Source organism: Hypanus sabinus, unplaced genomic scaffold (assembly GCF_030144855.1).
Source record: "Hypanus sabinus isolate sHypSab1 unplaced genomic scaffold, sHypSab1.hap1 scaffold_728, whole genome shotgun sequence".
Lineage (NCBI taxonomy): Eukaryota > Metazoa > Chordata > Chondrichthyes > Myliobatiformes > Dasyatidae > Hypanus > Hypanus sabinus.
In genome coordinates, this window is record NW_026781579.1 from 123,331 (window position 1) to 246,000 (window position 122,670).

The 122,670-nt window shown below is 55.1% G+C and overlaps 2 protein-coding genes across 4 annotated transcripts; one reads left to right on the forward strand and one right to left on the reverse strand.

The window, feature by feature from the left end:
- Positions 1-49,927: 49,927 nt before the first annotated feature.
- LOC132389983 (sphingosine kinase 1-like) lies at positions 49,928-111,865 on the reverse strand. Its single transcript, XM_059962559.1, has 5 exons — positions 111,243-111,865; positions 109,439-109,588; positions 83,762-83,856; positions 60,878-60,993; positions 49,928-51,792 (listed from the first exon to the last, which is right to left on the reverse strand). The coding sequence occupies exons 1-5, from the start codon at positions 111,733-111,735 to the stop codon at positions 50,508-50,510; spliced, it is 2,139 nt and encodes a 712-aa protein (XP_059818542.1). The 5' UTR covers positions 111,736-111,865; the 3' UTR covers positions 49,928-50,507.
- LOC132389985 (uncharacterized) lies at positions 55,516-58,649 on the forward strand. Of its 3 annotated transcripts, none has more exons than XR_009510743.1 (2): positions 55,516-57,280; positions 58,040-58,649. XR_009510743.1 is itself a non-coding variant. In XM_059962560.1 (2 exons), the coding sequence occupies exon 2, from the start codon at positions 55,919-55,921 to the stop codon at positions 57,110-57,112; it is 1,194 nt and encodes a 397-aa protein (XP_059818543.1). In that variant the 5' UTR covers positions 55,525-55,558; positions 55,697-55,918; the 3' UTR covers positions 57,113-57,907. The 3 variants fall into 3 exon arrangements, 1 of the variants encoding a protein (XP_059818543.1); XR_009510744.1 differs by lacking the exon at positions 58,040-58,649 and adding an exon at positions 57,419-57,907; XM_059962560.1 differs by lacking the exon at positions 58,040-58,649 and having other exon boundaries at positions 55,525-55,558; positions 55,697-57,907.
- Positions 111,866-122,670: the final 10,805 nt, after the last annotated feature.

Consider the following 122,670-nt stretch of genomic DNA (forward strand, 5'->3'; position numbering starts at 1 on the left):
ATCCTCTCCACATCCACTCTATCTGTGTCCTCTGGTCCTAGACTCCCCCACTACAGGAAACATCCTCTCCACATCCACTCTATCTGTGTCCTCTGATCCTAGACTCCCCCACCATAGGAAACATCCTCTCCACATCCACTCTATCTGTGTCCTCTGGTCCTAGACTCCCCCACTACAGGAAACATCCTCTCCACATCCACTCTATCTGTGTCCTCTGGTCCTAGACTCCCCCACTACAGGAAATATCCTCTCCACATCCACTCTATCTGTGACCTCTGGTCCTAGACTCCCCCACCATTGGAAACATCCTCTCCACATCCTCTCTATCTGTGTCCTCTGGTCCTAGACTTCCCCTCTACAGGAAACATCCTCTCCACATCCACTCTATCTGTGTCCTCTGGTCCTAGACTCCCCCACCACAGGAAACATCCTCTCCACATCCACTCTACCTGTGTCCTCTGGTCCTAGACTCCCCCACCATAGGAAACATCCTCTCCACATCCACTCTATCTGTGTCCTCTGGTCCTAGACTCCCCCACTACAGGAAACATCCTCTCCACATCCACTCTATCTGTGTCCTCTGATCCTAGACTCCCCCACCATAGGAAACATCCTCTCCACATCCACTCTATCTGTGTCCTCTGGTCCTAGACTCCCCCACTACAGGAAACATCCTCTCCACATCCACCCTATCTGTGTCCTCTGGTCCTAGACTCCCCCTCTACAGGAAACATCCTCTCCACATCCACTCTATCTGTGTCCTCTGGTCCTAGACTCCCCCACTATAGGAAACATCACCTCCACATCCACTCTATCCGTGTCCTCTGGTCCTAGACTTCCTCACAACAGGAAACATCCTCTCCACATCCACTCTATCTGTGTCCTCTGGTCCTAGACTCCCCCACTACAGGAAACATCCTCTCCACATCCACTCTATCTGTGTCCTCTGGTCCTAGACTCCCCCACTATAGGAAACATCCTCTCCACATCCTCTCTATCTGTGTCCTCTGGTCCTAGACTCCCCCTCTACAGGAAACATCCTCTCCACATCCACTCTATCTGTGTCCTCTGGTCCTAGACTCCCCCACTACAGGAAACATCCTCTCCACATCCACTCTATCTGTGTCCTCTGGTCCTAGACTCCCCCACTACAGGAAATATCCTCTCCACATCCACTCTATCTGTGACCTGTGGTCCTAGACTCCCCCACCATTGGAAGCATCCTCTCCACATCCTCTCTATCTGTGTCCTCTGGTCCTAGACTCCCCCACTATAGGAAACATCCTCTCCACATCCACTCTATCTGTGTCCTCTGGTCCTAGACTCCCCCACTACAGGAAACATCCTCTCCACATCCACTCTATCTGTGTCCTCTGGTCCTAGACTCCCCCACCATAGGAAACATCCTCTCCACATCCACTCTATCTGTGTCCTCTGGTCCTAGACTCCCCCACTACAGGAAACATCCTCTCCACATCCACCCTATCTGTGTCCTCTGGTCCTAGACTCCCCCTCTACAGGAAACATCCTCTCCACATCCACTCTATCTGTGTCCTCTGGTCCTAGACTCCCCCACTATAGGAAACATCCTCTCCACATCCACTCTATCCGTGTCCTCTGGTCCTAGACTCCCTCACAACAGGAAACATCCTCTCCACATCCACTCTATCTGTGTCCTCTGGTCCTAGACTCCCCCACTACAGGAAACATCCTCTCCACATCCACTCTATCTGTGTCCTCTGGTCCTAGACTCCCCCACTATAGGAAACATCCTCTCCACATCCTCTCTATCTGTGTCCTCTGGTCCTAGACTCCCCCTCTACAGGAAACATCCTCTCCACATCCACTCTATCTGTGTCCTCTGGTCCTAGACTCCCCCACTATGGGATACATCCTCTCCACATCCACTCTATCCGTGTCCTCTGGACCTAGACTCCCTCACAACAGGAAACATCCTCTCCACATCCACTCTATCTGTGTCCTCTGGTCCTAGACTCCCTCACTACAGGAAACATCCTCTCCACATCCACTCTATCTGTGTCGTCTGGTCCTAGACTCCCCCACTACAGGAAAGATCCTCTCCACATCCACTCTATCTGTGTCCTCTGGTCCTAGACTCCCCCACTACAGGAAATATCCTCTCCACATCCACTCTACCTGTGACCTCTGGTCCTAGACTCCCCCACCATTGGAAACATCCTCTCCACATCCTCTCTATCTGTGTCCTCTGGTCCTAGACTCCCCCTCTACAGGAAACATCCTCTCCACATCCACTCTATCTGTGTCCTCTGGTCCTAGATTCCCCCACTATAGGAAACATCCTCTCCACATCCACTCTATCTGTGTCCTCTGGTCCTAGACTCCCCCACTATAGGAAACATCCTCTCCACATCCACTCTATCTGTGTCCTCTGGTCCTAGACACCCCCACTATAGGAAACATCCTCTCCACATCCACTCTATCTGTGTCCTCTGGTCCTAGACTCCCCCACCATAGGAAACATCCTCTCCACATCCACTCTATCTGTGTCCTCTGGTCCTAGACTCCCCCACCATAGGAAACATCCTCTCCACATCCACTCTATCTGTGTCCTCTGGTCCTAGACTCCCCCACTACAGGAAACATCATCTCCACATCCACTCTATCTGTGTCCTCTGGTCCTAGACTCCCCCACCATAGGAAACATCCTCTCCACATCCACTCTATCTGTGTCCTCTGGTCCTAGACTCCCCCACTACAGGAAACATCCTCTCCACATCCACCCTATCTGTGTCCTCTGGTCCTAGACTCCCCCTCTACAGGAAACATCCTCTCCACATCCACTCTATCTGTGTCCTCTGGTACTAGACTCCCCCACTATAGGAAACATCCTCTCCACATCCACTCTATCTGTGTCCTCTGGTCCTAGACTCCCCCACCATAGGAAACATCCTCTCCACATCCACTCTATCTGTGTCCTCTGGTCCTAGACTCCCCCACTATAGGAAACATCCTCTCCACATCCACTCTATCTGTGTCCTCTGGTCCTAGACTCCCCCACCATAGGAAACATCCTCACCACATCCACTCTATCTGTGTCCACTGGTCCTAGACTCCCCCACTATAGGAAACATCCTCTCCACATCCACTCTATCTGTGTCCTCTGGTCCTAGACTCCCCCACCATAGGAAACATCCTCTCCACATCCACTCTATCTGTGTCCTCTGGTCCTAGACTCCCCCACTATAGGAAACATCCTCTCCACATCCACTCTATCTGTGTCATCTGGTCCTAGACTCCCCCACCATAGGAAACATCCTCACCACATCCACTCTATCTGTGTCCTCTGGTCCTAGACTCCCCCACCATAGGAAACATCCTCTCCAATCCACTCTATCTGTGTCCTCTGGTCCTAGACTCCCCCTCCATAGGAAACATCCTCTCCACATCCACTCTATCTGTGTCCTCTGGTCCTAGACTCCCCCACTACAGGAAACATCCTCTCCACATCCACTCTATCTGTCCTCTGGTCCTAGTCTCCCCCACCATAGGAAACATCCTCTCCACATCCACTCTATCTGTGTCCTCTGGTCCTAGACTCCCCCACTACAGGAAACATCCTCTCCACATCCACCCTATCTGTGTCCTCTGGTCCTAGACTCCCCCTCTACAGGAAACATCCTCTCCACATCCACTCTATCTGTGTCCTCTGGTCCTAGACTCCCCCACTATAGGAAACATCCTCTCCACATCCACTCTATCTGTGTCCTCTGGTCCTAGACTCCCCCACTACAGGAAACATCCTCTCCACATCCACTCTATCTGTGTCCTCTGGTCCTAGACTCCCCCACTACAGGAAACATCCTCTCCACATCCACTCTATCTGTGTCCTCTGGTCCTAGACTCCCCCACTACAGGAAACATCCTCTCCACATCCACTCTATCTGTGTCCTCTGGTCCTAGACTCCCCCACTATAGGAAACATCCTCTCCACATCCTATCTGTGTCCTCTGGTCCTAGACTCCCCCTCTACAGGAAACATCCTCTCCACATCCACTCTATCTGTGTCCTCTGGTCCTAGACTCCCCCACTACAGGAAACATCCTCTCCACATCCACTCTATCTGTGTCATCTGGTCCTAGACTCCCCCACCATAGGAAACATCCTCTCCACATCCACTCTATCTGTGTCCTCTGGTCCTAGACTCCCCCACTACAGGAAACATCCTCTCCACATCCACCCTATCTGTGTCCTCTGGTCCTAGACTCCCCCTGTACAGGAAACATCCTCTCCACATCCACTCTATCTGTGTCCTCTGGTCCTAGACTCCCCCACTATAGGAAACATCTTCTCCACATCCACTCTATCCGTGTCCTCTGGTCCTAGACTCCCTCACAACAGGAAACATCCTCTCCACATTCTCTCTATCTGAGTCCTCTGGTCCTAGACTCCCCCACTACAGGAAACATCCTCTCCACATCCACTCTATCTGTGTCCTCTGGTCCTAGACTCCCCCACTATAGGAAACATCCTCTCCACATCCTCTCTATCTGTGTCCTCTGGTCCTAGACTCCCCCTCTACAGGAAACATCATCTCCACATCCACTCTATCTGTGTCCTCTGGTCCTAGACTCCCCCAGTATAGGAAACATCCTCTCCACATCCACTCTATCCGTATCCTCTGGTCCTAGACTCCCTCACAACAGGAAACATCCTCTCCACATCCACTCTATCTGTGTCCTCTGGTCCTAGACTCCCTCACTACAGGAAACATCCTCTCCACATCCACTCTATCTGTGTCGTCTGGTCCTAGACTCCCCCACTACAGGAAAGATCCTCTCCACATCCACTCTATCTGTGTCCTCTGGTCCTAGACTCCCCCACTACAGGAAATATCCTCTCCACATCCACTCTACCTGTGACCTCTGGTCCTAGACTCCCCCACCATTGGAAACATCCTCTCCACATCCTCTCTATCTGTGTCCTCTGGTCCTAGAGTCCCCCTCTACAGGAAACATCCTCTCCACATCCACCCTATCTGTGTCCTCTGGTCCTAGACTCCCCCTCTACAGGAAACATCCTCTCCACATCCACTCTATCTGTGTCCTCTGGTCCTAGACTCCCCCACTATAGGAAACATCACCTCCACATCCACTCTATCCGTGTCCTCTGGTCCTAGACTCCCCCACCATAGGAAACATCCTCTCCACATCCACTCTATCTGTGTCCTCTGGTCCTAGACTCCCCCACTATAGGAAACATCCTCTCCACATCCACTCTATCTGTGTCCTCTGGTCCTAGACTCCCCCACTATAGGAAACATCCTCTCCACATCCACTCTATCTGTGTCCTCTGGTCCTAGACTCCCCCACCATAGGAAACATCCTCTCCACATCCACTCTATCTATGTCCTCTGGTCCTAGACTCCCCCACCATAGGAAACATCCTCTCCACATCCACTCTATCTGTGTCCTCTGGTCCTAGACTCCCTCACAACAGGAAACATCCTCTCCACATCCACTCTATCTGTGTCCTCTGGTCCTAGACTCCCTCACTACAGGAAACATCCTCTCCACATCCACTCTATCTGTGTCGTCTGGTCCTAGACTCCCCCACTACAGGAAAGATCCTCTCCACATCCACTCTATCTGTGTCCTCTGGTCCTAGACTCCCCCACTACAGGAAATATCCTCTCCACATCCACTCTACCTGTGACCTCTGGTCCTAGACTCCCCCACCATTGGAAACATCCTCTCCACATCCTCTCTATCTGTGTCCTCTGGTCCTAGACTCCCCCTCTACAGGAAACATCCTCTCCACATCCACTCTATCTGTGTCCTCTGGTCCTAGATTCCCCCACTATAGGAAACATCCTCTCCACATCCACTCTATCTGTGTCCTCTGGTCCGAGACTCCCCCACTATAGGAAACATCCTCTCCACATCCACTCTATCTGTGTCCTCTGGTCCTAGACTTCCCCACTATAGGAAACATCCTCTCCACATCCACTCTATCTGTGTCCTCTGGTCCTAGACTCCCCCACCATAGGAAACATCCTCTCCACATCCACTCTATCTGTGTCCTCTGGTCCTAGACTCCCCCACCATAGGAAACATCCTCCCCACATCCACTCTATCTGTGTCCTCTGGTCCTAGACTCCCCCACTATAGGAAACATCCTCTCCACATCCACTCTATCTGTGTCCTCTGGTCCTAGACTCCCCCACTACAGGAAACATCCTCTCCACATCCACCCTATCTGTGTCCTCTGGTCCTAGACTCCCCCTCTACAGGAAACATCCTCTCCACATCCACTCTATCCGTGTCCTCTGGTCCTAGACTCCCTCACAACAGGAAACATCCTCTCCACATCCACTCTATCTGTGTCCTCTGGTCCTAGACTCCCCCACTATAGGAAACATCCTCTCCACATCCACTCTATCCGTGTCCTCTGGTCCTAGACTCCCTCACAGCAGGAAACATCCTCTCCACATCCACTCTATCTGTGTCCTCTGGTCCTAGACTCCCCCACTACAGGAAACATCCTCTCCACATCCACTCTATCTGTGTCCTCTGGTCCTAGACTCCCCCACTATAGGAAACATCCTCTCCACATCCACCTTATCTGTGTCCTCTGGTCCTAGACTCCCCCACTACAGGAAAGATCCTCTCCACATCCACTCTATCTGTGTCCTCTGGTCCTAGACTCCCCCACTACAGGAAATATCCTCTCCACATCCACTCTATCTGTGACCTCTGGTCCTAGACTCCCCCACCATAGGAAACATCCTCTCCACATCCACTCTATCTGTATCCTCTGGTCCTAGACTCCCCCACTACAGGAAACATCCTCTCCACATCCACCCCATCTGTGTCCTCTGGTCCTAGACTCCCCCTCTACAGGAAACATCCTCTCCACATCCACTCTATCCCTGTCCTCTGGTCCTAGACTCCCCCTCTACAGGAAACATCCTCTCCACATCCACTCTAACTGTGTCCTCTGGTCCTAGACTCCCCCACTCTAGGAAACATCCTCTCCACATCCACTCTATCCGTGTCCTCCGGTCCTAGACTCCCTCACAACAGGAAACATCCTCTCCACATCCACTCTATCTGTGTCCTCTGGTCCTAGACTCCCTCACTACAGGAAACATCCTCTCCACATCCACTCTATCTGTGTCGTCTGGTCCTAGACTCCCCCACTCCAGGAAAGATCCTCTCCACATCCACTCTATCTGTGTCCTCTGGTCCTAGACTCCCCCACTACAGGAAATATCCTCTCCACATCCACTCTACCTGTGACCTCTGGTCCTAGACTCCCCCACCATTGGAAACATCCTCTCCACATCCTCTCTATCTGCGTCCTCTGGTCCTAGACTCCCCCTCTACAGGAAACATCCTCTCCACATCCACTCTATCTGTGTCCTCTGGTCCTAGATTCCCCCACTATAGGAAACATCCTCTCCACATCCACTCTATCTGTGTCCTCTGGTCCTAGACTCCCCCACTATAGGAAACATCCTCTCCACATCCACTCTATCTGTGTCCTCTGGTCCTAGACTCCCCCACTATAGGAAACATCCTCTCCACATCCACTCTATCTGTGTCCTCTGGTCCTAGACTCCCCCACCATAGGAAACATCCTCTCCACATCCACTCTATCTGTGTCCTCTGGTCCTAGACTCCCCCACTATAGGAAACATCCTCTCCACATCCACTCTATCTGTGTCCTCTGGTCCTAGACTCCCCCACTACAGGAAACATCCTCTCCACATCCACCCTATCTGTGTCCTCTGGTCCTAGACTCCCCCTCTACAGGAAACATCCTCTCCACATCCACTCTATCCGTGTCCTCTGGTCCTAGACTCCCTCACAACAGGAAACATCCTCTCCACATCCACTCTATCTGTGTCCTCTGGTCCTAGACTCCCCCACTACAGGAAACATCCTCTCCACATCCACTCTATCTGTGTCCTCTGGTCCTAGACTCCCCCACTATAGGAAACATCCTCTCCACATCCTCTCTATCTGTGTCCTCTGGTCCTAGACTCCCCCACTACAGGAAACATCCTCTCCACATCCACTCTATCTGTGTCCTCTGGTCCTAGACTCCCCCACTATAGGAAACATCCTCTCCACATCCACTCTATCCGTGTCCTCTGGTCCTAGACTCCCTCACAGCAGGAAACATCCTCTCCACATCCACTCTATCTGTGTCCTCTGGTCCTAGACTCCCCCACTACAGGAAACATCCTCTCCACATCCACTCTATCTGTGTCCTCTGGTCCTAGACTCCCCCACTATAGGAAACATCCTCTCCACATCCACCTTATCTGTGTCCTCTGGTCCTAGACTCCCCCACTACAGGAAAGATCCTCTCCACATCCACTCTATCTGTGTCCTCTGGTCCTAGACTCCCCCACTACAGGAAATATCCTCTCCACATCCACTCTATCTGTGACCTCTGGTCCTAGACTCCCCCACCATAGGAAACATCCTCTCCACATCCACTCTATCTGTGTCCTCTGGTCCTAGACTCCCCCACTACAGGAAACATCCTCTCCACATCCACCCTATCTGTGTCCTCTGGTCCTAGACTCCCCCTCTACAGGAAACATCCTCTCCACATCCACTCTATCCCTGTCCTCTGGTCCTAGACTCCCCCTGTACAGGAAACATCCTCTCCACATCCACTCTAACTGTGTCCTCTGGTCCTAGACTCCCCCACTCTAGGAAACATCCTCTCCACATCCACTCTATCCGTGTCCTCCGGTCCTAGACTCCCTCACAACAGGAAACATCCTCTCCACATCCACTCTATCTGTGTCCTCTGGTCCTAGACTCCCTCACTACAGGAAACATCCTCTCCACATCCACTCTATCTGTGTCGTCTGGTCCTAGACTCCCCCACTCCAGGAAAGATCCTCTCCACATCCACTCTATCTGTGTCCTCTGGTCCTAGACTCCCCCACTACAGGAAATATCCTCTCCACATCCACTCTACCTGTGACCTCTGGTCCTAGACTCCCCCACCATTGGAAACATCCTCTCCACATCCTCTCTATCTGCGTCCTCTGGTCCTAGACTCCCCCTCTACAGGAAACATCCTCTCCACATCCACTCTATCTGTGTCCTCTGGTCCTAGATTCCCCCACTATAGGAAACATCCTCTCCACATCCACTCTATCTGTGTCCTCTGGTCCTAGACTCCCCCACTATAGGAAACATCCTCTCCACATCCACTCTATCTGTGTCCTCTGGTCCTAGACTCCCCCACTATAGGAAACATCCTCTCCACATCCACTCTATCTGTGTCCTCTGGTCCTAGACTCCCCCACCATAGGAAACATCCTCTCCACATCCACTCTATCTGTGTCCTCTGGTCCTAGACTCCCCCACCATAGGAAACATCCTCTCCACATCCACTCTATCTGTGTCCTCTGGTCCTAGACTCCCCCACTATAGGAAACATCCTCTCCACATCCACTCTATCTGTGTCCTCTGGTCCTAGACTCCCCCACTACAGGAAACATCCTCTCCACATCCACCCTATCTGTGTCCTCTGGTCCTAGACTCCCCCTCTACAGGAAACATCCTCTCCACATCCACTCTATCCCTGTCCTCTGGTCCTAGACTCCCCCACTATAGGAAACATCCTCTCCACATCCTATCTGTGTCCTCTGGTCCTAGACTCCCCCTCTACAGGAAACATCCTCTCCACATCCACTCTATCTGTGTCCTCTGGTCCTAGACTCCCCCACTATAGGAAACATCCTCTCCACATCCACTCTATCCGTGTCCTCTGGTCCTAGACTCCCTCACAGCAGGAAACATCCTCTCCACATCCACTCTATCTGTGTCCTCTGGTCCTAGACTCCCCCACTACAGGAAACATCCTCTCCACATCCACTCTATCTGTGTCCTCTGGTCCTAGACTCCCCCACTATAGGAAACATCCTCTCCACATCCACTCTATCTGTGTCCTCTGGTCCTAGACTCCCCCACTACAGGAAAGATCCTCTCCACATCCACTCTATCTGTGTCCTCTGGTCCTAGACTCCCCCACTACAGGAAATATCCTCTCCACATCCACTCTATCTGTGACCTCTGGTCCTAGACTCCCCCACCATTGGAAACATCCTCTCCACATCCTCTCTATCTGTGTCCTCTGGTCCTAGACTTCCCCTCTACAGGAAACATCCTCTCCACATCCACTCTATCTGTGTCCTCTGGTCCTAGACTCCCCCACCATAGGAAACATCCTCTCCACATCCACTCTATCTGTGTCCTCTGGTCCTAGACTCCCCCACTACAGGAAACATCCTCTCCACATCCACTCTATCTGTGTCCTCTGGTCCTAGACTCCCCCACCATAGGAAACATCCTCTCCACATCCACTCTATCTGTGTCCTCTGGTCCTAGACTCCCCCACTACAGGAAACATCCTCTCCACATCCACCCTATCTGTGTCCTCTGGTCCTAGACTCCCCCTCTACAGGAAACATCCTCTCCACATCCACTCTATCTGTGTCCTCTGGTCCTAGACTCCCCCACTATAGGAAACATCACCTCCACATCCAGTCTATCCGTGTCCTCTGGTCCTAGACTCCCTCACAACAGGAAACATCCTCTCCACATCCACTCTATCTGTGTCCTCTGGTCCTAGACTCCCCCACTACAGGAAACATCCTCTCCACATCCACTCTATCTGTGTCCTCTGGTCCTAGACTCCCCCACTATAGGAAACATCCTCTCCACATCCTCTCTATCTGTGTCCTCTGGTCCTAGACTCCCCCTCTACAGGAAACATCCTCTCCACATCCACTCTATCTGTGTCCTCTGGTCCTAGACTCCCTCACAACAGGAAACATCCTCTCCACATCCACTCTATCTGTGTCCTCTGGTCCTAGACTCCCCCACTACAGGAAACATCCTCTCCACAACCACTCTATCTGTGTCCTCTGGTCCTAGACTCCCCCACTATAGGAAACATCCTCTCCACATCCTATCTGTGTCCTCTGGTCCTAGACTCCCCCTCTACAGGAAACATCCTCTCCACATCCACTCTATCTGTGTCCTCTGGTCCTAGACTCCCCCACTATAGGAAACATCCTCTCCACATCCACTCTATCCGTGTCCTCTGGTCCTAGACTCCCTCACAGCAGGAAACATCCTCTCCACATCCACTCTATCTGTGTCCTCTGGTCCTAGACTCCCCCACTACAGGAAACATCCTCTCCACATCCACTCTATCTGTGTCCTCTGGTCCTAGACTCCCCCACTATAGGAAACATCCTCTCCACATCCACTCTATCTGTGTCCTCTGGTCCTAGACTCCCCCACTACAGGAAAGATCCTCTCCACATCCACTCTATCTGTGTCCTCTGGTCCTAGACTCCCCCACTACAGGAAATATCCTCTCCACATCCACTCTATCTGTGACCTCTGGTCCTAGACTCCCCCACCATTGGAAACATCCTCTCCACATCCTCTCTATCTGTGTCCTCTGGTCCTAGACTTCCCCTCTACAGGAAACATCCTCTCCACATCCACTCTATCTGTGTCCTCTGGTCCTAGACTCCCCCACCATAGGAAACATCCTCTCCACATCCACTCTATCCCTGTCCTCTGGTCCTAGACTCCCCCACTATAGGAAACATCCTCTCCACATCCACTCTATCCGTGTCCTCTGGTCCTAGACTCCCCCACCATAGGAAACATCCTCTCCACATCCACTCTATCCGTGTCCTCTGGTCCTAGACTCCCCCACTATAGGAAACATCCTCTCCACATCCACTCTATCCGTGTCCTCTGGTCCTAGACTCCCCCACCATAGGAAACATCCTCTCCACATCCACTCTATCTGTGTCGTCTGGTCCTAGACTCCCCCACTCCAGGAAAGATCCTCTCCACATCCACTCTATCTGTGTCCTCTGGTCCTATACTCCCCCACTACAGGAAATATCCTCTCCACATCCACTCTACCTGTGACCTCTGGTCCTAGACTCCCCCACCATTGGAAACATCCTCTCCACATCCTCTCTATCTGCGTCCTCTGGTCCTAGACTCCCCCTCTACAGGAAACATCCTCTCCACATCCACTCTATCTGTGTCCTCTGGTCCTAGATTCCCCCACTATAGGAAACATCCTCTCCACATCCACTCTATCTGTGTCCTCTGGTCCTAGACTCCCCCACTATAGGAAACATCCTCTCCACATCCACTCTATCTGTGTCCTCTGGTCCTAGACTCCCCCACTATAGGAAACATCCTCTCCACATCCACTCTATCTGTGTCCTCTGGTCCTAGACTCCCCCACCATAGGAAACATCCTCTCCACATCCACTCTATCTGTGTCCTCTGGTCCTAGACTCCCCCACCATAGGAAACATCCTCTCCACATCCACTCTATCTGTGTCCTCTGGTCCTAGACTCCCCCACTATAGGAAACATCCTCTCCACATCCACTCTATCTGTGTCCTCTGGTCCTAGACTCCCCCACTACAGGAAACATCCTCTCCACATCCACCCTATCTGTGTCCTCTGGTCCTAGACTCCCCCTCTACAGGAAACATCCTCTCCACATCCACTCTATCCCTGTCCTCTGGTCCTAGACTCCCCCACTATAGGAAACATCCTCTCCACATCCTATCTGTGTCCTCTGGTCCTAGACTCCCCCTCTACAGGAAACATCCTCTCCACATCCACTCTATCTGTGTCCTCTGGTCCTAGACTCCCCCACTATAGGAAACATCCTCTCCACATCCACTCTATCCGTGTCCTCTGGTCCTAGACTCCCTCACAGCAGGAAACATCCTCTCCACATCCACTCTATCTGTGTCCTCTGGTCCTAGACTCCCCCACTACAGGAAACATCCTCTCCACATCCACTCTATCTGTGTCCTCTGGTCCTAGACTCCCCCACTATAGGAAACATCCTCTCCACATCCACTCTATCTGTGTCCTCTGGTCCTAGACTCCCCCACTACAGGAAAGATCCTCTCCACATCCACTCTATCTGTGTCCTCTGGTCCTAGACTCCCCCACTACAGGAAATATCCTCTCCACATCCACTCTATCTGTGACCTCTGGTCCTAGACTCCCCCACCATTGGAAACATCCTCTCCACATCCTCTCTATCTGTGTCCTCTGGTCCTAGACTTCCCCTCTACAGGAAACATCCTCTCCACATCCACTCTATCTGTGTCCTCTGGTCCTAGACTCCCCCACCATAGGAAACATCCTCTCCACATCCACTCTATCTGTGTCCTCTGGTCCTAGACTCCCCCACTACAGGAAACATCCTCTCCACATCCACTCTATCTGTGTCCTCTGGTCCTAGACTCCCCCACCATAGGAAACATCCTCTCCACATCCACTCTATCTGTGTCCTCTGGTCCTAGACTCCCCCACTACAGGAAACATCCTCTCCACATCCACCCTATCTGTGTCCTCTGGTCCTAGACTCCCCCTCTACAGGAAACATCCTCTCCACATCCACTCTATCTGTGTCCTCTGGTCCTAGACTCCCCCACTATAGGAAACATCACCTCCACATCCAGTCTATCCGTGTCCTCTGGTCCTAGACTCCCTCACAACAGGAAACATCCTCTCCACATCCACTCTATCTGTGTCCTCTGGTCCTAGACTCCCCCACTACAGGAAACATCCTCTCCACATCCACTCTATCTGTGTCCTCTGGTCCTAGACTCCCCCACTATAGGAAACATCCTCTCCACATCCTCTCTATCTGTGTCCTCTGGTCCTAGACTCCCCCTCTACAGGAAACATCCTCTCCACATCCACTCTATCTGTGTCCTCTGGTCCTAGACTCCCTCACAACAGGAAACATCCTCTCCACATCCACTCTATCTGTGTCCTCTGGTCCTAGACTCCCCCACTACAGGAAACATCCTCTCCACAACCACTCTATCTGTGTCCTCTGGTCCTAGACTCCCCCACTATAGGAAACATCCTCTCCACATCCTATCTGTGTCCTCTGGTCCTAGACTCCCCCTCTACAGGAAACATCCTCTCCACATCCACTCTATCTGTGTCCTCTGGTCCTAGACTCCCCCACTATAGGAAACATCCTCTCCACATCCACTCTATCCGTGTCCTCTGGTCCTAGACTCCCTCACAGCAGGAAACATCCTCTCCACATCCACTCTATCTGTGTCCTCTGGTCCTAGACTCCCCCACTACAGGAAACATCCTCTCCACATCCACTCTATCTGTGTCCTCTGGTCCTAGACTCCCCCACTATAGGAAACATCCTCTCCACATCCACTCTATCTGTGTCCTCTGGTCCTAGACTCCCCCACTACAGGAAAGATCCTCTCCACATCCACTCTATCTGTGTCCTCTGGTCCTAGACTCCCCCACTACAGGAAATATCCTCTCCACATCCACTCTATCTGTGACCTCTGGTCCTAGACTCCCCCACCATTGGAAACATCCTCTCCACATCCTCTCTATCTGTGTCCTCTGGTCCTAGACTTCCCCTCTACAGGAAACATCCTCTCCACATCCACTGTATCTGTGTCCTCTGGTCCTAGACTCCCCCACCATAGGAAACATCCTCTCCACATCCACTCTATCCCTGTCCTCTGGTCCTAGACTCCCCCACTATAGGAAACATCCTCTCCACATCCACTCTATCCGTGTCCTCTGGTCCTAGACTCCCCCACCATAGGAAACATCCTCTCCACATCCACTCTATCCGTGTCCTCTGGTCCTAGACTCCCTCACAGCAGGAAACATCCTCTCCACATCCACTCTATCTGTGTCCTCTGATCCTAGACTCCCCCACCATAGGAAACATCCTCTCCACATCCACTCTATCTGTGTCCTCTGGTCCTAGACTCCCCCACCATAGGAAACATCCTCTCCACATCCACTCTATCTGTGTCCTCTGGTCCTAGACTCCCCCACCATAGGAAACATCCTCTCCACATCCACTCTATCTGTGTCCTCTAGTCCTAGACTCCCCCACTACAGGAAACATCCTCTCCACATCCACTCTATCCGTGTCCTCTGGTCCTAGACTCCCCCACCATAGGAAACATCCTCTCCACATCCACTCTATCCGTGTCCTCTGGTCCTAGACTCCCTCACAGCAGGAAACATCCTCTCCACATCCACTCTATCTGTGTCCTCTGGTCCTAGACTCCCCCACTACAGGAAACATCCTCTCCACATCCACTCTATCTGTGTCCTCTGGTCCTAGACTCCCCCACTATAGGAAACATCCTCTCCACATCCACTCTATCTGTGTCCTCTGGTCCTAGACTCCCCCACTACAGGAAAGATCCTCTCCACATCCACTCTATCTGTGTCCTCTGGTCCTAGACTCCCCCTCTACAGGAAATATCCTCTCCACATCCACTCTATCTGTGACCTCTGGTCCTAGACTCCCCCACCATTGGAAACATCCTCTCCACATCCTCTCTATCTGTGTCCTCTGGTCCTAGACTTCCCCTCTACAGGAAACATCCTCTCCACATCCACTCTATCTGTGTCCTCTGGTCCTAGACTACCCCACCATAGGAAACATCCTCTCCACATCCACTCTATCTGTGTCCTCTGGTCCTAGACTCCCCCACTACAGGAAACATCCTCTCCACATCCACTCTATCTGTGTCCTCTGGTCCTAGACTGCCCCACCATAGGAAACATCCTCTCCACATCCACTCTATCTGTGTCCTCTGGTCCTAGACTCCCCCACTACAGGAAAGATCCTCTCCACATCCACCCTATCTGAGTCCTCTGGTCCTAGACTCCCCCTCTACAGGAAACATCCTCTCCACATCCACTCTATCTGTGTCCTCTGGTCCTAGACTCCCCCACTATAGGAAACATCACCTCCACATCCACTCTATCCGTGTCCTCTGGTCCTAGACTCCCTCACAACAGGAAACATCCTCTCCACATCCACTCTATCTGTGTCCTCTGGTCCTAGACTCCCCCACTACAGGAAACATCCTCTCCACATCCACTCTATCTGAGTCCTCTGGTCCTAGACTCCCCCACTATAGCTAACATCCTCTCCACATCCTCTCTGTCTGTGTCCTCTGGTCCTAGACTACCCCTCTACAGGAAACATCCTCTCCACATCCACTCTATCTGTGTCCTCTGGTCCTAGACTCCCCCACTACAGGAAACATCCTCTCCACATCCACTCTATCTGTGTCCTCTGGTCCTAGACTCCCCCACTACAGGAAATATCCTCTCCACATCCACTCTATCTGTGACCTCTGGTCCTAGACTCCCCCACCATTGGAAGCATCCTCTCCACATCCTCTCTATCTGTGTCCTCTGGTCCTAGACTCCCCCACTATAGGAAACATCCTCTCCACATCCACTCTATCTGTGTCCTCTGGTCCTAGACTCCCCCACTATAGGAAACATCCTCTCCACATCCACTCTATCCGTGTCCTCTGGTCCTAGACTCCCTCACAACAGGAAACATCCTCTCCACATCCACTCTATCTGTGTCCTCTGGTCCTAGACTCCCCCACTACAAGAAACATCCTCTCCACATCCACTCTATCTGTGTCCTCTGGTCCTAGACTCCCCCACTATAGGAAACATCCTCTCCACATCCTCTCTATCTGTGTCCTCTGGTCCTAGACTCCCCCTCTACAGGAAACATCCTCTCTACATCCACTCTATCTGTGTCCTCTGGTCCTAGACTCCCCCACTATAGGAAACATCCTCTCCACATCCACTCTATCCGTGTCCTCTGGTCCTAGACTCCCTCACAACAGGAAACATCCTCTCCACATCCACTCTATCTGTGTCCTCTGGTCCTAGACTCCCTCACTACAGGAAACATCCTCTCCACATCCACTCTATCTGTGTCGTCTGGTCCTAGACTCCCCCACTACAGGAAAGATCCTCTCCACATCCACTCTATCTGTGTCCTCTGGTCCTAGACTCCCCCACTACAGGAAATATCCTCTCCACATCCACTCTACCTGTGACCTCTGGTCCTAGACTCCCCCACCATTGGAAACATCCTCTCCACATCCTCTCTATCTGTGTCCTCTGGACCTAGACTCCCCCTCTACAGGAAACATCCTCTCCACATCCACTCTATCTGTGTCCTCTGGTCCTAGATTCCCCCACTATAGGAAACATCCTCTCCACATCCACTCTATCTGTGTCCTCTGGTCCTAGACTCCCCCACTATAGGAAACATCCTCTCCACATCCACTATCTGTGTCCTCTGGTCCTAGACTCCCCCACTATAGGAAACATCCTCTCCACATCCACTCTATCTGTGTCCTCTGGTCCTAGACTCCCCCACCATAGGAAACATCCTCTCCACATCCACTCTATCTGTGTCATCTGGTCCTAGACTCCCCCACTATAGGAAACATCCTCTCCACATCCACTCTATCTGTGTCCTCTGGTCCTAGACTCCCCCACTATAGGAAACATCCTCTCCACATCCACTCTATCTGTGTCCTCTGGTCCTAGACTCCCCCACCATAGGAAACATCCTCTCCACATCCACTCTATCTATGTCCTCTGGTCCTAGACTCCCCCACCATAGGAAACATCCTCTCCACATCCACTCTATCTGTGTCCTCTGGTCCTAGACTACCCCACTACAGGAAACATCCTCTCCACATCCACTCTATCTGTGTCCTCTGGTCCTAGACTCCCCCACCATAGGAAACATCCTCTCCACATCCACTCTATCTGTGTCCTCTGGTCCTAGACTCCCCCACTACAGGAAACATCCTCTCCACATCCACCCTATCTGTGTCCACTGGTCCTAGACTCCCCCTCTACAGGAAACATCCTCTCCACATCCACTCTATCCGTGTCCTCTGGTCCTAGACTCCCCCACTATAGGAAACATCCTCTCCACATCCACTCTATCCGTGTCCTCTGGTCCTAGACTCCCTCACAACAGGAAACATCCTCTCCACATCCACTCTATCTGTGTCCTCTGGTCCTAGACTCCCCCACTACAGGAAACATCCTCTCCACATCCACTCTATCTGTGTCCTCTGGTCCTAGACTCCCCCACTATAGGAAACATCCTCTCCACATCCTCTCTATCTGTGTCCTCTGGTCCTAGACTCCCCCTCTACAGGAAACATCCTCTCCACATCCACTCTATCTGTGTCCTCTGGTCCTAGACTCCCCCACTATAGGAAACATCCTCTCCACATCCACTCTATCCGTGTCCTCTGGTCCTAGACTCCCTCACAGCAGGAAACATCCTCTCCACATCCACTCTATCTGTGTCCTCTGGTCCTAGACTCCCCCACTACAGGAAACATCCTCTCCACATCCACTCTATCTGTGGCCTCTGGTCCTAGACTCCCCCACTATAGGAAACATCCTCTCCACATCCACTCTATCTGTGTCCTCTGGTCCTAGACTCCCCCACTACAGGAAAGATCCTCTCCACATCCACTCTATCTGTGTCCTCTGGTCCTAGACTCCCCCACTACAGGAAATATCCTCTCCACATCCACTCTATCTGTGACCTCTGGTCCTAGACTCCCCCACCATTGGAAACATCCTCTCCACATCCTCTCTATCTGTGTCCTCTGGTCCTAGACTTCCCCTCTACAGGAAACATCCTCTCCACATCCACTCTATCTGTGTCCTCTGGTCCTAGACTCCCCCACCATAGGAAACATCCTCTCCACATCCACTCTATCTGTGTCCTCTGGTCCTAGACTCCCCCACCATAGGAAACATCCTCTCCACATCCACTCTATCTGTGTCCTCTGGTCCTAGACTCCCCCTCTACAGGAAACATCCTCTCCACATCCACTCTATCTGTGTCCTCTGGTCCTAGACTCCCCCACTATAGGAAACATCCTCTCCACATCCACTCTATCCGTGTCCTCTGGTCCTAGACTCCCCCACTACAGGAAATATCCTCTCCACATCCACTCTATCTGTGACCTCTGGTCCTAGACTCCCCCACCATTGGAAACATCCTCTCCACATCCTCTCTATCTGTGTCCTCTGGTCCTAGACTCCCCCTCTACAGGAAACATCCTCTCCACATCCACTCTATCTGTGTCCTCTGGTCCTAGACTCCCCCACTATAGGAAACATCCTCTCCACATCCACTCTATCCGTGTCCTCTGGTCCTAGACTCCCTGACAACAGGAAACATCCTCTCCACATCCACTCTATCTGTGTCCTCTGGTCCTAGACTCCCCCACCATAGGAAACATCCTCTCCACATCCACTCTATCTGTGTCCTCTGCTCCTAGACTCCCCCACTATAGGAAACATCCTCTCCACATCCACTCTATCTGTGTCCTCTGGTCCTAGACTCTACCACTATAGGAAACATCCTCTCCACATCCACTCTATCTGTGTCCTCTGGTCCTAGACTCCCCCACCATAGGAAACATCCTCTCCACATCCACTCTATCTGTGTCCTCTGGTCCTAGACTCCCCCACCATAGGAAACATCCTCTCCACATCCACTCTATCTGTGTCCTCTGGTCCTAGACTCCCCCACTACAGGAAACATCCTCTCCACATCCACTCTATCTGTGTCCTCTGGTCCTAGACTCCCTCACTACAGGAAACATCCTCTCCACATCCACTCTATCTGTGTCCTCTGGTCCTAGACTCCCCCACTACAGGAAAGATCCTCTCCACATCCACTTTATCTGTGTCCTCTGGTCCTAGACTCCCCCACTACAGGAAATATCCTCTCCACATCCACTCTATCTGTGACCTCTGGTCCTAGACTCCCCCACCATTGGACACATCCTCTCCACATCCTCTCTATCTGTGTCCTCTGGTCCTAGACTTCCCCTCTACAGGAAACATCCTCTCCACATCCACTCTATCTGTGTCCTCTGGTCCTAGACTCCCCCACCATAGGAAACATCCTCTCCACATCCACTCTATCTGTGTCCTCTGGTCCTAGACTCCCCCACCATAGGAAACATCCTCTCCACATCCACTCTATCTGTGTCCTCTGGTCCTAGACTCCCCCTCTACAGGAAACATCCTCTCCACATCCACTCTATCTGTGTCCTCTGGTCCTAGACTCCCCCACTATAGGAAACATCCTCTCCACATCCACTCTATCCGTGTCCTCTGGTCCTAGACTCACCCACTACAGGAAATATCCTCTCCACATCCACTCTATCTGTGTCCTCTGGTCCTAGACTTCCCCTCTACAGGAAACATCCTCTCCACATCCACTCTATCTGTGTCCTCTGGTCCTAGACTCCCCCACCATAGGAAACATCCTCTCCACATCCACTCTATCTGTGTCCTCTGGTCCTAGACTCCCCCACCATAGGAAACATCCTCTCCACATCCACTCTATCTGTGTCCTCTGGTCCTAGACTCCCCCTCTACAGGAAACATCCTCTCCACATCCACTCTATCTGTGTCCTCTGGTCCTAGACTCCCCCACTATAGGAAACATCCTCTCCACATCCACTCTATCCGTGTCCTCTGGTCCTAGACTCCCCCACTACAGGAAATATCCTCTCCACATCCACTCTATCTGTGACCTCTGGTCCTAGACTCCCCCACCATTGGAAACATCCTCTCCACATCCTCTCTATCTGTGTCCTCTGGTCCTAGACTCCCCCTCTACAGGAAACATCCTCTCCACATCCACTCTATCTGTGTCCTCTGGTCCTAGACTCCCCCACTATAGGAAACGTCCTCTCCACATCCACTCTATCCGTGTCCTCTGGTCCTAGACTCCCTCACAACAGGAAACATCCTCTCCACATCCACTCTATCTGTGTCCTCTGGTCCTAGACTCCCCCACCATAGGAAACATCCTCTCCACATCCACTCTATCTGTGTCCTCTGGTCCTAGACTCCCCCACTATAGGAAACATCCTCTCCACATCCACTCTATCTGTGTCCTCTGGTCCTAGACTCTACCACTATAGGAAACATCCTCTCCACATCCACTCTATCTGTGTCCTCTGGTCCTAGACTCCCCCACCATAGGAAACATCCTCTCCACATCCACTCTATCTGTGTCCTCTGGTCCTAGACTCCCCCACCATAGGAAACATCCTCTCCACATCCACTCTATCTGTGTCCTCTGGTCCTAGACTCCCCCACTACAGGAAACATCCTCTCCACATCCACTCTATCTGTGTCCTCTGGTCCTAGACTCCCTCACCACAGGAAACATCCTCTCCACATCCACTCTATCTGTGTCCTCTGGTCCTAGACTCCCCCACTACAGGAAAGATCCTCTCCACATCCACTCTATCTGTGTCCTCTGGTCCTAGACTCCCCCACTACAGGAAATATCCTCTCCACATCCACTCTATCTGTGACCTCTGGTCCTAGACTCCCCCACCATTGGAAACATCCTCTCCACATCCTCTCTATCTGTGTCCTCTGGTCCTAGACTTCCCCTCTACAGGAAACATCCTCTCCACATCCACTCTATCTGTGTCCTCTGGTCCTAGACTCCCCCACCATAGGAAACATCCTCTCCACATCCACTCTATCTGTGTCCTCTGGTCCTAGACTCCCCCACCATAGGAAACATCCTCTCCACATCCACTCTATCTGTGTCCTCTGGTCCTAGACTCCCCCTCTACAGGAAACATCCTCTCCACATCCACTCTATCTGTGTCCTCTGGTCCTAGACTCCCCCACTATAGGAAACATCCTCTCCACATCCACTCTATCCGTGTCCTCTGGTTCTAGACTCACCCACTACAGGAAATATCCTCTCCACATCCACTCTATCTGTGACCTCTGGTCCTAGACTCCCCCACCATTGGAAACATCCTCTCCACATCCTCTCCATCTGTGTCCTCTGGTCCTAGACTCCCCCTCTACAGGAAACATCCTCTCCACATCCACTCTATCTGTGTCCTCTGGTCCTAGACTCCCCCACTATAGGAAACATCCTCTCCACATCCACTCTATCCGTGTCCTCTGGTCCTAGACTCCCTCACAACAGGAAACATCCTCTCCACATCCACTCTATCTGTGTCCTCTGGTCCTAGACTCCCCCACCATAGGAAACATCCTCTCCACATCCACTCTATCTGTGTCCTCTGTTCCTAGACTCCCCCACTATAGGAAACATCCTCTCCACATCCACTCTATCTGTGTCCTCTGGTCCTAGACTCCCCCACCATAGGAAACATCCTCTCCACATCCACTCTATCTGTGTCCTCTGGTCCTAGACTCCCCCCCTACAGGAAACATCCTCTCCACATCCACTCTATCTGTGTCCTCTGGTCCTAGACTCCCTCACTACAGGAAACATCCTCTCCACATCCACTCTATCTGTGTCCTCTGGTCCTAGACTCCCCCACTACAGGAAACATCCTCTCCACATCCAGTCTATCTGTGTCCTCTGGTCCTAGACTCCCCCACTATAGGAAACATCCTCTCCACATCCTCTCTATCTGTGTCCTCTGGTCCTAGACTCCCCCTCTACAGGAAACATCCTCTCCACATCCACTCTAACTCTGTCCTCTGGTCCTAGACTCCCCCACTATAGGAAACATCGTCTCCACATCCACTCTATCCGTGTCCTCTGGTCCTAGACTCCCTCAAAACAGGAAACATCCTCTCCACATCCACTCTATCTGTGTCCTCTGGTCCTAGACTCCCTCACTACAGGAAACATCCTCTCCACATCCACTCTATCTGTGTCGTCTGGTCCTAGACTCCCCCACTACAGGAAAGATCCTCTCCACATCCACTCTATCTGTGTCCTCTGGTCCTAGACTCCCCCACTACAGGAAATATCCTCTCCACATCCACTCTACCTGTGACCTCTGGTCCTAGACTCCCCCACCATTGGAAACATCCTCTCCACATCCTCTCTATCTGTGTCCTCTGGTCCTAGACTCCCCCTCTACAGGAAACATCCTCTCCACATCCACTCTATCTGTGTCCTCTGGTCCTAGATTCCCCCACTATAGGAAACATCCTCTCCACATCCACTCTATCTGTGTCCTCTGGTCCTAGACTCCCCCACTATAGGAAACATCCTCTCCACATCCACTCTATCTGTGTCCTCTGGTCCTAGACTCCCCCAATATAGGAAACATCCTCTCCACATCCACTCTATCTGTGTCCTCTGGTCCTAGACTCCCCCACCATAGGAAACATCCTCTCCACATCCACTCTATCTGTGTCCTCTGGTCCTAGACTCCCCCACCATAGGAAACATCCTCTCCACATCCACTCTATCTGTGTCCTCTGGTCCTAGACTCCCCCACTATAGGAAACATCCTCTCCACATCCACTCTATCTGTGTCCTCTGGTCCTAGACTCCCCCACCATAGGAAACATCCTCTCCACATCCACTCTATCTGTGTCCTCTGGTCCTAGACTCCCCCACCATAGGAAACATCCTCTCCACATCCACTCTATCTGTGTCCTCTGGTCCTAGACTCCCCCACCATAGGAAACATCCTCTCCACATCCACTCTATCTGTGTCCTCTGGTCCTAGACTCCCCCACTACAGGAAACATCCTCTCCACATCCACTCTATCTGTGTCCTCTGGTCCTAGACTCCCCCACCATAGGAAACATCCTCTCCACATCCACTCTATCTGTGTCCTCTGGTCGTAGACTCCCCCACTACAGGAAACATCCTCTCCACATCCACCCTATCTGTGTCCTCTGGTCCTAGACTCCCCCTCTACAGGAAACATCCTCTCCACATCCACACTATCCGTGTCCTCTGGTCCTAGAGTCCCCCACTATAGGAAACATCCTCTCCACATCCACTCTATCCGTGTCCTCTGGTCCTAGTCTCCCTCACAACAGGAAACATCCTCTCCACATCCACTCTATCTGTGTCCTCTGGTCCTAGACTCCCCCACTACAGGAAACATCCTCTGCACATCCACTCTATCTGTGTCCTCTGGTCCTAGACTCCCCCACTATAGGAAACATCCTCTCCACATCCTATCTGTGTCCTCTGGTCCTAGACTCCCCCTCTACAGGAAACATCCTCTCCACATCCACTCTATCTGTGTCCTCTGGTCCTAGACTCCCCCACTATAGGAAACATCCTCTCCACATCCACTCTATCCGTGTCCTCTGGTCCTAGACTCCCTCACAGCAGGAACCATCCTCTCCACATCCACTCTATCTGTGTCCTCTGGTCCTAGACTCCCCCACTATAGGAAACATCCTCTCCACATCCACTCTATCTGTGTCCTCTGGTCCTAGACTCCCCCACTACAGGAAACATCCTCTCCACATCCACTCTGTGTCCTCTGGTCCTAGACTCCCCCACTATAGGAAACATCCTCTCCACATCCACTCTATCTGTGTCCTCTGGTCCTAGACTCCCCCACTACAGGAAAGATCCTCTCCACATCCACTCTATCTGTGTCCTCTGGTCCTAGACTCCCCCACTACAGGAAATATCCTCTCCACATCCACTCTATCTGTGACCTCTGGTCCTAGACTCCCCCACCATTGGAAACATCCTCTCCACATCCTCTCTATCTGTGTCCTCTGGTCCTAGACTTCCCCTCTACAGGAAACATCCTCTCCACATCCACTCTATCTGTGTCCTCTGGTCCTAGACTCCCCCACCATAGGAAACATCCTCTCCACATCCACTCTATCTGTGTCCTCTGGTCCTAGACTCCCCCACCATAGGAAACATCCTCTCCACATCCACTCTATCTGTGTCCTCTGGTCCTAGACTCCCCCACCATAGGAAACATCCTCTCCACATCCACTCTATCTGTGTCCTCTGGTCCTAGACTCCCCCTCTACAGGAAACATCCTCTCCACATCCACTCTATCTGTGTCCTCTGGTCCTAGACTCCCCCACTATAGGAAACATCCTCTCCACATCCACTCTATCCGTGTCCTCTGGTTCTAGACTCACCCACTACAGGAAATATCCTCTCCACATCCACTCTATCTGTGACCTCTGGTCCTAGACTCCCCCACCATTGGAAACATCCTCTCCACATCCTCTCCATCTGTGTCCTCTGGTCCTAGACTCCCCCTCTACAGGAAACATCCTCTCCACATCCACTCTATCTGTGTCCTCTGGTCCTAGACTCCCCCACTATAGGAAACATCCTCTCCACATCCACTCTATCCGTGTCCTCTGGTCCTAGACTCCCTCACAACAGGAAACATCCTCTCCACATCCACTCTATCTGTGTCCTCTGGTCCTAGACTCCCCCACCATAGGAAACATCCTCTCCACATCCACTCTATCTGTGTCCTCTGGTCCTAGACTCCCCCACTATAGGAAACATCCTCTCCACATCCACTCTATCTGTGTCCTCTGGTCCTAGACTCCCCCACCATAGGAAACATCCTCTCCACATCCACTCTATCTGTGTCCTCTGGTCCTAGACTCCCCCACCATAGGAAACATCCTCTCCACATCCACTCTATCTGTGTCCTCTGGTCCTAGACTCCCCCCCTACAGGAAACATCCTCTCCACATCCACTCTATCTGTGTCCTCTGGTCCTAGACTCCCTCACTACAGGAAACATCCTCTCCACATCCACTCTATCTGTGTCCTCTGGTCCTAGACTCCCCCACTACAGGAAACATCCTCTCCACATCCAGTCTATCTGTGTCCTCTGGTCCTAGACTCCCCCACTACAGGAAACATCCTCTCCACATCCACTCTATCTGTGTCCTCTGGTCCTAGACTCCCTCACTACAGGAAACATCCTCTCCACATCCACTCTATCTGTGTCCTCTGGTCCTAGACTCCCCCACTACAGGAAACATCCTCTCCACATCCAGTCTATCTGTGTCCTCTGGTCCTAGACTCCCCCACTATAGGAAACATCCTCTCCACATCCTCTCTATCTGTGTCCTCTGGTCCTAGACTCCCCCTCTACAGGAAAAATCCTCTCCACATCCACTCTAACTCTGTCCTCTGGTCCTAGACTCCCCCACTATAGGAAACATCGTCTCCACATCCACTCTATCCGTGTCCTCTGGTCCTAGACTCCCTCAAAACAGGAAACATCCTCTCCACATCCACTCTATCTGTGTCCTCTGGTCCTAGACTCCCTCACTACAGGAAACATCCTCTCCACATCCACTCTATCTGTGTCGTCTGGTCCTAGACTCCCCCACTACAGGAAAGATCCTCTCCACATCCACTCTATCTGTGTCCTCTGGTCCTAGACTCCCCCACTACAGGAAATATCCTCTCCACATCCACTCTACCTGTGACCTCTGGTCCTAGACTCCCCCACCATTGGAAACATCCTCTCCACATCCTCTCTATCTGTGTCCTCTGGTCCTAGACTCCCCCTCTACAGGAAACATCCTCTCCACATCCACTCTATATGTGTCCTCTGGTCCTAGATTCCCCCACTATAGGAAACATCCTCTCCACATCCACTCTATCTGTGTCCTCTGGTCCTAGACTCCCCCACTATAGGAAACATCCTCTCCACATCCACTCTATCTGTGTCCTCTGGTCCTAGACTCCCCCACTATAGGAAACATCCTCTCCACATCCACTCTATCTGTGTCCTCTGGTCCTAGACTCCCCCACCATAGGAAACATCCTCTCCACATCCACTCTATCTGTGTCCTCTGGTCCTAGACTCCCCCACCATAGGAAACATCCTCTCCACATCCACTCTATCTGTGTCCTCTGGTCCTAGACTCCCCCACTATAGGAAACATCCTCTCCACATCCACTCTATCTGTGTCCTCTGGTCCTAGACTCCCCCAACATAGGAAACATCCTCTCCACATCCACTCTATCTGTGTCCTCTGGTCCTAGACTCCCCCACCATAGGAAACATCCTCTCCACATCCACTCTATCTGTGTCCTCTGGTCCTAGACTCCCCCACCATAGGAAACATCCTCTCCACATCCACTCTATCTGTGTCCTCTGGTCCTAGACTCCCCCACTACAGGAAACATCCTCTCCACATCCACTCTATCTGTGTCCTCTGGTCCTAGACTCCCCCACCATAGGAAACATCCTCTCCACATCCACTCTATCTGTGTCCTCTGGTCGTAGACTCCCCCACTACAGGAAACATCCTCTCCACATCCACCCTATCTGTGTCCTCTGGTCCTAGACTCCCCCTCTACAGGAAACATCCTCTCCACATCCACACTATCCGTGTCCTCTGGTCCTAGAGTCCCCCACTATAGGAAACATCCTCTCCACATCCACTCTATCCGTGTCCTCTGGTCCTAGACTCCCCCACTATAGGAAACATCCTCTCCACATCCACTCTATCCGTGTCCTCTGGTCCTAGACTCCCTCACAGCAGGAACCATCCTCTCCACATCCACTCTATCTGTGTCCTCTGGTCCTAGACTCCCCCACTACAGGAAACATCCTCTCCACATCCACTCTATCTGTGTCCTCTGGTCCTAGACTCCCCCACTATAGGAAACATCCTCTCCACATCCACTCTATCTGTGTCCTCTGGTCCTAGACTCCCCCACTACAGGAAACATCCTCTCAACATCCACTCTGTGTCCTCTGGTCCTAGACTCCCCCACTATAGGAAACATCCTCTCCACATCCACTCTATCTGTGTCCTCTGGTCCTAGACTCCCCCACTACAGGAAAGATCCTCTCCACATCCACTCTATCTGTGTCCTCTGGTCCTAGACTCCCCCACTACAGGAAATATCCTCTCCACATCCACTCTATCTGTGACCTCTGGTCCTAGACTCCCCCACCATTGGAAACATCCTCTCCACATCCTCTCTATCTGTGTCCTCTGGTCCTAGACTTCCCCTCTACAGGAAACATCCTCTCCACATCCACTCTATCTGTGTCCTCTGGTCCTAGACTCCCCCACCATAGGAAACATCCTCTCCACATCCACTCTATCTGTGTCCTCTGGTCCTAGACTCCCCCACCATAGGAAACATCCTCTCCACATCCACTCTATCTGTGTCCTCTGGTCCTAGACTCCCCCACTACAGGAAACATCCTCTCCACATCTACTCTATCTGTGTCCTCTGGTCCTAGACTCCCCCACCATAGGAAACATCCTCTCCACATCCACTCTATCTGTGTCCTCTGGTCCTAGACTCCCCCACTACAGGAAACATCCTCTCCACATCCACCCTATCTGTGTCCTCTGGTCCTAGACTCCCCATCTACAGGAAACATCCTCTCCACATCCACTCTATCTGTGTCCTCTGGTCCTAGACTCCCCCACTATAGGAAACATCACCTCCACATCCACTCTATCCGTGTCCTCTGGTCCTAGACTCCCCCTCTACAGGAAACATCCTCTCCACATCCACTCTATCTGTGTCCTCTGGTCCTAGACTCCCCCACTATAGGAAACATCACCTCCACATCCACTCTATCCGTGTCCTCTGGTCCTAGACTCCCTCACAACAGGAAACATCCTCTCCACATCCACTCTATCTGTGTCCTCTGGTCCTAGACTCCCCCACTACAGGAAACATCCTCTCCACATCCACTCTATCTGTGTCCTCTGGTCCTAGACTCCCCCACTATAGGAAACATCCTCTCCACATCCTCTCTATCTGTGTCCTCTGGTCCTAGACTCCCCCTCTACAGGAAACATCCTCTCCACATCCATTCTATCTGTGTCCTCTGGTCCTAGACTCCCCCACTACAGGAAACATCCTCTCCACATCCACTCTATCTGTGTCCTCTGGTCCTAGACTCCCCCACTACAGGAAATATCCTCTCCACATCCACTCAATCTGTGACCTCTGGTCCTAGACTCCCCCACCATTGGAAGCATCCTCTCCACATCCTCTCTATCTGTGTCCTCTGGTCCTAGACTCCCCCACTATAGGAAACATCCTCTCTACATCCACTCTATCTGTGTCCTCTGGTCCTAGACTCCCCCACTACAGGAAACATCCTCTCCACATCCACCCTATCTGTGTCCTCTGGTCCTAGACTGCCCCTCTACAGGAAACATCCTCTCCACATCCACTCTATCTGTGTCCTCTGGTCCTAGACTCCCCCACTATAGGAAAAATCCTCTCCACATCCACTCTGTGTCCTCTGGTCCTAGACTCCCCCACTACAGGAAATATCCTCTCCACATCCACTCTATCTGTGACCTCTGGTCCTAGACTCCCCCACCATTGGAAACATCCTCTCCACATCCTCTCTATCTGTGTCCTCTGGTCCTAGACTCCCCCACTATAGGAAACATCCTCTCCACATCCACTCTATCTGTGTCCTCTGGTCCTAGACTCCCCCACTACAGGAAACATCCTCTCCACATCCACTCTATCTGTGTCCTCTGGTCCTAGACTCCCCCTCTACAGGAAACATCCTCTCCACATCCACTCTATCTGTGTCCTCTGGTCCTAGACTCCCCCACTATAGGAAACATCCTCTCCACATCCACTCTATCCGTGTCCTCTGGTCCTAGACTCCCTCACAACAGGAAACATCCTCTCCACATCCACTCTATCTGTGTCCTCTGGTTCTAGACTCCCCCACTACAGGAAACATCCTCTCCACATCCACTCTATCTGTGTCCTCCGGTCCTAGACTCCCCCACTACAGGAAACATCCTCTCCACATCCACTCTATCCGTGTCCTCTGGTCCTAGACTCCCTCACAACAGGAAACATCCTCTCCACATCCACTCTATCTGTGTCCTCTGGTTCTAGACTCCCCCACTACAGGAAACATCCTCTCCACATCCACTCTATCTGTGTCCTCTGGTCCTAGACTCCCCCACTACAGGAAACATCCTCTCAACATCCACTCTGTGTCCTCTGGTCCTAGACTCCCCCACTATAGGAAACATCCTCTCCACATCCACTCTATCTGTGTCCTCTGGTCCTAGACTCCCCCACTACAGGAAAGATCCTCTCCACATCCACTCTATCTGTGTCCTCTGGTCCTAGACTCCCCCACTACAGGAAATATCCTCTCCACATCCACTCTATCTGTGACCTCTGGTCCTAGACTCCCCCACCATTGGAAACATCCTCTCCACATCCTCTCTATCTGTGTCCTCTGGTCCTAGACTTCCCCTCTACAGGAAACATCCTCTCCACATCCACTCTATCTGTGTCCTCTGGTCCTAGACTCCCCCACCATAGGAAACATCCTCTCCACATCCACTCTATCTGTGTCCTCTGGTCCTAGACTCCCCCACCATAGGAAACATCCTCTCCACATCCACTCTATCTGTGTCCTCTGGTCCTAGACTCCCCCACTACAGGAAACATCCTCTCCACATCTACTCTATCTGTGTCCTCTGGTCCTAGACTCCCCCACCATAGGAAACATCCTCTCCACATCCACTCTATCTGTGTCCTCTGGTCCTAGACTCCCCCACTACAGGAAACATCCTCTCCACATCCACCCTATCTGTGTCCTCTGGTCCTAGACTCCCCATCTACAGGAAACATCCTCTCCACATCCACTCTATCTGTGTCCTCTGGTCCTAGACTCCCCCACTATAGGAAACATCACCTCCACATCCACTCTATCCGTGTCCTCTGGTCCTAGACTCCCCCTCTACAGGAAACATCCTCTCCACATCCACTCTATCTGTGTCCTCTGGTCCTAGACTCCCCCACTATAGGAAACATCACCTCCACATCCACTCTATCCGTGTCCTCTGGTCCTAGACTCCCTCACAACAGGAAACATCCTCTCCACATCCACTCTATCTGTGTCCTCTGGTCCTAGACTCCCCCACTACAGGAAACATCCTCTCCACATCCACTCTATCTGTGTCCTCTGGTCCTAGACTCCCCCACTATAGGAAACATCCTCTCCACATCCTCTCTATCTGTGTCCTCTGGTCCTAGACTCCCCCTCTACAGGAAACATCCTCTCCACATCCATTCTATCTGTGTCCTCTGGTCCTAGACTCCCCCACTACAGGAAACATCCTCTCCACATCCACTCTATCTGTGTCCTCTGGTCCTAGACTCCCCCACTACAGGAAATATCCTCTCCACATCCACTCAATCTGTGACCTCTGGTCCTAGACTCCCCCACCATTGGAAGCATCCTCTCCACATCCTCTCTATCTGTGTCCTCTGGTCCTAGACTCCCCCACTATAGGAAACATCCTCTCTACATCCACTCTATCTGTGTCCTCTGGTCCTAGACTCCCCCACTACAGGAAACATCCTCTCCACATCCACCCTATCTGTGTCCTCTGGTCCTAGACTGCCCCTCTACAGGAAACATCCTCTCCACATCCACTCTATCTGTGTCCTCTGGTCCTAGACTCCCCCACTATAGGAAAAATCCTCTCCACATCCACTCTGTGTCCTCTGGTCCTAGACTCCCCCACTACAGGAAATATCCTCTCCACATCCACTCTATCTGTGACCTCTGGTCCTAGACTCCCCCACCATTGGAAACATCCTCTCCACATCCTCTCTATCTGTGTCCTCTGGTCCTAGACTCCCCCACTATAGGAAACATCCTCTCCACATCCACTCTATCTGTGTCCTCTGGTCCTAGACTCCCCCACTACAGGAAACATCCTCTCCACATCCACTCTATCTGTGTCCTCTGGTCCTAGACTCCCCCTCTACAGGAAACATCCTCTCCACATCCACTCTATCTGTGTCCTCTGGTCCTAGACTCCCCCACTATAGGAAACATCCTCTCCACATCCACTCTATCCGTGTCCTCTGGTCCTAGACTCCCTCACAACAGGAAACATCCTCTCCACATCCACTCTATCTGTGTCCTCTGGTTCTAGACTCCCCCACTACAGGAAACATCCTCTCCACATCCACTCTATCTGTGTCCTCCGGTCCTAGACTCCCCCACTATAGGAAACATCCTCTCCACATCCTCTCTATCTGTGTCCTCTGGTCCTAGACTCCCCCTCTACAGGAAACATCCTCTCCACATCCACTCTATCTGTGTCCTCTGGTCCTAGACTCCCCCACTATAGGAAACATCCTCTCCACATCCACTCTATCCGTGTCCTCTGGTCCTAGACTCCCTCACAACAGGAAACATCCTCTCCACATCCACTCTATCTGTGTCCTCTGGTCCTAGACTCCCCCACTACAGGAAACATCCTCTCCACATCCACTCTATCTGTGTCCTCTGGTCCTAGACTCCCCCACTATAGGAAACATCCTCTCCACATCCACTCTATCTGTGTCCTCTGGTCCTAGACTCCCCCACTACAGGAAACATCCTCTCCACATCCACTCTATCTGTGTCCGCTGGTCCTAGACTCCCCCACTACAGGAAATATGCTCTCCACATCCACTCTGTCTGTGACCTCTGGTCCTAGACTCCCCCACCATTGGAAACATCCTCTCCACATCCTCTCTATCTGTGTCCTCTGGTCCTAGACTCCCCCACTACAGGAAACATCCTCTCCACATCCACCCTATCTGTGTCCTCTGGTCCTAGTCTCCCCCTCTACAGGAAACATCCTCTCCACATCCACTCTATCTGTGTCCTCTGGTCCTAGACTCCCCCACTATAGGAAACATCCTCTCCACATCCACTCTATCCGTGTCCTCTGGTCCTAGACTCCCTCACAACAGGAAACATCCTCTCCACATCCACTCTATCTGTGTCCTCTGGTCCTAGACTCCCCCACTACAGGAAACATCCTCTCCACATCCACTCTATCTGTGTCCTCTGGTCCTAGACTCCCCCACTATAGGAAACATCCTCTCCACATCCTCTCTATCTGTGTCCTCTGGTCCTAGACTCCCCCTCTACAGGAAACATCCTCTCCACATCCACTCCATCCGTGTCCTCTGGTCCTAGACTCCCTCACAACAGGAAACATCCTCTCCACATCCACTCTATCTGTTTCCTCTGGTCCTAGACTCCCTCACTACAGGAAACATCCTCTCCACATCCACTCTATCTGTGTCGTCTGGTCCTAGACTCCCCCACTACAGGAAAGATCCTCTCCACATCCACTCTATCTGTGTCCTCTGGTCCTAGACTCCCCCACTACAGGAAATATCCTCTCCACATCCACTCTACCTGTGACCTCTGGTCCTAGACTCCCCCACCATTGGAAACATCCTCTCCACATCCTCTCTATCTGTGTCCTCTGGTCCTAGACTCCCCCTCTACAGGAAACATCCTCTCCACATCCACTCTATCTGTGTCCTCTGGTCCTAGATTCCCCCACTATAGGAAACATCCTCTCCACATCCACTCTATCTGTGTCCTCTGGTCCTAGACTCCCCCACTATAGGAAACATCCTCTCCACATCCACTCTATCTGTGTCCTCTGGTCCTAGACTCCCCCACTATAGGAAACATCCTCTCCACATCCACTCTATCTGTGTCCTCTGGTCCTAGACTCCCCCACCATAGGAAACATCCTCTCCACATCCACTCTATCTGTGTCCTCTGGTCCTAGAGTCCCCCACCATAGGAAACATCCTCTCCACATCCACTCTATCTGTGTCCTCTGGTCCTAGACTCCCCCACTATAGGAAACATCCTCTCCACATCCACTCTATCTGTGTCCTCTGGTCCTAGACTCCCCCACCATAGGAAACATCCTCTCCACATCCACTCTATCTGTGTCCTCTGGTCCTAGACTCCCCCACCATAGGAAACATCCTCTCCACATCCACTCTATCTGTGTCCTCTGGTCCTAGACTCCCCCACCATAGGAAACAACCTCTCCACATCCACTCTATCTGTGTCCTCTGGTCCTAGACTCCCCCACTACAGGAAACATCCTCTCCACATCCACTCTATCTGTGTCCTCTGGTCCTAGACTCCCCCACCATAGGAAACATCCTCTCCACATCCACTCTATCTGTGTCCTCTGGTCCTAGACTCCCCCACTACAGGAAACATCCTCTCCACATCCACCCTATCTGTGTCCTCTGGTCCTAGACTCCCCCTCTACAGGAAACATCCTCTCCACATCCACTCTATCCGTGTCCTCTGGTCCTAGACTCCCCCACTATAGGAAACATCCTCTCCACATCCACTCTATCCGTGTCCTCTGGTCCTAGACTCCCTCACAACAGGAAACATCCTCTCCACTTCCACTCTATCTGTGTCCTCTGGTCCTAGACTCCCCCACTACAGGAAACATCCTCTCCACATCCACTCTGTCTGTGTCCTCTGGTCCTAGACTCCCCCACTATAGGAAACATCCTCTCCACATCCGATCTATGTCCTCTGGTCCTAGACTCCCCCTCTACAGGAAACATCCTCTCCACATCCACTCTATCTGTGTCCTCTGGTCCTAGACTCCCCCACTATAGGAAACATCCTCTCCACATCCACTCTATCCGTGTCCTCTGGTCCTAGACTCCCTCACAGCAGGAAACATCCTCTCCACATCCACTCTATCTGTGTCCTCTGGTCCTAGACTCCCCCACTACAGGAAACATCCTGTCCACATCCACTCTATCTGTGTCCTCTGGTCCTAGACTCCCCCACTATAGGAAACATCCTCTCCACATCCACTCTATCTGTGTCCTCTGGTCCTAGACTCCCCCACTACAGGAAAGATCCTCTCCACATCCACTCTATCTGTGTCCTCTTGTCCTAGACTCCCCCACTACAGGAAATATCCTCTCCACATCCACTCTATCTGTGACCTCTGGTCCTAGACTCCCCCACCATTGGAAACATCCTCTCCACATCCTCTCTATCTGTGTCCTCTGGTCCTAGACTTCCCCTCTACAGGAAACATCTTCTCCACATCCACTCTATCTGTGTCCTCTGGTCCTAGACTCCCCCACCATAGGAAACATCCTCTCCACATCCACTCTATCTGTGTCCTCTGGTCCTAGACTCCCCCACCGTAGGAAACATCCTCTCCACATCCACTCTATCTATGTCCTCTGGTCCTAGACTCCCCCACTACAGGAAACATCCTCTCCACATCCACTCTATCTGTGTCCTCTGGTCCTAGACTCCCCCACTACAGGAAACATCCTCTCCACATCCACCCTATCTGTGTCCTCTGGTCCTAGACTCCCCCTCTACAGGAAACATCCTCTCCACATCCACTCTATCTGTGTCCTCTGGTCCTAGACTCCCCCACTATAGGAAACATCCTCTCCACATCTACTCTATCTGTGTCCTCTGGTCCTAGACTCCCCCACCATAGGAAACATCCTCTCCACATCCACTCTATCTGTGTCCTCTGGTCCTAGACTCCCCCACTACAGGAAACATCCTCTCCACATCCACCCTATCTGTGTCCTCTGGTCCTAGACTCCCCATCTACAGGAAACATCCTCTCCACATCCACTCTATCTGTGTCCTCTGGTCCTAGACTCCCCCACTATAGGAAACATCACCTCCACATCCACTCTATCCGTGTCCTCTGGTCCTAGACTCCCCCTCTACAGGAAACATCCTCTCCACATCCACTCTATCTGTGTCCTCTGGTCCTAGACTCCCCCACTATAGGAAACATCACCTCCACATCCACTCTATCCGTGTCCTCTGGTCCTAGACTCCCTCACAACAGGAAACATCCTCTCCACATCCACTCTATCTGTGTCCTCTGGTCCTAGACTCCCCCACTACAGGAAACATCCTCTCCACATCCACTCTATCTGTGTCCTCTGGTCCTAGACTCCCCCACTATAGGAAACATCCTCTCCACATCCTCTCTATCTGTGTCCTCTGGTCCTAGACTCCCCCTCTACAGGAAACATCCTCTCCACATCCATTCTATCTGTGTCCTCTGGTCCTAGACTCCCCCACTACAGGAAACATCCTCTCCACATCCACTCTATCTGTGTCCTCTGGTCCTAGACTCCCCCACTACAGGAAATATCCTCTCCACATCCACTCAATCTGTGACCTCTGGTCCTAGACTCCCCCACCATTGGAAGCATCCTCTCCACATCCTCTCTATCTGTGTCCTCTGGTCCTAGACTCCCCCACTATAGGAAACATCCTCTCTACATCCACTCTATCTGTGTCCTCTGGTCCTAGACTCCCCCACTACAGGAAACATCCTCTCCACATCCACCCTATCTGTGTCCTCTGGTCCTAGACTGCCCCTCTACAGGAAACATCCTCTCCACATCCACTCTATCTGTGTCCTCTGGTCCTAGACTCCCCCACTATAGGAAAAATCCTCTCCACATCCACTCTGTGTCCTCTGGTCCTAGACTCCCCCACTACAGGAAATATCCTCTCCACATCCACTCTATCTGTGACCTCTGGTCCTAGACTCCCCCACCATTGGAAACATCCTCTCCACATCCTCTCTATCTGTGTCCTCTGGTCCTAGACTCCCCCACTATAGGAAACATCCTCTCCACATCCACTCTATCTGTGTCCTCTGGTCCTAGACTCCCCCACTACAGGAAACATCCTCTCCACATCCACTCTATCTGTGTCCTCTGGTCCTAGACTCCCCCTCTACAGGAAACATCCTCTCCACATCCACTCTATCTGTGTCCTCTGGTCCTAGACTCCCCCACTATAGGAAACATCCTCTCCACATCCACTCTATCCGTGTCCTCTGGTCCTAGACTCCCTCACAACAGGAAACATCCTCTCCACATCCACTCTATCTGTGTCCTCTGGTTCTAGACTCCCCCACTACAGGAAACATCCTCTCCACATCCACTCTATCTGTGTCCTCCGGTCCTAGACTCCCCCACTACAGGAAACATCCTCTCCACATCCACTCTATCCGTGTCCTCTGGTCCTAGACTCCCTCACAACAGGAAACATCCTCTCCACATCCACTCTATCTGTGTCCTCTGGTTCTAGACTCCCCCACTACAGGAAACATCCTCTCCACATCCACTCTATCTGTGTCCTCTGGTCCTAGACTCCCCCACTACAGGAAACATCCTCTCAACATCCACTCTGTGTCCTCTGGTCCTAGACTCCCCCACTATAGGAAACATCCTCTCCACATCCACTCTATCTGTGTCCTCTGGTCCTAGACTCCCCCACTACAGGAAAGATCCTCTCCACATCCACTCTATCTGTGTCCTCTGGTCCTAGACTCCCCCACTACAGGAAATATCCTCTCCACATCCACTCTATCTGTGACCTCTGGTCCTAGACTCCCCCACCATTGGAAACATCCTCTCCACATCCTCTCTATCTGTGTCCTCTGGTCCTAGACTTCCCCTCTACAGGAAACATCCTCTCCACATCCACTCTATCTGTGTCCTCTGGTCCTAGACTCCCCCACCATAGGAAACATCCTCTCCACATCCACTCTATCTGTGTCCTCTGGTCCTAGACTCCCCCACCATAGGAAACATCCTCTCCACATCCACTCTATCTGTGTCCTCTGGTCCTAGACTCCCCCACTACAGGAAACATCCTCTCCACATCTACTCTATCTGTGTCCTCTGGTCCTAGACTCCCCCACCATAGGAAACATCCTCTCCACATCCACTCTATCTGTGTCCTCTGGTCCTAGACTCCCCCACTACAGGAAACATCCTCTCCACATCCACCCTATCTGTGTCCTCTGGTCCTAGACTCCCCATCTACAGGAAACATCCTCTCCACATCCACTCTATCTGTGTCCTCTGGTCCTAGACTCCCCCACTATAGGAAACATCACCTCCACATCCACTCTATCCGTGTCCTCTGGTCCTAGACTCCCCCTCTACAGGAAACATCCTCTCCACATCCACTCTATCTGTGTCCTCTGGTCCTAGACTCCCCCACTATAGGAAACATCACCTCCACATCCACTCTATCCGTGTCCTCTGGTCCTAGACTCCCTCACAACAGGAAACATCCTCTCCACATCCACTCTATCTGTGTCCTCTGGTCCTAGACTCCCCCACTACAGGAAACATCCTCTCCACATCCACTCTATCTGTGTCCTCTGGTCCTAGACTCCCCCACTATAGGAAACATCCTCTCCACATCCTCTCTATCTGTGTCCTCTGGTCCTAGACTCCCCCTCTACAGGAAACATCCTCTCCACATCCATTCTATCTGTGTCCTCTGGTCCTAGACTCCCCCACTACAGGAAACATCCTCTCCACATCCACTCTATCTGTGTCCTCTGGTCCTAGACTCCCCCACTACAGGAAATATCCTCTCCACATCCACTCAATCTGTGACCTCTGGTCCTAGACTCCCCCACCATTGGAAGCATCCTCTCCACATCCTCTCTATCTGTGTCCTCTGGTCCTAGACTCCCCCACTATAGGAAACATCCTCTCTACATCCACTCTATCTGTGTCCTCTGGTCCTAGACTCCCCCACTACAGGAAACATCCTCTCCACATCCACCCTATCTGTGTCCTCTGGTCCTAGACTGCCCCTCTACAGGAAACATCCTCTCCACATCCACTCTATCTGTGTCCTCTGGTCCTAGACTCCCCCACTATAGGAAAAATCCTCTCCACATCCACTCTGTGTCCTCTGGTCCTAGACTCCCCCACTACAGGAAATATCCTCTCCACATCCACTCTATCTGTGACCTCTGGTCCTAGACTCCCCCACCATTGGAAACATCCTCTCCACATCCTCTCTATCTGTGTCCTCTGGTCCTAGACTCCCCCACTATAGGAAACATCCTCTCCACATCCACTCTATCTGTGTCCTCTGGTCCTAGACTCCCCCACTACAGGAAACATCCTCTCCACATCCACTCTATCTGTGTCCTCTGGTCCTAGACTCCCCCTCTACAGGAAACATCCTCTCCACATCCACTCTATCTGTGTCCTCTGGTCCTAGACTCCCCCACTATAGGAAACATCCTCTCCACATCCACTCTATCCGTGTCCTCTGGTCCTAGACTCCCTCACAACAGGAAACATCCTCTCCACATCCACTCTATCTGTGTCCTCTGGTTCTAGACTCCCCCACTACAGGAAACATCCTCTCCACATCCACTCTATCTGTGTCCTCCGGTCCTAGACTCCCCCACTATAGGAAACATCCTCTCCACATCCTCTCTATCTGTGTCCTCTGGTCCTAGACTCCCCCTCTACAGGAAACATCCTCTCCACATCCACTCTATCTGTGTCCTCTGGTCCTAGACTCCCCCACTATAGGAAACATCCTCTCCACATCCACTCTATCCGTGTCCTCTGGTCCTAGACTCCCTCACAACAGGAAACATCCTCTCCACATCCACTCTATCTGTGTCCTCTGGTCCTAGACTCCCCCACTACAGGAAACATCCTCTCCACATCCACTCTATCTGTGTCCTCTGGTCCTAGACTCCCCCACTATAGGAAACATCCTCTCCACATCCACTCTATCTGTGTCCTCTGGTCCTAGACTCCCCCACTACAGGAAACATCCTCTCCACATCCACTCTATCTGTGTCCGCTGGTCCTAGACTCCCCCACTACAGGAAATATGCTCTCCACATCCACTCTGTCTGTGACCTCTGGTCCTAGACTCCCCCACCATTGGAAACATCCTCTCCACATCCTCTCTATCTGTGTCCTCTGGTCCTAGACTCCCCCACTACAGGAAACATCCTCTCCACATCCACCCTATCTGTGTCCTCTGGTCCTAGTCTCCCCCTCTACAGGAAACATCCTCTCCACATCCACTCTATCTGTGTCCTCTGGTCCTAGACTCCCCCACTATAGGAAACATCCTCTCCACATCCACTCTATCCGTGTCCTCTGGTCCTAGACTCCCTCACAACAGGAAACATCCTCTCCACATCCACTCTATCTGTGTCCTCTGGTCCTAGACTCCCCCACTACAGGAAACATCCTCTCCACATCCACTCTATCTGTGTCCTCTGGTCCTAGACTCCCCCACTATAGGAAACATCCTCTCCACATCCTCTCTATCTGTGTCCTCTGGTCCTAGACTCCCCCTCTACAGGAAACATCCTCTCCACATCCACTCCATCCGTGTCCTCTGGTCCTAGACTCCCTCACAACAGGAAACATCCTCTCCACATCCACTCTATCTGTTTCCTCTGGTCCTAGACTCCCTCACTACAGGAAACATCCTCTCCACATCCACTCTATCTGTGTCGTCTGGTCCTAGACTCCCCCACTACAGGAAAGATCCTCTCCACATCCACTCTATCTGTGTCCTCTGGTCCTAGACTCCCCCACTACAGGAAATATCCTCTCCACATCCACTCTACCTGTGACCTCTGGTCCTAGACTCCCCCACCATTGGAAACATCCTCTCCACATCCTCTCTATCTGTGTCCTCTGGTCCTAGACTCCCCCTCTACAGGAAACATCCTCTCCACATCCACTCTATCTGTGTCCTCTGGTCCTAGATTCCCCCACTATAGGAAACATCCTCTCCACATCCACTCTATCTGTGTCCTCTGGTCCTAGACTCCCCCACTATAGGAAACATCCTCTCCACATCCACTCTATCTGTGTCCTCTGGTCCTAGACTCCCCCACTATAGGAAACATCCTCTCCACATCCACTCTATCTGTGTCCTCTGGTCCTAGACTCCCCCACCATAGGAAACATCCTCTCCACATCCACTCTATCTGTGTCCTCTGGTCCTAGAGTCCCCCACCATAGGAAACATCCTCTCCACATCCACTCTATCTGTGTCCTCTGGTCCTAGACTCCCCCACTATAGGAAACATCCTCTCCACATCCACTCTATCTGTGTCCTCTGGTCCTAGACTCCCCCACCATAGGAAACATCCTCTCCACATCCACTCTATCTGTGTCCTCTGGTCCTAGACTCCCCCACCATAGGAAACATCCTCTCCACATCCACTCTATCTGTGTCCTCTGGTCCTAGACTCCCCCACCATAGGAAACAACCTCTCCACATCCACTCTATCTGTGTCCTCTGGTCCTAGACTCCCCCACTACAGGAAACATCCTCTCCACATCCACTCTATCTGTGTCCTCTGGTCCTAGACTCCCCCACCATAGGAAACATCCTCTCCACATCCACTCTATCTGTGTCCTCTGGTCCTAGACTCCCCCACTACAGGAAACATCCTCTCCACATCCACCCTATCTGTGTCCTCTGGTCCTAGACTCCCCCTCTACAGGAAACATCCTCTCCACATCCACTCTATCCGTGTCCTCTGGTCCTAGACTCCCCCACTATAGGAAACATCCTCTCCACATCCACTCTATCCGTGTCCTCTGGTCCTAGACTCCCTCACAACAGGAAACATCCTCTCCACTTCCACTCTATCTGTGTCCTCTGGTCCTAGACTCCCCCACTACAGGAAACATCCTCTCCACATCCACTCTGTCTGTGTCCTCTGGTCCTAGACTCCCCCACTATAGGAAACATCCTCTCCACATCCGATCTATGTCCTCTGGTCCTAGACTCCCCCTCTACAGGAAACATCCTCTCCACATCCACTCTATCTGTGTCCTCTGGTCCTAGACTCCCCCACTATAGGAAACATCCTCTCCACATCCACTCTATCCGTGTCCTCTGGTCCTAGACTCCCTCACAGCAGGAAACATCCTCTCCACATCCACTCTATCTGTGTCCTCTGGTCCTAGACTCCCCCACTACAGGAAACATCCTGTCCACATCCACTCTATCTGTGTCCTCTGGTCCTAGACTCCCCCACTATAGGAAACATCCTCTCCACATCCACTCTATCTGTGTCCTCTGGTCCTAGACTCCCCCACTACAGGAAAGATCCTCTCCACATCCACTCTATCTGTGTCCTCTTGTCCTAGACTCCCCCACTACAGGAAATATCCTCTCCACATCCACTCTATCTGTGACCTCTGGTCCTAGACTCCCCCACCATTGGAAACATCCTCTCCACATCCTCTCTATCTGTGTCCTCTGGTCCTAGACTTCCCCTCTACAGGAAACATCTTCTCCACATCCACTCTATCTGTGTCCTCTGGTCCTAGACTCCCCCACCATAGGAAACATCCTCTCCACATCCACTCTATCTGTGTCCTCTGGTCCTAGACTCCCCCACCGTAGGAAACATCCTCTCCACATCCACTCTATCTATGTCCTCTGGTCCTAGACTCCCCCACTACAGGAAACATCCTCTCCACATCCACTCTATCTGTGTCCTCTGGTCCTAGACTCCCCCACTACAGGAAACATCCTCTCCACATCCACCCTATCTGTGTCCTCTGGTCCTAGACTCCCCCTCTACAGGAAACATCCTCTCCACATCCACTCTATCTGTGTCCTCTGGTCCTAGACTCCCCCACTATAGGAAACATCCTCTCCACATCCACTCTATCCGTGTCCTCTGGTCCTAGACTCCCTCACAGCAGGAAACATCCTCTCCACATCCACCCTATCTGTGTCCTCTGGTCCTAGACTCCCCCACTACAGGAAACATCCTCTCCACATCCACTCTATCTGTGTCCTCTGGTCCTAGACTCCCCCACTATAGGAAACATCCTCTCCACATCCACTCTATCTGTGTCCTCTGGTCCTAGACTCCCCCACTACAGGAAAGATCCTCTCCACATCCACTCTATCTGTGTCCTCTTGTCCTAGACTCCCCCACTACAGGAAATATCCTCTCCACATCCACTCTATCTGTGACCTCTGGTCCTAGACTCCCCCACCATTGGAAACAACCTCTCCACATCCTCTCTATCTGTGTCCTCTGGTCCTAGACTCCCCCTCTACAGGAAACATCCTCTCCACATCCACTCTATCCGTGTCCTCTGGTCCTAGACTCCCTCACAACAGGAAACATCCTCTCCACATCCACTCTATCTGTTTCCTCTGGTCCTAGACTCCCTCACTACAGGAAACATCCTCTCCACATCCACTCTATCTGTGTCGTCTGGTCCTAGACTCCCCCACTACAGGAAAGATCCTCTCCACATCCACTCTATCTGTGTCCTCTGGTCCTAGACTCCCCCACTACAGGAAATATCCTCTCCACATCCACTCTACCTGTGACCTCTGGTCCTAGACTCCCCCACCATTGGAAACATCCTCTCCACATCCTCTCTATCTGTGTCCTCTGGTCCTAGACTCCCCCTCTACAGGAAACATCCTCTCCACATCCACTCTATCTGTGTCCTCTGGTCCTAGATTCCCCCACTATAGGAAACATCCTCTCCACATCCACTCTATCTGTGTCCTCTGGTCCTAGACTCCCCCACTATAGGAAACATCCTCTCCACATCCACTCTATCTGTGTCCTCTGGTCCTAGACTCCCCCACTATAGGAAACATCCTCTCCACATCCACTCTATCTGTGTCCTCTGGTCCTAGACTCCCCCACCATAGGAAACATCCTCTCCACATCCACTCTATCTGTGTCCTCTGGTCCTAGACTCCCCCACCATAGGAAACATCCTCTCCACATCCACTCTATCTGTGTCCTCTGGTCCTAGACTCCCCCACTACAGGAAACATCCTCTCCACATCCTCTCTATCTGTGTCCTCTGGTCCTAGACTCCCCCACTATAGGAAACATCCTCTCCACATCCACTCTATCTGTGTCCTCTGGTCCTAGACTCCCCCACTACAGGAAACATCCTCTCCACATCCACTCTATCTGTGTCCTCTGGTCCTAGACTCCCCCACCATAGGAAACATCCTCTCCACATCCACTCTATCTGTGTCCTCTGGTCCTAGACTCCCCCACTACAGGAAACATCCTCTCCACATCCACCCTATCTGTGTCCTCTGGTCCTAGACTCCCCCTCTACAGGAAACATCCTCTCCACATCCACTCTATCTGTGTCCTCTGGTCCTAGACTCCCCCACTATAGGAAACATCCTCTCCACATCCACTCTATCCGTGTCCTCTGGTCCTAGACTCCCTCACAACAGGAAACATCCTCTCCACATCCACACTATCTGTGTCCTCTGGTCCTAGACTCCCCCACTACAGGAAACATCCTCTCCACATCCACTCTATCTGTGTCCTCTGGTCCTAGACTCCCCCACTATAGGAAACATCCTCTCCACATCCTCTCTATCTGTGTCCTCTGGTCCTAGACTCCCCCTCTACAGGAAACATCCTCTCCACATCCACTCTATCTGTGTCCTCTGGTCCTAGACTCCCTCACTACAGGAAACATCCTCTCCACATCCACTCTATCTGTGTCGTCTGGTCCTAGACTCCCCCACTGCAGGAAAGATCCTCTCCACATCCACTCTATCTGTGTCCTCTGGTCCTAGACTCCCCCACTACAGGAAATATCCTCTCCACATCCACTCTACCTGTGACCTCTGGTCCTAGACTCCCCCACCATTGGAAACATCCTCTCCACATCCACTCTATCTGTGTCCTCTGGTCCTAGACTCCCCCACTATAGGAAACATCCTCTCCACATCCACTCTATCTGTGTCCTCTGGTCCTAGACTCCCCCACCATAGGAAACATCCTCTCCACATCCACTCTATCTGTGTCCTCTGGTCCTAGACTCCCCCACCATAGGAAACATCCTCTCCACATCCACTCTATCTGTGTCCTCTGGTCCTAGACTCCCCCACCATAGGAAACATCCTCTCCACATCCACTCTATCTGTGTCCTCTGGTCCTAGACTCCCCCACTACAGGAAACATCCTCTCCACATCCACCCTATCTGTGTCCTCTGGTCCTAGACTCCCCCTCTACAGGAAACATCCTCTCCACATCCACTCTATCCGTGTCCTCTGGTCCTAGACTCCCCCACTATAGGAAACATCCTCTCCACATCCACTCTATCCGTGTCCTCTGGTCCTAGACTCCCTCACAACAGGAAACATCCTCTCCACATCCACTCTATCTGTGTCCTCTGGTCCTAGACTCCCCCACTACAGGAAACATCCTCTCCACATCCACTCTATCTGTGTCCTCTGGTCCTAGACTCCCCCACTATAGGAAACATCCTCTCCACATCCTCTCTATCTGTGTCCTCTGGTCCTAGACTCCCCCTCTACAGGAAACATCCTCTCCACATCCACTCTATCTGTGTCCTCTGGTCCTAGACTCCCCCACTATAGGAAACATCCTCTCCACATCCACTCTATCCGTGTCCTCTGGTCCTAGACTCCCTCACAGCAGGAAACATCCTCTCCACATCCACTCTATCTGTGTCCTCTGGTCCTAGACTCCCCCACTACAGGAAACATCCTCTCCACATCCACTCTATCTGTGTCCTCTGGTCCTAGACTCCCCCACTATAGGAAACATCCTCTCCACATCCACTCTATCTGTGTCCTCTGGTCCTAGACTCCCCCACTACAGGAAAGATCCTCTCCACATCCACTCTATCTGTGTCCTCTGGTCCTAGACTCCCCCACTACAGGAAATATCCTCTCCACATCCACTCTATCTGTGACCTCTGGTCCTAGACTCCCCCACCATTGGAAACATCCTCTCCACATCCTCTCTATCTGTGTCCTCTGGTCCTAGACTTCCCCTCTACAGGAAACATCCTCTGCACATCCACTCTATCTGTGTCCTCTGGTCCTAGACTCCCCCACCATAGGAAACATCCTCTCCACATCCACTCTATCTGTGTCCTCTGGTCCTAGACTCCCCCACCATAGGAAACATCCTCTCCACATCCACTCTATCTGTGTCCTCTGGTCCTAGACTCCCCCACTACAGGAAACATCCTCTCCACATCCACTCTATCTGTGTCCTCTGGTCCTAGACTCCCCCACCATAGGAAACATCCTCTCCACATCCACTCTATCCGTGTCCTCTGGTCCTAGACTCCCTCACAACAGGAAACATCCTCTCCACATCCACTCTATCTGTGTCCTCTGGTCCTAGACTCCCCCACTATAGGAAACATCCTCTCCACATCCACTCTATCTGTGTCCTCTGGTCCTAGACTCCCCCACCATAGGAAAGATCCTCTCCACATCCACTCTATCTGTTTCCTCTGGTCCTAGACTCCCCCACCATAGGAAACATCCTCTCCACATCCACTCTATCTGTGTCCTCTGGTCCTAGACTCCCCCACTACAGGAAACATCCTCTCCACATCCACTCTATCTGTGTCCTCTGGTCCTAGACTCCCCCACTACAGGAAACATCCTCTCCACATCCACTCTATCTGTGTCCTCTGGTCCTAGACTCCCCCCACCATTGGAAACATCCTCTCCACATCTGTGCCTTGCAACTCAGTCATTTCCCCCTCATTGTTCTGAATTCCAGTGAGCACTGGCCCAGAACCATCAAACGGTCCTCACACGATACGCTTTTCAATGCTGGAATCATTTTCGTGAACCTCCTTTGAACCCTCTCCAGCATCAGCACACCCCTTCTTGGAAACTTAGGGCTCAAAATGCCCTCAATAATACATAAAGTTTCACTTTTATATTCTAGACCTCTTGAAAGGAATGCTACTCCTAACATCGCAGTTGTCTTCCTCAACCTACAAATTAACCTTTAGGGAATCTCAAGTCCCTTTGCATGTCAGAATTTAGAATTTTATTTCCATTTCGAAAATAGTCTACCACTTTTATTTCTTCGTCTAAAATGCATGACTGTACACTTTCCAACACTGTGTAACACTTATCCAACAGGCTGGTATATGTCTAGGGGAACCAAATAAGCTATTTTGATTGACATACACAGTCCAACTGTGTTCCATCTGACTCTGCCCACTCTCCTAATCCATCTGAGACTTTCGACAGTACAGCTTCCCTGCTTTCTTAACACTACCAGCCCCTGCACCTGTCTTCGTGTCATCTTAAGGGAAAATTCCTGTCTGACAAATCTGTTGGCCTATTTTGTCACGTGCCTCTCAGTACCCCACACCCTTAATGGACTCCAACATCTTCCCATCAGACTAACTGGCCTAAAGTTTCCTTTCTTCTGTCTCCTCCCTTGTTGGAGATTGGAGTGACATTTACAATTTTCCAGTCCTCTGATTATCGAAAGATCATGACTCATGCTCCCACAGTCTTCCAGCTACCTTTTCAGAACTCCGGGGTCCGGATATTCACCAAGCCCCTTCTGCCGAGTAATGGCACCTCTGCCCCCACCTCTCAGACCTCCAGCACACTGCTGGTGTCTCCCAGTGAAGACAGTCAGTTTCCATCACGATTCCGGGGCAGATCGCTCGATGGAAATGATTAAATATTCCCGTTTCCGCCTGATACAGCTAAAAAAGCACACAACTGCTTCCAAGGTCAGTGCTATCAACAAATTTGTCAATGCAATTAAATGAACTATCGCTGCTTAACTGGTGGAAACAAAGCTGATTGTGGACTTACTCCACGGCTGCAGAGCAGGGTTTTAAACTCCCAAAACCCACCGCCTTGGATGCAACCCAGGATCGGAATCAGAGCGACATTAGGACCGCGCGTCCTTTGTTCCACGGATTCCTGGTTAACCCCTCCCATTCCGGATGCAGCGATTCAGATCAACGGGTTTACTGTACACCGTCAGGATAAATCTACAGCAGAGTGTGCCTCATGATCAACTCTTCTTGGTGCTGTCCCAATTCTGCTCACCAGACCCGGAATACCTAGCAGTAAAGTGTTGTCCTGTTTACCCACCCCGGCAGTTCTCCGGGGTCATTCTGGTAGCAGTTCATATTTCATCTCAGGCCAATGTCAAGCAGGCTTTAGATGGTCTGAGTAATGGGATCAGTGTGCATGGAACAGTGCACCCTAACGCCTTCACCGTCGTTTTGGGAGATTTTAATCAGGCCAGTCTGAAAAAAAATCACTAAGCAACAACCATCAACAGATCACTTGCAATACCAGAGGAAACACACCACCATCAAGACTGCCTACCCTCACTTCGGGCAGTCTGATCACCCGGCTGCAGCACCAGCACTGGACAAGAGAAGCACGGGAGCAACTACAGGACTGCTTTGAATCAGTGGACTATGGCAACCCAGGCCTGGACCAGAAAACCAGGTCTGATTTGCAGACGGCTATTTCAAGGGCGAAGGAATGAATGGCAGTGATGTTTCATTATTAGAGGAATTCATCGCCTTCAATGCCTGCTTTGAAAGGGAGAACACAACCACAGCTGTGAAGATCCCTGTGATCTCCATCTCCGAGGCCAATGTTAGGCTGCCTATAAAGAGAGTGAACCCTCACAAGGCGGAAGGTCCCGATGGAGTACCTGGTAAGGCTCTGAAAACCTGTGCCAACCAGCTATCCGGAGTACACAAGGACATTATCAACCTCTCACTGCTACGGGCGGAAGCTGCCACTTGCTTCAAAAAGGCAACAATTATGAAGAATGTGGGCTGCTTTAACGACTATCGCCCGGTATCGCTCACATCGACAGTGATGAAATGCTTTGAGAGGTTGGTCATGACTAGACCGAACTCCTGTGTCAGCAAGGACCTGCACCCATTGCAACTTGCCACAATAGGTGCAATCTCAATGGCTCGCCACATAGTTTTAGAGCACCCGGACAACACAAACACCTATGTTAGGATGCTGTTCATTGATATAGTTCAGCATCAAATACGTACCATCATTCCCACAGACCTGATTGAGAAATTGCAGGAACTGGGCCTCTGTACCTCCCTCTGCAATTGGATCCTCGACTCCCTAACCGGAAGACCACAATCTGTGTGGATTGGTGATAATATATCCTCCTTGCTGACGATTAACACTGACACACCTCAGGGATGTGTGCTTAGCCCACTGCTCTACTCTCTATATACACATGACTGTGTGGCTAGGCATAGCTCAAATACCATCTATAAACAGCTTCTTCCCCTCTGCCATCCAATTCCTAAATGGACATGAACACTACCTCACTTTTTAAAAATTATTTGTTTTGAACAATTTTTAATCTATTCAATAAACATACACTGTAATTGATTTCTTTATCTTCTAGATTATGTATTGCATTGAACTGCTGCTGCTATTTCACGACTCGGGATAATTCTCCTGATTCCTCTCCAGCAGTCTGATATCTACTCTCACCTCAGTCTTACCCTTTAAACCCAGAGAAGCTTTTGATGTCCTCTTCAATATTACTGGATAGCTTACCTTCCTGTTCCATTTTTTCCGCTATGACTTCTGTTGGTTCTTAAAAGCTTCCCAATGCTCCAGCCTCCCAGAAACCTTTTGCTCTGTTATAAGCAAATATCAGTGATAACCCACCACCATCAGACGGGTTGCTCCTGAACTGGAGGGGGACTAACATCCTTGAATGTAGGAGGACAGATATATGGAGGAATTTAAGGTGGGGGGATTTATGGGAGGCAGGGTTTAAGGGTTGGCACAACATTGTGGGCTGAAGGGCCTTTTTGTATTGTTCCACAATATGCCCTCTCTTTGCTGGCTTTGACTTCGCAGCCAGACAAAGTTGCACTATCCTGCCTTTAGAATACTTTCTCTTTGGCACATATCTATCCCACACCTTCCAAACTGTTCCCAGAAACTCCAGACATTGCTTTCTGCGAGTGCTCCTTTCCAATCAACTTTGACCAGCTCCTCTCTCATATCTCTAATTCCCTTTACTCCATTGCAATCCTGATACATCCAAATTCAGCTTCTGCAGGGTCAATTCTATCGTATTATCAACATTGGCCCCTAAGAGTTCCTTCACCTTAAGCTCTCTAGTCAATTCCGCTGCATTGCAGAAAACCCAACCCAGAGCAGCTGTATCCCGGGAGGGGTCAACTATGAACTTCCCTAAAAAGCCAACTTGTAGGCATTCTACAAATCCCCCTCTTGGAATCCATTTGCCCAATATACCTACATATTGATTATTGTAACATGCTCTTCTGACGTGTTTTCTATCTCTGTAATTTCACACCCTGGCCACTGTTCGGAGGCCCGTATAGAACTCCCATCAGGGTCTTCTTGCCCTATTGAAATATTATTGCGTAAAAAGCACGACAGGGCCTCTACTTCCTTGGGAGTCTGCACAGATTCAGCACGTCAGCAACAGCCTTGTCAAACCTGCATGATGTGTGCTGGCTGACTGTATTACGGCCTGTTATGGGGGCACCAGTGCCTTTGCGTGGAAAATCTTACAAAAGGTAAGATTCTGCCCAGTACATCACAGGTAAAACCCACCCAGCCATTGAGCATGGAACATTGGTATAGAAAAGCCGTGCCCAAAGACCCTCACCCCCGCGCCATTCTCTTTTCTCAAACGGCGGAGGAGACCTGCGATGCCCTCCTGGCCTGAGAAACGGGTGAGGAGCAACAACCGAAACGACAGCCACAGAGTCCAGTTCCACACAGATTTATTGAAATTACAGCCTTCCCTCCAGAGACAATAGCCAAACGAGATCCCCTTTTCCTCAGTCCCCCCCCCCAGTGAGAAATGTTATACATCGAGAGAGAGAGAGAGAGAGAGGTGTGAAGCTCATCTCAAATGAAAATTCCAGTTCCATCCCTCAGGTGAAAGTGAAACTCGACACAAATCAATATCCCCGTCCCGTGGATCAGTGAACACAAAAATCAATCATCATACATCGAAATGCTTCTCCCAGAGCTAAGCACCACTGTTAAAATTAATTCCAGTTAATAAATTATACAAAAGTTCAGGCGAAGAGGGAGGACGGCGGTGGGACGTGTCTCCCGGCCCATCCCCACAGGTCGCCATTAGGATATGTCTTCGCTCGGGGAAGAGGGTTCAGTGTTAGTCAGAGGCAGACCCTCCAGCCCCCGATCTGCACCGAGGTGGAGGGAGTTAGTAGTGTTACCACAGGGTGCATCATGCACATGCACCCCCAGCTGTGCAAACTGTGGGTTAACGTACCGTAGAATTCCTGTCTCCCCCAGGGCGAGAGATGAACGGGAGGAGTCAGGGCTTGCCAGAGGGGCGGTGAGGAGGAGGAGGGCAAGGTGGAGGGACTCCAGCAATTACCCGGGCCAGGCCAGGGTGAAGCTGAGCCTGGACAGGCCCCCCCTCCACCCTCTCCCCATCCACCGCCAGGGCACCGGGCCGGGGCCCCAGCGGCTCGAGGCGGAAGGCAGAGACAGGCAGGCAGGTGAGGTGCGGGCAGCCGAGGGACAGGTGGGTGCCAGTGCCCATGGCGAGGAAGAGGCGGAGAAGTGAAGCACGGGAGAGGCCAGCTCGAACGTAGAGCAGGTGGAGGGCGCGGTCCGCGAAGCGGGCGAACGGGGCAGCTACCAGCTCGGACCCCAGGTGGCTTTGATACACCGCCAGCACCAGGACAAAGTCACCCTCCAACGTCCGCCAGCCCCCGGGAACCGGGCAATCGAGGGGTGCCAGCAGGTGGTCCGGTGGAAGCTCCTGGCGTGGGGTCCCTCCGGAGGGAGTTCCCTCACCCGCCTCACTCGGTCCGGCTGCTCTCTCGTGGGGGGAGCAATCTCCCCCAGGGCCTCGGTGGGCAGGGTTAACCCCTTCAGAACTGACAGCCCCAGAGTTGACCCTTTCTGGACTGGCATCCTTGCTGACAGAATTAACCCCTTCAGAGCTGACTGGACTGGAATTAACTCCTTCCAAATTGACCAGACCGAAGCTCTTGGTAATGGAATTAACCCCTTCAGAGCTGACTGGAGTGGAATTGACCAGACCCTCACCCCCGTGAATGGAATTAAGCCCTTCAGAGCTGACCTGATCGGAATTAAACCCCTCCTCCTCCTCTTCCTGGAAGGAGACCCCCTCGAAGGAGAAGCCCTCGGCAGAGGGGTAGGGGGAAGGGGGGAGCCAGCCCCCTGCCTCAGACAGAGTTCGGCAGAGGGCAGGGTGGGACGTGGGGTGCCCCCCGTCGGCTGTGACGCTACGGCAGAGAGGTCGGCGGCCCCGGTGAGGGGGGGGCGTGGAAATGGTGGACGGGGGCGTGCCAGGAGGGGCGGGCAGGTAGGAGAGGCGCGCCCGGTAGCGACGCAGGGACGCCAGGCGGACCAGGGTGCCCAAGGTGAAACGAGCCGGTCCCAGCCGACGGTAACGCTCACTCTCGAGGTCGACATCTGCCACAAAGCCCCAGGCAACACTGAGGAAGGAGAAGAGGCGTTGGCCAGAAGAGGTGGTCACCGAGACCAGGTCCATGGGCGTAGGACAGCCACGGCACAGTAACAGGATGCAATTCTGCAGCAGCTCCTCGCCTGTCGCCATCCGGTTCCTGTCGGAGAGAATCGGGCAGATACTGTGAAGTCTGAACCAGAAAGTTACACTAAACACAGTCGGCCAACCTTGTCCACGGGGGTCGGTTCCGGGGCAGGGATTCTCAAGTCTCTCATTTATCCCGTCTCCGTGCGGTGGACTTTAGGACCACAGTGTTTCTGTTCACGAGAATAATCACCGTCACGGTTGAAAATAAAGTGCAAGTAATAAAGCGATTGGAAAGAGGTGAAACGTCGTGCCCTCGAGTCCAGGCAGCACACTGGTGAACCTTCCGCCCCCTCTCCAAAGCACCCACACCCACAGGAGACCAGAACTGCACACAGTCCTCCGAGAATGAACAGACCACAGTTTAATACAGTTGTAAATGACTTCCTGACTCTCATACTCAACACCCGACCGATGAAGCAAAGCCTTTCGGCTGACACCCTCACCGCCCTGTCCGTCACCCTGAGCTCACGTACCCGACCGATGAAGCAAAGCCTTTCGGCTGACACCCTCACCGCCCTGTCCGTCACCCTGAGCTCACGTACCCGACCGATGAAGCAAAGCCTTTCGGCTGACACCCTCACCGCCCTGTCCGTCACCCTGAGCTCACGTACCCGACCGATGAAGCAAAGCCTTTCGTCTGACACCCGCACCGCCCTGTCCGTCACCCTGAGGTCACGTACCCGACCGATGAAGCAAAGCCGTTCGTCTGACACCCTCACCGCCCTCTCCGTCACCCTGAGCTCACGTACCCGACCGATGAAGCAAAGCCTTTCGTCTAACACCCTCACCGCCCTGTCCGTCACCCTGAGGTCACGTACCCGACCGATGAAGCAAAGCCTTTCGTCTGACACCCTCACCGCCCTGTCCGTCACCCTGAGCTCACGTACCCGACCGATGAAGCAAAGCCTTTCGTCTGACACCCTCACCGCCCTGTCCGTCACCCTGAGCTCACGTACCCGACCGATGAAGCAAAGCCTTGCGTCTGACACCCTCACCTCCCTGTCCGTCACCCTGAGGTCACGTACCCGACCGATGAAGCAAAGCCTTTCGTCTGACACCCTCACCGCCCTGTCCGTCACCCTGAGGTCACGTACCCGACCGATGAAGCAAAGCCTTTCGTCTGACACCCGCACCGCCCTGTCCGTCACCCTGAGGTCACGTTCCCGACCGATGAAGCAAAGCCTTTCGTCTGACACCCTCAGCGCCCTGTCCGTCACCCTGAGCTCACGTACCCGACCGATGAAGCAAAGCCTTTCGTCTGACACCCTCACCGCCCTGTCCGTCACCCTGAGGTCACGTACCCAACCGATGAAGCAAAGCCTTTCGTCTGACACCCTCACCGCCCTGTCCGTCACCCTGAGCTCACGTACCCGACCGATGAAGCAAAGCCTTTCGTCTGACACCCGCACCGCCCTCTCCGTCACCCTGAGGTCACGTACCCGACCGATGAAGCAAAGCCTTTCGTCTGACACCCGCACCGCCCTGTCCGTCACCCTGAGGTCACGTTCCCGACCGATGAAGCAAAGCCTTTCGTCTGACACCCTCAGCGCCCTGTCCGTCACCCTGAGCTCACGTACCCGACCGATGAAGCAAAGCCTTTCGTCTGACACCCTCACCGCCCTGTCCGTCACCCTGAGCTCACGTACCCGACCGATGAAGCAAAGCCTTTCGTCTGACACCCTCACCGCCCTGTCCGTCACCCTGAGCTCACGTACCCGACCGATGAAGCAAAGCCTTGCGTCTGACACCCTCACCTCCCTGTCCGTCACCCTGAGGTCACGTACCCGACCGATGAAGCAAAGCCTTTCGTCTGACACCCTCACCGCCCTGTCCGTCACCCTGAGGTCACGTACCCGACCGATGAAGCAAAGCCTTTCGTCTGACACCCGCACCGCCCTGTCCGTCACCCTGAGGTCACGTTCCCGACCGATGAAGCAAAGCCTTTCGTCTGACACCCTCAGCGCCCTGTCCGTCACCCTGAGCTCACGTACCCGACCGATGAAGCAAAGCCTTTCGTCTGACACCCTCACCGCCCTGTCCGTCACCCTGAGGTCACGTACCCAACCGATGAAGCAAAGCCTTTCGTCTGACACCCTCACCGCCCTGTCCGTCACCCTGAGCTCACGTACCCGACCGATGAAGCAAAGCCTTTCGTCTGACACCCTCACCGCCCTCTCCGTCACCCTGAGGTCACGTACCCGACCGATGAAGCAAAGCCTTTCGTCTGACACCCTCACCGCCCTCTCCGTCACCCTGAGGTCACGTACCCGACCGATGAAGCAAAGCCTTTCGTCTGACACCCTCACCGCCCTGTCCGTCACCCTGAGCTCACGTACATGACCGATGAAGCAAAGCCTTTCGTCTGACACCCTCACCGCCCTGTCCGTCACCCTGGGGTCACGTACCCGACCGATGAAGCAAAGCCTTTCGTCTGACACCCTCATCGCCCTCTCCGTCACCCTGGGGTCACGTACCCGACCGATGAAGCAAAGCCTTTCGTCTGACACCCTCACCGCCCTGTCCGTCACCCTGAGCTCACGTACCCGACCGATGAAGCAAAGCCTTTCGTCTGACACCCTCACCGCCCTCTCCGTCACCCTGAGCTCACGTACCCGACCGATGAAGCAAAGCCTTTCGTCTGACACCCTCACAGCCCTGTCCGTCACCCTGAGCTCACGTACCCGACCGATGAAGCAAAGCCTTTCGTCTGACACCCTCACCGCCCTGTCCGTCACCCTGAGCTCACGTACCCGACCGATGAAGCAAAGCCTTTCGTCTGACACCCGCACCGCCCTCTCCGTCACCCTGAGCTCACGTACCCGACCGAGGAAGCAAAGCCTTTCGTCTGACACCCGCACCGCCCTCTCCGTCACCCTGAGGTCACGTACCCGACCGATGAAGCAAAGCATTTCGTCTGACACCCTCACCGCCCTCTCCGTCACCCTGAGCTCACGTACCCGACCGATGAAGCAAAGCCTTTCGTCTGACACCCTCACAGCCCTGTCCGTCACCCTGAGCTCACGTACCCGACCGATGAAGCAAAGCCTTTCGTCTGACACCCTCACCGCCCTGTCCGTCACCCTGAGCTCACGTACCCGACCGATGAAGCAAAGCCGTTCGTCTGACACACTCACCGCCCTCTCCGTCACCCTGAGCTCACGTACCCGACCGATGAAGCAAAGCCTTTCGTCTGACACCCGCACCGCCCTGTCCGTCACCCTGAGCTCACGTACCCGACCGATGAAGCAAAGCCTTTCGTCTGACACCCTCACCGCCCTGTCCGTCACCCTGAGCTCACGTACCCGACCGATGAAGCAAAGCCTTTCGTCTGACACCCTCACCGCCCTGTCCGTCACCCTGAGCTCACGTACCCGACCGATGAAGCAAAGCCTTTCGTCTGACACCCTCACCGCCCTGTCCGTCACCCTGAGGTCACGTACCCGACCGATGAAGCAAAGCCTTTCGTCTGACACCCTCACCGCCCTGTCCGTCACCCTGAGCTCACGTACCCGACCGATGAAGCAAAGCCTTTCGTCTGACACCCTCACCGCCCTCTCCGTCACCCTGAGGTCACGTACCCGACCGATGAAGCAAAGCCTTTCGTCTGACACCCTCACCGCCCTGTCCGTCACCCTGAGCTCACGTACCCGACCGATGAAGCAAAGCCTTTCGTCTGACACCCTCACCGCCCTGTCCGTCACCCTGAGCTCACGTACCCGACCGATGAAGCAAAGCATTTCGTCTGACACCCTCACCGCCCTGTCCGTCACCCTGAGGTCACGTACCCGACCGATGAAGCAAAGCCTTTCGTCTGACACCCTCACCGCACTGTCCGTCACCCTGAGCTCACGTACCCGACCGATGAAGCAAAGCCTTTCGTCTGACACCCTCACCTCCCTGTCCGTCACCCTGAGGTCACGTACCCGACCGATGAAGCAAAGCCTTTCGTCTGACACCCTCACCGCCCTGTCCGTCACCCTGAGCTCACGTACCGACCGATGAAGCAAAGCCTTTCGTCTGACACCCGCACCGCCCTGTCCCTCACCCTGAGCTCACGTACCCGACCGATGAAGCAAAGCCTTTCGTCTGACACCCGCACCGCCCTGTCCGTCACCCTGAGGTCACGTACCTGACCGATGAAGCAAAGCCTTTCGTCTGACACCCGCACCTCCCTGTCCGTCACCCTGAGCTCACGTACCCGACCGATGAAGCAAAGCCTTTCATCTGACACCCTCACCGCCCTGTCCGTCACCCTGAGCTCACGTACCCGACCGATGAAGCAAAGCCTTTCGTCTGACACCCTCACCGCCCTGTCCGTCACCCTGAGGTCACGTACCCGACCGATGAAGCAAAGCCTTTCGTCTGACACCCTCACCGCCCTGTCCGTCACCCTGAGGTCACGTACCCGACCGATGAAGCAAAGCCTTTCGTCTGACACCCTCACCGCCCTGTCCGTCACCCTGAGCTCACGTACCCTACCGATGAAGCAAAGCCTTTCGTCTGACACCGTCACCGCCCTGTCCGTCACCCTGAGCTCACGTACCCGACCGATGAAGCAAAGCCTTTCGTCTGACACCCGCACCGCCCTGTCCGTCACCCTGAGGTCACGTACCCGACCGATGAAGCAAAGCCTTTCGTCTGACACCCGCACCTCCCTGTCCGTCACCCTGAGCTCACGTACCCGACCGATGAAGCAAAGCATTTCGTCTGACACCCTCACCGCCCTGTCCGTCACCCTGAGCTCACGTACCCGACCGATGAAGCAAAGCCTTTCGTCTGACACCCTCACCGCCCTGTCCGTCACCCTGAGCTCACGTACCCGACCGACGAAGCAAAGCCTTTCGTCTGACACCCTCACCGCCCTGTCCGTCACCCTGAGGTCACGTACCCGACCGATGAAGCAAAGCCTTTCGTCTGACACCCTCACCGCCCTGTCCGTCACCCTGAGCTCACGTACCCGACCGATGAAGCAAAGCCTTTCGTCTGACACCCTCACCGCCCTGTCCGTCACCCTGAGCTCACGTACCCGACCGATGAAACAAAGCCTTTCGTCTGACACCCTCACCGCCCTGTCCGTCACCCTGAGCTCACGTACCCGACCGATGAAGCAAAGCCTTTCGTCTGACACCCTCACCGCCCTGTCCGTCACCCTGAGGTCACGTACCCGACCGATGAAGCAAAGCCTTTCGTCTGACACCCTCACCGCCCTCTCCGTCACCCTGAGCTCACGTACCCGACCGATGAAGCAAAGCCTTTCGTCTCACACCCTCACCGCCCTGTCCGTCACCGAGGTCACGTACCCGACCGATGAAGCAAAGCCTTTCGTCTGACACCCTCACCGCCCTCTCCGTCACCCTGAGCTCACGTACCCGATCAATGAAGCAAAGCCTTTCGTCTGACACCCTCACCGCCCTGTCCGTCACCCTGAGGTCACGTACCCGATCAATGAAGCAAAGCCTTTCGTCTGACACCCTCACCGCCCTGTCCGTCACCCTGAGGTCACGTACCCGATCAATGAAGCAAAGCCTTTCGTCTGACACCATCACCGCCCTGTCCGTCACCCTGAGCTCACGTACCCGACCGATGAAGCAAAGCCTTTCGTCTGACACCCGCACCGCCCTGTCCGTCACCCTGAGGTCACGTACCCGACCGATGAAGCAAAGCCGTTCGTCTGACACCCTCACCGCCCACTCCGTCACCCTGAGCTCACGTACCCGACCGATGAAGCAAAGCCTTTCGTCTGACACCCTCACCGCCCTGTCCGTCTCCCTGAGCTCACGTACCCGACCGATGAAGCAAAGCCTTTCGTCTGACACCCTCACCGCCCTGTCCGTCACCCTGAGCTCACGTACCCGACCGATGAAGCAAAGCCTTTCGTCTGACACCCTCACCGCCCTGTCCGTCACCCTGAGCTCACGTACCCGACCGATGAAGCAAAGCCGTTCGTCTGACACCCTCACCGCCCTGTCCGTCACCCTGAGCTCACGTACCCGACCGATGAAGCAAAGCCTTTCGTCTGACACCCTCACCGCCCTATCCATCACCCTGAGGTCACGTACCCGACCGATGAAGCAAAGCCTTTCGTCTGACACCCTCACTGCTCTCTCCGTCACCCTGAGCTCACGTACCCGACCGATGAAGCAAAGCCTTTCGTCTGACACCCTCACCGCACTGTCCGTCACCCTGAGGTCACGTATCCGATCGATGAAGCAAAGCCTTTCGTCTGACACCCGCACCGCCCTGTCCGTCACCCTGAGGTCACGTACCCGACCGATGAAGCAAAGCCTTTCGTCTGACACCCTCAACGCCCTGTCCGTCACCCTGAGCTCACGTACCCGACCGATGAAGCAAAGCCTTTCGTCTGACACCCTCACCGCCCTGTCCGTCACCCTGAGCTCACGTACCCGACCGATGAAGCAAAGCCTTTCGTCTGACACCCTCACCTCCCTGTCCGTCACCCTGAGGTCACGTACCCGACCGATGAAGCAAAGCCTTTCGTCTGACACCCTCACCGCCCTGTCCGTCACCCTGAGCTCACGTACCCGACCGATGAAGCAAAGCCTTTCGTCTGACACCCTCACCTCCCTGTCCGTCACACTGAGGTCACGTACCCGACCGATGAAGCAAAGCCTTTCGTCTGACACCCTCACCGCCCTGTCCGTCACCCTGAGCTCACGTACCCGACCGATGAAGCAAAGCCTTTCGTCTGACACCCTCACCGCCCTCTCCGTCACCCTGAGCTCACGTACCCGACCGATGAAGCAAAGCCTTTCGTCTGACACCCTCACCGCCCTGTCCGTCACCCTGAGGTCACGTACCCGACCGATGAAGCAAAGCCTTTCGTCTGACACCCTCAGCGCCCTGTCCGTCACCCTGAGGTCACGTACCCGACCGATGAAGCAAAGCCTTTCGTCTGACACCCGCACCGCCCTGTCCGTCACCCTGAGCTCACGTACCCGACCGATGAAGCAAAGCCTTTCGTCTGACACCCTCACCGCCCTGTCCGTCACCCTGAGCTCACGTACCCGACCGATGAAGCAAAGCCTTTCGTCTGACACCCTCACCGCCCTCTCCGTCACCCTGAGCTCACGTACCCGACCGATGAAGCAAAGCCTTTCGTCTGACACCCGCACCGCCCTCTCCGTCACCCTGAGGTCACGTACCCGACCGATGAAGCAAAGCCTTTCGTCTGACACCCTCACCGCCCTGTCCGTCACCCTGAGCTCACGTACCCGACCGATGAAGCAAAGCCTTTCGTCTGACACCCTCACCGCCCTGTCCGTCACCCTGAGCTCACGTACCCGACCGATGAAGCAAAGCCTTTCGTCTGACACCCGCACCGCCCTCTCCGTCACCCTGAGCTCACGTACCCGACCGATGAAGCAAAGCCTTTCGTCTGACACCCTCACCGCCCTGTCCGTCACCCTGAGGTCACGTACCCGACCGATGAAGTAAAGCCTTTCGTCTGACACCCGCACCGCCCTCTCCGTCACCCTGAGGTCACGTACCCGACCGATGAAGCAAAGCCTTTCGTCTGACACCCTCACCGCCCTGTCCGTCACCCTGAGGTCACGTACCCGACCGATGAAGCAAAGCCTTTCGTCTGACACCCTCACCGCCCTGTCCGTCACCCTGAGCTCACGTACCCGACCGATGAAGCAAAGCCTTTCGTCTGACACCCTCAACGCCCTGTCCGTCACCCTGAGCTCACGTACCCGACCGATGAAGCAAAGCCTTTCGTCTGACACCCTCACCGCACTGTCCGTCACCCTGAGCTCACGTAACCGACCGATGAAGCAAAGCCTTTCGTCTGACACCCTCACCGCACTGTCCGTCACCCTGAGCTCACGTAACCGACCGATGAAGCAAAGCCTTTCGTCTGACACCCTCACCTCCCTGTCCGTCACCCTGAGCTCACGTACCCGACCGATGAAGCAAAGCCTTTCGTCTGACACCCGCACCGCCCTCTCCGTCACCCTGAGCTCACGTACCCGACCGATGAAGCAAAGCCTTTCGTCTGACACCCTCACCACCCTGTCCGTCACCCTGAGGTCACGTACCCGACCGATGAAGCAAAGCCTTTCGTCTGACACCCTCACCGCCCTGTCCGTCACCCTGAGGTCACGTACCCGACCGATGAAGCAAAGCCTTTCGTCTGACACCCTCACCGCCCTGTCCGTCACCCTGAGCTCACGTACCCGACCGATGAAGCAAAGCCTTTCGTCTGACACCCTCACCGCCCTGTCCGTCACCCTGAGCTCACGTACCCGACCGATGAAGCAAAGCCTTTCGTCTGACACCCGCACCGCCCTCTCCGTCACCCTGAGCTCACGTACCCGACCGATGAAGCAAAGCCTTTCGTCTGACACCCTCACCGCCCTGTCCGTCACCCTGAGGTCACGTACCCGACCGATGAAGCAAAGCCTTTCGTCTGACACCCGCACCGCCCTCTCCGTCACCCTGAGCTCACGTACCCGACCGATGAAGCAAAGCCTTTCGTCTGACACCCGCACCGCCCTCTCCGTCACCCTGAGCTCACGTACCCGACCGATGAAGCAAAGCCTTTCGTCTGACACCCGCACCGCCCTCTCCGTCACCCTGAGCTCACGTACCCGACCGATGAAGCAAAGCCTTTCGTCTGACACCCTCACCGCCCTGTCCGTCACCCTGAGGTCACGTTCCCGACCGATGAAGCAAAGCCGTTCGTCTGACACCCTCACCGCCCTGTCCGTCACCCTGAGGTCACGTACCCGACCGATGAAGCAAAGCCTTTCGTCTGACACCCTCACCGCCCTGTCCGTCACCCGGAGGTTACGTACCCGACTGATGAAGCAAAGCCTTTCGTCTGACACCCTCACCGCCCTGTCCGTCACCCTGAGCTCACGTACCCGACCGATGAAGCAAAGCCTTTCGTCTGACACCCGCACCGCCCTGTCCGTCACCCTGAGGTCACGTACCCGACCGATGAAGCAAAGCCTTTCGTCTGACACCCGCACCGCCCTGTCCGTCACACTGCGGTCACGTACCCGACCGACGAAGCAAAGCCTTTCGTCTGACACCCGCACCGCCCTGTCCGTCACCCTGAGGTCACTTACCCAGCGTGGTGGTTGATAGAAGCAGCCAAAGCATTCCCCGATCCAGCTGGGATCACACCCAGGGGCATTTTGATCGCCTGCTCCCAGTCTGGCCGAGCCATTAATCCATTGATCACCTGAGAAAAGAGAAAAAACTGATGGGACGGTGTGGAGGGAGATTCAGTCTGTGTCTGACCCCAGTAGTGTGTGATGGGACGGTGTGGAGGGAGATTCACTCTGTGTCTCACCCCGGGAGTGTGGGATGGGACGGTGTGGAGGGAGATTCACTCTCTGTCTGACACCGGGAGTGTGTGATGGGACGCTGTGGAGGGAGATTCACTCTGTGTCTGACACCGGGTGTGTGATGGGATGGTGTGGAGGGAGATTCACTCTGTGTCTGACCCCGGGAGTGTGTGATGGGACGGTGTGGAGGGAGATTCACTCTGTGTCTGACCCCGGGAGTGCGTGATGGGACAGTGTGGAGGGAGATTCACTCTGTGTCTGACCCCGGGAGTGTGTGATGGGACGGTGTGGAGGGAGATTCACTCTGTGTCTGACCCCGGGAGTGTGTGATGGGACGGTGTGGAGGGAGATTCACTCTGTGTCTGACCTGGGAGTGTGTGATGGGACGGTGTGGAGGGAGATTCACTCTGTGTCTGACCTGGGAGTGTGTGATGGGACGGTGGGGAGGGAGATTCACTCTGTGTCTGACTTCGGGAGTGTGTGATGGGACAGTGTGGAGGGAGATTCACTCTGTGTCTGACCCCGGGAGTGTGTGATGGGACCGTGTGGAGGGAGATTCACTCTGTGTCTGACCCCGGGAGTGTGTGATGGGACGGTGTGGAGGGAGATTCACTCTGTGTCTGACCTGGGAGTTTGTGATGGGACGGTGTGGAGGGAGATACACTCTGTGTCTGACCTGGGAGTGTGTGATGGGACAGTGTGGAGTGAGATTCACACTGTGTCTGACCCCGGGAGCGTGTGATGGGACGGTGTGGAGGGAGATTCAGTCTGTGTCTGACCCCGGGAGTGTGTGATGGGACAGTGTGGAGGGAGATTCACTCTGTGTCTGACCCCGGGAGTGTGTGATGGGACGGTGTGGAGGGAGATTCACTCTGTGTCTGACCTGGGAGTGTGTGATGGGACCGTGTGGAGGGAGATTCACTCTTTGTGTCTGACTCCGGGAGTGTGTGATGGGACGGTGGGGAGGGAGATTCACTCTGTCTCTGAGTCCGGGAGTGTGTGATGGAACAGTGTAGAGGAAGATTCACTCTGTCTCTGAGCCCGGGAGTATGTGATGGAACGGTGTAGAGGGAGATTCACTCTGTGTTTGACCCCAGGAGTGTATGATGGGATGATGGGGAGGGAGATTCACTGTGTCTGACCCTGTGAGTGTGTGATGGGACGGTGTGGAGGGAGATTCACTCTGTGTCTGACCCCGGGAGTGTGTGATGGGACGGTGTGGAGGGAGATTCACTCTGTGTCTGACCCCGGGAGTGTGTGATGGGACGGTGTGGAGGGAGATTCACTCTGTGTCTGACCCGGGAGTGTGTGATGGGACGGTGTGGAGGGAGATTCACTGAGTGTCTGACCCCGGGAGTGTGTGATGGGACGGTGGGGAGGGGGATTCACTCTGTGTCTGACACCGGGAGTGTGTGATGGGACGGTGTGGAGGGAGATTCAGTCTGTGTCTGACCCCGGGAGTGTGTGATGGGATGTTGTGGAGGGAGATTCACTCTGTGTCTGACCCCGGGAGTGTGTGATGGGACCGTGTGGAGGGAGATTCACTCTGTGTCTGACCTGGGAGTGTGTGATGGGACGGTGTGGAGGGAGATTCACTCTGTGTCTGACCTGGGAGTGTGTGATGGGACGGTGGGGAGGGAGATTCACTCTGTGTCTGACTTCGGGAGTGTGTGATGGGACAGTGTGGAGGGAGATTCACTCTGTGTCTGACCCCGGGAGTGTGTGATGGGACCGTGTGGAGGGAGATTCACTCTGTGTCTGACCCCGGGAGTGTGTGATGGGACGGTGTGGAGGGAGATACACTCTGTGTCTGACCTGGGAGTGTGTGATGGGACAGTGTGGAGTGAGATTCACACTGTGTCTGACCCCGGGAGCGTGTGATGGGACGGTGTGGAGGGAGATTCAGTCTGTGTCTGACCCCGGGAGTGTGTGATGGGACAGTGTGGAGGGAGATTCACTCTGTGTCTGACCTGGGAGTGTGTGATGGGACCGTGTGGAGGGAGATTCACTCTTTGTGTCTGACTCCGGGAGTGTGTGATGGGACGGTGGGGAGGGAGATTCACTCTGTCTCTGAGTCCGGGAGTGTGTGATGGAACAGTGTAGAGGAAGATTCACTCTGTCTCTGAGCCCGGGAGTATGTGATGGAACGGTGTAGAGGGAGATTCACTCTGTGTTTGACCCCGGGAGTGTATGATGGGATGATGGGGAGGGAGATTCACTGTGTCTGACCCTGTGAGTGTGTGATGGGACGGTGTGGAGGGAGATTCACTCTGTGTCTGACCCCGGGAGTGTGTGATGGGACGGTGTGGAGGGAGATTCACTGAGTGTCTGACCCCTGGAGTGAGTGATGGGACCGTGTGGAAGGAGATTCACTTTGTGTCTGACCCCGGGAGTGTGTGATGGGACGGTGTGGAGGGAGCTTCACTCTGTGTCTGACCCCGGGAGTGTGTGATGGGACGGTGTGGAGGGAGATTCAGTCTGTGTCTGACCCCGGGAGTGTGTGATGGGACGGTGTGGAGTGAGATTCACTCTGTGTGTCTGACCCCGGGAGTGTGTGATGGGACAGTGTGGAGGGACATTCACTCTGTGTGTCTGACCCCGGGAGTGTGTGATGGGACGGTGTGGAGGGAGATTCACTCTGTGTCTGACCCCGGGAGTGTGTGATGGGACAGTGTGGAGGGACATTCACTCTGTGTGTCTGACCCCGGGAGTGTGTGATGGGACGGTGGGGAGGGAGATTCACACTGTGTCTGACCCGGGAGTGTGTGATGGGACAGTGTGGAGGGAGAGTCACTCTGTCTCTGAGCCCGGGAGTGTGTGATGGAACGGTGCAGAGGGAGATTCACTCTGTGTCTGACCCTGGGAGTGTATGATGGGATGATGGGGAGGGAGATTCACTGTGTCTGTCCCTGGGAGTGTGTGATGGGACAGTGTGGATGGAGATTCAATCTGTGTCTGACCCCGGGAGTGTGTGATGGGACGGTGTGGAGGGAGATTCACTCTGTGTTTGACTCGGGAGTGTGTGATGGACCGTGTGGAGGGAGATTCACTCTGTGTGTCTGACTCCGGGAGTGTGTGATGGGACGGTGTGGAGGGAGATTCACTCTGTCTCTGAGCCCGAGAGAGTGTGATGGGACGGTGGGGAGGGAGATTCACTCTGTGTCTGACCCGGAGTGTGTGATGGGACCGTGTGGAGGGAGATTCACTGAGTGTCTGACCCCGGGAATGTGTGATGGGACAGTGTGGAGGGACATTCACTCTGTGTGTCTGACCCCGGGAGTGTGTGATGGGACGGTGTGGAGGGAGATTCACTCTGTGTCTGACACCAGGAGTGTGTGATGGGACGGTGTGGAGGGAGATTCACACTGTGTCTGACCCCGGGAGTGTGTGATGGGACAGTGTGGTGGGAGATTCACTCAGTGTCTGACCCCGGGAGTGTGTGATGGGACGGTGTGGAGGGAGATTCACTGTGTGTCTGACCCAGGAGTGTGTGATGGGATGGTGTGGAGGGAGATTCACTCTGTGTCTGACCCTGGGAGTGTGTGATGGGACAGTGTGGAGGGAGATTCAGTCTGTGTCTGACCCCGGGAGTGTGTGATGGGACGGTGTGGAGGGAGATTCACTCTGTGTCTGACCCCGGGAGTGTGTGATGGGTGGGTCGGTAGGGAGATTCACTCTGTGTCTGACCCCGGGAGTGTGTGATGGGTGGGTCGGTAGGGAGATTCACTCTCAGTCTGACCCCGGGAGTGTGTGATGGGACGGTGTGGAGGGAGATTCACTCTGTGTCTGACCCCGGGAGTGTGTGATGGGTGGGTCGGTAGGGAGATTCACTCTGTGTCTGACCCCGGGAGTGTGTGATGGGTGGATCGGTAGGGAGATTCACTCTGTGTCTGACCCCGGGAGTGTGTGATGGGACAGTGTGGAGGGAGAGTCACTATGTGTCTGACCCCGGGAGTGTGTGATGGGACGGTGTGGAGGGAGATTCACTCTGTGTCTGACCCCAGGAGTGTGTGATGGGACGGTGTGGAGGGAGATTCACTCTGTGTCTGACCCCGGGAGTGTGTGATGGGACAGTGTGGTGGGAGATTCACTGTGTGTCTGACCCCGGGAGTGTGTGATGGGACAGTGTGGTGGGAGATTCACTCTGTGTCTGACCCCGGGAGTGTGTGATGGGACAGTGTGGTGGGAGATTCACTGTGTGTCTGAACCCGGGAGTGTGTGATGGGACAGTGTGGAGGGAGATTCACACTGTGTCTGACCCCGGGAGTGTGTGATGGGACAGTGTGGAGGGAGATTCACTGTGTGTCTGACCCCAGGAGTGTGTGATGGGACGGAGTGGAGGGAGATTCACTCTGTGTCTGACCCCGGGAGTGTGTGATGGGACGGTGTGGAGGGAGATTCACTCTGTGTCTGACCCGGGAGTGTGTGATGGGACGGTGTGGAGGGAGATTCACTGAGTGTCTGACCCCGGGAGTGTGTGATGGGACGGTGGGGAGGGGGATTCACTCTGTGTCTGACCCTGGGAGTGTGTGATGGGACGGTGTGGAGGGAGATTCACTCTGTGTCTGACCCGGGAGTGTGTGATGGGACGGTGTGGAGGGAGATTCACTCTGTGTCTGACCCCGGGAGTGTGTGATGGGACGGTGTGGAGGGAGATTCACTCTGTGTTTGACTCGGGAGTGTGTGATGGACCGTGTGGAGGGAGATTTACTCTGTGTGTCTGACTCCGGGAGTGTGTGATGGGACGGTGTGGAGGGAGATTCACTCTGTCTCTGAGCCCGGGAGTGTGTGATGGGATGATGGGGAGGGAGATTCACTGTGTCTGACCCCGGGAGTGTGTGATGGGACGGTGTGGAGGGAGATTCACTCTGTGTCTGACCCCGGGAGTGTGTGATGGGATGGTGTGGAGGGAGATTCAGTCTGTGTGTCTGACCCCGGGAGAGTGTGATGGGACGGTGTGGAGGGAGATTCAGTCTGTGTGTCTGACCCCGGGAGAGTGTGATGGGACGGTGGGGAGGGAGATTCACTCTGTGTCTGACCCGGGAGTGTGTGATGGGACCGTGTGGAGGGAGATTCACTGAGTGTCTGACCCCGGGAATGTGTGATGGGACAGTGTGGAGGGACATTCACTCTGTGTGTCTGACCCCGGGAGTGTGTGATGGGACGGTGTGGAGGGAGATTCACTCTGTGTCTGACACCAGGAGTGTGTGATGGGACGGTGTGGAGGGAGATTCACACTGTGTCTGACCCCGGGAGTGTGTGATGGGACAGTGTGGTGGGAGATTCACTCAGTGTCTGACCCCGGGAGTGTGTGATGGGACGGTGTGGAGGGAGATTCACACTGTGTCTGACCCCGGGAGTGTGTGATGGGACAGTGTGGTGGGAGATTCACTCAGTGTCTGACCCCGGGAGTGTGTGATGGGACGGTGTGGAGGGAGATTCACTGTGTGTCTGACCCAGGAGTGTGTGATGGGATGGTGTGGAGGGAGATTCACTCTGTGTCTGACTCCGGGAGTGTGTGATGGGACGGTGTGGAGGGAGATTCACTCTGTCTCTGAGCCCGGGAGAGTGTGATGGGACGGTGGGGAGGGAGATTCACTCTGTGACTGACCCGGAGTGTGTGATGGGACCGTGTGGAGGGAGATTCACTGAGTGTCTGACCCCGGGAATGTGTGATGGGACAGTGTGGAGGGACATTCACTCTGTGTGTCTGACCCCGGGAGTGTGTGATGGGACGGTGTGGAGGGAGATTCACTCTGTGTCTGACACCAGGAGTGTGTGATGGGACGGTGTGGAGGGAGATTCACACTGTGTCTTACCCCGGGAGTGTGTGATGGGACAGTGTGGTGGGAGATTCACTCAGTGTCTGACCCCGGGAGTGTGTGATGGGACGGTGTGGAGGGAGATTCACTGTGTGTCTGACCCAGGAGTGTGTGATGGGATGGTGTGGAGGGAGATTCACTCTGTGTCTGTACCCGGGAGTGTGTGATGGGACGGTGTGGAGGGAGATTCACTCTGTGTCTGACCCCGGGAGTGTGTGATGGGTGGGTCGGTAGGGAGATTCACTCTGTGTCTGACCCCGGGAGTGTGTGATGGGTGGGTCGGTAGGGAGATTCACTCTCAGTCTGACCCCGGGAGTGTGTGATGGGACGGTGTGGAGGGAGATTCACTCTGTGTCTGACCCCGGGAGTGTGTGATGGGACAGTGTGGAGGGAGATTCACTCTGTGTCTGACTTCGGGAGTGTGTGATGGGACGGTGTGGAGGGAGATTCACTCTGTGTCTGACCTGGGAGTTTGTGATGGGACGGTGTGGAGGGAGATACACTCTGTGTCTGACCCCGGGAGTGTGTGATGGGACGGTGTGGAGGGAGATTCACTCTGTGTCTGACCTGGGAGTGTGTGATGGGACCGTGTGGAGGGAGATTCACTCTTTGTGTCTGACTCCGGGAGTGTGTGATGGGACGGTGTGGAGGGAGATTCACTCTGTCTCTGAGTCCGTGAGTGTGTGATGGAACAGTGTAGAGGAAGATTCACTCTGTCTCTGAGCCCGGGAGTATGTGATGGAACGGTGTAGAGGGAGATTCACTCTGTGTTTGACCCCGGGAGTGTATGATGGGATGATGGGGAGGGAGATTCACTGTGTCTGACCCTGTGAGTGTGTGATGGGACGGTGTGGAGGGAGATTCACTCTGTGTCTGACCCCGGGAGTGTGTGATGGGACGGTGTGGAGGGAGATTCACTCTGTGTCTGACCCCGGGAGTGTGTGATGGGACGGTGTGGAGGGAGATTCACTCTGTGTCTGACCCGGGAGTGTGTGATGGGACGGTGTGGAGGGAGATTCACTGTGTGTCTGACCCCGGGAGTGTGTGATGGGACGGTGGGGAGGGGGATTCACTCTGTGTCTGACACCGGGAGTGTGTGATGGGACGGTGTGGAGGGAGATTCAGTCTGTGTCTGACCCCGGAAGTGTGTGATGGGACGGTGTGGAGGGAGATTCACTCTGTGTCTGACCCCTGGAGTGAGTGATGGGACCGTGTGGAGGGAGATTCACTCTGTGTCTGACCCCCGGAGTGTGTGATGGGACGGTGTGGAGGGAGATTCACTCTGTGTCTGACCCCGGGAGAGTGTGATGGACCGTGTGGAGGGAGATTCACTCTGTGTCTCTGAGCCCGGGAGTGTATGATGGGATGATGGGGAGGGAGATTCACTGTGTCTGACCCCGGGAGTGTGTGATGGGACGGTGTGGAGGGAGATTCACTCTGTGTCTGACCCCAGGAGTGTGTGATGGGACGGTGTGGAGGGAGATTCACTGAGTGTCTGACCCCTGGAGTGAGTGATGGGACCGTGTGGAAGGAGATTCACTTTGTGTCTGACCCCGGGACTGTGTGATGGGACGGTGTGGAGGGAGATTCAGTCTGTGTCTGACTCCGGGAGTGTGTGATGGGACGGTGTGGAGGGAGATTCACTCTGTGTGTCTGACTCCGGGAGTGTGTGATGGGACGGTGTGGAGGGAGATTCACTCTGTCTCTGAGCCCGGGAGTGTGTGATGGAACGGTGTAGAGGGAGATTCACTCTGTGTCTGACCCCGGGAGTGTGTGATGGGACGGTGTGGAGGGAGATTCACTCTGTGTCTGACCCTGGGAGTGTATGATGGGATGATGGGGAGGGAGATTCACTGTGTCTGTCCCTGGGAGTGTGTGATGGGACAGTGTGGAGGGAGATTCAATCTGTGTCTGACCCCGGGAGTGTGTGATGGGACGGTGTGGAGGGAGATTCACTCTGTCTCTGAGCCCGGGAGTGTGTGATGGAACGGTGTAGAGGGAGATTCACTCTGTGTCTGACCCCAGGAGTGTGTGATGGGACGGTGTGGAGTGAGATTCACTCTGTGTGTCTGACCCCGGGAGTGTGTGATGGGACAGTGTGGAGGGACATTCACTCTGTGTGTCTGACCCCGGGAGTGTGTGATGGGACGGTGTGGAGGGAGATTCACTCTGTGTCTGACCCCGGGAGTGTGTGATGGGACAGTGTGGAGGGACATTCACTCTGTGTGTCTGAACCCGGGAGTGTGTGATGGGACGGTGGGGAGGGAGATTCACACTGTGTCTGACCCGGGAGTGTGTGATGGGACAGTGTGGAGGGAGAGTCACTCTGTCTCTGAGCCCGGGAGTGTGTGATGGAACGGTGCAGAGGGAGATTCACTCTGTGTCTGACCCTGGGAGTGTATGATGGGATGATGGGGAGGGAGATTCACTGTGTCTGTCCCTGGGAGTGTGTGATGGGACAGTGTGGAGGGAGATTCAATCTGTGTCTGACCCCGGGAGTGTGTGATGGGACGGTGTGGAGGGAGATTCACTCTGTGTTTGACTCGGGAGTGTGTGATGGACCGTGTGGAGGGAGATTCACTCTGTGTGTCTGACTCCGGGAGTGTGTGATGGGACGGTGTGGAGGGAGATTCACTCTGTCTCTGAGCCCGGGAGAGTGTGATGGGACGGTGGGGAGGGAGATTCACTCTGTGTCTGACCCGGAGTGTGTGATGGGACCGTGTGGAGGGAGATTCACTAAGTGTCTGACCCCGGGAATGTGTGATGGGACAGTGTGGAGGGACATTCACTCTGTGTGTCTGACCCCAGGAGTGTGCGATGGGACGGAGTGGAGGGAGATTCACTCTGTGTCTGACCCCGGGAGTGTGTGATGGGACGGTGTGGAGGGAGATTCACTCTGTGTCTGACCCCGGGAGTGTGTGATGGGACAGTGTGGTGGGAGATTCACTGTGTGTCTGACCCCGGGAGTGTGTGATGGGACAGTGTGGTGGGAGATTCACTCTGTGTCTGAACCCGGGAGTGTGTGATGGGACAGTGTGGAGGGAGATTCACTGTGTGTCTGAACCCGGGAGTGTGTGATGGGACAGTGTGGAGGGAGATTCACACTGTGTCTGACCCCGGGAGTGTGTGATGGGACAGTGTGGAGGGAGATTCACTGTGTGTCTGACCCCAGGAGTGTGTGATGGGACGGAGTGGAGGGAGATTCACTCTGTGTCTGACCCCGGGAGTGTATGATGGGACGGTGTGGAGGGAGATTCACTCTGTGTCTGACCCGGGAGTGTGTGATGGGACGGTGTGGAGGGAGATTCACTGAGTGTCTGACCCCGGGAGTGTGTGATGGGACGGTGGGGAGGGGGATTCACTCTGTGTCTGACCCCGGGAGTGTGTGATGGGACGGTTGGAGGGAGATTCACTCTGTGTCTGACCCGGGAGTGTGTGATGGGACGGTGTGGAGGGAGATTCACTCTGTGTCTGACCCCGGGAGTGTGTGATGGGACGGTGTGGAGGGAGATTCACTCTGTGTTTGACTCGGGAGTGTGTGATGGACCGTGTGGAGGGAGATTCACTCTGTGTGTCTGACTCCGGGAGTGTGTGATGGGACGGTGTGGAGGGAGATTCACTCTGTCTCTGAGCCCGGGAGTGTGTGATGGGATGATGGGGAGGGAGATTCACTGTGTCTGACCCTCGGAGTGTGTGATGGGATGGTGTGGAGGGAGATTCACTCTGTGTCTGACCCCGGGAGTGTGTGATGGGATGGTGTGGAGGGAGATTCACTCTGTGTCTGACCCCGGGAGTGTGTGATGGGACGGTGTGGAGGGAGATTCACTCTGCGTCTGACCCCAGGAGTGTGTGATGGGACGGTGTGGAGTGAGATTCACTCAGTGTCTGACCCCGGGAGTGTGTGATGGGACGGTGTGGAGGGAGATTCACTCTGTGTCTGACCCCGGGAGTGTGTGATGGGACAGTGTGGTGGGAGATTCACTGTGTGTCTGACCCCGGGAGTGTGTGATGGGACAGTGTGGTGGGAGATTCACTCTGTGTCTGACCCCGGGAGTGTGTGATGGGACAGTGTGGTGGGAGATTCACTGTGTGTCTGAACCCGGGAGTGTGTGATGGGACAGTGTGGTGGGAGATTCACTCTGTGTCTGACCCCGGGAGTGTATGATGGGACGGTGTGGAGGGAGATTCACTCTGTGTCTGACCCGGGAGTGTGTGATGGGACGGTGTGGAGGGAGATTCACTGAGTGTCTGACCCCGGGAGTGTGTGATGGGACGGTGGGGAGGGGGATTCACTCTGTGTCTGACCCCGGGAGTGTGTGATGGGACGGTTGGAGGGAGATTCACTCTGTGTCTGACCCGGGAGTGTGTGATGGGACGGTGTGGAGGGAGATTCACTCTGTGTCTGACCCCGGGAGTGTGTGATGGGACGGTGTGGAGGGAGATTCACTCTGTGTTTGACTCGGGAGTGTGTGATGGACCGTGTGGAGGGAGATTCACTCTGTGTGTCTGACTCCGGGAGTGTGTGATGGGACGGTGTGGAGGGAGATTCACTCTGTCTCTGAGCCCGGGAGTGTGTGATGTGATGATGGGGAGGGAGATTCACTGTGTCTGACCCTCGGAGTGTGTGATGGGATGGTGTGGAGGGAGATTCACTCTGTGTCTGACCCCGGGAGTGTGTGATGGGATGGTGTGGAGGGAGATTCACTCTGTGTCTGACCCCGGGAGTGTGTGATGGGACAGTGTGGAGGGAGATTCACTCTGTGTCTGACCCCGGGAGAGTGTGATGGGACGGTGTGGAGGGAGATTCAGTCTGTGTGTCTGACCCCGGGAGAGTGTGATGGGACGGTGGGGAGGGAGATTCACTCTGTGTCTGACCCGGGAGTGTGTGATGGGACCGTGTGGAGGGAGATTCACTGAGTGTCTGACCCCGGGAATGTGTGATGGGACAGTGTGGAGGGACATTCACTCTGTGTGTCTGACCCCGGGAGTGTGTGATGGGACGGTGTGGAGGGAGATTCACTCTGTGTCTGACACCAGGAGTGTGTGATGGGACGGTGTGGAGGGAGATTCACACTGTGTCTGACCCCGGGAGTGTGTGATGGGACAGTGTGGTGGGAGATTCACTCAGTGTCTGACCCCGGGAGTGTGTGATGGGACGGTGTGGAGGGAGATTCACTCTGTGTCTGACCCTGGGAGTGTGTGATGGGACAGTGTGGAGGGAGATTCAGTCTGTGTCTGACCCCGGGAGTGTGTGATGGGACGGTGTGGAGGGAGATTCACTCTGTGTCTGACCCCGGGAGTGTGTGATGGGTGGGTCGGTAGGGAGATTCACTCTGTGTCTGACCCCGGGAGTGTGTGATGGGTGGGTCGGTAGGGAGATTCACTCTCAGTCTGACCCCGGGAGTGTGTGATGGGACGGTGTGGAGGGAGATTCACTCTGTGTCTGACCCCGGGAGTGTGTGATGGGTGGGTCGGTAGGGAGATTCACTCTGTGTCTGACCCCGGGAGTGTGTGATGGGTGGATCGGTAGGGAGATTCACTCTGTGTCTGACCCCGGGAGTGTGTGATGGGACAGTGTGGTGGGAGATTCACTCTGTGTCTGACCCCGGGAGTGTGTGATGGGACAGTGTGGTGGGAGATTCACTGTGTGTCTGAACCCGGGAGTGTGTGATGGGACAGTGTGGAGGGAGATTCACACTGTGTCTGACCCCGGGAGTGTGTGATGGGACAGTGTGGAGGGAGATTCACTGTGTGTCTGACCCCAGGAGTGTGTGATGGGACGGAGTGGAGGGAGATTCAATCTGTGTCTGACCCCGGGAGTGTGTGATGGGACGGTGTGGAGGAAGATTCACTCTGTGTCTGACCCGGGAGTGTGTGATGGGACGGTGTGGAGGGAGATTCACTGAGTGTCTGACCCCGGGAGTGTGTGATGGGACGGTGGGGAGGGGGATTCACTCTGTGTCTGACCCCGGGAGTGTGTGATGGACCGTGTGGAGGGAGATTCACTCTGTCTCTGAGCCCGGGAGTGTGTGATGGGATGATGGGGAGGGAGATTCACTGTGTCTGACCCCGGGAGTGTGTGATGGGACAGTGTGGTGGGAGATTCACTCTGTGTCTGACCCCGGGAGTGTGTGATGGGACAGTGTGGTGGGAGATTCACTGTGTGTCTGAACCCGGGAGTGTGTGATGGGACAGTGTGGAGGGAGATTCACACTGTGTCTGACCCCGGGAGTGTGTGATGGGACAGTGTGGAGGGAGATTCACTGTGTGTCTGACCCCAGGAGTGTGTGATGGGACGGAGTGGAGGGAGATTCACTCTGTGTCTGACCCCGGGAGTGTGTGATGGGACGGTGTGGAGGAAGATTCACTCTGTGTCTGACCCGGGAGTGTGTGATGGGACGGTGTGGAGGGAGATTCACTGAGTGTCTGACCCCGGGAGTGTGTGATGGGACGGTGGGGAGGGGGATTCACTCTGTGTCTGACCCCGGGAGTCTGTGATGGGACGGTGTGGAGGGAGATTCACTCTGTGTTTGACTCGGGAGTGTGTGATGGACCGTGTGGAGGGGAATTCACTCTGTCTCTGAGCCCGGGAGTGTGTGATGGGATGATGGGGAGGGAGATTCACTGTGTCTGACCCTCGGAGTGTGTGATGGGATGGTGTGGAGGGAGATTCACTCTGTGTCTGACCCCGGGAGTGTGTGATGGGATGGTGTGGAGGGAGATTCACTCTGTGTCTGACCCCGGGAGTGTGTGATGGGACAGTGTGGAGGGAGATTCACTCTGTGTCTGACCCCGGGAGAGTGTGATGGGACGGTGTGGAGGGAGATTCAGTCTGTGTGTCTGACCCCGGGAGAGTGTGATGGGACGGTGGGGAGGGAGATTCACTCTGTGTCTGACCCGGGAGTGTGTGATGGGACCGTGTGGAGGGAGATACACTGAGTGTCTGACCCCGGGAATGTGTGATGGGACAGTGTGGAGGGACATTCACTCTGTGTCTGACCCCGGGAGTGTGTGATGGGACGGTGTGGAGGGAGATTCACTCTGTGTCTGACTCCGGGAGTGTGTGATGGGACGGTGTGGAGGGAGATTCACTCTGTGTCTGACCTAGGGAGTGTGTGATGGGACGGTGTGGAGGGAGATTCACTCTGTGTCTGACCCCGGGAGTATGTGATGGGACGGTGTGGAGGGAGATTCACTCTGTGTCTGACCCCGGGAGAGTGTGATGGGACGGTGTGAAGGGAGATTCACTCTGTGTCTGACCCCGGGAGTGTGTGATGGGACGGTGTGGAGGGAGATTCACTCTGTGTCTGACCTCGGGAGTGTGTGATGGGACGGTGTGAAGGGAGATTCACTCTGTGTCTGACCCCGGGAGTGTGTGATGGGACGGTGTGGAGGGAGATTCACACTGTGTCTGACCCAGGGAGTGTGTGATGGGACAGTGTGGTGGGAGATTCAGTCTGTGTCTGACCCCGGGAGTGTGTGATGGGACGGTGTGGAGGGAGATTCACTCTGTGTCTGACCCCGGGAGTGTGTGATGGGTGGGTCGGTAGGGAGATTCACTCTGTGTCTGACCCCGGGAGTGTGTGATGGGTGGGTCGGTAGGGAGATTCACTCTCAGTCTGACCCCGGGAGTGTGTGATGGGACGGTGTGGAGGGAGATTCACTCTGTGTCTGACCCCGGGAGTGTGTGATGGGATGGTGTGGAGGGAGATTCACTCTGTGTCTGACCCCAGGAGTGTGTGATGGGACGGTGTGGAGTGAGATTCACTCAGTGTCTGACCCCGGGAGTGTGTGATGGGACGGTGTGGAGGGAGATTCACTCTGTGTCTGACCCCGGGAGTGTGTGATGGGACAGTGTGGTGGGAGATTCACTGTGTGTCTGACCCCGGGAGTGTGTGATGGGACAGTGTGGTGGGAGATTCACTCTGTGTCTGACCCCGGGAGTGTGTGATGGGACAGTGTGGTGGGAGATTCACTGTGTGTCTGAACCCGGGAGTGTGTGATGGGACAGTGTGGAGGGAGATTCACACTGTGTCTGACCCCGGGAGTGTGTGATGGGACAGTGTGGAGGGAGATTCACTGTGTGTCTGACCCCAGGAGTGTGTGATGGGACGGAGTGGAGGGAGATTCACTGAGTGTCTGACCCCGGGAGTGTATGATGGGACGGTGTGGAGGGAGATTCACTCTGTGTCTGACCCGGGAGTGTGTGATGGGACGGTGTGGAGGGAGATTCACTGAGTGTCTGACCCCGGGAGTGTGTGATGGGACGGTGGGGAGGGGGATTCACTCTGTGTCTGACCCCGGGAGTGTGTGATGGGACGGTTGGAGGGAGATTCACTCTGTGTCTGACCCGGGAGTGTGTGATGGGACGGTGTGGAGGGAGATTCACTCTGTGTCTGACCCCGGGAGTGTGTGATGGGACGGTGTGGAGGGAGATTCACTCTGTGTTTGACTCGGGAGTGTGTGATGGACCGTGTGGAGGGAGATTCACTCTGTGTGTCTGACTCCGGGAGTGTGTGATGGGACGGTGTGGAGGGAGATTCACTCTGTCTCTGAGCCCGGGAGTGTGTGATGGGATGATGGGGAGGGAGATTCACTGTGTCTGACCCTCGGAGTGTGTGATGGGATGGTGTGGAGGGAGATTCACTCTGTGTCTGACCCCGGGAGTGTGTGATGGGATGGTGTGGAGGGAGATTCACTCTGTGTCTGACCCCGGGAGTGTGTGATGGGACGGTGTGGAGGGAGATTCACTCTGTGTCTGACCCCAGGAGTGTGTGATGGGACGGTGTGGAGTGAGATTCACTCAGTGTCTGACCCCGGGAGTGTGTGATGGGACGGTGTGGAGGGAGATTCACTCTGTGTCTGACCCCGGGAGTGTGTGATGGGACAGTGTGGTGGGAGATTCACTGTGTGTCTGACCCCGGGAGTGTGTGATGGGACAGTGTGGTGGGAGATTCACTCTGTGTCTGACCCCGGGAGTGTGTGATGGGACAGTGTGGTGGGAGATTCACTGTGTGTCTGAACCCGGGAGTGTGTGATGGGACAGTGTGGTGGGAGATTCACTCTGTGTCTGACCCCGGGAGTGTATGATGGGACGGTGTGGAGGGAGATTCACTCTGTGTCTGACCCGGGAGTGTGTGATGGGACGGTGTGGAGGGAGATTCACTGAGTGTCTGACCCCGGGAGTGTGTGATGGGACGGTGGGGAGGGGGATTCACTCTGTGTCTGACCCCGGGAGTGTGTGATGGGACGGTTGGAGGGAGATTCACTCTGTGTCTGACCCGGGAGTGTGTGATGGGACGGTGTGGAGGGAGATTCACTCTGTGTCTGACCCCGGGAGTGTGTGATGGGACGGTGTGGAGGGAGATTCACTCTGTGTTTGACTCGGGAGTGTGTGATGGACCGTGTGGAGGGAGATTCACTCTGTGTGTCTGACTCCGGGAGTGTGTGATGGGACGGTGTGGAGGGAGATTCACTCTGTCTCTGAGCCCGGGAGTGTGTGATGGGATGATGGGGAGGGAGATTCACTGTGTCTGACCCTCGGAGTGTGTGATGGGATGGTGTGGAGGGAGATTCACTCTGTGTCTGACCCCGGGAGTGTGTGATGGGATGGTGTGGAGGGAGATTCACTCTGTGTCTGACCCCGGGAGTGTGTGATGGGACAGTGTGGAGGGAGATTCACTCTGTGTCTGACCCCGGGAGAGTGTGATGGGACGGTGTGGAGGGAGATTCAGTCTGTGTGTCTGACCCCGGGAGAGTGTGATGGGACGGTGGGGAGGGAGATTCACTCTGTGTCTGACCCGGGAGTGTGTGATGGGACCGTGTGGAGGGAGATTCACTGAGTGTCTGACCCCGGGAATGTGTGATGGGACAGTGTGGAGGGACATTCACTCTGTGTGTCTGACCCCGGGAGTGTGTGATGGGACGGTGTGGAGGGAGATTCACTCTGTGTCTGACACCAGGAGTGTGTGATGGGACGGTGTGGAGGGAGATTCACACTGTGTCTGACCCCGGGAGTGTGTGATGGGACAGTGTGGTGGGAGATTCACTCAGTGTCTGACCCCGGGAGTGTGTGATGGGACGGTGTGGAGGGAAATTCACTGTGTGTCTGACCCAGGAGTGTGTGATGGGATGGTGTGGAGGGAGATTCACTCTGTGTCTGACCCTGGGAGTGTGTGATGGGACAGTGTGGAGGGAGATTCAGTCTGTGTCTGACCCCGGGAGTGTGTGATGGGACGGTGTGGAGGGAGATTCACTCTGTGTCTGACCCCGGGAGTGTGTGATGGGTGGGTCGGTAGGGAGATTCACTCTGTGTCTGAACCCGGGAGTGTGTGATGGGTGGGTCGGTAGGGAGATTCACTCTCAGTCTGACCCCGGGAGTGTGTGATGGGACGGTGTGGAGGGAGATTCACTCTGTGTCTGACCCCGGGAGCGTGTGTTGGGTGGGTCGGTAGGGAGATTCACTCTGTGTCTGACCCCGGGAGTGTGTGATGGGTGGATCGGTAGGGAGATTCACTCTGTGTCTGACCCCGGGAGTGTGTGATGGGACAGTGTGGAGGGAGAGTCACTATGTGTCTGAACCCGGGAGTGTGTAATGGGACGGTGTGGAGGGAGATTCACTCTGTGTCTGACCCCAGGAGTGTGTGATGGGACGGTGTGGAGGGAGATTCACTGTGTGTCTGACCCCGGGAGTGTGTGATGGGACAGTGTGGTGGGAGATTCACTGTGTGTCTGACCCCGGGAGTGTGTGATGGGACAGTGTGGTGGGAGATTCACTCTGTGTCTGACCCCGGGAGTGTGTGATGGGACAGTGTGGTGGGAGATTCACTGTGTGTCTGAACCCGGGAGTGTGTGATGGGACAGTGTGGAGGGAGATTCACACTGTGTCTGACCCCGGGAGTGTGTGATGGGACAGTGTGGAGGGAGATTCACTGTGTGTCTGACCCCAGGAGTGTGTGATGGGACGGAGTGGAGGGAGATTCACTCTGTCTGACCCCGGGAGTGTGTGATGGGACGGTGTGGAGGGAGATTCACTCTGTGTCTGACCCGGGAGTGTGTGATGGGACGGTGTGGAGGGAGATTCACTGAGTGTCTGACCCCGGGAGTGTGTGATGGGACGGTGGGGAGGGGGATTCACTCTGTGTCTGACACCGGGAGTGTGTGATGGGACAGTGTGGAGGGAGATTCACTCTGTGTCTGACCCCGGGAGAGTGTGATGGGACGGTGTGAAGGGAGATTCACTCTGTGTCTGACCCCGGGAGTGTGTGATGGGACGGTGTGGAGGGAGATTCACTCTGTGTCTGACCTCGGGAGTGTGTGATGGGACGGTGTGGAGGGAGATTCACTCTGTGTCTGACCCCGGGAGTGTGTGATTGGACGGTGTGGAGGGAGATTCACTCTGTGTCTGACTCCGGGAGTGTGTGATGGGACGGTGTGGAGGGAGATTCACTCTGTGTCTGACCTAGGGAGTGTGTGATGGGACGGTGTGGAGGGAGATTCACTCTGTGTCTGACCCCGGGAGTATGTGATGGGACGGTGTGGAGGGAGATTCACTCTGTGTCTGACCCCGGGAGAGTGTGATGGGACGGTGTGAAGGGAGATTCACTCTGTGTCTGACCCCGGGAGTGTGTGATGGGACGGTGTGGAGGGAGATTCACACTGTGTCTGACCCAGGGAGTGTGTGATGGGACAGTGTGGTGGGAGATTCACTCAGTGTCTGACCCCGGGAGTGTGTGATGGGACGGTGTGGAGGGAGATTCACACTGTGTCTGACCCCGGGAGTGTGTGATGGGACAGTGTGGTGGGAGATTCACTCAGTGTCTGACCCCGGGAGTGTGTGATGGGACGGTGTGGAGGGAGATTCACTGTGTGTCTGACCCAGGAGTGTGTGATGGGATGGTGTGGAGGGAGATTCACTCTGTGTCTGACCCTGGGAGTGTGTGATGGGACAGTGTGGAGGGAGATTCAGTCTGTGTCTGACCCCGGGAGTGTGTGATGGGACGGTGTGGAGGGAGATTCACTCTGTGTCTGACCCCGGGAGTGTGTGATGGGTGGGTCGGTAGGGAGATTCACTCTGTGTCTGACCCCGGGAGTGTGTGATGGGTGGGTCGGTAGGGAGATTCACTCTCAGTCTGACCCCGGGAGTGTGTGATGGGACGGTGTGGAGGGAGATTCACTCTGTGTCTGACCCCGGGAGTGTGTGATGGGTGGGTCGGTAGGGAGATTCACTCTGTGTCTGACCCCGGGAGTGTGTGATGGGTGGATCGGTAGGGAGATTCACTCTGTGTCTGACCCCGGGAGTGTGTGATGGGACAGTGTGGAGGGAGAGTCACTATGTGTCTGACCCCGGGAGTGTGTGATGGGACGGTGTGGAGGGAGATTCACTCTGTGTCTGACCCCAGGAGTGTGTGATGGGACGGTGTGGAGTGAGATTCACTCAGTGTCTGACCCCGGGAGTGTGTGATGGGACGGTGTGGAGGGAGATTCACTCTGTGTCTGACCCCGGGAGTGTGTGATGGGACAGTGTGGTGGGAGATTCACTGTGTGTCTGACCCCGGGAGTGTGTGATGGGACAGTGTGGTGGGAGATTCACTCTGTGTCTGACCCCGGGAGTGTGTGATGGGACAGTGTGGTGGGAGATTCACTGTGTGTCTGAACCCGGGAGTGTGTGATGGGACAGTGTGGAGGGAGATTCACACTGTGTCTGACCCCGGGAGTGTGTGATGGGACAGTGTGGAGGGAGATTCACTGTGTGTCTGACCCCAGGAGTGTGTGATGGGACGGAGTGGAGGGAGATTCACTCTGTGTCTGACCCCGGGAGTGTATGATGGGACGGTGTGGAGGGAGATTCACTCTGTGTCTGACCCGGGAGTGTGTGATGGGACGGTGTGGAGGGAGATTCACTGAGTGTCTGACCCCGGGAGTGTGTGATGGGACGGTGGGGAGGGGGATTCACTCTGTGTCTGACCCCGGGAGTGTGTGATGGGACGGTTGGAGGGAGATTCACTCTGTGTCTGACCCGGGAGTGTGTGATGGGACGGTGTGGAGGGAGATTCACTCTGTGTCTGACCCCGGGAGTGTGTGATGGGACGGTGTGGAGGGAGATTCACTCTGTGTTTGACTCGGGAGTGTGTGATGGACCGTGTGGAGGGAGATTCACTCTGTGTGTCTGACTCCGGGAGTGTGTGATGGGACGGTGTGGAGGGAGATTCACTCTGTCTCTGAGCCCGGGAGTGTGTGATGGGATGATGGGGAGGGAGATTCACTGTGTCTGACCCTCGGAGTGTGTGATGGGATGGTGTGGAGGGAGATTCACTCTGTGTCTGACCCCGGGAGTGTGTGATGGGATGGTGTGGAGGGAGATTCACTCTGTGTCTGACCCCGGGAGTGTGTGATGGGACGGTGTGGAGGGAGATTCACTCTGTGTCTGACCCCAGGAGTGTGTGATGGGACGGTGTGGAGTGAGATTCACTCAGTGTCTGACCCCGGGAGTGTGTGATGGGACGGTGTGGAGGGAGATTCACTCTGTGTCTGACCCCGGGAGTGTGTGATGGGACAGTGTGGTGGGAGATTCACTGTGTGTCTGACCCCGGGAGTGTGTGATGGGACAGTGTGGTGGGAGATTCACTCTGTGTCTGACCCCGGGAGTGTGTGATGGGACAGTGTGGTGGGAGATTCACTGTGTGTCTGAACCCGGGAGTGTGTGATGGGACAGTGTGGTGGGAGATTCACTCTGTGTCTGACCCCGGGAGTGTATGATGGGACGGTGTGGAGGGAGATTCACTCTGTGTCTGACCCGGGAGTGTGTGATGGGACGGTGGGGAGGGGGATTCACTCTGTGTCTGACCCCGGGAGTGTGTGATGGGACGGTTGGAGGGAGATTCACTCTGTGTCTGACCCGGGAGTGTGTGATGGGACGGTGTGGAGGGAGATTCACTCTGTGTCTGACCCCGGGAGTGTGTGATGGGACGGTGTGGAGGGAGATTCACTCTGTGTTTGACTCGGGAGTGTGTGATGGACCGTGTGGAGGGAGATTCACTCTGTGTGTCTGACTCCCGGAGTGTGTGATGGGACGGTGTGGAGGGAGATTCACTCTGTCTCTGAGCCCGGGAGTGTGTGATGGGATGATGGGGAGGGAGATTCACTCTGTGTCTGACCCCAGGAGTGTGTGATGGGACAGTGTGGAGGGACATTCACTCTGTGTGTCTGACCCCGGGAGTGTGTGATGGGATGGTGTGGAGGGAGATTCACTCTGTGTCTGACCCCGGGAGTGTGTGATGGGACAGTGTGGAGGGACATTCACTCTGTGTGTCTGACCCCGGGAGTGTGTGATGGGACAGTGTGGAGGGACATTCACTCTGTGTGTCTGACCCCGGGAGTGTGTGATGGGACAGTGTGGAGGGACATTCACTCTGTGTGTCTGACCCCGGGAGTGTGTGATGGGATGGTGTGGAGGGAGATTCACTCTGTGTCTGACCCTCGGAGTGTGTGATGGGATGGTGTGGAGGGAGATTCACTCTGTGTCTGACCCCGGGAGTGTGTGATGGGATGGTGTGGAGGGAGATTCACTCTGTGTCTGACCCCGGGAGTGTGTGATGGGACAGTGTGGAGGGAGATTCACTCTGTGTCTGACCCCGGGAGAGTGTGATGGGACGGTGTGGAGGGAGATTCAGTCTGTGTGTCTGACCCCGGGAGAGTGTGATGGGACGGTGGGGAGGGAGATTCACTCTGTGTCTGACCCGGGAGTGTGTGATGGGACCGTGTGGAGGGAGATTCACTGAGTGTCTGACCCCGGGAATGTGTGATGGGACAGTGTGGAGGGACATTCACTCTGTGTGTCTGACCCCGGGAGTGTGTGATGGGACGGTGTGGAGGGAGATTCACTCTGTGTCTGACACCAGGAGTGTGTGATGGGACGGTGTGGAGGGAGATTCACACTGTGTCTGACCCCGGGAGTGTGTGATGGGACAGTGTGGTGGGAGATTCACTCAGTGTCTGACCCCGGGAGTGTGTGATGGGACGGTGTGGAGGGAGATTCACTGTGTGTCTGACCCAGGAGTGTGTGATGGGATGGTGTGGAGGGAGATTCACTCTGTGTCTGACCCTGGGAGTGTGTGATGGGACAGTGTGGAGGGAGATTCAGTCTGTGTCTGACCCCGGGAGTGTGTGATGGGACGGTGTGGAGGGAGATTCACTCTGTGCCTGACCCCGGGAGTGTGTGATGGGTGGGTCGGTAGGGAGATTCACTCTGTGTCTGACCCCGGGAGTGTGTGATGGGTGGGTCGGTAGGGAGATTCACTCTCAGTCTGACCCCGGGAGTGTGTGATGGGACGGTGTGGAGGGAGATTCACTCTGTGTCTGACCCCGGGAGTGTGTGATGGGTGGGTCGGTAGGGAGATTCACTCTGTGTCTGACCCCGGGAGTGTGTGATGGGTGGATCGGTAGGGAGATTCACTCTGTGTCTGACCCCGGGAGTGTGTGATGGGACAGTGTGGAGGGAGAGTCACTATGTGTCTGAACCCGGGAGTGTGTGATGGGACGGTGTGGAGGGAGATTCACTCTGTGTCTGACCCCAGGAGTGTGTGATGGGACGGTGTGGAGGGAGATTCACTCTGTGTCTGACCCCGGGAGTGTGTGATGGGACAGTGTGGTGGGAGATTCACTGTGTGTCTGACCCCGGGAGTGTGTGATGGGACAGTGTGGTGGGAGATTCACTCTGTGTCTGACCCCGGGAGTGTGTGATGGGACAGTGTGGTGGGAGATTCACTGTGTGTCTGAACCCGGGAGTGTGTGATGGGACAGTGTGGAGGGAGATTCACACTGTGTCTGACCCCGGGAGTGTGTGATGGGACAGTGTGGAGGGAGATTCACTGTGTGTCTGACCCCAGGAGTGTGTGATGGGACGGAGTGGAGGGAGATTCACTCTGTGTCTGACCCCGGGAGTGTGTGATGGGACGGTGTGGAGGGAGATTCACTCTGTGTCTGACCCGGGAGTGTGTGATGGGACGGTGTGGAGGGAGATTCACTGAGTGTCTGACCCCGGGAGTGTGTGATGGGACGGTGGGGAGGGGGATTCACTCTGTGTCTGACACCGGGAGTGTGTGATGGGACAGTGTGGAGGGAGATTCACTCTGTGTCTGACCCCTGGAGTGAGTGATGGGACCGTGTGGAGGGAGATTCACTCTGTGTCTGTCCCCGGGAGTGTGTGATGGGACAGTGTGGAGGGAGATTCACTCTGTGTCTGTCCCCGGGAGTGTGTGATGGGACAGTGTGGAGGGAGATTCACTCTGTGTCTGTCCCCGGGAGTGTGTGATGGGACGGTGTGGAGGGAGATTCACTCTGTGTCTGTCCCCGGGAGTGTGTGATGGGACAGTGTGGAGGGAGATTCACTCTGTGTCTGTCCCCGGGAGTGTGTGATGGGACGGTGTGGAGGGAGATTCACTCTGTGTCTGTCCCCGGGAGTGTGTGATGGGACAGTGTGGAGGGAGATTCACTCTGTGTCTGTCCCCGGGAGTGTGTGATGGGACAGTGTGGAGGGAGATTCACTCTATGTCTGACCCCGGGAGTGTGTGATGGGACGGTGTGGAGGGAGATTCACTCTGTGTCTGACCCCGGGAGTGTGTGATGGGACGGTGTGGAGGGAGCTTCACTCTGTGTCTGTCCCCGGGAGTGTGTGATGGGACGGTGTGGAGGGAGCTTCACTCTGTGTCTGACCCCGGGAGTGTGTGATGGGATGGTGGGGAGGGAGATTCACACTGTGTCTGAGCCCGGGAGTGTGTGATGGGACAGTGTGGAGGGAGATTCAATCTGTGTCTGTGCTCTGTGATCGTTATGACCTCACCTCATGAAGCAGCCCATCTCCGGACACGATGACAATCCCATCCCATTCGGACAGACTGATCTCCTGAACCAGTTCCTTGGCATGGTTCTGATACTCTGGAGTGAGAGTTAAACAGTGTGAGGAGCCGCCCTCGGCCTGGTCCACCGCGTCCCTCCAGTGTGAGGAACCGCGTCCCTCCAGTGTGAGGAGCCACCCTCGGCCTGGCCCACCGCGTCCCTCCAGTGTGAGGAGCCGCCCTCGGCCTGGCCCACCGCGTCCCTCCAGTGTGAGGAACCGCGTCCCTCCAGTGTGAGGAGCCACCCTCGGCCTGGCCCACCGCGTCCCTCCAGTGTGAGGAGCCGCCCTCGGCCTGGCCCACCGCGTCCCTCCAGTGTGAGGAGCCGCCCTCGGCCTGCCCACCGCGTCCCTCCAGTGTGAGGAGCCGCCCTCGGCCTGCCCACCGCGTCCCTCCAGTGTGAGGAACCGCCCTCGGCCTGGCCCACCGCGTCCCTCCAGTTAGCACAGTGTTTACAGTACCAGTGACCCGGGTTCAATTCCCATCACACGGTAGTGTAGTGGTTAGCACAGTGTTTACAGTACCAGTGACCCAGGTTCGATTCCCATCAGACGGTAGTGTAGTGGTTAGCACAATGTTTACAGTACCAGTGACCCGGGTTCAATTCCCATCACACGGTAGTGTAGTGGTTAGCACAATGTTTACAGTACCAGTGACCCGGGTTCAATTCGCATCACACGGTAGTGTAGTGGTTAGCACAACGGTTACAGTACCAGTGACCCGGGTTCGATTCCCATCACACGGTAGTGTAGTGGTTAGCACAATGTTTACAGTACCTGTGACCCGGGTTCAATTCCCATCACACGGTAGTGTAGTGGTTAGCACAATGTTTACAGTACCAGTGACACAGGTTCAATTCCCATCACACGGTAGTGTAGTGGTTACCACAATGTTTACAGTACCTGTGACCCGGGTTCAATTCCCATCACACGGTAGTGTAGTGGTTAGCACAGTGTTTACAGTACCAGTGACCCGGGTTCGATTCCCATCACACGGTAGTGTAGTGATTAACACAACGTTTTACAGTACCTGTGACCTGGGTTCAATTCCCATCACACGGTAGTGTAGTGGTTAGCACAGTGTTTACAATACCAGTGACCCGGGTTCAATTCCCATCACACGGTAGTGTAGTGGTTAGCACAATGTTTAAAGTACCAGTGACCAGGTTCAATTCCCATCACACTGTAGTGTAGTGGTTAGCACAGTGTTTACAGTACCAGTGACCGGGGTTCCATTCCCATCACACGGTAGTGTAGTGGTTAGCACAATGTTCACAGTACCAGTGACACAGGTTCGATTCCCATCACACGGTAGTGTAGTGGTTAGCACAATGTTTACAGTACCAGTGACACAGGTTCAATTCCCATCACACGGTAGTGTAGTGGTTACCACAATGTTTACAGTACCAGTGACCCGTGTTCGATTCCCATCACACGGTAGTGTAGTGGTTAGCACAATGTTTACAATACCAGTGACCCGGGTTCAATTCCCATCACACGGTAGTGTAGTGGTTAGCACAAATGTTTACCGTACCATTGACCCGGGTTCGATTCCCATCACACGGTAGTGTAGTGGTTAGCACAGTGTTTACAGTACCAGTGACCCGGGTTCTATTCCCATCACACGGTAGTGTAGTGGTTAGCACAATGTTTACAGTACCAGTGACACAGGTTCAATTCCCATCACACGGTAGTGTAGTGGTTAGCACAATGTTTACCGTACCATTGACCCGGGTTCGATTCCCATCACACGGTAGTGTAGTGGTTAGCACAGTGTTTACAGTACCAGTGACCCGGGTTCTATTCCCATCACACGGTAGTGTAGTGGTTAGCACAGTGTTTACAGTACAAGTGACCCGGGTTCCATTCCCATCACACGGTAGTGTAGTGGTTAGCACAATGTTTACAGTACCAGTGACCCGGGTTCTATTCCCATCACACGGTAGTGTAGTGGTTACCACAATGTTTACAGTACCAGTGACCCGTGTTCGATTCCCATCACACGGTAGTGTAGTGGTTAGCACAATGTTTACAGTACCAGTGACCCGGGTTCAATTCCCATCACACGGTAATGTAGTGGTTAGCACAGTGTTTACAGTACCAGTGACCCGGGTTCGATTCCCATCACACGGTAGTGTAGTGGTTAGCACAATGTTTACAGTACCAGTGACCCGGGTTCAATTCCCATCACACGGTAGTGTAGTGGTTAGCACAATGTTTACAGTACCAGTGACCCGGGTTCGATTCCCATCACACGGTAGTGTAGTGGTTAGCACAATGTTTACAGTACCAGTGACCCGGGTTCTATTCCGATCACATGGTAGTGTAGTGGTTAGCACAATGTTTACAGTACCAGTGACCCGGGTTCGATTCCTATCACACGGTAGTGTAGTGGTTAGCACAATGTTTACAGTACCAGTGACCCGGGTTCAATTCTAGTTTGTCAGAAGTTTGTACGTTCTCCCTGTGATCGCGTGGGTTTCCTCCGGGTGCTCTGGTTTCCTCCCACAGTCTGGTTGGAAGGTGCATTGGTCACTGTAAATTGTCCATGTAATGGCAACTGTAATGGTGATCAGACTTGTGCTAAAATGGGGTTTGCTAGCCAGTGTGGTTTAAAGGGCTGAATTTAAAGAAAAATTAAAAACTGCTCCCAATGTTGGAAACGTGTTGTTCACCTCTCAGACCTTCAGAGACAGGTGCAGAAGCGGGTCAGTCGTAATTTTCACTGCAAACAATACTCCAAATTCAGCCTCACCAATGTCTTATCCAACCTCACCATTACACTTTAACTCTTATACTCAATACTTTGATTTATAAAGGCCAATGTACCAAAAGCTCTCTTTACTACCCTATCTACCTGTGACACCACTTTTAGGGAATTTTGTATCTGTATTCCCAGATCCGCCTGTTCTACTGCACTCCTCAGTGTCCTACCATTTACCTTGTATGTTCTATCTTGGTTTGTCCTTCCAAAGTGCAATACCTCACACTTGTCTGTATTAAACTCCATCTGCCATTTGACAGCCTTTTTTTCCAGCTGGTTCAGATCCCTCTGCAAGCTTTGAAAATCTTCCTCACCTCTCATCCACCTTTGTTCCAAACAGAAAAGACCCAGCTTGCCGAACCCTTCCTCACTTTTTAATCGAGGCAGCATCCTGGTGAATCTCCTCTGCACCCTCTCTAATCCACACAGCATCCTGGTGAATCTCCTCTGCACCCTCTCTAATCCAGGCAGCATCCTGGTGAATCTCCTCTGCACACTCTCTAATCCAGGCAGCATCCTGGTGAATCTCCTCTGCACCCTCTCTAATCCAGGCAGCATCCTGGTGAATCTCCTCTGCACCCTCTCTAATCCAGACAACATCCTGGTGAATCTCCTCTGCACCCTCTCTAATCCAGGCAGCATCCTGGTGAATCTCCTCTGCACCCTCTCTAATCCAGGCAGCATCCTGGTCAATCTCCTCTGCACCCTCTCTAATCCAGGCAGCATCCTGGTCAATCTCCTCTGCACCCTCTCTAATCCAGGCAGCATCCTGGTCAATCTCCTCTGCATCCTCTCTAATCCAGGCAGCATCCTGGTGAATCTCCTCTGCACCCTCTCTAATCCAGACAGCATCCTGGTCAATCTCCTCTGCACCCTCTCTAATCCAGGCAGCATCCTGGTCAATCTCCTCTGCACCCTCTCTAATCCAGGCAGCATCCTGGTCAATCTCCTCTGCATCCTCTCTAATCCAGGCAGCATCCTGGTCAATCTCCTCTGCACCCTCTCTAATCCAGGCAGCATCCTGGTCAATCTCCTCTGCACCCTCTCTAATCCAGGCAGCATCCTGGTCAATCTCCTCTGCAGCCTCTCTAATCCAGGCAGCATCCTGGTCAATCTCCTCTGCATCCTCTCTAATCCAGGCAGCATCCTGGTCAATCTCCTCTGCACCCTCTCTAATCCAGGCAGCATCCTGGTGAATCTCCTCTGCACACTCTCTAATCCAGGCAGCATCCTGGTCAATCTCCTCTGCACCCTCTCTAATCCAGGCAGCATCCTGGTGAATCTCCTCTGCACCCTCTCTAATCCAGGCAGCGTCCTGGTGAATCTCCTCTGCACCCTCTCTAATCCAGGCAGCATCCTGGTGAATCTCCTCTGCACCCTCTCTAATCCAGGCAGCATCCTACTGAATCTCCTCTGCTCCCTCTCTAATCCAGACAGCACCCTGGTGAAACTCCTCTGCACCCTCTCTAATCCAGGCAGCATCCTGGTCAATCTCCTCTGCACGCTCTCTAATCCAGGCAGCATCCTGGTGAATCTCCTCTGCACCCTCTCTAATCCAGGCAGCGTACTGGTGAATCTCCTCTGCACCCTCTCTAATCCAGGCAGCATCCTGGTGAATCTCCTCTGCACCCTCTCTAATCCAGGCAGCATCCTACTGAATCTCCTCTGCACCCTCTCTAATCCAGGCAGCACCCTGGTGAATCTCCTCTGCACCCTCTCTAATCCAGGCAGCATCCTGGTCAATCTCCTCTGCACCCTCTCTAATCCAGGCAGCACCCTGGTGAATCTCCTCTGCACCCTCTCTAATCCAGGCAGCGTCCTGGTGAATCTCCTCTGCACCCTCTCTAATCCAGGCAGCATCCTGGTGAATCTCCTATGCACCCTCTCTAATCCAGGCAGCATCCTGGTGAATCTCCTCTGCACCCTCTCTAATCCAGACAGCATCCTGGTCAATCTCCTCTGCACCCTCTCTAATCCAGGCAGCATCCTGGTGAATCTCCTCTGCACCCTCTCTAATCCAGGCAGCATCCTGGTGAATCTCCTCTGCACCCTCTCTAATCCAGGCAGCATCCTGGTCAATCTCCTCTGCACCCTCTCTAATCCAGGCAGCATCCTGGTCAATCTCCTCTACACCTCTCTAATCCCGGCAGCATCCTGGTCAATCTCCTCTGCACCCTCTCTAATCCAGGCAGCATCCTGGTCAATCTCCTCTGCACCCTCTCTAATCCAGGCAGCATCCTGGTGAATCTCCTCTGCACCCTCTCTAATCCAGGCAGCATCCTGGTCAATCTCCTCTGCACCCTCTCTAATCCAGGCAGCATCCTGGAGAATCTCCTCTGCACCCTCTCTAATCCAGGCAGCATCCTGGTCAATCTCCTCTGCACCCTCTCTAATCCAGGCAGCATCCTGGTCAATCTCCTCTGCACCCTCTCTAATCCAGGCAGCATTCTGGTCAATCTCCTCTGCACCATCTCTAATCCAGGCAGCATCCTGGTCAATCTCCTCTGCACCCTCTCTAATCCAGGCAGCATCCTGGTCAATCTCCTCTGCACCCTCTCTAATCCAGGCAGCATCCTGGTCAATCTCCTCTGCACCCTCTCTAATCCAGGCAGCATCCTGTTGAATCTCCTCTGCACCCTCTCTAATCCAGGCAGCATCCTGGTCAATCTCCTCTGCACCCTCTCTAATCCAGGCAGCATCCTGGTGAATCTCCTCTGCACCCTCTCTAATCCAGGCAGCATCCTGGTGAATCTCCTCTGCACCCTCTCTAATCCAGGCAGCATCCTGGTCAATCTCCTCTGCACCCTCTCTAATCCAGACAGCATCCTGGTGAATCTCCTCTGCACCCTCTCTAATCCAGACAGCATCCTGGTGAATCTCCTCTGCACCCTCTCTAATCCAGACAGCATCCTGGTGAATCTCCTCTGCACCCTCTCTAATCCAGGCAGCATCCTGGTGAATCTCCTCTGCACCCTCACAAATCCAGGCTGCATCCTGGTGAATCTCCACAGCACCCTCTCTAATCCAGGCAGCATCCTGGTCAATCTCCTCTGCACCCTCTCTAATCCACGCAGCATCCTGGTGAATCTCCTCTGCACCCTCTCTAATCCAGGCAGCGTCCTGGTCAATCTCCTCTGCACCCTCTCTAATCCAGGCAGCGTCCTGGTCAATCTCCTCTGCACCCTCTCTAATCCAGGCAGCATCCTGGTCAATCTCCTCTGCACCCTCTCTAATCCAGGCAGCATCCTGGTCAATCTCCTCTGCATCCTCTCTAATCCAGGCAGCATCCTGGTGAATCTCCTCTGCACCCTCTCTAATCCAGGCAGCATCCTGGTCAATCTCCTCTGCACCCTCTCTAATCCAGGCAGCATCCTGGTCAATCTCCTCTGCACCCTCTCTAATCCAGGCAGCATCCTGGTCAATCTCCTCTGCATCCTCTCTAATCCAGGCAGCATCCTGGTCAATCTCCTCTGCACCCTCTCTAATCCAGGCAGCATCCTGGTCAATCTCCTCTGCACCCTCTCTAATCCAGGCAGCATCCTGGTCAATCTCCTCTGCAGCCTCTCTAATCCAGGCAGCATCCTGGTGAATCTCCTCTGCACCCTCTCTAATCCAGGCAGCATCCTGGTGAATCTCCTCTGCACCCTCTCTAATCCAGGCAGCATCCTGGTGAATCTCCTCTGCACCCTCTCTAATCCAGGCAGCATCCTGGTGAATCTCCTCTGCACCCTCTCTAATCCAGGCAGCATCCTGGTGAATCTCCTCTGCACCCTCTCTAATCCAGGCAGCATCCTGGTGAATCTCCTCTGCACCCTCTCTAATCCAGGCAGCGTCCTGGTGAATCTCCTCTGCACCCTCTCTAATCCAGGCAGCATCCTGGTGAATCTCCTCTGCACCCTCTCTAATCCAGGCAGCATCCTACTGAATCTCCTCTGCTCCCTCTCTAATCCAGGCAGCACCCTGGTGAATCTCCTCTGCACCCTCTCTAATCCAGGCAGCATCCTGGTCAATCTCCTCTGCACCCTCTCTAATCCAGGCAGCATCCTGGTGAATCTCCTCTGCACCCTCTCTAATCCAGGCAGCGTCCTGGTGAATCTCCTCTGCACCCTCTCTAATCCAGGCAGCATCCTGGTGAATCTCCTCTGCACCCTCTCTAATCCAGGCAGCATCCTACTGAATCTCCTCTGCACCCTCTCTAATCCAGGCAGCACCCTGGTGAATCTCCTCTGCACCCTCTCTAATCCAGGCAGCATCCTGGTGAATCTCCTCTGCACCCTCTCTAATCCAGGCAGCACCCTGGTGAATCTCCTCTGCACCCTCTCTAATCCAGGCAGCGTCCTGGTGAATCTCCTCTGCACCCTCTCTAATCCAGGCAGCATCCCGGTGAATCTCCTATGCACCCTCTCTTATCCAGGCAGCATCCTGGTGAATCTCCTCTGCACCCTCTCTAATCCAGGCAGCGTCCTGGTGAATCTCCTCTGCACCCTCTCTAATCCAGGCAGCATCCTGGTGAATCTCCTCTGCACCCTCTCTAATCCAGGCAGCATCCTACTGAATCTCCTCTGCACCCTCTCTAATCCAGGCAGCATCCTGGTCAATCTCCTCTGCACCCTCTCTAATCCAGACAGCATCCTGGTCAATCTCCTCTGCACCCTCTCTAATCCAGGCAGCATCCTGGTCAATCTCCTCTGCACCCTCTCTAATCCAGACAGCATCCTGGTCAATCTCCTCTGCACCCTCTCTAATCCAGACAGCATCCTGGTCAATCTCCTCTGCACCCTCTCTAATCCAGGCAGCATCCTGGTGAATCTCCTCTGCACCCTCTCTAATCCAGGCAGCATCCTGGTCAATATCCTCTGCACCCTCTCTAATCCAGGCAGCATCCTGGTCAATCTCCTCTGCACCCTCTCTAATCCAGGCAGCATCCTGGTCAATCTCCTCTGCACCCTCTCTAATCCAGGCAGCATCCTGGTCAATGTCCTCTGCACCCTCTCTAATCCAGGCAGCATCCTGGTCAATCTCCTCTGCACCCTCTCTAATCCAGGCAGCATCCTGGTCAATCTCCTCTGCACCCTCTCTAATCCAGGCAGCATCCTGGTCAATCTCCTCTGCACCCTCTCTAATCCAGGCAGCATCCTGGTCAATCTCCTCTGCACCCTCTCTAATCCAGGCAGCATCCTGGTCAATCTCCTCTGCACCCTCTCTAATCCAGGCAGCATCCTGGTCAATCTCCTCTGCACCCTCTCTAATCCAGGCAGCATCCTGGTCAATCTCCTCTGCACCCTCTCTAATCCAGGCAGCATCCTGGTGAATCTCCTCTGCACCCTCTCTAATCCAGGCAGCATCCTGGTGCATCTCCTCTGCACCCTCTCTAATCCAGGCAGCATCCTACTGAATCTCCTCTGCACCCTCTCTAATCCAGGCAGCATCCTGGTCAATCTCCTCTGCACCCTCTCTAATCCAGACAGCATCCTGGTCAATCTCCTCTGCACCCTCTCTAATCCAGGCAGCATCCTGGTCAATCTCCTCTGCACCCTCTCTAATCCAGACAGCATCCTGGTCAAGCTCCTCTGCACCCTCTCTAATCCAGACAGCATCCTGGTCAATCTGCTCTGCACCCTCTCTAATCCAGGCAGCATCCTGGTGAATCTCCTCTGCACCCTCTCTAATCCAGGCAGCATCCTGGTCAATCTCCTCTGCACCCTCTCTAATCCAGGCAGCATCCTGGTCAATCTCCTCTGCACCCTCTCTAATCCAGGCAGCATCCTGGTCAATCTCCTCTGCACCCTCTCTAATCCAGGCAGCATCCTGGTCAATCTCCTCTGCACCCTCTCTAATCCAGGCAGCATCCTGGTCAATCTCCTCTGCACCCTCTCTAATCCAGGCAGCATCCTGGTCAATCTCCTCTGCACCCTCTCTAATCCAGGCAGCATCCTGGTGAATCTCCTCTGCACCCTCTCTAATCCAGGCAGCATCCTGGTGAATCTCCTCTGCACCCTCTCTAATCCAGACAGCATCCTGGTCAATCTCCTCTGCACCCTCTCTAATCCAGGCAGCATCCTGGTCAATCTCCTCTGCACCCTCTCTAATCCAGGCAGCATCCTGGTGAATCTCCTCTGCACCCTCTCTAATCCAGGCAGCATCCTGGTCAATCTCCTCTGCACCCTCTCTAATCCAGACAGCATCCTGGTGAATCTCCTCTGCACCCTCTCTAATCCAGACAGCATCCTGGTGAATCTCCTCTGCACCCTCACAAATCCAGACAGCATCCTGGTGAATCTCCTCTGCACCCTCACAAATCCAGGCTGCATCCTGGTGAATCTCCTCAGCACCCTCTCTAATCCAGGCAGCATCCTGGTCAATCTCCTCTGCACCCTCTCTAATCCAGGCAGCATCCTGGTGAATCTCCTCTGCACCCTCTCTAATCCAGGCAGCGTCCTGGTCAATCTCCTCTGCACCCTCTCTAATCCAGGCAGCATCCTGGTCAATCTCCTCTGCACCCTCTCTAATCCAGGCAGCATCCTGGTCAATCTCCTCTGCACCCTCTCTAATCCAGGCAGCATCCTGGTGAATCTCCTCTGCACCCTCTCTAATCCAGGCAGCATCCTGGTCAATCTCCTCTGCACCCTCTCTAATCCAGGCAGCATCCTGGTCAATCTCCTCTGCACCCTCTCTAATCCAGGCAGCATCCTGGTCAATCTCCTCTGCACCCTCTCTAATCCAGGCAGCATCCTGGTCAATCTCCTCTGCACCCTCTCTAATCCAGGCGGCATCCTGGTGAATCTCCTCTGCACCCTCTCTAATCCAGGCAGCATCCTGGTCAATCTCCTCTGCACCCTCTCTAATCCAGGCAGCATCCTGGTCAATCTCCTCTGCATCCTCTCTAATCCAGGCAGCATCCTGGTCAATCTCCTCTGCACCCTCTCTAATCCAGGCAGCATCCTGGTCAATCTCCTCTGCACCCTCTCTAATCCAGGCAGCATCCTGGTGAATCTCCTCTGCACCCTCTCTAATCCAGGCAGCATCCTGGTGAATCTCCTCTGCACCCTCTCTAATCCAGGCAGCATCCTGGTGAATCTCCTCTGCACCCTCTCTAATCCAGGCAGCATCCTGGTGAATCTCCTCTGCACCCTCTCTAATCCAGGCAGGGTCCTGGTGAATCTCCTCTGCACCCTCTCTAATCCAGGCAGCATCCTGGTGAATCTCCTCTGCACCCTCTCTAATCCACGCATCATCCTACTGAATCTCCTCTGCTCCCTCTCTAATCCAGGCAGCACCCTGGTGAATCTCCTCTGCACCCTCTCTAATCCAGGCAGCATCCTGGTCAATCTCCTCTGCACCCTCTCTAATCCAGGCAGCATCCTGGTGAATCTCCTCTGCACCCTCTCTAATCCAGGCAGCGTCCTGGTGAATCTCCTCTGCACCCTCTCTAATCCAGGCAGCATCCTGGTGAATCTCCTCTGCACCCTCTCTAATCCAGGCAGCATCCTACTGAATCTCCTCTGCACCCTCTCTAATCCAGGCAGCACCCTGGTGAATCTCCTCTGCACCCTCTCTAATCCAGGCAGCATCCTGGTCAATCTCCTCTGCACCCTCTCTAATCCAGGCAGCACCCTGGTGAATCTCCTCTGCACCCTCTCTAATCCAGGCAGCGTCCTGGTGAATCTCCTCTGCACCCTCTCTAATCCAGGCAGCGTCCTGGTGAATCTCCTATGCACCCTCTCTTATCCAGGCAGCATCCTGGTGAATCTCCTCTGCACCCTCTCTAATCCAGGCAGCGTCCTGGTGAATCTCCTCTGCACCCTCTCTAATCCAGGCAGCATCTTGGTGAATCTCCTCTGCACCCTCTCTAATCCAGGCAGCATCCTACTGAATCTCCTCTGCACCCTCTCTAATCCAGGCAGCATCCTGGTGAATCTCCTCTGCACCCTCTCTAATCCAGACAGCATCCTGGTCAATCTCCTCTGCACCCTCTCTAATCCAGGCAGCATCCTGGTCAATCTCCTCTGCACCCTCTCTAATCCAGACAGCATCCTGGTCAATCTCCTCTGCACCCTCTCTAATCCAGACAGCATCCTGGTCAATCTCCTCTGCACCCTCTCTAATCCAGGCAGCATCCTGGTGAATCTCCTCTGCACCCTCTCTAATCCAGGCAGCATCCTGGTCAATCTCCTCTGCACCCTCTCTAATCCAGGCAGCATCCTGGTCAATCTCCTCTGCACCCTCTCTAATCCAGGCAGCATCCTGGTCAATCTCCTCTGCACCCTCTCTAATCCAGGCAGCATCCTGGTCAATGTCCTCTGCACCCTCTCTAATCCAGGCAGCATCCTGGTGAATCTCCTCTGCACCCTCTCTAATCCAGGCAGCATCCTGGTCAATCTCCTCTGCACCCTCTCTAATCCAGGCAGCATCCTGGTCAATCTCCTCTGCACCCTCTGTAATCCAGGCAGCATCCTGGTGAATCTCCTCTGCACCCTCTCTAATCCAGGCAGCATCCTGGTCAATCTCCTCTGCATCCTCTCTAATCCAGGCAGCATCCTGGTCAATCTCCTCTGCACCCTCTCTAATCCAGGCAGCATCCTGGTCAATCTCCTCTGCACCCTTTCTAATCCAGGCAGCATCCTGGTCAATCTCCTCTGCACCCTCTCTAATCCAGGCAGCATCCTGGTGAATCTCCTCTGCACCCTCTCTAATCCAGGCAGCATCCTGGTCAATCTCCTCTGCACCCTCTCTAATCCAGACAGCATCCTGGTGAATCTCCTCTGCACCCTCTCTAATCCAGGCAGCATCCTGGTCAATCTCCTCTGCACCCTCTCTAATCCAGACAGCATCCTGGTGAATCTCCTCTGCACCCTCACAAATCCAGACAGCATCCTGGTGAATCTCCTCTGCACCCTCACAAATCCAGACAGCATCCTGGTCAATCTCCTCTGCACCCTCACAAATCCAGACAGCATCCTGGTGAATCTCCTCAGCACCCTCTCTAATCCAGGCAGCATCCTGGTCAATCTCCTCTGCACCCTCTCTAATCCAGGCAGCATCCTGGTGAATCTCCTCTGCACCCTCTCTAATCCAGGCAGCGTCCTGGTGAATCTCCTCTGCACCCTCTCTAATCCAGGCAGCATCCTGGTCAATCTCCTCTGCACCCTCTCTAATCCAGGCAGCATCCTGGTCAATCTCCTCTGCACCCTCTCTAATCCAGGCAGCGTCCTGGTGAATCTCCTCTGCACCCTCTCTAATCCAGGCAGCATCCTGGTCAATCTCCTCTGCACCCTCTCTAATCCAGGCAGCATCCTGGTCAATCTCCTCTGCACCCTCTCTAATCCAGGCAGCATCCTGGTCAATCTCCTCTGCACCCTCTCTAATCCAGACAGCATCCTGGTCAATCTCCTCTGCACCCTCTCAAATCCAGGCGGCATCCTGGTCAATCTCCTCTGCACCCTCTCTAATCCAGACAGCATCCTGGTCAATCTCCTCTGCACCCTCTCTAATCCAGGCAGCATCCTGGTCAATCTCCTCTGCACCCTCTCTAATCCAGGCAGCATCCTGGTCAATCTCCTCTGCACCCTCTCTAATCCAGGCAGCATCCTGGTCAATCTCCTCTGCACCCTCTCTAATCCAGGCAGCATCCTGGTCAATCCCCTCTGCACCCTCTCTAATCCAGGCAGCATCCTGGTCAATCTCCTCTGCATCCTCTCTAATCCAGGCAGCATCCTGGTGAATCTCCTCTGCACCCTCTCTAATCCAGGCAGCATCCTACTGAATCTCCTCTGCACCCTCTCTAATCCAGGCAGCATCCTGGTGAATCTCCTCTGCACCCTCTCTAATCCAGGCAGCATCCTACTGAATCTCCTCTGCTCCCTCTCTAATCCAGGCAGCACCCTGGTGAATCTCCTCTGCACCCTCTCTAATCCAGGCAGCATCCTGGTCAATCTCCTCTGCACCCTCTCTAATCCAGGCAGCATCCTGGTCAATCTCCTCTGCACCCTCTCTAATCCAGGCAGCGTCCTACTGAATCTCCTCTGCACCCTCTCTAATCCAGGCAGCACCCTGGTGAATCTCCTCTGCACCCTCTCTAATCCAGGCAGCATCCTACTGAATCTCCTCTGCACCCTCTCTAATCCAGGCAGCACCCTGGTGAATCTCCTCTGCACCCTCTCTAATCCAGGCAGCATCCTGGTCAATCTCCTCTGCACCCTCTCTAATCCAGGCAGCACCCTGGAGAATCTCCTATGCACCCTCTCTAATCCAGGCAGCGTCCTGGTGAATCTCCTCTGCACCCTCTCTAATCCAGGCAGCGTCCTGGTGAATCTCCTCTGCACCCTCTCTAATCCAGGCAGCATCCTGGTGAATCCCCTCTGCACCCTCTCTAATCCAGGCAGCATCCTACTGAATCTCCTCTGCACCCTCTCTAATCCAGGCAGCATCCTGGTGAATCTCCTCTGCACCCTCTCTAATCCAGACAGCATCCTGGTCAATCTCCTCTGCACCCTCTCTAATCCAGGCAGCATCCTGGTCAATCTCCTCTGCACCCTCTCTAATCCAGACAGCATCCTGGTCAATCTCCTCTGCACCCTCTCTAATCCAGGCAGCATCCTGGTCAATCTCCTCTGCACCCTCTCTAATCCAGACAGCATCCTGGTCAATCTCCTCTGCACCCTCTCTAATCCAGGCAGCATCCTGGTGAATCTCCTCTGCACCCTCTCTAATCCAGGCAGCATCCTGGTCAATCTCCTCTGCACCCTCTCTAATCCAGGCAGCATCCTGGTGAATCTCCTCTGCACCCTCTCTAATCCAGGCAGCATCCTGGTCAATCTCCTCTGCACCCTCTCTAATCCAGGCAGCATCCTGGTCAATCTCCTCTGCACCCTCTCTAATCCAGACAGCATCCTGGTGAATCTCCTCTGCACCCTCTCTAATCCAGACAGCATCCTGGTGAATCTCCTCTGCACCCTCTCTAATCCAGACAGCATCCTGGTGAATCTCCTCTGCACCCTCACAAATCCAGACAGCATCCTGGTGAATCTCCTCTGCACCCTCACAAATCCAGACAGCATCCTGGTGAATCTCCTCAGCACCCTCTCTAATCCAGGCAGCATCCTGGTGAATCTCCTCTGCACCCTCTCTAATCCAGGCAGCATCCTGGTGAATCTCCTCTGCACCCTCTCTAATCCAGGCAGCGTCCTGGTCAATCTCCTCTGCACCCTCTCTAATCCAGGCAGCATCCTGGTCAATCTCCTCTGCACCCTCTCTAATCCAGGCAGCATCCTGGTCAATCTCCTCTGCACCCTCTCTAATCCAGGCAGCATCCTGGTGAATCTCCTCTGCACCCTCTCTAATCCAGGCAGCGTCCTGGTGAATCTCCTCTGCACCCTCTCTAATCCAGGCAGCATCCTGGTGAATCTCCTCTGCACCCTCTCTAATCCAGGCAGCATCCTACTGAATCTCCTCTGCTCCCTCTCTAATCCAGGCAGCACCCTGGTGAATCTCCTCAGCACCCTCTCTAATCCAGGCAGCATCCTGGTCAATCTCCTCTGCACCCTCTCTAATCCAGGCGGCATCCTGGTGAATCTCCTCTGCACCCTCTCTAATCCAGGCAGCATCCTGGTCAATCTCCTCTGCACCCTCTCTAATCCAGGCAGCATCCTGGTCAATCTCCTCTGCATCCTCTCTAATCCAGGCAGCATCCTGGTCAATCTCCTCTGCACCCTCTCTAATCCAGGCAGCATCCTGGTCAATCTCCTCTGCACCCTCTCTAATCCAGGCAGCATCCTGGTGAATCTCCTCTGCACCCTCTCTAATCCAGGCAGCATCCTGGTGAATCTCCTCTGCACCCTCTCTAATCCAGGCAGCATCCTGGTGAATCTCCTCTGCACCCTCTCTAATCCAGGCAGCATCCTGGTGAATCTCCTCTGCACCCTCTCTAATCCAGGCAGGGTCCTGGTGAATCTCCTCTGCACCCTCTCTAATCCAGGCAGCATCCTGGTGAATCTCCTCTGCACCCTCTCTAATCCACGCATCATCCTACTGAATCTCCTCTGCTCCCTCTCTAATCCAGGCAGCACCCTGGTGAATCTCCTCTGCACCCTCTCTAATCCAGGCAGCATCCTGGTCAATCTCCTCTGCACCCTCTCTAATCCAGGCAGCATCCTGGTGAATCTCCTCTGCACCCTCTCTAATCCAGGCAGCGTCCTGGTGAATCTCCTCTGCACCCTCTCTAATCCAGGCAGCATCCTGGTGAATCTCCTCTGCACCCTCTCTAATCCAGGCAGCATCCTACTGAATCTCCTCTGCACCCTCTCTAATCCAGGCAGCACCCTGGTGAATCTCCTCTGCACCCTCTCTAATCCAGGCAGCATCCTGGTCAATCTCCTCTGCACCCTCTCTAATCCAGGCAGCACCCTGGTGAATCTCCTCTGCACCCTCTCTAATCCAGGCAGCGTCCTGGTGAATCTCCTCTGCACCCTCTCTAATCCAGGCAGCGTCCTGGTGAATCTCCTATGCACCCTCTCTTATCCAGGCAGCATCCTGGTGAATCTCCTCTGCACCCTCTCTAATCCAGGCAGCGTCCTGGTGAATCTCCTCTGCACCCTCTCTAATCCAGGCAGCATCCTGGTGAATCTCCTCTGCACCCTCTCTAATCCAGGCAGCATCCTGGTCAATCTCCTCTGCATCCTCTCTAATCCAGGCAGCATCCTGGTGAATCTCCTCTGCACCCTCTCTAATCCAGACAGCATCCTGGTCAATCTCCTCTGCACCCTCTCTAATCCAGGCAGCATCCTGGTCAATCTCCTCTGCACCCTCTCTAATCCAGACAGCATCCTGGTCAATCTCCTCTGCACCCTCTCTAATCCAGACAGCATCCTGGTCAATCTCCTCTGCACCCTCTCTAATCCAGGCAGCATCCTGGTGAATCTCCTCTGCACCCTCTCTAATCCAGGCAGCATCCTGGTCAATCTCCTCTGCACCCTCTCTAATCCAGGCAGCATCCTGGTCAATCTCCTCTGCACCCTCTCTAATCCAGGCAGCATCCTGGTCAATCTCCTCTGCACCCTCTCTAATCCAGGCAGCATCCTGGTCAATGTCCTCTGCACCCTCTCTAATCCAGGCAGCATCCTGGTGAATCTCCTCTGCACCCTCTCTAATCCAGGCAGCATCCTGGTCAATCTCCTCTGCACCCTCTCTAATCCAGGCAGCATCCTGGTCAATCTCCTCTGCACCCTCTCTAATCCAGGCAGCATCCTGGTCAATCTCCTCTGCACCCTCTCTAATCCAGGCAGCATCCTGGTCAATCTCCTCTGCATCCTCTCTAATCCAGGCAGCATCCTGGTCAATCTCCTCTGCACCCTCTCTAATCCAGGCAGCATCCTGGTCAATCTCCTCTGCACCCTCTCTAATCCAGGCAGCATCCTGGTCAATCTCCTCTGCACCCTCTCTAATCCAGGCAGCATCCTGGTGAATCTCCTCTGCACCCTCTCTAATCCAGGCAGCATCCTGGTCAATCTCCTCTGCACCCTCTCTAATCCAGACAGCATCCTGGTGAATCTCCTCTGCACCCTCTCTAATCCAGGCAGCATCCTGGTGAATCTCCTCTGCACCCTCTCTAATCCAGACAGCATCCTGGTGAATCTCCTCTGCACCCTCACAAATCCAGACAGCATCCTGGTGAATCTCCTCTGCACCCTCACAAATCCAGACAGCATCCTGGTCAATCTCCTCTGCACCCTCACAAATCCAGACAGCATCCTGGTGAATCTCCTCAGCACCCTCTCTAATCCAGGCAGCATCCTGGTCAATCTCCTCTGCACCCTCTCTAATCCAGGCAGCATCCCGGTGAATCTCCTCTGCACCCTCTCTAATCCAGGCAGCGTCCTGGTGAATCTCCTCTGCACCCTCTCTAATCCAGGCAGCATCCTGGTCAATCTCCTCTGCACCCTCTCTAATCCAGGCAGCATCCTGGTCAATCTCCTCTGCACCCTCTCTAATCCAGGCAGCGTCCTGGTGAATCTCCTCTGCACCCTCTCTAATCCAGGCAGCATCCTGGTCAATCTCCTCTGCACCCTCTCTAATCCAGGCAGCATCCTGGTCAATCTCCTCTGCACCCTCTCTAATCCAGGCAGCATCCTGGTCAATCTCCTCTGCACCCTCTCTAATCCAGACAGCATCCTGGTCAATCTCCTCTGCACCCTCTCAAATCCAGGCGGCATCCTGGTCAATCTCCTCTGCACCCTCTCTAATCCAGACAGCATCCTGGTCAATCTCCTCTGCACCCTCTCTAATCCAGGCAGCATCCTGGTCAATCTCCTCTGCACCCTCTCTAATCCAGGCAGCATCCTGGTCAATCTCCTCTGCATCCTCTCTAATCCAGGCAGCATCCTGGTCAATCTCCTCTGCACCCTCTCTAATCCAGGCAGCATCCTGGTCAATCTCCTCTGCACCCTCTCTAATCCAGGCAGCATCCTGGTCAATCCCCTCTGCACCCTCTCTAATCCAGGCAGCATCCTGGTCAATCTCCTCTGCATCCTCTCTAATCCAGGCAGCATCCTGGTGAATCTCCTCTGCACCCTCTCTAATCCAGGCAGCATCCTACTGAATCTCCTCTGCACCCTCTCTAATCCAGTCAGCATCCTGGTGAATCTCCTCTGCACCCTCTCTAATCCAGGCAGCATCCTACTGAATCTCCTCTGCTCCCTCTCTAATCCAGGCAGCACCCTGGTGAATCTCCTCTGCACCCTCTCTAATCCAGGCAGCATCCTGGTCAATCTCCTCTGCACCCTCTCTAATCCAGGCAGCATCCTGGTCAATCTCCTCTGCACCCTCTCTAATCCAGGCAGCGTCCTACTGAATCTCCTCTGCACCCTCTCTAATCCAGGCAGCACCCTGGTGAATCTCCTCTGCACCCTCTCTAATCCAGGCAGCATCCTACTGAATCTCCTCTGCACCCTCTCTAATCCAGGCAGCACCCTGGTGAATCTCCTCTGCACCCTCTCTAATCCAGGCAGCATCCTGGTCAATCTCCTCTGCACCCTCTCTAATCCAGGCAGCACCCTGGAGAATCTCCTATGCACCCTCTCTAATCCAGGCAGCGTCCTGGTGAATCTCCTCTGCACCCTCTCTAATCCAGGCAGCGTCCTGGTGAATCTCCTCTGCACCCTCTCTAATCCAGGCAGCATCCTGGTGAATCCCCTCTGCACCCTCTCTAATCCAGGCAGCATCCTACTGAATCTCCTCTGCACCCTCTCTAATCCAGGCAGCATCCTGGTGAATCTCCTCTGCACCCTCTCTAATCCAGACAGCATCCTGGTCAATCTCCTCTGCACCCTCTCTAATCCAGGCAGCATCCTGGTCAATCTCCTCTGCACCCTCTCTAATCCAGACAGCATCCTGGTCAATCTCCTCTGCACCCTCTCTAATCCAGGCAGCATCCTGGTCAATCTCCTCTGCACCCTCTCTAATCCAGACAGCATCCTGGTCAATCTCCTCTGCACCCTCTCTAATCCAGGCAGCATCCTGGTGAATCTCCTCTGCACCCTCTCTAATCCAGGCAGCATCCTGGTCAATCTCCTCTGCACCCTCTCTAATCCAGGCAGCATCCTGGTGAATCTCCTCTGCACCCTCTCTAATCCAGGCAGCATCCTGGTCAATCTCCTCTGCACCCTCTCTAATCCAGGCAGCATCCTGGTCAATCTCCTCTGCACCCTCTCTAATCCAGACAGCATCCTGGTGAATCTCCTCTGCACCCTCTCTAATCCAGACAGCATCCTGGTGAATCTCCTCTGCACCCTCTCTAATCCAGACAGCATCCTGGTGAATCTCCTCTGCACCCTCACAAATCCAGACAGCATCCTGGTGAATCTCCTCTGCACCCTCACAAATCCAGACAGCATCCTGGTGAATCTCCTCAGCACCCTCTCTAATCCAGGCAGCATCCTGGTGAATCTCCTCTGCACCCTCTCTAATCCAGGCAGCATCCTGGTCAATCTCCTCTGCACCCTCTCTAATCCAGGCAGCGTCCTGGTCAATCTCCTCTGCACCCTCTCTAATCCAGGCAGCATCCTGGTGAATCTCCTCTGCACCCTCTCTAATCCAGGCAGCATCCTGGTCAATCTCCTCTGCAGCCTCTCTAATCCAGGCAGCATCCTGGTGAATCTCCTCTGCACCCTCTCTAATCCAGGCAGCATCCTGGTGAATCTCCTCTGCACCCTCTCTAATCCAGGCAGCATCCTGGTCAATCTCCTCTGCACCCTCTCTAATCCAGGCAGCATCCTGGTCAATCTCCTCTGCACCCTCTCTAATCCAGGCAGCGTCCTGGTGAATCTCCTCTGCACCCTCTCTAATCCAGGCAGCATCCTGGTCAATCTCCTCTGCACCATCTCTAAAGCTCCCACATCCTTCCTATAATGATGCAACCAGAACTCAATACAATAGCCCGTGCGGTCTAACTGGGGTTTTATAGAACCACAACTCTAGCTCACAACTCTTGAACTCAGTCCTCTGACTAAGTAAGGCCAATACATCACACACCTTGTCAACCACCCTCCCTGTAACCTTACCCACGTAACCAATCGGCTCCCGCCTCATCGCTCTTTCCGGCCAGGAGCCTCTGCATTCCTGTAGCGCAGAGTCAATGAAACGTGTGCATCTGGCCAAAAGGAGATAAGGGAGCTGTGCAGATGCCTGCAGAGAGATAAGCCCCAAGTCCATTCCGCCCTGTAGCACACACCCACTTACTCTCAGCACAATACAGGCCCTTCGGCCCACAGGACTGTGACAACCCTTCCAGCTCGAGACGGTTTATCTGAAACGTAATTTCCAGTAAACAAGAGTAAAAGAGAATGAAAAATCTGCTATTCTGGATCTGCTGCACCTCAAATAAACAATACAAAACCCACAATAAATGGCAACACACAAGTTAGCTTATACACAGAGACTGACCGTACATCCACAGCGTGACACTGGACAAGAGGGTGTCTGTAAGTCATGTGACTGGCAGGAGATGACAGTAGTGGTGTTTGGGGGTGTGGAGGTGTTGATTATCCTCTCTGCTTCGGGAAAGGATCTGTTTTTGAGTCTGGGGGTCCTGGAGCGGATGCTACATAACCCCCTCCCCGATGGGAGTGGGACAAACAGTCCATGAGCAGGGTGGGTGTGTGGGATTCTTCACGACGTTCCTGGCCTTTGATGGCGGGTTTGACTGCTCGCTGACGGCCCTTCCCGCGCAGCTCAGTTTTCACACCGAGCTCGTCAGGAAGCTCCCTACTGTGCACCCGCAGAAGCACGCGAGCGAGTGAGTCCAGCTGTCCTCGGAAAGTCGAGGCATAATCGACTCCTGCTCTTCCCTCCCCGCTGTATCTGCCTCTACCATCACCCCGTGTTAGAAAACCCCACCTCCAATCACGTCAAAATCATGCCATTAAAATCAAGCCTCTGCCCCACCACGCTGCCTGAATCTCGTCCCCCTTCGCTCCACGGAGAAAACCCTACCTCTGTCAGCTCCCTCCAATCACGTTAAAATCATGCCATTAAAATCAAGCCTCTGCCCCACCACGCTGCCTGAATCTCGTCTCCCTTCGCTCCACGGAGAAAACCCTACCTCTGTCAGCTCCCTCCAATCACGTCAAAATCATGCCATTAAAATCAAGCCTCTGCCCCACCACGCTGCCTGAATCTCGTCCCCCTTCGCTCCACGGAGAAAACCCTACCTCTGTCAGCTCCCTCCAATCACGTCAAAATCATGCCATTAAAATCAAGCCTCTGCCCCACCACGCTGCCTGAATCTCGTCCCCCTTCGCTCCACGGAGAAAACCCTACCTCTGTCAGCTCCCTCCAATCACGTCAAAATCATGCCATTAAAATCAAGCCTCTGCCCCACCACGCTGCCTGAATCTCGTCCCCCTTCGCTCCACGGAGAAAACCCTACCTCTGTCAGCTCCCTCCAATCACGTCAAAATCATGCCATTAAAATCAAGCCTCTGCCCCACCACGCTGCCTGAATCTCGTCCCCCTTCGCTCCACGGAGATAAGCTGGCTGAACCGTTCCTCATAAGACAAGCCTCTGAGACGAGGGAACTCTTTTACACTGCTGGCCTTGGCGTGGGACTGCGGGCGTCAGCAGAGGGCTTTCGGAGTTGAAAATGTACTCAGTATCCAAGTGTGTGGTGAACGTTTTACAACTCCGTACAGGCAAAGAACCCATCGAGAAAGACCAAACAGACAAGGTGCAGGGAGACACAAAATCAAACCGGGCAACAGGAGGGAGTGACGGAGGATGAGATGGGAGCCACTGATCGTGTGGGTAGTCAGAGGCTTTTTCCCAGGGCTGAAATGGCTCAGACGATGGGGCCATAGATTTAAGGAGCTTGGAAATAGGTATTGAGGGGATGTCAGGAGTAAGTTTTTCCACAGAGTGGAGGGTGTGTGGAATGCACTGCCAGCAACGGCAGTAGGGGCTGATACAATAGATGGAGCTTAGGAAAACAAAGGGCTATGCGACAGGGAGATTCCAGGCAGTTTCTAGAGCGGGTTACACGGTCGGCACAACACCGCGGGCCGAAGGGCCTGAAATGTGCTGTAGATTTCTAAGTTTCAAATAAAAGCAGGCAAATAGCTTCAGAACTGAATTCTTAAAGGAAGAGTCACAGCCGGATATCACTGCAACCAGAACAGGCCACAGACTCAGCTCAGAGCCAAGTAACCACGGGTTTATCTGCAGAGAGTGAGGACAGCAAGATCCACCGCTCAGCTACGCACCCATTTAATCCCGACAATTCAAACTGACGCTCATCTTTGGCCAGTCAAAGGCCCTTGCAGAGGGTGAAGGAAAACGACACTGGAGCAGGGTACAAGGAATCCAAAGCTCAAAGTCAATCTTCTTATCAAAGTATTTACAACCCTGAGATTCATCTCCCTAGTCAGAAAATCTACAGAATGGTAATGATTACAGGATCAGTGAAAGATCAACCAGGGTGCAGAAAACAATAAACACAGCAACTATAAATAAATTGCAACAAATAACCAGAACATGAGATAAAGTGAGATCATTGGCTGTGGGAACATCTCAGTGGATGGGAAGTGAGTGTAGTCGTCCCCTTTACTCAGGAGCCTGCTGTTTGAGGGGTAGTAACCGTTCCTGAACCTGGTGGTGCGAGTCCTGAGGCTCTGCCTGATGCCAGCAGTGAGAGGAGAGCCTGGCCTGGGTGGTGACGATGGATGCTGCTTCCCTACGACAGTGTCTCATGCTCAATAGTCGGGAGGGTTTTGCCTGTGATATACTGGGCTGAAACCACCACCATTTTCCATTCAAATGCCACGCTGCAGCCAGTCAGTACACGCTGCAGCCAGTCAGTACACGCTCCAGCCAGTCAGTACACGCTCCAGCCAGTCAGTACACGCTCCAGCCAGTCAGTACACGCTCCAGCCAGTCAGTACACGCTCCAGCCAGTCAGTACACGCTCCAGCCAGTCAGTACACGCTCCAGCCAGTCAGTACACGCTCCAGCCAGTCAGTACACGCTGCAGCCAGTCAGTACACGCTCCAGCCAGTCAGTACACGCTCCAGCCAGTCAGTACAGCTCCAGCCAGTCAGTACACGCTCCAGCCAGTCAGTACACGCTCCAGCCAGTCAGTACACGCTCCAGCCAGTCAGTACACGCTCCAGCCAGTCAGTACACGCTCCAGCCAGTCAGTACACGCTCCAGCCAGTCAGTACACGCTGCAGCCAGTCAGTACACGCTCCAGCCAGTCAGTACACGCTGCAGCCAGTCAGTACACGCTGCAGCCAGTCAGTACACGCTGCAGCCAGTCAGTACACGCTGCAGCCAGTCAGTACACGCTGCAGCCAGTCAGTACACGCTGCAGCCAGTCAGTACACGCTGCAGCCAGTCAGTACACGCTGCAGCCAGTCAGTACACGCTGCAGCCAGTCAGTACACGCTCCAGCCAGTCAGTACACGCTCCAGCCAGTCAGTACACGCTCCAGCCAGTCAGTACACGCTCCAGCCAGTCAGTACACGCTCCAGCCAGTCAGTACACGCTCCAGCCAGTCAGTACACGCTGCAGCCAGTCAGTACACGCTGCAGCCAGTCAGTACACGCTGCAGCCAGTCAGTACACGCTCCAGCCAGTCAGTACACGCTCCAGCCAGTCAGTACACGCTGCAGCCAGTCAGTACACGCTCCAGCCAGTCAGTACACGCTGCAGCCAGTCAGTACACGCTGCAGCCAGTCAGTACACGCTCCAGCCAGTCAGTACACGCTCCAGCCAGTCAGTACACGCTCCAGCCAGTCAGTACACGCTCCAGCCAGTCAGTACACGCTCCAGCCAGTCAGTACACGCTGCAGCCAGTCAGTACACGCTGCAGCCAGTCAGTACACGCTCCAGTACACATCTGTATAAGTTTCAGATGCCACACCAAACCTTCGCAAACTCCTGAGGAAGTGGAGTTGGTGCCGTGCTCTTCACAACTCCAGTAACGTGCTGGGTCACTGAGATAGTGACACCCAGGAGTTTAACGTTACCTGCCCTCCGATGATTACTGGCTCCTGGGCCTCTGGTTTCCCTCTCCTGAAGTCCACAATCCGTTCCTTGGTCTTGAGTGAGAAGTTATAGTACGATGCCATTCAATCTCCCTCTGATACAGCAAACTTGGGCACGCATCAGTTTGGGAGTGGGACTGAGGGCCACCAAATGGATTTCAACGTGGGAGATGATGCATTTTGGACAGAGATTGGCCGGGCACTGACGAGCACAAGCCCACAGCTCACTGAGAGACATGGCGGAGAAGGCATGCTGGCCTTCGTTAGTCAGGGCATCGCATTCAGCAGCAGTGACTGCTCTTTTGCAGTTGTGGGACTGATTTGGAGTTTCATGTAGTTCCAGGAACTGATTGTAGACTTCAGGAGCGGGAAACCAGGGGTACCCCTTGGAGGATCAGAGGTCACTAGCTTTAGATTCCTGAGTGTCACTACCTCAGGGACTTTCCCTGGACCCATCATTTGTGGAGAAAGCACGACAGGAGGCTGCGGAGGCTCAGCAAAGTTCTATCGACGTGTGGTGGAAAGCCTGGCGTGCAAACACCAGTGCCTTTGAGTGGAGAATCCCACAAAATGTACATTGGGGTGAGACCCTCCCGCGCCCGTTTTTATTATTTATTGTAATGCCTGCGCTGTTTTGTGCACTTTATGCAGTCCTGCGTAGGTTCGCAGTCTGAAGTCTTTTTTTTTTGCGTAGTTCAGTCTAGTTTTTGTACTGTGTCATGTAACACCATGGTCCTGAAAAACGTCATCTCGTTATGACTGTGCACTGTAGCAGCAGTTATGGTTGAAATGACAGTAAAAAGTGGCTTGACTTGATTTGTGCAGATCTCTATGAAACATTGCCGTGGGAAAGCGGCATCTCCCTCAGAGACCCTCATCAGCCAGGCCAGGCTCTTCCTTTGGGGCTGCCGTCGAGGAGGCAGAAGCTGCTCGCACTGGTGTTGGAGGGCGATGGCTGACCTTTATAATCCTTCTGGAAATGGTTGTTGTCCCCCAGATTTCTACCTCCTTCCTGGACTTTGAATGATTACTGTGACCCAAACCCACAAAATCTCACCACACCTTTCACAGAAGTTTTTAAAATCACTAGGTATACGGAATTGGTTTATTGGTAGGGGGAAGTGTGGACGGAGTCCATGGAGGGGAGACTGGTTTCCGTGCTGTGCTGAGCTGTGTGTCCACAACTCTCTGCGGTTTCCTGCGGTCCCGGACGGAGCAGTTGCCGTTCCGAGGTGTGACGCATCCGGATCAGATGCTTTCTGTGGGGCATCGGTGAGGGTCGACGGGGACGTGCTGAGGAAGTAGGGGTGTTGGTGGGTTTTCCTGGCTGGGAAGTCAATGATTGGACCAGGACCGGTTGTTGGAGAGGTCCACACTGAGGACCAGGCTGTGAGAGCCCGTTGGTTGACAATAGGCATCTGTAGATAAGCTGTCTCCGGAGACAGAGATGGGGAGATGTTGGAAATGGACCGGGTAAATTTGAGAGCAGGGTGGAAGTTGATGAAGTCAACATGGCTGCGGGAAGCAGCACCAATGCTGTGGTTGCTGCAGCTTCGGGAAAGTGTGGGACAGCATAGACTGTTCCACGTAGCCGACAAGCAGGCAGGCATAGCTGGGACAGTGGTAGAGGCACGTTCGATTCTGTCCGTTACAAGAAATTGGATAGGTAAATGGACAGGAAAGGAACGGAGGGTTGTGGGTTGAGTGCGGGTCGGTGGGACTAGGTGAGAGTGAGCGTTCGGCACGGACTAGAAGGGCCGAGACGGCCTGTTTCCGTGCTGTAATTGTTATATGGTTATAAGAAAGAGGCCCTTTAGCCCATCGAATCCATTCCAGCTGTTAACTGACCGGCACCCGAACCACAGTCCTCCACCCCCTCCCTACCCAAACTACTCTTACATGTGGAATCAAACCCACATCAACCACTTGTGCTGGCACCGTCACTCAGCTTTAACTTCCACCCATGACCTCTGGTTGTAGCAGCACCCAACCTGGGTGGAAAAGCCCTGTGTGCATCTGCCCCATCTGCGCACCTCTATCACAACTCTTCTCAATCTCAGTCCGAACTTATTCAACTTTTCCTTATCACTCGGGTGCTCCAGACCCAGCAATATCCTTTAAACTTTCTCTGCCTTCTTTCACCTTTCCTGCAGGTCGCTAACCAATGTCTCATACAACTCCAACATAACATCCCATCTGCTACACCCAACACCTTCATTATGCCAACGATGCCACCCTGAAGAATTCGGATGTGTGTGTGGACCGTATGCCGATTGCTCACAGCTGTCAATTCGGGGGCCGAATGCCGGAGTAGAGGAGGGGCTGTACCTGTGCGGACGAGATTGTAGCTGACATCTGCCTCGGAGATCATGGGGAGAATGTACTGGTGACAGTACTGCATGCCGAGGGACTGCCCACTGCGAGGGTTCACCAGCAGGAGGAAGCGCCGAGGGCGAGGCAGGAGGCTCAGGGTGATCTCTGTGGTGGGGAAATGAGATGAGGGGTCAGGAATAGCAGAGGTACCTCCCCCACCCTACAAACCCAGACATCTGCCCTCTCCCCTCACCCCCACTCCCTCCTCCACCCATCCCGTCGCCTCCTCCGAGGGGTCAGGAATAGCAGAGGTACCTCCCCCACCCTACAAACCCAGACATCTGCCCTCTCCCCTCACCCCCACTCCCTCCTCCACCCATCCCGTCGCCTCCTCCGAGGGGTCAGGAATAGCAGAGGTACCTCCCCCACCCTACAAACCCAGACATCTGCCCTCTCCCCTCACCCCCACTCCCTCCTCCACCCATCCCGTCGCCTCCTCCGAGGGGTCAGGAATAGCAGAGGTACCTCCCCCACCCTACAAACCCAGACATCTGCCCTCTCCCCTCACCCCCACTCCCTCCTCCACCCATCCCGTCGCCTCCTCCGAGGGGTCAGGAATAGCAGAGGTACCTCCCCCACCCTACAAACCCAGACATCTGCCCTCTCCCCTCACCCCCACTCCCTCCTCCACCCATCCCGTCGCCTCCTCCGAGGGGTCAGGAATAGCAGAGGTACCTCCCCCACCCTACAAACCCAGACATCTGCCCTCTCCCCTCACCCCCACTCCCTCCTCCACCCATCCCGTCGCCTCCTCCGAGGGGTCAGGAATAGCAGAGGTACCTCCCCCACCCTACAAACCCAGACATCTGCCCTCTCCCCTCACCCCCACTCCCTCCTCCACCCATCCCGTCGCCTCCTCCCTCCGAGGGGTCAGGAATAGCAGAGGTACCTCCCCCACCCTACAAACCCAGACATCTGCCCTCTCCCCTCACCCCCACTCCCTCCTCCACCCATCCCGTCGCCTCCTCCCTCCGAGGGGTCAGGAATAGCAGAGGTACCTCCCCCACCCTACAAACCCAGACATCTGCCCTCCCCCCTCACCCCCACTCCCTCCTCCACCCATCCCGTCGCCTCCTCCCTCCGAGGGGTCAGGAATAGCAGAGGTACCTCCCCCACCCTACAAACCCAGACATCTGCCCTCCCCCCTCACCCCCACTCCCTCCTCCACCCATCCCGTCGCCTCCTCCCTCCGAGGGGTCAGGAATAGCAGAGGTACCTCCCCCACCCTACAAACCCAGACATCTGCCCTCCCCCCTCACCCCCACTCCCTCCTCCACCCATCCCGTCGCCTCCTCCCTCCGAGAGGTCAGGAATAGCAGAGGTACCTCCCCCACCCTACAAACCCAGACATCTGCCCTCTCCCCTCACCCCACTCCCTCCCTCTGCCCTCCCCCCTCTGCTCTCGACCCTCCTCCCTCTGCCCTCCCCCCTCCTCCCTCTGCTCTCGACCCTCCCCCCTCCGCTCTCGACACTCCTCCCTCTGCCCTCCCCCCTCCTCCCTCTGCCCTCCCCCCTCCTCCCTCCGCTCTCGACCCTCCTCCCTCTGCCCTCCCCCCTCTGCTCTCGACACTCCTCCCTCTGCCCTCCCCCCTCCTCCCTCTGCCCTCCCCCCTCTGCTCTCGACACTCCTCCCTCTGCTCTCCCCCCTCCTCCCTCTGCCCTCCCCCCTCCTCCCTCTGCTCTCGACACTCCTCCCTCTGCCCTCCCCCCTCCTCCCTCTGCCCTCCCCCCTCCTCCCTCCGCTCTCGACACTCCTCACCCTCCTCGGCCGGCACGTCGATGCCCAGCAACAGGCACCTGATGCCGGCCACCCAGCGATCGGCCCGGGCCCGGTTCTCCGCCGCCCCGGCGCCGTCGTCCACGCGGAAGGTCTTCAGCACCCGGCGGCAGCCCCGCCCGGCGCCGACCAGGCCTCTCCGGGGCAGGTAGCAGGAGAGGCTGAAGTGGGCCGCCGCCCCGTCCCCGCCCTCGCCCCGCCGCCGGCGGCAGCCCAGGACGTGGCGCAGCGGCAGCACCAGCCGCCGCTCCTGCTCGGCCCGGGGCCCGAGCCGCCGGACGTGCAGCGCCTCCCGGGTCAGGGTCAGCGCGTAGCGGGGCTGCCCCCCGTCCCCGCCGCCCCCGACCTCCCCGTGGAGCAGCGCCCGGCCCGGGGGCAGCGGCGGCGGCGGCGGGGGGCAGCCCCGGGCCTCGCCGCCGGGCAGGGGCCAGGTCAGCGAGCGGCTGTCCACGCCGCCCCGGGGCGCCGCCTCCATGGGCCGAGCGGTCGCGCTGCGGGCCTGCGGGTAAATCGAGCGCCGGGGGGGTTCCGGGGGCAACTGCGGGCTGAACAGCCGGCCGCCCTCCCCATGCCGCTCGGACCCCGGACTCCGACAGGCTCCGCCTTCCCCGTTGGACGGACTGCCGCCATTGACCAATCAGTGACAGCTGGATCGTTCCATTTTCTGACTGGCAGCCACGTTACGCAATCAGCGTTCGCGCTACCGGGCATCGCTCGAGCCAATAAACGCCCGTCCGCCCTTCGGCCAATCAGCGCCCTCTTACTCTTCCGCGCTCCCGCCCCTGGCCAATCGCAGTCCTGGAAAAGGAAGGAGTCGGGACGCTTCCGCCCGCAGTTAGTTTCCTTCCGCCTCCCCCTCCATTCGCTGCGCACGCAGCCGCGGGACGGAGCCTCTCGTTGGCATGGATACGGCCGAACGGGGCTCACGTGGCGCCGCCATCTTTGATTCGGGCAGCTTTGGCGCCGCCATCTTTGTCGAGGGCAATAGGCTCCCATACTTAAAGGGCCAGGCACCGCGTTTGCAACTAAAATGTATTTAGTTTAAATACACAGAAGCTATTTTAAAACCTAGCCGCATTTATTAATTTCAGCTACACAAGTATCTGTAGTAAAAGTCTTCAATGAACTCACCTAAACCTCTCTCCATGGTTGACTGAGGCCTGGTGACATCTCTCGCCCCACCAACCCCTGACCCAGCAGCGACAACCTGGAACAGCTTCCAGGGATCCACTCCTTTCCCTCTGGAGAAAGAAACCTCTCTCCCTGCACTGTGACCGAGGGTTTCTTCCTAGCTGTCACCAGCGAACTGAGCTCAGCTGAAACTGCACACTCCTGCACTGATTCGTTCTTTTGTACATTGGGGTTTTGATGCTTTTCTTGGTGTTTCTTTGTTTGGTGGGAAGACAAACCTCAGGCCTGTACACAAATGTGCTTTCAATAGGTTGTGGACTTCTGTCAGGGTACACACACCACTCCTCAGAGTGGAATCAACAGTGCAAAAGGGTGTTCAGTCGTTGGCAGAATCTCAGATGGTGAGGATAGGATGTGCAGGAGCGAGATATACCAGCTAGTGGAGTGGTGTCGTAGCAACAACATCGTCAGTAAGACCAAAGAGCTGATTGTGGAGTTTAGAGTCACAGAGGGATTAGAAATAGAAATAGTGAGCAATTTCAAGTTCCTGGGTGTCAAGATCTCTCAGGATCTAACCTGGTCTCAACATTTCGATGCAGTTATAATGAAGGCAAGACAACGATAATACTTCATTCGGGGTTTGAAGAGATTTGGCATGTCAACAAATACACTCAAAAACCTATAGTTATACCATGGCGAGCATTCTGACGGGCTGCATCACTGTCTGATATAGAGGGGCTACTGCACAGGACCGAAAGAAGCTGCAGAGGGTTGTAAATCTAGTCAGCTCCATTTTGGGTACCCAAAGTACCCAGGACATCTTTAGGGAGCGGTGTCTCAGAAAGGCAGTGTCCATTATTAAGGACATCCAGCACCCAGGGCATGCCCTTTCATCACTGTTACCATCAGGTTGGAGATACAGAAGCCTGAAGGCACACATTCAGCGATTCAGGAACAGCTTCTTCCCCTCTTGCATCTGATTCCTAAATGGACAATGAACCCATAAACGATACCTCACTTTTTAAATATTTTTTAAATATGATTTTTTTAAAAATATTAATATTTTAATAATTCTTTTTGCACAATTATTAATCTATTCATTAAACATACGCTGTAATTGATTTCATTATTTCATTATCTATTAGATTATCAAGTCAAGTCACTCTTATTGGCATTTTGACCCTAACTGCTGGGACAGTACATAGTAAAATGAGACTGTAGCAATGTGTTACACACAGCGCTGAAATAACAAAATGCAGTCGGTAAGTCGTTTCGAGACTAGTTTATTCAAACTTCGCGGCGCTGGCATTTAATCCCTCGCACCCGCCCTCTCCGGGCAGAAATGGCGTCAGAGGTGCATTACCAATGTCTCTCCCCGCGCGCTGGCTATTTGTGAGCCGGTTCGCCTGCGCAGAAAGTGGGTCACCACAAGACGACGTTTTTTCAGGACCATGGCGTTACATGACACAGTACAAAAACTAGACTGAACTACACAAAAAAAAACAACACAGAGAAAGCTACACTGGACTACAGACCTACCCAGGACTGCATAATGTGCACAAAACGGTGCAGGCATTACAATAAATAATAAACAGGACAATAGGGCAGTAAGGTGTCAGTCCAGTCTCTGGGTATTGAGGAGTCTGATAGCTTGGGGGAAGAAACTGTTACATAGTCTGGTCGTGAGAGCCCAAATGCTCCGGTGCCTTTTCCCAGACGACAGGAGGGAGAAGAGTTTGTATGAGGGGTGCGTGGGGTCCTTCATAATGCTGTTTGCTTTGTGTAGTGTAAATGTCCGTGATGGCGGGAAGAGAGACCCCGATGATCTTCTCAGCTGACCTCACTATCCGCAGCAGGGTCTTGTGATCCGAGACGGTGCAATTTCCGAACCAGTCAGTGATGCAGCTGCTCAGGATGCTCTCAATACAATCCCTGTAGAATGTGATGAGGATGGGGGTGGGAGATGGACTTTCCTCAGCCTTTGCAGAAAGTAGAGACACTGCTGGGCTTTCTTTGCTATGGAGCTGGTGTTGAGGGACCAGGTGAGATTCTCCGCCAGGTGAACACCAAGAAATTTGGTGCTGTTAACGATCTCTACCGAGGAGCCGTCGATGTTCAGCGGGGAGTGGTCGCTCCGTGCAATATGTATTGCATTGAACTGCTGCTGCTATTTCACGACTCGGGATAATTCTCCTGATTCCTCTCCAGCAGTCTGATATCTACTCTCACCTCAGTCTTACCCTTTATACCCAGAGAAGCTTTTGATGTCCTCTTCAATATTACTGGATAGCTTACCTTCCTGTTCCATTTTTTCCGCTATGACTTCTGTTGGTTCTTAAAAGCTTCCCAATGCTCCAGCCTCCCAGAAACCTTTTGCTCTGTTATAAGCAAATATCAGTGATAACCCACCACCATCAGACGGGTTGCTCCTGAACTGGAGGGGGACTAACATCCTTGCAGGAAGGTTTGCCAGTGCTGCTCCGGTGGGGGGGAACCAGGGCAGGAATGGATTCTCAATATTCCTGGACTTCAGTGCTTTAAAAGGGATAGAGAGCGGGGAAAGAGGGAGGAGGGGTGGCATTACTGGTCAGGGATACTACTACAGCTACAGAAAGGGTGGGTAATGTAGCAGGATCCTCTTTTGAGTCAGTATGGGTGGAAGTCAGGAACAGGAAGGGAGCAGTTACTCTATTGGGGTATTCTATAGACCCCCTGGTAGCAGCAGAGATACCGAGGAGCAGATTGGGATGCAGATTTTGGAAAGGTGCAAAAATAACAGGGTTGTTATGATGGGTGACTTTAACGTCCCTAATATTGATTGGCACTTGTTTAGTTCCAAGGGTTTAGACGGGGCAGAGTTTGGTAAGTGTGTCCAGGATGGATTCCTGTCACAGTATGTTGACAGGCCGACTAGGGGGAATGCCATACTAGATCTAGTATTAGGTAATGAACCAGGTCAGGTCACAGATCTGTCAGTGGGTGAGCATCTGGGGGACAGTGATCACCGCTCCCTGACCTTTAGCATTATAATGGAAAAGGATAGAATCAGAGAGGATGGGAAAATTTTTAATTGGGGAAGGGCAAACTATGAGGCTAGAACTTGTGGGTGTGAATTGAGATGGTGTTTTTGCAGGGAAATGTACTATGGACATGTGGACGATGTTTAAGGATCTCTTGCAGGATGTTGGGGACAAATTTGCCCCGGTGAGGAAGATAAAGAATGGTAGGATGAGGGAAACACGGTTGACAAGTGAAGTGGGAAATCTAGTCAGGTGGAAGAAGGCAGCATGCATGAGGTTTAGGAAGCAAGGATCAGCAGTGAGAGGAGAGCCTGGTCTGGACGATGGGGGTCCTGACGGCAGCAGTGAGAGGGGAGCCTGGCCTGGACAGTGGGGGTCCTGACAGCAGCAGTGAGAGGAGAGCCTGGCCTGGACGGTGGGGGTCCTGAGGCTCCTGACAGCAGCAGTGAGAGGAGAGCATGGCCTGGACGGTGGGGGTCCTGACGGCAGCAGTGAGAGGAGAGCCTGGCCTGGACGGTGGGGGTCCTGACGACAGCAGTGAGAGGGGAGCCTGGCCTGGACGGTGGGGGTCCCGACAGCAGCAGTGAGAGGAGAGCCTGGCCTGGACGGTGGGGTTCCTGAAGGCAGCAGTGAGAGGGGAGCCTGGCCTGGAAGGTGGGGTTCCTGAGGCTCCTGACAGCAGCAGTGAGAGGAGAGCCTGGCCTGGACGGTGGGGGTCCTGACGGCAGCAGTGAGAGGAGAGCCTGGCCTGGACGGTGGGGGTCCTGACGGCAGCAGTGAGAGGGGAGTTTGGCCTGGACGGTGGGGGTCCTGACGGCAGCAGTGAGAGGAGAGCCTGGCCTGGACGGTGGGGGTCCTGACAGCAGCAGTGAGAGGAGAGCCTGGCCTGGACGGTGGGGGTCCTGACGGCAGCAGTGAGAGGAGAGCCTGGACTGGACGGTGGGGGTCCTGACGACAGCAGTGAGAGGAGAGCCTGGCCTGGACGGTGGGGGTCCTGACGGCAGCAGTGAGAGGGGAGCCTGGCCTGGACGGTGGGGGTCCTGAGGCTCCTTACGGCAGCAGTGAGAGGGGAGCCTGGCCTGGACGGTGGGGGTCCTGACAGCAGCAGTGAGAGGAGAGCCTGGCCTGGACGGTGGGGGTCCTGATGGCAGCAGTGAGAGGAGAGCCTGGCCTGGACGGTGGGGGTCCTGACGACAGCAGTGAGAGGAGAGCCTGGCCTGGACGGTGGGGGTCCTGACGGCAACAGTGAGAGGGGAGCCTGGCCTGGACGGTGGGGGTCCTGACGGCAGCAGTGAGAGGGGAGCCTGGCCTGGACGGTGGGGGTCCTGACGGCAGCAGTGAGAGGGGAGCCTGGCCTGGACGGTGGGGGTCCTGACGGCAGCAGTGAGAGGGGAGCCTGGCCTGGACGGTGGGGGTCCTGAGGCTCCTTACGGCAGCAGTGGGAGGAGAGCCTGGCCTGGACGGTGGGGGTCCTGACGGCAGCAGTGAGAGGGGAGCCTGGCCTGGACGGTGGGGGTCCTGACGGCAGCAGTGAGAGGAGAGCCTGGCCTGGACGGTGGGGGTCCTGACGGCAGCAGTGAGAGGGGAGCCTGGCCTGGACGGTGGGGGTCCTGACGGCAGCAGTGAGAGGGGAGCCTGGCCTGGACGGTGGGGGTCCTGAGGGCAGCAGTGAGAGGAGAGCCTGGCCTGGACGGTGGGGGTCCTGACAGCAGCAGTGAGAGGAGAGCCTGGCCTGGACGGTGGGGGTCCTGACGGCAGCAGTGAGAGGAGAGCCTGGTCTGGACGATGGGGGTCCTGACGGCAGCAGTGAGAGGGGAGCCTGGCCTGGACAGTGGGGGTCCTGACAGCAGCAGTGAGAGGAGAGCCTGGCCTGGACGGTGGGGGTCCTGAGGCTCCTGACAGCAGCAGTGAGAGGAGAGCATGGCCTGGACGGTGGGGGTCCTGACGGCAGCAGTGAGAGGAGAGCCTGGCCTGGACGGTGGGGGTCCTGACGACAGCAGTGAGAGGGGAGCCTGGCCTGGACGGTGGGGGTCCCGACAGCAGCAGTGAGAGGAGAGCCTGGCCTGGACGGTGGGGTTCCTGACGGCAACAGTGAGAGGGGAGCCTGGCCCGGACGGTGGGGGTCCTGACGGCAGCAGTGAGAGGGGAGCCTGGACTGGGCGGTGGGGGTCCTGACGGCAGCAGTGAGAGGGGAGCCTGGCCTGGACGGTGGGGGTCCTGACGGCAGCAGTGAGAGGAGAGCCTGGCCTGGACGGTGGGGGTCCTGACGGCAGCAGTGAGAGGAGAGCCTGGCCTGGACGGTGGGGGTCCTGACGGCAGCAGTGAGAGGAGAGCCAGGCCTGGACGGTGGGGGTCCTGACGGCAGCAGTGAGAGGAGAGCCTGGCCTGGACGGTGGGGGTCCTGACGGCAGCAGTGAGAGGAGAGCCAGGCCTGGACGGTGGGGGTCCTGACGGCAGCAGTGAGAGGAGAGCCAGGCCTGGACGGTGGGGGTCCTGACGGCAGCAGTGAGAGGGGAGCCTGGCCTGGACGGTGGGGGTCCTGACGGCAGCAGTGAGAGGGGAGCCTGGCCTGGACGGTGGGGGTCCTGAGGCTCCTTACGGCAGCAGTGGGAGGAGAGCCTGGCCTGGACGGTGGGGGTCCTGACGGCAGCAGTGAGAGGGGAGCCTGGCCTGGACGGTGGGGTTCCTGACGGCAACAGTGAGAGGGGAGCCTGGCCTGGACGGTGGGGGTCCTGACGGCAGCAGTGAGAGGAGAGCCTGGCCTGGACGCTGGGGGTCCTGAGGGCAGCAGTGAGAGGGGAGCCTGGCCTGGACGCTGGGGGTCCTGACGGCAGCAGTGAGAGGAGAGCCTGGCCTGGACGGTGGGGGTCCTGACGGCAGCAGTGAGAGGAGAGCCTGGCCTGGACGGTGGGGGTCCTGACGGCAGCAGTGAGTGGGGAGCCTGGCCTGGACGGTGGGGGTCCTGACGGCAGCAGTGAGAGGGGAGCCTGGCCTGGACGGTGGGGGTCCTGACGGCAGCAGTGAGAGGTGAGCCTGGCCTGGACGGTGGGGGTCCTGACGGCAGCAGTGAGAGGAGAGCCTGGCCTGGACGGTGGGGGTCCTGAAGGCAGCAGTGAGAGGGGAGCCTGGCCTGGACGGTGGGGGTCCTGACGGCAGCAGTGAGAGGGGAACCTGGCCTGGACGGTGGGGGTCCTGACGGCAGCAGTGAGAGGGGAGCCTGGCCTGGACGGTGGGGGTCCTGACGGCAACAGTGAGAGGGGAGCCTGGCCCGGACGGTGGGGGTCCTGACTGTAGCAGTGAGAGGGGAGCCTGGCCTGGACGCTGGGGGTCCTGACGGCAGCAGTGAGAGGAGAGCCTGGCCTGGACGGTGGGGGTCCTGACGGCAGCAGTGAGAGGAGAGCCTGGCCTGGACGGTGGGGGTCCTGACGGCAGCAGTGAGAGGGGAGCCTGGCCTGGACGGTGGGGGTCCTGACGGCAGCAGTGAGAGGAGAGCCTGGCCTGGACGGTGGGGGTCCTGACGGCAGCAGTGAGAGGAGAGCCTGGCCTGGACGGTGGGGGTCCTGACGGCAGCAGTGAGAGGAGAGCCTGGCCTGGACGGTGGGGGTCCTGAAGGCAGCAGTGAGAGGGGAGCCTGGCCTGGACGGTGGGGGTCCTGACGGCAGCAGTGAGAGGGGAACCTGGCCTGGACGGTGGGGGTCCTGACGGCAGCAGTGAGAGGGGAGCCTGGCCTGGACGGTGGGGGTCCTGACGGCAACAGTGAGAGGGGAGCCTGGCCCGGACGGTGGGGGTCCTGACTGTAGCAGTGAGAGGGGAGCCTGGCCTGGACGGTGGGGGTCCTGACGGCAGCAGTGAGAGGGGAGCCTGGCCTGGACGGTGGGGGTCCTGACGGCAGCAGTGAGAGGAGAGCCTGGCCTGGACGGTGGGGGTCCTGACGGCAGCAGTGAGAGGGGAGCCTGGCCTGGACGGTGGGGGTCCTGACGGCAGCAGTGAGAGGAGAGCCTGGCCTGGACGGTGGGGGTCCTGACGACAGCAGTGAGAGGGGAGCCTGGCCTGGACGGTGGGGGTCCTGACAGCAGCAGTGAGAGGGGAGCCTGGTCTGGACGGTGGGGGTCTTGAAGGCAGCAGTGAGAGGGGAGCCTGGCCTGGACGGTGGGGTTCCTGAGGCTCCTGACAGCAGCAGTGAGAGGAGAGCCTGGCCTGGACGGTGGGGGTCCTGACGGCAGCAGTGAGAGGAGAGCCTGGCCTGGACGGTGGGGGTCCTGACAGCAGCAGTGAGAGGAGAGCCTGGCCTGGACGGTGGGGGTCCTGACGGCAGCAGTGAGAGGGGAGTTTGGCCTGGACGGTGGGGGTCCTGACAGCAGCAGTGAGAGGAGAGCCTGGCCTGGACGGTGGGGGTCCTGAGGCTCCTGTCAGCAGCAGTGAGAGGAGAGCCTGGCCTGGACGCTGGGGGTCCTGACGGCAGCAGTGAGAGGAGAGCCTGGCCTGGACGGTGGGGGTCCTGACAGCAGCAGTGAGAGGAGAGCCTGGCCTGGACGGTGGGGGTCCTGACGGCAGCAGTGAGAGGGGAGTTTGGCCTGGACGGTGGGGGTCCTGACAGCAGCAGTGAGAGGAGAGCCTGGCCTGGACGGTGGGGGTCCTGAGGCTCCTGTCAGCAGCAGTGAGAGGAGAGCCTGGCCTGGACGCTGGGGGTCCTGACGGCAGCAGTGAGAGGAGAGCCTGGCCTGGACGCTGGGGGTCCTGACGGCAGCAGTGAGAGGGGAGCCTGGCCTGGACGGTGGGGGTCCTGACGGCAGCAGTGAGAGGAGAGCCTGGCCTGGACGGTGGGGGTCCTGACGGCAGCAGTGAGAGGAGAGCCTGGCCTGGACGGTGGGGGTCCTGACGGCAGCAGTGAGAGGGGAGCCTGGCCTGGACGGTGGGGGTCCGGACGGCAGCAGTGAGAGGAGAGCCTGGCCTGGACGGTGGGGGTCCTGAAGGCAGCAGTGAGAGGGGAGCCTGGCCTGGACGGTGGGGGTCCTGACGGCAGCAGTGAGAGGGGAACCTGGCCTGGACAGTGGGGGTCCTGACGGCAGCAGTGAGAGGGGAGTCTGGCCTGGACGGTGGGGGTCCTGACGGCAACAGTGAGAGGGGAGCCTGGCCCGGACGGTGGGGGTCCTGACTGTAGCAGTGAGAGGGGAGCCTGGCCTGGACGGTGGGGGTCCTGACGGCAGCAGTGAGAGGGGAGCCTGGCCTGGACGGTGGGGGTCCTGACGGCAGCAGTGAGAGGAGAGCCTGGACTGGACGGTGGGGGTCCTGACGACAGCAGTGAGAGGAGAGCCTGGCCTGGACGGTGGGGGTCCTGACGGCAGCAGTGAGAGGGGAGCCTGGCCTGGACGGTGGGGGTCCTGACGGCAGCAGTGAGAGGGGAGCCTGGCCTGGACGGTGGGGGTCCTGACGGCAGCAGTGAGAGGGGAGCCTGGCCTGGACGGTGGGGGTCCTGACGGCAGCAGTGAGAGGGGAGAATGGCCTGGACGGTGGGGGTCCTGACGGCAGCAGTGAGAGGAGAGCCTGGCCTGGACGGTGGGGATCCTGACAGCAGCAGTGAGAGGGGAGAATGGCCTGGACGGTGGGGGTCCTGACGGCAGCAGTGAGAGGAGAGCCTGGCCTGGACGGTGGGGGTCTTGAAGGCAGCAGTGAGAGGGGAGCCTGGCCTGGACGGTGGGGTTCCTGAGGCTCCTGACAGCAGCAGTGAGAGGAGAGCCTGGCCTGGACGGTGGGGGTCCTGACAGCAGCAGTGAGAGGAGAGCCTGGCCTGGACGGTGGGGTCCTGACAGCAGCAGTGAGAGGAGAGCCTGGCCTGGACGGTGGGGGTCCTGACGGCAGCAGTGAGAGGGGAGTTTGGCCTGGACGGTGGGGGTCCTGACAGCAGCAGTGAGAGGAGAGCCTGGCCTGGACGGTGGGGGGTCCTGACGGCAGCAGTGAGAGGAGAGCCTGGCCTGGACGGTGGGGGTCCTGACGGCAGCAGTGAGAGGGGAGCCTGGCCTGGACGGTGGGGGTCCTGACGACAGCAGTGAGAGGAGAGCCTGGCCTGGACGGTGGGGGTCCTGACGGCAGCAGTGAGAGGGGAGCCTGGCCTGGACGGTCGGGGTCCTGAGGCTCCTTACGGCAGCAGTGAGAGGGGAGCCTGGCCTGGACGGTAGGGGTCCTGACAGCAGCAGTGAGAGGAGAGCCTGGCCTGGACGGTGGGGGTCCTGACGGCAGCAGTAGTGAGAGGAGAGCCTGGCCTGGACGGTGGGGGTCCTGACGGCAGCAGTGAGAGGAGAGCCTGGCCTGGACGGTGGGGGTCCTGACGGCAACAGTGAGAGGGGAGCCTGGCCTGGACGGTGGGGGTCCTGACGGCAGCAGTGAGAGGGGAGCCTGGCCTGGACGGTGGGGGTCCTGACGGCAGCAGTGAGAGGGGAGCCTGGCCTGGACGGTGGGGGTCCTGACGGCAGCAGTGAGAGGGGAGCCTGGCCTGGACGGTGGGGTCCTGAGGCTCCTTACGGCAGCAGTGGGAGGAGAGCCTGGCCTGGACGGTGGGGGTCCTGACGGCAGCAGTGAGAGGAGAGCCTGGCCTGGACGGTGGGGGTCCTGACGGTGGCAGTGAGAGGAGAGCCTGGCCTGGACGGTGGGGGTCCTGAAGGCAGCAGTGAGAGGGGAGCCTGGCCTGGAAGGTGGGGGTCCTGACGGCAGCAGTGAGAGGGGAGCTTGGCCTGGACGGTGGGGGTCCTGACGGCAGCAGTGAGAGGGGAGCCTGGCCTGGACGGTGGGGGTCCTGACAGCAGCAGTGAGAGGGAGCCTGGCCTGGACGCTGGGGGTCCTGACGGCAGCAGTGAGAGGGGAGCCTGGCCTGGACGGTGGGGGTCCTGACGGCAGCAGTGAGAGGGGAGCCTGGCCTGGACGGTGGGGGTCCTGACGGCAGCAGTGAGAGGGGAGCCTGGCCTGGACGGTGTGGGTCCTGACAGCAGCAGTGAGAGGGGAGCCTGGCCTGGACGGTGGGGGTCCTGACGGCAGCAGTGAGAGGGGAGCCTGGCCTGGACGGTGGGGGTCCTGACGGCAGCAGTGAGAGGGGAGCCTGGCCTGGACGGTGGGGGTCCTGACAGCAGCAGTGAGAGGAGAGCCTGGCCTGGACGGTGGGGGTCTTGAAGGCAGCAGTGAGAGGGGAGCCTGGCCTGGACGGTGGGGTTCCTGAGGCTCCTGACAGCAGCAGTGAGAGGAGAGCCTGGCCTGGACGGTGGGGGTCC

Coding starts and splice junctions, on each gene's coding strand:
- LOC132389983 (XM_059962559.1), bottom strand. CDS start 111,735: ATGGAGGCGGCGCCCCGGGGCGGCGTGGACAGCCGCTCGCTGACCTGG. Junction 83,857..109,438: donor CTACAATCTCGTCCGCACAG/GTACAGCCCCTC, acceptor CTCTCACTCCAG/AGTATCAGAACCATGCCAAG. Junction 51,793..60,877: donor TCTATCAACCACCACGCTGG/GTAAGTGACCTC, acceptor TCTCTCCGACAG/GAACCGGATGGCGACAGGCG.
- LOC132389985 (XM_059962560.1), top strand. CDS start 55,919: ATGAAGCAAAGCCTTTCGTCTGACACCCGCACCTCCCTGTCCGTCACC.